Here is a 101,441-nt window from a genome sequence, read left to right as displayed (position 1 = left end):
TTGTGGTTGCACCTACAGTACAGATATGTGTATCACTGAGGCACCAATGAAAATGTTCATGGTTCATGGGGACATGTAGTATTATTTTTGATATATTGTGTGGTTTATATTTTGTTTAGCTGTAGGCTGGAGCATTTATTACAACTGATTGTAATGGAGTTTCAGCTCTTGATTACTGCTTGTTCTCCAAATTTGCCTGACCTCTCTTTTTCTAGTGTGAGGTACTTTAATTCAAGAAGTTACATATCCCTTTTTCTTACCTCTGTTCACTTTTACCATCGTTTGTTTTGGGGGAAAACAAAACTTAAAGTATTATTTATTATATTAACACATGCATCAATTTAAACAACAAATTCTGTACACATTTAAACAAAAAATAGACATACGTAATTTACAATATATAAACTACAAACAGCCCAGAATAAACATGAATGTTGGAAGAATCAATCCAGTGGAGTGCCTCATGTAGACTTTAGTTTTTCAAATATCACCATAGTCACAAATACTGTCACTGCAAAAGACCCACTTGTGCATGTTGTGCTTGCACATACCTTCTCCCATCTGGTATCCATTAAGCTGTAAACAGACCTCCCTAGGGTGATGAACTTTAACAGCTGCTTATTCTGGTTTTTTGTGGCTTGCCAGTGATATTTCCACTCACTTTTCCAGTTGAATCCAGCAGAGAGCATTTGGACTTCTTGTTCATATGTTGGCCTTGTGGATTTGAAGCATTTCTTAGGCAACGAGAGTAAACATTCATGAAAAGAGATTGATTCATTTTTATAAATTTGTGGGCAAAGGTTGTAGAAAGCCACCTTTTGATGAAGATGAACTGGACAGACGTTTGATAATGTTGGCAGTCAGCACATAGATGTAGATCTGCCACTGCTGCTATGGGCTCTCATAGCTGCATTCAAATGAAAGTCAACTTCCTTCACATGAGTGCTGTGGAGCAAAACTGGTGTGCAAATGAAACAATGTTCCATGGAGAACAGATGTATTAGCTCTCTATGTACTACCGGCCACATTCCTCACTATGTTCACTCATATTTGTACCTTCCTAGATGTGTTAGAAAAGTGTTTATGATATGTTAGGACTGTTTCTAATGTGACTCCAAGGCACTTTGGTTTATTGTTACATTTGTCTATTCTAAGGGGGCAAAACAATGGACAGACATACTTCTATTCTATTTTAGAGACCTAGCGAGGTGGCGCAATGGTTAGCACACTGGACTCGCATTCTGGAGGACGACGGTTCAATCCCGTCTCCAGCCATCCTGATTTAGGTTTTCCGTGATTTCCCTAAAGGGGCATGGCCGATTTCCTTCCCCATCCTTCCCTAACCCGAGCTTGCGCTCCATCCCTAATGACCTCGTTGTCAATGGGACGTTAAACAACACTAACCTAACCTTCTATTTTAGAAACTTTAGGTCTTAACACATTCATAGAGTTTAGTGAGGCTGCTTGTTAGGTGTTCTTGACATTCAGGAAGTTCTTTATTCTGATAAGAAATTTCAAGTTCATCTGCATATTGTAATTTCTGGAAGGTCAGTCTTGACAGTTGTGCTATGTTGAGGTTGTATAACATCAGAGAAAGAACAGAGCCTTGTACCAAGACATCACTGGCTACATACCATTTGCCCATCATTCAACTTGGTATACTTTAAACTGCCAATTGCTCAACATGTTGTTTAAGAGGTTGTCTAGAGTTTTACGTGGCACTGTTTTTAAAAAAAAAAGTCAACAATAGATCCTCAAGATGTGAATACTCAAGGAGAACATTTGCTCACAGTAGCTTCTATAAAGTCTAAATACAGCTTGTTCAGATGGTACCACACAATTAATTATGTCTACATTTGGTTTAATATCATTCTTTCCAACAGTTTTTAAGCACAGTTAAGTGGAGGTAGCAATAATTTTAGCTCTTTTAAAATTTACTGATAAAATTCCTCTGCAAAGAATTTCATTAAAAAGCCAAACTAACTATTTTTATATTACAGGTCCACTGTGTTCCAAAAATTTGGGGTGGATCCCATCTCAATCTGCAGCTATTCTTCATTTTATGTGCCTGCCCCCCACTTAGTTATTGTAAATGGAGAAGAGAATTCTGGATTAGATTGTAGGTATTTCTTGATTTCAACTAGGTCTTTGTTTACTTGTCAAACATTTGCTTTATGTGCTATAATCCTGGAAACTCTTGCTTTGTGATTCGCAATTGTGTCATACGACATTAAGTTACCTTCCATTTGGAAAGTGGATGCACTCAGCAACTGTATGTGACTTATAAATTATAGAGAACTGTTATTGACGCCCGAACATGCATTGAAAATAAAAAAAATAGCACATTGAGATTGGCTAGTTACTAGCCGAAATCTGGATTTGTATAATAAAATCTAAAAAGGACGACCGACTGCTGCACTCTATAATTTATAAGTCATATGACATTGTTGACTTCTTTGTGTTGTGGGAAGGGTCTTCTCTCATTTTCTGAATCAGTGTCCAAACTTTTCTACTGGAAAGTGTGAGGTAAAGGTGCGTGATTTCTACATGACATTTTTCTCTCCTCTCTTCATTCAAGGATCTCTCTCCTCAGTTCATTCAAGGAAATCAAGAAATTTATAGTTGTTTCTTGGTCCCCAGTTCCCTTGAATTTATTAAATAGCCAGCTGATCTCTTGTTTCCATCCAGAAATGTATTCTTTACGGCACCCTCTGGCTATCCTTTTTTGGCAATGAATAAGTCAGCTCTCAGAAAATTTGAGTATGTGTTTGGTAGGGCAGGAATCTCTCCTAATAGTCCATTCAACCATTTTAAGAATCTATACCAATCTACTTTTTGAAAGTTCCACTAGAGGAATATGTAGGCTGTAGGGTATGAGAATGGGGCAATGGTGACTTCTGGGGAAGTTGTGAAGGGCCATTCTGATGATAGATCTTGTACTCGTCCAGTAAGTGTTCACTGTTGACAGCCAGAGTCCTATTGTGCTCTGTGTGTACCCTATCTTCTGGACCTGAATGTGCTCTTTCCTTTTGCATCGTAATAGAGCATTGAGTTGTTGGCCTCCACCCATTCTGCAAGAATTCTTTCACTTTTGACATGTTCACCACTACCATCACATTCCCTTCACCTTCTTTCTCTTTGGTAACAACTGAGTCATACCTTATGTCACTGCAAACAAAAGTGGCAATACTGTGTCGAGGGTGGTTAATGTTGGACCCAAGTTTATAGTCAGAGATATGACCTCAGTTGCACAGAGTTTTCTTGTCTTTGGAGTGAATCACTTGCAGAGCTATGACATCTCCCATATACTAACATAAGATTTTTGATAGTAGTTTAGTCTTACTCCTGGAGAGTCACTCAACATTTAATTGATAAATTCTGAGCACACTTTCAAGTTGCCTCTGAAAAGTGCCATTTGTGAAGGAGGTCATATTTTCGTGTATTTTGTGTTCAGTGGCCTTCTGTGTCAGCCCAATTGGGTTGCTAGCAGTGATCAACAGAAAAGAAGATGCATTTGAAGGCAAACATATTGACTGCACACATGGAGGTCTCACACTTGCTCCTCACTCAAAGTGCTGTATAAATATTTTACAGAAACAATTCAATATGCAATTTTTTTATGTGCTATATAAATCTCCTACCATTGCCATTCCTGTAATTTCTCTGTAAATATTGTAACTGAGTCCTTGTTTATGATTTGGTGATACACAATAATTTTCTGCTATGTTGCAAAACCAGTTGGTCAAGAACATTTTATGAAATTTACATGTATTAAAACCTGTGAGCCAGGCTTACACTTGAATGTAGAATGTCACCTTTCACAGGATATGCTATTATGTACTGAACTCTCCAGACATGCTCACATGTCTTTCTCTGCTAGTAGCACTCTCCTCTCCAAACTTACAGAAGGTCTTCTGCATACTGGTACCTACTGGTACCTTAAGGGTTACCACTCCTGAAAGAAAGATATGGTGGAGAAATGGTAAAGCTATTACTCAGTGGTTTGTTACCCACTCTGCAGCTCTCTGATCTGAAACTTGGAAACTAGTACTTGGACTTGAAACAAGCAAACTGCAAATCAGCCATGCATATAGCCATGCATAGGTCCGAGAGGAGATCACCAAAGAACCTCACAGTGGACGGCCATCAACCACATGAGTCGACAAAAATGTGACACATGTCCACGATTGTTTGAACTCTTGACAGACGGCTGAGCCCTCAATTGACAGCACAAACTCTAAACATGTCAAAAACAGCCGTTTTCTGCATTGTGACTGGAGATTTGAACATGAGAAAGGTGTGTGCCAAAGTCATCCCGAAAGTGTTGTCCAACGAACACAAGCACATGCGAGTGCTTCGGTGCTGGGAATTACTGAAAATGTGTGAAAATTATCCTCATTTTTTAAACTCAGTTATCACTGGTGATGAGTCATGGATTTTTGAGTATGACCCTGAGACAAAAAGGCAAAGCTCAGAGTGGCACACCCCATTACCACCCTGTCCCAAGAAGGTATGCAGGAGCAAGTCCAGGATCAGAACTATGCTCATTGTCTTCTTTGACATCAGAAGCATTGTCCACCACAAATTTGTACCTATTGGGACTACAGTGAACTCAGCTTTCTACTTGGAAGTGCTCAAAAGACTGAAAAGGAGGGTCTCAAGCTGCTGAAGCGACATCAAGGACACGTGGAAAGTTCACCATGACAATGTGCCTAGTCACAGTGCCTTCATTGTCAACGGCTTCCTGGCCAGGACCAAGACCCCATTGGTTCCCCAGCCTCCCTACAGTCTTGACCTGGCTCCCGCTGACTTTATTTTGTTCCCTCAGTTAAAAGGAGTCATGAAAGCAAAACATTGGAACACGATTGAAAGCATCCAGGCACATGTTACATCAGCTCTAAAGGACATTCCAGAAAGGGCATTCCAGGATGCCTTCCAGGCATGGAAACAGCACCTCCAGAAGTGTATCGACACAAGAGGGTGCTATTTTGAAAATTTTTGATTATCTGTACGAAAGTATTCAATAAATGATTTTTTATGAATTTGGTCATATTACTTATGGAACGCACCTAATATCTACATAAATTATTTATTTATTTAAATATCATACATAGGATGTAGTATTTCAAGAAAATCATGAGACTCTTTCTATATCTTCTTCTTTGCACCTGTACAGTATTTCCCAAACAAAGCTTTTTGACATGCAATAAATTCTGCATGTATCTCTCTCAAGCCAATGGATGCCTCACAATACTCAGGTTTTTCACAAACACATTTAATCTATTTCTCACTCGGTTCAGCGTTCATGTACAAACAAATGTGCTGCTTCAAATCATCAACATGTACACTATGCACACGTAGGAAGTTTACAATTTCATTGTATGCAGAGTCTACACTTAGCAACCAACGGTTCAGTCTCTCCAATGTAAGAAATAGTGCAGTATCCAGATCGTATAACTTCATAACTGAGGCATGCCTTATATAAACACAGTTGTCACCTGATTTCACACCTAGTGCACAGTCATCATACAATGTTGTAATAGATAGTGTCACACCAGTAAGGCGAATGTCTGGGGGAGAACGAGTTGGATAATACTCTGTAGACATCTGCTGATTCATGTAGCGCTCTGCATGACATATTTCATCCCAGCCAAACTCGAAAATTGGCACTTTTAACACCCTTCAGTGCATTTTCTATTTCCATTCTCGCATACAACCCCCAGACATGATGTGCCTCTATACCAATGTTTACATGTTTTGTTACACTGCTAGTTAAGTTGTATGTGGAACTGAAAAGCTTGGGTTCACTCCATGCTTTCTTATCCACAGCATCTGCACTCTGTGGCTGCACTAGCACATGGATGTTCTACTGGTGTGGGTCATATGTCCCCATCTTGCTGTTGTTTAGGACCACCAGCAGCATTCGATGTCCTGGGAGCAGATTGCACATCCTCATCACATAAATCAGTTAGTGGGACAGGCAACATCAGCTCCTTGTCCTGCTCCAGCAAGTTGGCTATGTGTCTATGTGTGCTACAGCATCCTACGTGGTCGCTACATGTTCAGACGTGCTGTAGGTTGTTGCTGCCACGGGTATAGAGGTTGCTGCAGGTCTCGACAAGATGGCAGCTGAGGTTGCTACAGGTTTGGATGCGGCACAGGTCAGCCTGTTGGTGCTTGACCCTGTTGGCTTGGATGCAACGAGGGCTACTGCTGAACAAAGATGAGGAAGCATTACACATGGACCAAGATGCGAAAACAATCAATAATAACAATAATAGTAATGCTAACCACAAAGAAAGATGTGATATTGGATACTTACTTCTCTGCTTCTTCCTGTTCTACAAGGCTGTGATGGATTGCAACTGCTGTTGATGCTTCATGGTTCTTCTTCTTCTTCTTCTTCTTCTTCTGTTGGTTGACTGAGCAAGACTGAGGTCCCAGACCTGTTGTGCCTACCCTGTATCCCCTTCAATGATGTTACCAGATACCACCATCCTACTGGTTGAATTCTAACACATGATTGGATTAAGGGTTTGTATTGTTCCCACCATTTTCCCATACCTTGAACCACCACTTCTTAAACAAAAATTCAAGGGAAAATGTGAAAGTGCATACAAATATTACTTCACAGGCCGTGAATGGCTTCTTGTCTTGTTTTCTACTCGTACAGACTCATAAAGAAATAGAAAAATGCAATAGGTTGTGCCCCATGTAACCAACTAATAAAAAATGGAAATGAAATGAGTGTATGGCATCGTTGGCCGGGAGGCTCCTATTCGGGGAAGTTCGGCCGCCAAGTGCAAGTCTTATTTCATCCGACGCCACAATGGGCAACTTGCGCACCAGTGATGAGGATGAAATGATGATGAGGACAACACAACACCCAGTCTCTGAGTGGAGAAAATCTCCAACCAGGCCAGGAATCGAACCCGGGCCTGCTTGCATGTGAGGCAAGCATGTCACCACCCAGCTATGCAGGCATTATTCATCTTAATTCAGATCAGTCCAACAGAACAAAAATAATGCTTTTCATTCATTTTTTCATAATGATTGGTGAAATGGGAAATTATATCAGAACCACTGAACAATAGTCATGGGGAGTGGAAAGTATGAATCAGACTGTTTAGGAAGTTTTAGAAGGCATCGAAGGAATATGGATTTCCACTTGGTAGTATACAAGCAAGAGTATCAAAAGTGAACAAAAGGTTGCTATCTGTGAGAAGATATGCAGATGAAGGTTTGTGTCGATATAAACCAACATTCTCTCTTTCACAAGAGCAAGAACTGGTTGACCATGTCATTATCATGGAAAGTAGATTGTTTGGACTAGGCCTTAATGAAATGGACAGGCTAGCCTGTGAATTAGCTGAGAGAATTGGCCTTGCTTAACTACCAGCATCAGAAACAGATGGCTGCCAAAGCATGCCTTTATGCATTTCTAAAACACCATCAACGTTTGAGTTTGCATGTCCCTGAACCCACGACTATAGCTTGTGCCACAGGTTTCAACTGGCCTGCTTGCTCAAGTTCTTTCACCATTAAGGCAGATTTATGATGAGAATGTTCTAACCCTAAACAGTATCTGCAACATAGATGAAATGGGTTTTACAACTGTGCCAAATAAATAAATAAAAATAAAAATAAAAAAAATAAAAATAAATCTAAATTCTTGGCAATTAGAGGAAAGAGACAAGTTGGATGTATGTCCCCAGCTGAATGAGGGGTTCTTGTCACTGCGGAAACTTGCATGAGTGCTGCTAGTGCTTTCATGCCAACAATGTTTGTTTTTCCTTGAGAAAGGGCAAAGCCTGAACTCCTGGATGAGGCACCTTCTGAAAGTACTGCTGCATACAATTCGTCTGGGTGAATGCAGAAGGAAATTTTTGTTAGAATCTTCCAGTATTTATTGATTTTGTTCTATCTTTAAGAGAAAAAATTGTTCTTCTTTTGTTGGACTGTCATATAACTCATACAGAATCTGAAATTAATGGATATGGCTTAGAAGAGTAATGTCATTCTGCTGCACTTTCCACCACATACAATACATCGCTTGCAGTCAGTGGATGACAGTTTTATGGCCCCTGCAAGCTCAAAGGCCTACTATTCAATGAAAGTCAAAATTTGGCTTCTCAATCATCTAGGTCGTGCTGTCACTATCCATCAAGTAGGAAAATTGTATGATGCAGCATTAATCAAGGGTACCACTTTTCAGCCATAAATGGGTCCCGTAGCATGGGAATTTTTCCTTTCAACCCAGATGTCTTCCCTGATTGGATGTATGCTCCAGGCAATACTACAGACAGACCAGTTGAGGATATTAATCACGAAGCACCTGAGCAGCAACCAACACAAATGCCTTGCAGGGTCAGAATGGTGAAGCGATCTAAATAGCCAGTACAAAGTTGTACCCTATGCCCCCCCTCTTGGCATACCTGATGCCACCAATGTAATACCAACAGAATCAAACACTATAACCATGATGACGGATGTTGCAGTTGATTCAGCAGAACTGGGTAGTCTGAGTAACTCAAAAACACATAGGAAGCGTAACCTAAACGAGAAAAACTGTGGCAAAGCAGCAATACTGACTTTTCTCCTTATAAACAACTGACTGATGCAGTAGCATGTAAGGAAAGAAAATTCCCAAGCTAGTTAAAACTAGGAAACACTAAAATGTTCCCAGGAAAAATGGCAAAAAAGACAAAGAGAAAGAGATTCTGCTAAAGTCAAGAGCACTTCATAGGAGGAGGAGGAGGAGGAGGAGGAGGAGAGTAATTGAGGTGCCTCATGTATCTATTGCAATGATTTGTTCTCTAACTCAAAATGTCTGGAAGGGTGGATTAAGTGCTCCAAGTGTGAATGCTGTGCTCACAAAGCTTGCAGGGTGTTTAACCAGATGACTGTGAAGTATAAGTAAGTTATTTTTGTAAAAAATCTTTCAATTATTAGATTGTATCTTTTTCGTATACACTTATGTTCAGAAAAATGAGAACATGTTGAATGATTAAAGATATGACTTTAATATTCACATGACATGTAAATTACTGTGTGCTGCAGAAATGATTAGCTTTTCAATCACCTCAGTTCAGCATGTGTCCTGTTGACTATTAGACACAGGGTCCACACTTCATAACTTTTTCCATGCATGATGGCATCGACAAGTATGAGACGTGAATAGCATCCTGTGGTATAGCCATCCATGCTGCATTCACCTGGTTCCAAAGTTCATCGGTCGTGGTTGGTATTGGATCACAACACTGCACCCATCAATTCACCATATACCGTATGTTTTCAATTGCCGACAAGTCTGGTGATCTGGCAGGCCAGGGCAAAGCGCTCACATCCTGTGACACCAAGAAGGCATGTTTGCATGCAGCAACATATGGCCATGCATTGTCTTGCTGAGAAATGGCGTCTGGGGTGTTGTGCAGAGAGTATGTGGCTACGTGTCACAAGATGTCATTCGTGTAGGTCACACTGTTCACTGCATCAACTGTGATTTGAGGTTGTACCCAATAGCACACCACACCATAAGGCCTTGAGTTGCCACTGTATGTCCTGTTCGAATGCAGTCACTGTGATGTCACTATCCCTCTCTGTGGCAAGCCCAAATTTGACCATCATTTTCAGACAAACAGATCCTGGAGTGATCCGAAAATCTCATCTGATACCATTACTGTCCCCAGTGACATCGTTCCATACACCATAGTTATCTAGCATGTGCCTGCACATTCGTCAGAGGTAGTTGGAGAAGTGGACGATGCACACATAACCCATGCCATAATGAATGGCAATGGGCTGTTAACTTTGACATTGTACGTTATTTACACTGTTCCACTGTTGTGCCAGAGCCGAGGAGGACGCAGATCTGTCCTGCAATGCTATTCGGATGAGATGTCAACCTTACCAGAGGGTGATCTAGGTGGTGTGACCTGACATATCTTGTAGTGTTCAATGGCTTTTCGTGAACCATTCATCATGCACCCATTGCACTGCCGAAACACTTTGTTCTGCATGAGAAGCAATTTCCATGATGGATGCATCACTTTCTCTTATGCCAATAATGTGCTCTCTTTCAAATTCACTGATTTCATGGCACGGTTCACGCATACATCTGTGAGGCATCCTGCTTGTCTGTTCAAGTCATACTGTTCCATTACCTCCAATTTATAGCGATAACGAGAGCTGCAGTCATATTTTACCGACAGGTGGTGTTGCGCCGCGATCGATGTTGACCTCGAACCCATGCGCCAACATTGTTCAAATACTAATTACTCCTGCAGAACATACTAATTTACATAACCTGTAAATATGGACGTCCTACCTCTAGTCATTCAAGGTGTTCTGTTTTTTTCTGAAAATGAGTGTATCATAATATCAATGCTGTGTAATGTGTCTATGTCTTAATAAGTCGATTTCCTGTTGTTTTTGCTGAAATGCCTTACTTTGAAAGATGAAACATAAGAAAATTTCCACATGTCTGAAAAAACAGGACACTTCAACACTTTATGGGAAATTACTATTAGGTTTATTACTACATCACTTACTGCAAATTATTTTGATGGACACTGTAGTTGAGTACTGATTTAAGCTATACATAAAATATGGATATTTATTTAACATTTACTTAATGAAAATATGAAATTTTAAGTTAAGTATCCAATTTTGCCCAACGCTCTACTATAATATCATATGACTTAAAAGCATACATGTAATAGCTAAAAAACTTTTTCTATGGTATAAAATTTCTGTGGATGGATTTGTTCCTGGAGGGATGACATCATATGTCATTTTACGCTATTCATTGTGTTATGTATATGGGTCCTAATACTAACAAGTAAAAAAGTGCAAATATGTCAAGGTGTTTTGAGTTAAATGTCTTTGAAGTTGCTAGATAAATCGAAAGTTAGTTCCTTTCCTTCACATCCCTAACTCTGCCCAGTACACATTCGCCTTTTTTCTGCAATGGTAGAAGCATTTTTCTTTCTGGTCTACCATGAAAATTAGTTTTTCAATAAATGTTAGTAAAAGCATGTAAAAAATAATATTTCACATATTATTATTTTACAAAGTCATTTTGATGCTGTTCAAGATAAATGTCCTGTAGTTATATTGTCATTGATTTACAATTAATACCCTATTAAGGTATCATCTTAACATAAAGCCAATAACTTCAGAAATATTTTCTGTAATTTTATAATGCTGTAACTACCTCCTTATTTTGTAAATCTCTCAAAGAATTTACATTTGAGTAACGTAAGTTTTAAATTCAATATATTATAAAACTTAAAAACAAAAGTTAGCTAGATAATAATTTGAGTTATAGAACTTTCTGAAAGCTTCCAGAACAATCTGTGTGGTATATGCTATTTTTGCTTGGTGCCAGTTGGGTCAGATTCATTGTGCGTCAGAGAGGGTGAACACGATGCAATGGTATTTGACTTCTTGTGGTTAGAAATAATTGGTCTCTTCTTATCTTTTACGTACATCCTCAGTTTATATTTCTCTTGTGATTTTGGATGGTTTCTGTGACAATGTTTTGATTAACATTAAATGGTCTGCCCCCGGTAGCTGAGTAGTCAGCGCGACAGACTGTCAACCCTAAGGGCACGGGTTCGATTCCCGGCTGGGTCAGAGATTTTTCTCTGCCCAGGGACTGGGTTTTGTGTTGTTCTAATCATCACCATTTCATCCCCATCGAAGCGCAAGTCGCCGAAGTGGCGTCAAATCGAAAGACTTGCACCAGGCGAGCGGTCTACCCGATGGGAGGCCTTCGTCACACGACGTTTCATTTAACATTAAATGAAAACATCACTGTTTGGAAATGTTATTAAGCTCCTGCTGTGTCATATCAACAACTGAGGATCTAATAAGTTGTATTAAGACTTTGCAGTTCTCGAAGCTCCTGCACAATGACATTATTTGCAAGTTAAGTAAATAACAAACAATATTTGTGAGGGTTCCTCTCTTGAAATCTATCTATAAACATTGCATATGAAGTGGTTTACACTTTAAAGCAATGCCATTTCAAATTAATATTTGCGATGTTGGAAAGTAAGGAAGAATCATTACACATAGGTGCTTACGCTGGGATTTGCATACCTTTTTGGCTGAAGCATTAATATAAGTTTTGTTTTTTAGAAGGAATTTATAAAGTAAAAACCAAATATTATGTCAATAACAAAAATTCCAGAGGGAAAAGGATACAATGGGCATTTATTTGGAGATCAAGAATTACTAGATCTACATTCTGCAAACCACCGTGAAATGGATGGCAGAGGGTACATCCCATTGTACCTGTTATTAGGGTTTCTTCCTATCCCATTCATGTATGAGTTGTGGGAAGAATGATTGTTTGAATGCCTCTGTGTGTGCAGTAATAAATTATCCTCATGTGAGCGATATACGGGGGGTTAGTAGTCCTAGAGTAGTTTTGGGTAATCATTTAAAGCTGGTTCTTGGAACTATGTCAGTAGACTTTCTCAGGACAGTTTAAGAATCTGCCAGTTCAGTTTTTTCAGTATCTCTGTGACATCCTCCCATGGAACAAATAAATCTATGACCATTTGTGCTGCCCTTCTCTGTACATGTTCAATACCCCCAGTTAATCCTATTTGGTATGGGTCCCAGATAATTGAGCAATAATCTAGAACTGGTCACATGAGAGACTTGCAAACAATACCCTTTGTAGACTGATTGCACTTCCCCAGTATTCTGCCAATAAACCAAAGTTCAGCATCTGCTTTACCCACAACTGAGCGTAGATGATCATTCCATTTCATATGCGTACAAAGTGTAACACCCAGGTATTTATGGGAGTTTGGTGATTCCATCAGTGACTCACTGATATTATAGTAAAAGGATACTACTTTTTTGATTTGTGAAGTGCAAAATTGTACACTTTTAAACATTTAAAGCAAGTTGCCAATCTCTGCACCATTTTGAAGTCTTATCTGCCTGAATATTTATGCAGCTTCTTTTTTATATTACTTCATTATGGATATCTACATCATCTGCAGAAACCCTGGTTTTACTATTAATATTGTCTGCAAGATCATTAATATGCAACATGAACAGCAATAGTTCCAATACTCCTCCCTCGGACACCCCCCAAAGTTATTTCTACGACTGATGATTATTCTCCTTCGAAGATAACATGTTGCGTCCTCTCTACTGAAAAGTCCTCACTCTGGCCACAAACTTCACCTGATACACCATGTGATTGTACTTTTGACAGTAAGTGTGCATGTAGTTCTGAGGCAGATGCTTTTCGGAGATCAAGAAATACAGCATCTACCTGATTGCCTTGGATTAAAGCTTTCAGTTATGTAAGAAACATGCGAGTTGTCTTTCATATGATCGATGTTTTCGAAATCCATGCTGGTAGGCATTGTGGAGGTCATTCTGTTCAAGATATCTCATTATATTTGAGTTCAGAATACGTTCTAAGATTCTACAACAAATCGATGTCCAGGGTTTTGAACGGTTGTATTTTGCATATGTTCTACTACACTTCTTGTAAAAGTGTGGGACCTGCGCTTTTTCCCAGGAACTGGGATGATTTCTACAATAGATTATAGTCAGAAGTGGGTCTAACTCATCCGAAAATTCATTATAGAGTCTGACAGGGATTCCATCAGGGCCTGAAGCTTTATTCAGTTTTAACGATTTCAGTTACTTCTCAACACCACTGACAATAATACTTCTTTCATTCATCTGTTCAATGGTACGAGCATTAAACTGGAACAATTTTTCAGGGTCTTCCTTTGTGAAGGAACATTTGTAAAGTGGAGTTAAGCATTTCAACTTTTGCTTTGCTACCCTCAGTTTCAGTTCCTGTCTCATTCACTTAGGACTGGACACTAACTTTCCTGCCAGTAAAAACCTTTACATATGACCAGAATTTCTTTGGATTTTGTGAAATATCATCTGACAGTATGCTGCTATGGTAATCTCTGAGGTCATGACGCATTGCTCTCTTGACATCCAAATTTCTTTCATTCAGCATCTCTCTGTCTATAGCTCTTCACTTTGTTTACACCTGTTATACTGTAGGCTGTGATTCCATAGAAGATTCTTTACAATGACTGTACTCTGTGGAGGTTTCCTCCCATTGTGAACTGTTCTACTGGGTATGTATCTATCCAGGGCATGGTCAACTTCTTTTTACCAAACTTGATCTATAGTTCGTCTACCATGCTTCTCCCCTCTGCTGAAAGTTTTGAGTTGCTTAATGAGATGTAATACTACTGATTTTTTATCTAGTTTGCTGAACATACATGTATTTCTGCTTGTTTTAGACGTCCTTTATACTTTTGTGATCATTGTTGCCACAACTGCATCATGATCCCCGATACCTGTTTCGATGTGGACATTCTGTAAGAGGTTTTGTCTATTTGATGCCATTAGACTCAGTATATTTCCATCATGAGTGGAGTTTCTAACTATCTGTTTTAGGTAGTTTTCAGAGAAGGCATTTAGTAATGTTTCACATGATGTCTTATCACAACCACCACTAATAAAACCGTAATTATCCCAATTAATTGTTGAATGATTAAACTCTCCACCAATAATTACAGTGTGGTCGGGGAAATTATGTAGGGTAAAAGTGAACTGAGGTTTTCTCTTAAGTTTTTGGTTATATTAGGAGATAAGTCTGGTTGTCTATAGAAGGATCCAGTTATCAGTTTATGCCCATTAGTGGTACTGAGTCTTGCCTGAACAATTTCACATGCAGCTTCAATTTCTACCTTGGTGGATTTGAGTTTCTTGTTTATTGCAACAGATACACCTTCTCCATTTCCCATTTGCTTAACCTTTCGGTATACACTTAAATTTTCCTGAAAGATCTCACTACTATCTACTTCAGGTTTCAAACAGGTTTCTGTACCTAGTGTTATATGAGGTTCACTGCTTTTCAGGAGCACCTAAAACTCTGACATTTCGTTGTGAATGCCTTGGCAGTTAACCCTTAGAATTTCAATACTCCCACATACAGTCTATTGACATACAGTCAACACGGATTTAGAAAACATCGTTCTTGTGAAATACTCACACAAAATGTTGAATGCTGTTGACAAGTGATTTCAAATTGATTCCATGTTCCTGGATTTCCAGAAGGCTTTTGACACTATATCGCACAAGCGGGTTGTAGTCAAATTGCATGCTTATGGAATATCATCTCAGTCATGTGACTGAGTTCATGATTTCTTGTTAGAGATGTCACAGTTAGAAGTAACTGACAGAAAGTCACCGAGTAAAACAGAAGTGATTTCTGACGATCCCCGAGGTAGTATTATGGTCCTCTGCTGTTGCTTATCTATTTAAATGATGTAGGAGACAATCTGAGCTGCCGTCTTATGTTGTTTGCAGATGGTGCCATGTTTACCGTCTAGTAAAGACATCAGAAGATCAAAACAAGTTGTAAAATTATTTAGAAAAGATATCTGTATGGTGCGAGAATTGGCAATTGACTCTAAAAAATGAAAAGAGCGAGGTCATACACAAGAGTGCTAAAAGGAATCCATTAAACTAGGTTATATGATAAATCAATCAAATCTAAAGGCTGTAAATTCAGCTTAATACCTAGGAATTACAATTATGAACAATTTAAATTGGAAAGAACACATAGAAAATGTTGTAGGGAAGGCAAATCAAAGACTATGTTTTATTGGGAGAACACTTAGATAATGTAACAGATCTGCTAAAGAGACTGCTTGTCCATACTCTATTGGGGTACTGCTGTGTGGTCTGGGATCCTACCAAATAGGATTAATGGAGTACATCGGGAAAGTTCAAAGAAGAGCAGCATGTTTTGTACTATCGCAAATAGGGGTGCGAGTGTCACTGACATAATACAGGTGGAGTTTTCTCACGAAATTTCACTAATCAATTTTCTCCTTTGAATGCAGAAATATTTAGTTGACACTGACCTACATAGGGAGAAAAGTTTATCACAAAAAAAGGGAACTCAAAGTTTGAACAGAAAGATATAGGTGTTCATTTTCTTGCGTGCGCTCTTCGATATTGGGATAATAGAGAATTATTGTGAAGGTGATTTGATGAACCCTCTGCCAGCCACTTAAGTATGCTTTGTAGAGTATTCATGTAGATGCTGGATACATTTCTTTCTATCTTACACTGATACTTCTGGGTTTCCTATAGCTATCGTTATTTGGATTTGATGAAGTGTCGCCTAATCTTAAAAAGTCTTGTGTGCATCCAACACACAGAGCTGCTGACCTGTTTAGGGGGACCATACAGTTCTCAACACTTCGGCGCAAATATGGGAAGTTGGAGTCTAGCTAGTCACAGAATCTTCTAAATCTCTGGTTCTGTCCTTCCACTCGACTCTTAACCAAAAGACCACAATCAGTTCTGGGCAGAATGCTGCAAATTGTGAACTTTGTTGAAACTATATGCCCAAGGTTGTCCTTCTCATCAGTCTTACCAGTTGCTGGAATGATCCAAGTATGACCTCGGAGCCAAGACAACAGGCATCCTTTGTTCCAGCGTTGCCACACTCTGCAGTTGGCTGCACCCTGTTCCCTCAATGGCTGCTAGAATAGCCCCTTCAACATGTTGAATGAGGCCCCCAGGCATAGACAATGAGTGCATTTGGTGTCCTTTCCTGTCCCTTGCTGCCAGTCCTCTAAGAGGTACCATGATGTTTCAACTACCGAAGATTAGTAGACCTTTTTGACTCCTCTTGACACTGAACAAAACAGGTTTTCCCAAAACAGGTGAATGAATCCCATTGGCTCAGTTTCAGTTTCAGTGAAAGACAGCACCTCAGACTTGTTAGTTAGGAGGATTGGTACTACACACTAAGTCCTCCCTGGTCCCTGTCGACCCTGTGCAGGACGCCTATATCTACAGTTGTCGTGCTACTCGCAGGCAAGTGAATGAGTAATGATAGATGCCATACTTTCTGCAGAGGAGACAGGATCCACCACATAGAAAGACCATGAATAAATGAAAGCATAAGAACAATTGGATGCTCTTCACATGAAACTTTGGATGAAGAGAGCAACTAAGTACACAGGAAACCTTAATCTCTGTATTTTATGCCGTATTTTGCTCTCAAATATAGCTATAATGAAGAACAATAAAGTAGAAACAGGGAGGGGGGAGGAGGGGGGACATGAATTAGATGTGAGTCAGGAATTTGTGGCAATTCAAAAGATACAGAAGGTGATAGAAAACCTGATATGAGTGATATACTAAGAAATATGTTAGGGAAACTAGAATACACACAAACAGAAATAAAATCTAATTTTGACCAAAAGAAATTTAACAGTGATCTATTAATATTTTGATTAAAACCCAATAATGATCATTTTGTTTCAAGATTAGAAAATTTAGAATCTGCGATGTTGACCAACAATGAACAAATAAACAAGCAACTAACTGAAGCAAATAAATGCTTGTCTACTACAGTAAATAAAATTAACAGCAAACTAGATCTAGTTGTTAAAAAGTAACATTCAATTTTGGAAACTAGTAGCCATTATTTGTGCAGGAATCTTGTGTTATTACAGCTCAACCAAACATTAACTTAGCTATTGTACAAGGTAGAAAAGCTGCAGTTTGCACTTATAGAACTATTAGGGAAAAGGTAGTCAGGAAGAGTTGTTCTCCAATATTATACACTGGTCATTTACACATGAAATAAAAGGGGACAGATTACAGTAACACATAATATACGTATAATACTCGTACAGTTTATACACTGTCCTGTCTGAGGGCAGGCAGAGAGATATTTGCCACAAAAATAGAGTAATGATAGAGTGCTAGAGTGCCTTGTGCCTCGGAATACTAATTGTTCTGAGTTGGAAAATCAGGTTGCAGCACGAGTGAAAATGGTTTGATTCAATTTTTAATTAAGGTGTCATTTAAATAGAGTCCCATTGTAGCTAATTCAGCATGCGTTTTCCTGCTGTGATGAAACGAGGTGCGGAGATCGCTGCAGGAGAGCGATAAGTTGAGTGATGGGTAACCGTGTGAGATAAATGCAATACAATATGTCGCAGTGTACAGTAAGAATAACCAGACTTTGAATAACAAATAGTGTAGACTGTAGGTTCATGCAAATATACGTATGGCAGAACACTGATGCTGCGTTATCGTCACATCTCAGAACGTTCGCTTCCCAGTGGAATTAAATTGCTTAAACATGCAACAAGCTTGTACAGTCAATTAGTGACATGTAAGGTATGTGCTCAATGAATACGCTATCATGCAATTGCCCTTAATCCCTCACAGATCGCGTATAGCTTCAAATAGCGCTGATTAGATCTGTCGACTCTGCTCGCTTGTTATTTTCATGGGTGAGTGGAATCACAGTATCCAGTTATCTATGACTGCATGAGCTGTTGATTTTGCTACAATGTCCTTCAATGATATCATTTTGACCCATCAGGAAGCTCTGTTGATTAGTGAATTAGGGAGGGCACAGATGAAGTCGAGGTGTACATCTAATCTGCATCTACATCCATACTCTGCAAACCACCACGAAGTGCACCGATGCACCAGTTATTATGGTTTCTTACCATCCCATTCATGTATGGAGCACAGGGAGAATGATTGAATTCATCTGTGCATGCTGTAATTATTCTAATCTTGTCCTCAGAATCCCTATGTGAGCGATGTGTAGCGGGTTGTAGTATATTCGTTGAATCAGCATTTAAAGCACCTTCTTGAAACTTTGTTAGTAGACTTTCTCAGGATACTTTACATCTGTCTTCAAGAATCTCACAGTTCAGTTCCTTCATCATATCTGTGACACTTTCGCATGGGTACATAGCTGAAGAGCAACTGTGGTATCTCGAATTGTACTAACTACAGTTGTATGTGCTTGCTGACTTTATTGTATTAGTGTGCTACACATTCTTGTGCCCAGCTGTGGTAACCTCGTTTTGTGTTTGGCCACACCACTCGCCCTGTAATGATGCAAACTGCCAACTTGATGCCCAAGTGAGCCAAATTGTGAAGTAGTTCAAAGAGTGTTTGCCACATTGTCTTTTGCAGCAGGGGTCGTATTCTATTGCGGGATACTTCACAATGTATTGGCACTTTGGACATGGATACCGTTCACTGCTCAATGTTCAATCCTGTTGAGTCACTGTTTAGTAAGTCTATAATGCTTGCTTAGTTGCCCCGTTCAGCAACTAACTCACTATAGTCATTGAGTTAAGAAATAACGTTGACACGTGATGGGTAATTTGCAGTTGCACTGTTGGTCCCATGCTGGTGGCGAACATCTGTAGTGTATACTGTGATAAGGACAAGGTGTTGGTAGCGGTGGGGTCTGACGGCTTTTTGTGGGTGGTGAATCACATCGGCGAGTGATTTGTGATCCGTAAATACGATATATCTCCCCTCAGTGTCTTCTCTGAAGTACTTGATTGCCTCATAGATGGCTAGTAATTTGTGGTTGAATGCAGACCACTACTGTGAAACAGTGAGTTTTTTCAAAAGATGCATTGGGTATGGAGGAAGCTTTCTCTACTTGTCTTTGTGAAGTTACTGGATCCGGAATAAGCACTGTGGAAATGTATATTAACTTTTACAATGAAGGTTCTTGGCTGAGAATGGACAGTACAGTCCAAAACTAGTTACAACAAACAAAATTTTTTGAACAGACTGTGACACAAACTGAGATAACAAAATTTAGTAATCCAAGTTGCCAATCTTTGCTCCTACATTAATCTACAAGTTCACATAAAAATTCTTTGAAAAATATAATTAACAATGTCTTCTGTTGCTTTCTCTTGAATGGGAGTTATTATAACACTAGTGTTGTCTGCAAAAGTACCATTTCCGATTGTTTAACATTAAGTGGAAGGTCATTCACACAGATATAAGAAATAGGAGTGCACCGAAAATTGAACCCTATGAGATTCCTGTTGGAATTTCTCCCCATTTACTAAAATTCTGTACAATTTCACTGATATATGAACAATTCAGTACAACTTTTACCTTCCATTTCTTAATTATGAATCAAATCAGTTGTGTATAAAGCCATCAGTTCCATAAAACTTTAGTTTTTCAAAGAGTGTAACATGATCTGTACAATCAGTCGACTTGGGTAGCTCACAAAAATACAATCTAGTTATATTCTGTTATTTAACGCTTTTCACTTTACTGAAGGCTGCACACATTTTTAGTGAGTTTACTTATGGCTAAGTCTTGCAAATTGCTGCCTTGTATTCTGTCTTTCAGCACTTAACAAACATAAAATTGAGACATACCTTTCATAAATTTTCCTTAGTCAAGTCTTCACTTGCCTGATATTGCTGAAAATTTTCAGCAGTGCACATTGTTTACATGTAAATAGATACTCTGCAAAAATTTGTGAAGTATGTGGCAGAGAGAACTTGGATATCTTCACATTCCATTTGCACTTGGAGCACTGGAACAATGACTTCTTAAATACCTCCATGAGCACTGTAATCAGTCTAAAGTGTTTTCATTATTTTCATAGTCTCTACATGAGTGATGTGTAGGGGGTTGCAGTATGCTCAGAGGCTGCTTGTTAATATTGGTTCTTGAAATTTTGTAAATAGGCTTTTGTGGAACAGGTAGCGTCAGACTCGAATCATCTGCCATTTCAGGTTTTTCAGCATATCTGAGATGTTCTTCTATCGGTAAAAAAAAGACCTGTGACAATTTATCGTGTCCTTCTTTATATATGTATAATATGCCTTATTATTCCTGTTTTATGTGGGTTGAGCAATATTTTAGGATGGGTCACACAAGTTTCCTTTGTTGACTTATTGGCTTGTCGATGGAAATATCATACAATTCAGCAGAGTCCTCTTAAAAGATAGGAGAAATTTTAGTTTCTGGAAGGAGATTATTAAATGTTTACAACACTGTACTTGTTTCTCAAAATCCATTCATTCTTTCATGCATACATCATGTTCGTATTTCCCATTGTGAAGAGAGACTTTGGGAATGCAGAAAAGAAAAAAGCACCTCAGCTTCTTCTTTGTACTTCTAGATTTTCATTGCTGTGAAACTAATGCATTTCTTTCATAGCTTTGACAAAATAGTTTTAGTTATACTTTTCATGTGTTGGGATGAATAAAAATTGCATTGAAAAGTATCCCATTGTTTTTTGGAAACATTAATTCAAGTGGTGTAAAAAGAAAGTAAGTAAAGAATAAATACTGATACTCAGAGGCACAGCTAGCTGTACCATGTGGATGTGAAAGTAGCTTTTAAATGGAGCAGCCTGAGGTAGGGGCGTTCCAATACCACATTCAATATGATTTTTGGTATTAATAACAGTACTAAAATTCTTTTGCTGTCTTTATAAAATTGGAACATATGTATTGACACTGACCATACTGCAAGGTATTGACATCTTAGAAGTGTATTTTTAAACTTTTCTTCTCACAAAGAGAACTTATGTAGAACACAAGATGAAATGCAGAAATTATGTTTCATAAATCAACATGAACATAAAATAAATACAAATTAAAGAAGCAAAGAACATATAATTCAAACACAAATGAAAATATTGATGTTCTCATAAATATTATGCTATACTTACATGTCATTACAATGCATTAGTCTATACAATCTTCTGTTTTAAAAAAGCAATAATAAACAAACAAAATTTTCAAGGCGAAGTGATCAATTAGAACACAAGGCAAAATATTTGTATGTACAAAATAAGAAGTATTCCAATGAAACACAAAAATGCACACCATGACATAAATTTCAAGTGACATACACCTACCACTATTACACACAAAATTGCTTCTCTATTCTCTATAATAAAGAGACATTTATAAATGGCATTCAACATCCTTGCTTTTGCTTTGCACTCTAATTCCAGGTGTCTGTGTTATCTGAGTGTCTAGCTACTAACATTAGTGTCGATGGCAGTCTTAAATTGTGTCCAGAGTTTCTTTCAGCTTTGTGAGAGATCTTTTGATAAGGTTCTTCAACAGTAATTATTGAAGGCTTCACATGTTGAGAACCAAATGTATTCCATGTAACATCTCTGTCTATACTCCCACACTTTGTTTTACACTTGTTATGCAATATTCACTGTTTCTTCACAGTGACTGTATTCCACTGAGGGTTCCTTCCATCATGACTTGTACTTCTAGGTACATATCTATCCAGTGCATGGTCAATCATTAGTTTCAAACTGAGCTAAAGTCCTTCTTTAAGCTCTTGCACAGAGGCAATTGTTTTGATTTCCCCTGGAGATGTGGGACACCTGCCTCATTATCTGTCTTACTGAACATGTAAATCTTCTTACATTTTAGCTGCTTATTCTACATTAGAAATCATTGTTGATACAACAGTTGCATGGCCACTGATACCAGTTGCAATTTGGACATCTTGAATGGAGTCAGAACTATTTATTGCCATTAACCCTAATATACACATATTTACGTCATGAAAGGGATTCCAAGCTCTCTGTCCTAGTTAGAACACATTTATAACACAACTTGCTGGCAGATTAAACCGTGTGCCAGACTGAGACCCATACTTGGTACCTTTGCCTTTCATGGGCATGTGTGACCTATGAACTGAGCTACCAAAGTATGACACATGACGGTTCCTAACAACTTTACTTCCGCCAATTCCTTATCTCTTACCTTTCAAACCCCATTAAAGCTCTCCTGTGAAACTTGCAAGACTAGTACTTCTGCAAGAAAGGATATTGCAGAGACATGGCTCAGCCACAGCTTGTGGGATTTTTTTTGAACGAAATTGACACTCTGCAGTGAAGTGTGCATTAATATGAAACTTTCTGGCAGATTAAAACTGTGTGCCAGACCGAGACGTGAACTCAGGATCTTTGCCTTTCACAGGCAAGTGCTCTACCAACTGAGATATCCAAACATGACCCACAACCCTTCTTTAACTCTCCAGAAGTTTAATATGAGTGCACACTCCGCAGCAGAATAAAAATTTCATTCTGGAAATATCCACCAGGCTATGGCTTAGCCATGTCTCCACAATATCCTTTGTTCCAGAAGTACTAGTCTTACAAGTTTCTCTGGAGAGCTTCTGTATAGTTTGAAAGGCAGGAGATGAAGAACTGGCGGAAGTTCAGCTCTGAGGAAGAATCATGAGTCATGCTTGGGTAGCTGAGTTGGTAGAGCACTTGCCTGTGAAAGGCAAAGGTCCCAAATTCAAGTCTCGGTCTGGCACATAGTTTTAATCTGCCAGTAAGTTACGGTCATGCGCACTCTGCTGCAGAGTGAAAGTTTCATTCTGTGCACATCTGTAATTTTTCACAGGATATCTTGTCAAACTGACCACTTACAAATCTGTAATTTTTTCAATCGATTGAAGTTTTCTCAAATGTTGACAGCATTACTAGCATACTAGTGAACTGAGGCTTTCCCTAAAGTTTTTCAGTTACATCAGGGAGTGAGTTTGGATCCTGACAGAAAGATCCAACTGCAAGTTTATGACTACCCTTGATATAGAGTCTTGCGAGGTCATATTGCATGCAGCTTCAATTCATATTCAAATGGATTTGAATTACTACATTTCCCATTAGGCCATTCTTTCGATAAAATGGGCAAATGTAAAAAAATAACTTTTCTTTAGCCAACACTGAGCCAAGCCAAGGCAGGCTCAAGTGCAGTGTTTCAGTTGGAATGACAAACAGACAGGAGAGCCAATAGTGCAATATCACGGCATACAATTGAGGCCATTGACACACACTGCTCTGCACTCCAAGATGCCATAACAATATGTAAACCTTACACAAGAATGCCTTTCAGCCTGTTGACATTGCAGGAAGCACCAAGGCGAAGAGCTGAAACCCACCGTTGAGACACCAAAACACAGTAAACTAGTCCACATCTGGTCATCCTATTCAAGACATAATGCCATTACCTCTAACAAACAGCTGTAAATACTCAGGTTCCCAAGCCTTTCTGTATTGAAGTTGTAGTCAGCCAGATTCAAGGCAGGACTTGTGATCTGCTACCTGTCATTCACCATATGATTACTACCTTCGAGATGGCAGTCAGTGATGATTGGCGGACATAACCGCTGGGAGCTGTTGAGCTTTTAGCTTCTGATGAGAAGACTTGGACATTCTATGACTGGAGCACTGGGGAGCCAAATTGATGATGCTTGATGCTCTGTCACATTGTTGCTGTACCAGGGAGGTGTCCTAGCTGCTGCTGCCCTCCAACTTGCATCCAAGAGTGGACACTGGCATAAAAAGCCTTCCACTGATGGAGAACCAGTGACATAAAACTGCACCACTATCACCATCCTACATAGAGCTGCTGGAAGCTCCCTTCAAGGTCCAAGAGTGTGCCATAATAAGAAATATCATCAAGCTGTTGCGGCTCGACGCTGCACAGGCAACACCTGACACAGCATGTGTCAGCTACCCTGCATCTCACTGCTCTTCCTGCATTGGCTTACTTGACCTCACCAATGGCCTCAAGAGTCTGCTGATCTGGATGGGTCAGCGTCTTCCACGCTGTGTGCCGTGTCTGCTACCCTTCTTACGACTGCCACAGAGAAGATGACTCAATTATAAAACCAAATCCAATAAATGTATAATACACTTATGCTGTCACATTAGCAACTTGGGCACCTGGCAGATCCTCACTGCCATGCTCCACACTTCATCATCCTGCAGTGTTAAGGGTCACAGCCGAAGATGACATTCAGGACATGTTAGCCTGACCTGCTGCAGGAATAATTTTCTTGTAGAACACATGGGAAATCATCGTCACATTACCCAAGGCCACTTCGTATAACTAAGATCTTTATTTTCTTCCTCACAAGAATGACAATGGCAGGAACAGCATTTTCATGCTTACACTGCTCAATTTGTCAAGCAAGGAAAACTCACCAAAGACGTGTCATTGTCAGTGATAGTGGAGAAACATCTGCAGTATCAACCATTATCAGCATCCAGACTTCTAGCCTGACACAATGCTGTGTGGTGAGCGGAAAGACTTACCTTAGGGGGAAAAAAGGATAGGTATATACTCGCGCACACACACACACATATCCATCCATACATACACAGACACAAGCAGACATAATATTATGTCTTTCCGCTCCCGGGATTGGAATGACTCCTTACCCTCTCCCTTAAAACCCACATCCTTTCATCTTTCCTTTTCCTTCCCTCTTTCCTGACGAAGCAGCCACCGGTTGCGAAACCTCAAAATTCTGTGTGTGTGTTTGTGTGTTTTATTCATTGTGCCTATGTACCGGCGCTTTCCCGCTTGGTAAGTCTTGGAATCTTTGTTTTTAATATATTTTTCCCATGTGGAAGTTTCTTTCTATTTTATTTACAAAGAAATATATACTTAGACGTGTTTGAAACTCAGCGTGGATAAATGCCTTTTCCACAGATATGTAATTAATTGAGAAAATGTGAAAGTATGTACAATCTGTGACTTCTCAAGACCACAAACAACAAAGAAATGATGATAATTCACAGGTTTATGCAATTATCATTGGAAATATGTTAGAAACTTTACTGAAATTTCTGAACAATTCAGTCACTTGTTAAGGAAAGGTATAACATTTTAGTGGTTGACAAGAATGTCAAACGGCATTTGAAACTCTGAACAAAGTGTTGACATCAGATCCAGTACTGATATTTGCTGATTTTGAGAAAGAGTTTATCATTTCATGTGATGCCAGCAATAGTGCAGCTGATCATATTTCGAGTAAAAAACAGATTGTAAAAACGCGCAGCAGTTTGTGTGTAGGCGTTTAAACAGGGTGAAAAGGAACTACTGAAAAGGAGATGTCAGCAGTTACTTACAGAATAACCTTCTCTTGATGATATTTTTATTATCAGAAATTTAAAGTGGTAACAGACTATGCACTGCTATAATGGTTGTTGGGACTCAAAAATCCTTCTAGTAGGCTGATGATATTGGCACTCAAACTGAATGAATTCGACTATGAAGCTGTTCATAAACCTGAAAAGAAACATAACAATAAAGACACTTTAAGCAGAAAGATCACAGTGCTATAGGTACTGGGCAAAAGTGTGACTGAATGGCAGAAGGTGCAAGCATCTGACGTCATGGCAGAAGGCAAAAGCACCTGGTATCAGCTGATAGGTATTCAGGTCACAGTCATAATTCATGATGCTTGATGGCTTACTATGCAGACTGATGAAGTGCGGACCACATGTTGAGGTTTCAGAAACATTTAGGGAAGATGTTTTGCAATATGTGCTTGACCACATGTTAGCAGGTCATGGCACTTGCAGAACGATCAATAGAAGAGTCACAGAGAAGTTTTTGTGGACTGCTAGAAGGTATGACATGGAACACTACACAAAACACTGCATACATTGTGCATAGATAGCTGCCTTAATCATCAGAAAAATCCGTTCAAAAATTACCAAAGGCATCTAAGTCTTTTGAAATGGCTTGGGTAGATATAATAAGGACTGTCTAATAGAACACCAGTAGGGAATAAGTACAAAACAACAGAATATACAATTTTTCATGAAATATAGTAATGATAGTAGCTCCAGACCAAAAACTACCAAATAGCACTAGAAATGGTAAGCATTTAGGCCCTTACATTTGGTGTACCAGATATCGTTTCTACTGACCAGGATAAAAATTTAATTAATGAAACAGTTGTGTCATTTGCTACATATTCAGAAGCTTTGGACAAGTTCTTTTCAACTGTGGGTAAATGTACTAACAGAGCAGATGCATATAACCATTATAGAATGTTAAGCCACTACTACAGTAGCCTACACAACAGCTGGGACATGCAGCTTGAATTCATAGTCTCGCCTTACAACTCCAAAATCTATACAAGAACCAGTTTTTTGCCATACAAGATGATCTATGGCAGAAAGATACCATTTCCTTTTACATGACAAAATCTAAACTTGAAACTACCGATGTGTAGCAAAGTTGTCACAGTACAGAACTGGGCAGTGGGTACTGCTCACAAACCCTTATATTCATCAACTTAAAACTAGTATGTTTTTAACCAAGTGTCGTGTTCAATACCAGGTCGCTGGAATTACTTCAGAAGTAAATTTTAAGTTACAATTGCCAACAAAAGCATTTATCCAGAATGAGATTTTCACTCTGCAGCGGAGTGTGCACTGGTATGAAACTTCCTGTCAGATTAAAACTGTGTGCCGGACCGAGACTCGAACTTGGGATCTTTGCCTTCCACAGGCAAGTGCTCTACCAGGTGAGCTACAGAAGTATGAGGTGGTAGAGCACTTGCCTGCAAAAGGCAAAGGTGCTGAGTTTGAATCTGAGTCTGGCACACAGTTTTAATCTGCCAGGAAGTTTCAAAAACATTTATCGTTTATCTGAGTAGGATCAGACCATCTGAATGAGCTGTGGATGGATTGTCATGAATCCCACCATTTACTCTAGTAACAAAGAAAGTATCTAAGAAAATTAGGGAACTTTCACCCACAGTGTACCCTACACACTCAGCTCATGGGGTAAATAGTTTGTTAACGAATTTTCATGTTGTTGCTAGAGTTTTTATGTACACTTGTTAACTTACTATAAATTTATTTGTGTATTATGTACTAAGGGGCTTGGAAGATTGTTCTTTTCATTAATTTTCAAGAAGTAAAGTAGAAGTTTCGTTTTCTCTCGTGTACATATTTTGGAAGATAGAGGAAATTGGTAAGTCTCTTTCCATTAGGCGGCGTACCAACGTGGAAGTCCAGTAGGATCATTGTAGTCCTGATCATCAGGGGAAGAATACCGAATACAATTTAGAATCAGCCTCTAAATTCTGGAATACCGTGTGTTTAAAAATGAATATCAGGGTTTTAATCCTAACGTAGGGGCTGGGGAATAGACTTCATAGGACTACAATGTGAATTTATTGCCACCAGCCATTTTCCGTTTCTCCCCTGTGCTTCTTATTGTTGCTTAGTTGTGCAGTGTAGAACGCATTATGGTGACTGTAGAGCTGTTTTGTCAGAAAAGTAAGTTTTTTATTATATTTCATGTTAAAGGTAAGTTTTCACAACGCATTCATTACAGAAACTTTTTAATATACTCCTTTGACATTTGTAGCTCATTACTGAGTAGTGTGATGCTGTTCCAAAAACTTACGACAGTCTCTTTTGGTGGGTAGCATGTTTCCTACTGACTTTTTCATGATCCTTTCACTCAGATTAGTTTCTTGCAATGAATGTTATCTAAAGTTTTCATGGGGCAGATTCAGAAGGACATTCACACTGCAAAGTATGTTTTTGGTGAGGTATTACTTACAGACAAGGGTTTACTCAAAAACAGCATATTTCTGTAGTGATTCATTGCAGGTGCTGATGATATAGTTAGATCTGCAGTTACATACTGTCTGAAAATCTTTAAAGGTGTCTGAAAAACCAGATATTAATAACTCAAAGCATGTGGAAGATGTACTGAACATTCTTTCTTCATTGCCAGAGAATGACAGTGATTCTGCAGTGAAATGGCGATTTTAATAGCTTGGATGAATCGTTTTATGCCACATCAGTACAGTCATGCACACTACATGATTATGTGGAAGACAAATGTGAGGAGGACCTGGCTGAAGGACCTACAAATGGTACAGGGACTCGACGAGTCAGATCAACAAGTAACGAAGAGTGGGGCGATGACTGTTCACATTTTGTTGGTGAAGTGGACAGATGTCATTCAGTAAAAAGTGTTGCTTCAAAATTCGTTTTCAATAACAGTGACAATGAACTATGCTACTTTCAAAACTTTCTGATGACAATATTTTAGGCATAATTGTAAATGAAACACGTAGGTATGCTAACCAAAATAGCGCTTCATATGGGAGGAATGTTGCGACAACAAAAGTTTGGAGTGCTACAAACATTTGGGAGATGAGCAGGTTTTTGAAGGCCTTCTTTTTATGGATATTCATGAATGTCCAGCATTGTCAAATTTTAGTTTACATCGAATCTGAGTGCTGTGCTGTAGCAGCAGTAATGGGCAGTAACAGGTACAAAAAGTTTTTGAGAACTTCCATTGCAACAACGAGGATCAGAAACCTCAAACCCACCCTGAGTGCACCAAGCTTCACAAACTGTGGCCTCTTCCAACAAAACTTTTTAGAGAATTTCAAAGTAAATTATGACCAATCGTCTTTCCTGTCTGTTGACGAGAGCATAACTGCTTTGAAAGGTCGCTCTATTATGAAGCAGTACATGCTGGTGAAACCTGTCAAGTGGGGATATAAAGTGTGCCATTTATGCAATGCAGAGACAGGCTACATATTGAATTTCGATATCTATACTAGAAAATCGAAAGGGAACAATGATGATTACACACTAGAGGAAAGAGCAAGCATGTGGACAAAGAGAGAATCAGAAGAATTTGTTAGTGCAGGTTGCCTACATTAGGGGCAAGCATATATTTATGTGATTTTCCATGCCAGCCCCACTCTTCCCCCTCTTCATCCCAACCCTTCAGGAAACTTCCAACCTTCCTCTCTCCACCTCGCTGATACAGTTATACATTCAGGCTTGAGTTATTCGAATAGCTCCCTCTCACTCTATCAATTTGATTGACTACTTAATTAAATTGATCAATTAATTAACCCTTTCCTCTCTGAGAACCCCCCCCCCCCCCCAGCTCTTCCCCTCCTGGAAATTGGTGGGAAAAAACTCAGTTGATAAGCCATTTGGAAGTAAATCGATTACAGTTTCTGGAATATTGTTTAAACAATTTAGAAAATATAGTTTATTTATTTATTGAAAGAATTTGGTGGGAAATCTATTCAGCATATGAAATATTATTTAAACAATTTATACAATGTATGGAATATTGTTTATTTAAACAATTTATGGAATAGAAGCTGGTATATTGTCTGAGCAATGACAGTCCACCTGGCGTCTTTTATTCTGAGGATATTACACTTGGAATTATCCGACAGCATTGTGACACCAAAACATGTACAAAAATAACGAATGATGTCGTCTGTCTAGGTTTTCACCTCAGTGCCTGAGGTGGTGCAACTGATGTGGGACAAAACCAGCTCCAAATCATGAACTTTGTATTGCTTGTATTGGTAGATGTGGCGAAAGTGTTCCACAAATCTAGCCATGATATCTGCCTGGTTGGTGACCTGATGCTCCCAATGAGTGATGAGCTCTGAGACCAGTTATTGCTGGCAGTGCTTCCTGGCAGTCACAATGTGGTGCATTGAAGGGTCTTCCTGCCAAGCCATATCTTGATGGTGAGTCCTCACAACCACTTCCAGCAATCTACCACAGGTCAGCGCCACTATGTGAGCCTTGATCCTGTTGTGGTCCATGTGAACTTTACGAGATGGTGGTTGCATATCAAGATCATGAAGCAGAGCAAAGTAGAAGTCTGTTGTATGGTAGTACCATGCGGACACCTCCCTGCCAATCTGCATCAAGACTTACCATATCACAGGCTTGGTGCACTTCAGTCACCAGGCCATCATCGTTGTATATATTGAACACTGGCATTTGCATGCTGTCCAAATCTCTTCTACATGCTGCCAGCAGTCAGAATTGTTAAGGTGTGTGGTGTTTAATTTCCACAGCACAGGACTGGGCTGCACTGCATGTTGTGGGAGGAGGATGGTGCTGGCATAGGCAAAGTGGCCGAAAAACATAAAGGACCAACGTTCTGCATCTTAGAAGGACCTGACAACCCCTTGGGAGACAAATCCTCTCTGGGTAACTCACAGAGTGGCCTATCTGATATGTATAGCCCTAAGCATAGCCATGTTGAATTATCCAAGCATCACGGAGGGAAAGATTGCAGATGACAAACGACATTTCCTAGCAGAGGTTGAATTGTGGTTGTTGGTCCTTCTGATGTAAAACACAACTGAAGTCACCGCCAAGCAGACAATGTTCACAGTGGACAAGAAAGAGGAGAGTGATCCACTCAGAGTAAAATCGAGCTCTTTCCATTGGCCAGAGCCAGACAGGACATACACATTTACAATGAGTGTGCACATCATAGTATGTGCATACCCCACACGAATGTTAGGTACATGACATACTCAACTGAAATCCAGTCATGAACACATGCAGCCACTCTGTGTCCAAGGTCATCACCAGGAGTGGCGTAAGAAGAGCAATCAGCCATATCCAGTAGGGCAGCCAAATGCATCTCCTGAAATAGTGTGACATTAATGTTGGAAGCCCAAATCATATCCAATAGAAGTTGAAGTTTCATATAGGTACTAATGTAGTTGATGTTAATTGTAGCCATGTGATATGTCAGAAACTGTGGCCTATCGCATGGGGGGATCCCTCTGGTAAGTAGCAGAAGGTGGGCAGCCAGCAGCGCCATGTACTATGTGTCCCTGGAATCCACAGCTACTGCCATGTGTTTACTGCTCTGTCATGGGTGCTGCAGGCCTCTGTGCAGTATCCGGGGCATTCTCGACATTGTTGCTCAATACCAATGTCATTGGTGCTTCAGGTGTGTCCATACAATCCACCTCAACCATCGCCAATATTGGTGACAGAACAGCCGAGCTGCCAGTGGGGCAGATTTGTTATAGGTCATCTGTTTGTGCAGTCACCACACTTGTCTCTGATGGGCTATTGACCAAGGTAACATTGTGGTCCTCTTCATCTTGAGAAATCACCAGAGTATCACCAAGGCGGTTAGTCACAGAATCCCAGGTGGGAGGCAAGGGCATCCAAGTCGGAGGTCGTGTGGCACTGCCACATACACTCCTTAGGTGACTGCTGCTTGTGCACCCGACCTTCCATGTCAGAAGAAGGGAGTGATTCCAAACGTTCTGGCTCAACAGATATTGTAGGAACAATGAGTGATGGAAGTTCTATCGAAGCACAACATCAACAGGTGTTCATGTGGTAGAAGAATGGAGGGATGCAGGCACCTTTGTTCCATCACACTCTGCAGATAGGCATGTCACTTGCGACAGTGGCCCACCAATGGGCAGTGAAGTGAGAGCTGCCACATAAGTGACAGGCAATTTGGTGGAATCTCTCAGCGTCTGTGCGTTTGACAGTTGAGTTATGCTCATTGCAGGCATTCTGAATAGAGATGGCCCTCCTTGCCACATCCAGAGCAGGCCTTGGGTTAACCATTGTACATAAATACCAGGTGACACCCATTGATGTTTAAATAGGATGGCACATGACAACAAAGATCAGTCATGATCTGATGCACTCCATTTAAAAGGGGCTACATACTGAACTGACCCAGCATTTTGTGGTGTGACTGTGGATCACCCCATAGTGCTTGAAGATCACTATAACGTTTCCCACTGGCAGCTTAGGTGGCAGCTCAAACACACATTTGATACAAATGCTCAACCCCTCATGTGCCACCATTACCATGCAGACGTTTCTGTCAGCATGACAAAACTGGAGGCCATGTTGAGCAGATTTCAGGATCCTGTCACACACCATATTGTCTAGTAAGAACGGAAAGGTATATTCACAGTATGTCCGACAGTGGTATCTTTGCCTCATCATGAAGGAAGTGATCTACTTCCAGTGCTATTTGCCATGAAGATTCGTTATTTAAGGTGAATCGATGTGTTGCTTTCCTAAAGCAGTTAGCCATGTTCCTGCTCACAATCAAGTGGAGTCACTTCCATGAGGTAAGCAAGGCAGCCTGTGTGCATCACAGGCAGACACACATGATGTGCCCACACTGCTCAGCTTCTAGAGCCAGTCTTCCCTTGGCCACAGAGGTGGGCAATTCAAAAGAGTGAGAATACACTGAGTTTACTCAGATTTCTCACTGGAAGTGGTAATTGTGAAGTGTCCTGGGGGCTGAAAACCTATGGGCATGACAAAAGTAAAGTTAAGAAACAGATTTATATCGATAATTGGTACAACTTGTGACACAGCAGGACGATCATTTTGTCTTCTAGTTACCACCAGTGATATGACCACCATAAAATTATCACAGCCTACATTGTATTCGCCGGAAAAACTGTTCAAAATGTTTCTAGTACAAGACCTAATATTCCTCAACAAGTCTTTGAAGCCGACAGCAGTGGCCGCTATGGTCGCTGGTTTGAATCCTGCCGCGGCCATGGATGTGTGTGATGCCCTTAGGTTAGTTAGGTTTAAGTAGTTCTAAATTCTATGGGACTGATGACCTCAGATGTTAAGTCCCATAGTGCTCAGAGCCATTTGAACCATTTGAACACTTTGAAACCAACGTATTACGCTCAGTGGATGAACATATAGCATTACAAAGAGGAAGAATTTCCACAGAAGATATATTCTGGAATAACCAGCATTATGGAGTTAAACTATGGTATAACATAACAACTATAAGTCTTACAGATATCAGTGTTGCCATGATTCTACTAGAAGTTTGTTTACTCTTTTTATGCTTTAAACATAAAACAGCCCATCCCCATGAATTACCAATACATAAATACCTGTCAAGTGGCTTACTGGTATAAATAAGAAAGACAAACCTAGTAAAATTGTGAATCTGTATTAGTGTAAAAGTCAATTAGTGTAAAAGTCAATAGAGACAACATAGAATTAAGAAACAAAACAATGACTTTGTTATCAGATTTCATGAACATTTAAAAGATAGTTCATGTAACGTGTACAATAGTCCAAGTAACATGTACACTGAGGTGACAAAAGTCATGGGATAGTGATATGCACATATACAGATGCCGGTAGCTTACACAACGTGTAAACAGGCAGGTGATTCATGTGAAAAGGTTCTGACATGATGGGAAATACCAGGCTTTCAGCAAGGAATGGTAGTTGCAGCTAGATGCATCGGACATTTCATTTCTGAAATTGTTAGGAATTCAATATTCCAAGATCCACAGTGCCAAGAGCGTGGTGAGAATACCAAATTTCAGGCATACCTCTCACCACGGACAACGCATTGGCTGACGGCTTCCACATAACAGTGGACAGCTGTGACATTTGTGTAGAGTTGTCAACGTTAACAGTCAAACAACACTGTGTGAAGTAATGGCAGATATCAATGTCGGAGATACGACTATCGTATCCGTTAGAACATTGCAGCGAAATTAGGTGTTATGGGCTATGATAGCAGGTACCGAAGTCAGTGCCATTGCTAACAACACGACATCATTTACAGTGCTTCTCCGAAGTTTTTGACCATATCAATTGGATCTTAGATGACTGGAAACCAGTGACCTGGTCCAGATGAGTCCAGATTTCAGTTGGTAAGAGCTGATGGTAGGGTTCGAGGGTGGTGCAGACCCCACGAAACTGTGGACCCAAATTGTCAACAAGGCACTGTGCAAGCTGGTGATGGCTCCATAATGGTTCAGGCTGTGTATACATGGAATCAAATGGGTACTCTGGTCGAACTGAAAGGATAATTGACAGGAAATGGTTATGTTCGGCTACTTAGAGACCATCTGCAGCAATTCACAGACTTTATGTTTCCAAACAAGAATAGAATTGTTATGGATGTCAATGCCCCATGTCAGGGCCTACAACTGTTCTTATTGTTTTGAAGAACATTCTGGACAGTTCGAGCGAATGATTTCGCCACCCATCGAACATTTATGGGATATAATCGAGAGGTCAGTTCATGCTGAAAATGCTGCACTGCCAACACTTTCGCAGTAGAGGCAACAGGGATCAGTATATCCACAGGGACTTCCGACAACTTTTTGTGTCCATGCCACAAGGAGGTGCACCACCATGATGGGCAAAAGAAGGTCTCACATTATCTTAGGAGGTACTCATGACTTCTGTCACTTCAGTGCGTATAATGAGATTGTTTCACAAATTTATTGAGAAAAATATGGGGCGAATTTTTTAACACGAAGGAGTGTTGTGCCACAAAAAGATAAACTGGGTAAAAGTAAAAATGTTACGTCAATCTTAAACAAAAACGCCATTCAGCGCCAAGATGATGAGCTGAAAACCACCATTGAGGTACCAACGTTTAGTGAAGACTGCTGACCATCCCAGAAAACTAAGTCACATTTGGTCATCCTTTCCAAGACAGAATGTCATTATCTCTGACAGACAGCTAAGAATGCTCGGGCTCTGAAGCCTTTCTGTATTCCAGTTGCATAGACAATTTCAAATCAGGGTTCGTAATGTGCTGTCTACTCTTTGAGACTGCAGCTAGCCTGGTCTGCTGGTGGTAGCTGCTGTGAGCACCTGACCTCTCATCCACTGATCAAATGATTTGGAACCTTCTACCAATGGCTCAGAAGGGTCCAAACTGATGGTTCTTGACGCACTATGATACTGTCAGTGCACTGGGGAGGGGCTCTTTGGATCTTGCTGTCCCCTAACTTGCATGTGTGAGTGGACACTGGCGTTCACAGTCTTCCTCTGGTAGAGAGGCCATAATGTAACTCACTTCTAGATCCATGAGTGTGCTCTACCAAAACGTATCATCGAGTTGTTTGGTGTTGAAACTACACAAGCAACGCCTGCCGCTAGCTAGGTTGGCTACCTTGCTTGGTGTGACTCTTACAGAGTTACCTGCTGTGACCTAATGAATGATCTTGAGAGTCTGCTGATCTTTTTGTGTCAGTGTGTTCTACGCTGCATAATGTGTTGGCCGCCCTTCTTGCTGCTACCACAGAAAACTTTGATTCAGTTGTAAAACCAAAGTTAATAATAGTATAGTTCACTAATGCTGTCTCATTAGCGCCCTGGGTGCCTGACAGGCCCTGGCCACCAAGCTCCACACTTTGCCGTCTTGCAGCCACAGTCGTGATAGCCCACGGACCCATAAAGTGTTTACAATGTCCACCAAAAATCTCACTGCTGTCAATTTCAGGTTGTAGCTGGCTTTCTACGCCTGTTATATAATGGGCGGCACCTCTTGTTAGGGCTGCTTCAAACACTGGGAAGTTGTTGTGAATGCTTCAGCAATTGATCACTAGGACTTTTGGCCGTTTCTTTGGGTCTCACTGGGATTCTCTACAGTTCTCCTCCATTTTTGAGGATGGTCTATCGTCTGACCAAAACTGGTTGTTTTTCACAAAGCTACACAAATCTATTGCGAAAATCATTATTTTTCAACAATCTAGTGTTTTAGGCAGTTGTTCTACCTCGAGCAGTAAGAGTTAAGTTTTCAAGTAACCTCCATCCCACTGGTTGGTCTTCTTTTACCAGCCCTTCTTCTCAAATGATCCCAGAGAAATTATGGAGTGGGCCATACTGGTAGGACATTATTAACATGTTTTCCAGGAAAATGAAGTCAATTTTAATCCTGAATAATTATTATAAAAGATTTTATTTTCATTATAAAATTTTATTGTTCAGTTATAAATATTTGTGAGTGTTCTTTTCAGTTTTAAACTTTCGAATATTTGACGACATGTTCCACGATTCTGGGTCACATAAGCAGACGTGCTACAAAATATGAATAAATAAGTACATAAAATAAAATCATACTGCATTTTCTTTTGGAAACGAACTGTTTTACAATATTGGATGCGGCCAATTACGAGCAGAAAAAAGAACAGTGTATCTGTGTCATTTGGTCTTCTGCTTCTGTGCCCGGTTCTGTGCAGTTAAGAGCCAGCGGACCGCTTTGTAGAGTAGAAACACGGCGACAAACGTGGCGGCCAGTATGAAGGCTATGACGTCCAGCAGCAGCAGCTGCCACCACCTCAGGCTCCGGGCTGCGCTGCGCAGGTGGGGGGCCCCCTCGTGGCGGATCACGTACTCCACCCACCACACGGCACGATCCACGGACGTCTCCTGGTGCTCACGGAATACTGCCGAGAACTGCTTCATGTTCTCCTGGTAGCTGTGAACAACACAGGGAAATCGTAACGTACATAATGCAGAATTAGACTTGCAGTCTGTCCGAGTTGCACGACTCACCGTGTGGTCAGCCTACATCTGTTTATACTGTGGTTCCATAGGATGCTATTGCTTCAGTCAGTCCTTCTCCTGTCGTCACCTGCATGCGTTGTAGTAAGCGTGACTAATTTGCTAGGACCTGCTGGTTTCGCATTTAGTTGTTCGCTTAAGTCAAAATGGCTCTAAGCACTATTGGACATAACATCTGAGGTCATCAGTCCACTAGACCTAGAACTACTTAAACCTGACTAACCTGAGGACATCACACACATCCATGGCCAAGGCTGGATTCGAACCTGCGACCGTAGTAGCAGCGCGGTTCCGGACTAAAGCGCCTAGAACCGCTCGGTCACACCGGCCGGCTCGATTAAGTCGTCATGTAATTTTGCTGTCGTTTTTTGAGAGTCCTTAGCAATTTCATTTTCCTTTGCTGAATTTTGGTGCAGTCAGCTCTGTAGATGGTCCCACTTGCGGAACCAAGAGGTCATCGTCTGCTTCTGGCTGTAAAACCTCTGTCGAATGTGTCACTGGCTAATCTCTACTAACATAGCATTTCCAAATGAGTGTTTTTTGAAGTGTTAACGCAATTACGGAATTTTCTTCCCTGTTTATAGACTGGTGTAGTTCATGTTATATGCAGTCATTACTTGTCCCACCCTGGCAAGAACAATGACACAACTCAAAAATGCAAAACCTGAGACAAATCGACTTAAAGAAATCTATGCACTTTGTATTAACATAGTATAAGCTTGATTTTAATGTCAAGTAAGCATTAGTGGCAAAAAATTCCATTATATTCTATACAACAGTAATATTTACATGTAGTACTGTTCTCGTAGTTGGTCGGCCGGGATGGCCGAGCGGTTCTAGGCGCTTCAGTCCGGAACCGCGCGACCGCTACGGTCGCAGGTTCGTATCCTGCCTCAGACATGGATGTGTGCGACGTCCTTAGGTTAGTTAGTTTTAATTAGTTCTAGGGGACTGATCACCTCAGAATTTAAGTCCCGTAGTGTTCAGAGCCATTTGAACCATTTTTGTTATCGTAGTCGACTTTTCTCAAGTATTACATTTTTGAGTCTGTCACTGTCTTTCTGGGGAGCGGAATGTATCAGATACTCGTATTATAATCTTTTCATGGGCATGGGATTCCCTTTAGTTGGGTATCGATCTTTTAATTCGCCATTGAAATGCGTCATCTGATAATTAATTTTTTTTATTTTCGTGCTATGACACTCAGTTCGATAATTTTATCGTTCTTCCCAAACAATATTTCTGTATCCAGAATGAAATTTTCACTCTGCAGCGGAGTGTGCGCTGATATGAAACTTCCTGGCAGATTAAAACTGTGTGCCGGACCGAGACTCGAACGCGGGACCTTTGCATTTCGCAGGAGAGTTTTTGTGAAGTTTGGAAGGCAGGAGACGAGGCACTGGCGAAATTAATGCTGTAAGGACGGTCGTGAGTCGTGCTTGGGTAGCTCATTGCCGGCACGGTGGCTCAGCGTGTTGGCTCAGAGAGATAGCTGCCCTCTGTAACAAAAAAAACTGAGTGAGTGGATGAAGGACGAGCTTGAACAAGTGTCATGGGACTTCCGCCTCGAACAAAATGAGATTCTTTACAAAAACAAAAAATAAAAAGAAGAAGAAGATGAAGAAAAAGAGACGCTAGAGCACTTGCCAGTGATAGGCAAAGGTTCCGAGTTAGAGTCTCGTCGGTCCGACACACAGTTTTAATATCCCAGTAAGAGTTAATATTTCAATAAAAAACGCTTGTACGTGCGTTTGTTACATTCAAACCAACAAATAACATTTATTTTTATTTTTCTGATCATATTATAAGATTATAGTGTCTCAAAAAGTTATTTCAATTCTGTCATATAGAATGGAATTACGAGGGCATGCTGAAAAGTAATGCACCCGAATTTTTTATGTGAAGACTCCTAAAGCTTTTTAAATGAAGCAAACGCTGTTAACATTCTGCGTCTTTGTTCTCCACGTCCACACATTTATTTCTCAACACAGCTACCCTTACGACGAACACATTTCTCCTTAAGGAGTGACCAGTTTGTTGATACAGTTGATACAGTTATAAACACTGTAGAGTGTTTGACTTTGTTGATGGCGCCACAACCTCACCTCTACTTGCACTGCTTCATTAATATCAAAGTGAAGTCCTCGAAGGCGTCCGTTAAGATTTTGAAAAAATCTGAGCTCTGTCAGGCTCGTTTCCTTCACGATGAGCACAAACAACCATTGTCGCACATTACTGATGTCGATACAAACATCGCCGTTCACAAGTGTCATTCTTCTATGGATTTCAATGGGAGCACGTTTCCTGCAGACATAAACTCGATTACAGCTGACTGTTTCTCTCGCACCGATAATTAAGTTACACACTGCCATGTTACACCCTACAATTCGGAGCCCTCTAGCGACAGAGGTTTGCAACGTGCCTCAGCGAAGCGGGAACGGCGGCCAAGAAAAATGCATGACATTCAATACCTGAGCCAACGGCCTTGCCGCAGTGGTAACACCGGATCGTGTCAGGTTACCGAAGTTAAACGCCATCGGGCTGGGCTAGCACTTGGATGGGTGACCATCCGGTGTACCGAGCGCTGTTGGCAAGCGGTGTGCACACACTCATCGCGAGGCAAACTGAGGAGCTGCTTGACTGAGAAGTAGCGGCTCCGGTCTCTTAAACTGACATACGTCTGGGAGAGCGGTATGCTGACGACATCCCCCTCCATATCTTCAGCCTGTGACGCCTGTGGGCTTAGGATGACACAGCGGCCGGTCGGTACCGTTGGGCCTTCACGGCCTGTTCGGACGGAGTTTAGTTTTTACGTTTAATACAATGCCTGAAACGACGCTGAAAACAGATAAAAAATTTGGAGGTATTACTACTCCCCACACCCTCGTATGCTGTAAACAAGAAAGTTAAACCGTAAATCTTTTATTTAAAAAAATAAATTTTGCAAACACTAGGTGTAAATCTTTGAATTATATAAATATCTCTGTATTGACTACTCTTTTTTAGACACCTTTATCATAAGTTAATGAAAGTTCAGATCTGGTCTTAACCTAAGTAGGCTGTGACTGGTAAGTATGAGGATACTAGATAAAGTAAACGTAAAACTCGATGAGAAACAAAAAAAAAGTTGAAATTCTTTCTGAAACTACTGAACGAACTAAGAGTAAACGAAATTTAATACCGAGTACGAAAATACCCAAAGCAATGGTTTGTTAATGACATGCAAAGTAATTAAAGATTAACATTAACTTAATTTTCCGTCGGCGCTTGGCAGAACATGATAATATTAAACAGGACACACCTTCTAAGATTCTACAAAATTATTCTCATTTGGTCCAGCATCATGACCAAATAAATGTAATTCTGCAGAACATTAAAAAAGTGTTTCCTGGAAACAAATCGCTAAATTAGGTTGGGCATCATTGCCTCATCCACACTATAGCCTACATCTGGGGCCCACGATCTCACATCAGTTTGGGCCACTTAAGTATTCTCTACGTGGGACAAACTTTGAAAATGATGAGAGCGTAATACATGGAGTGAAAAGTTAGCTAATAGCCGCGGACAAGAGATTTTACCAACAGGGGATACACACTCTTACACAGTGCTACCATAACATCGCAGAATGCTGTGGAGAGCACGTAGAAAAATAGTATACGTAAAAGAAATGCTAGCTGAAATTGTCGCTAAATTCTCACTCTTAAGTACAAACGTATTCCGATAAAAAATTCCTGGACATTATTTATTGGACGGCTATCGTAACAAGGCATAACAACAGTGGTGCCAGGCGATACGGATCAGAGGCGAGTGTGACATCTTGGAAACTGGTTTCAAACCCGACAGGAGCTGCTATTGTCAGTGACTGCTGGTCCATCTCAACCAGTTTCCCAGTGAACTTCGCGAAGAGAACTTCGATGACGTACTGAAATATTAATACATCTGAATCTTTAATCTGAAGACTCTTAGAGCCTTTTAAATAAAACCAACAATCTTAACGTTCTGTGTCCTTATTCTTCATTTCGACATATTTGTTTCTCATCGTAGTCACCCTGACGATAAAAACATTCCTGCCAACGAGACGCCATTTTCTTGATATCGTCATTGTAGAATGTTTGACTTCATTGACGGAGCCATATCTGCTAGCACCACTTAATTACTTTCAAAGTGAAGTCCTCGAAGGAAATTTTGGAAACCGATGAAACTGGGTAGGGCCAAGTTGAGAGTGTATGGAGGATGATCCAAGGAGTAGAAGTGCTGCAAATGTCTCAGTGTTCGTGTGCGGCATGGCATTATCGTGCTCAAGGAGAGTGTGCTCAAATGTGTGGAGGAACTCTTTGAATTGGAAACTCGATTACAGCACATAACATACTGACATGTCACACACTACAATTCAGAGTCCTCTGATGGCAGAGGGCTGCAAATATATAGATACGAAGAAAAAAGAAGAAAATGTTAATAAGTATTATGGTAAGTGAAGGTGGAGGGAGGAGAAAAGCAAAGAAAGGGAGGGAACTAATGATATCAGCTGCATCGGGACTTTATGCGGAATCAGCGGCGACGAGTGAAAATGTATGCTGGACTGGGACTCGAACCTGGGATCTCCTGCTTACTAGGCAGCTGCCCCCCTTTCGAGACACAGTCGGTACGCTCCCAGGCCGACTCACATTCCCACCTAGCGTCACGTACCAGTAATCACTCCCAGTGTCCTCCATCATCGCTAATTTTAGATTCACGCTCGAGGTCGAAAGTAAATATGCATCTGTATTGAAGGTTGTGGATTCATTGTTCACCAAAGCGAATCGTTTATACGAAACTCGATCCAGAAGCACAGAAACCACGCATTCATATAAAATGATAAAAAGGTTTGTTCGACTTAAAAAATTTTCAGCACGCCCTCATACGTCCAATAGCCATGTGGAGTCGCAAAAGGCTACATAAAGCAGCATATAAAGCTATACGTCGTCAACGAGCCTAATAAATGATGCAAGGCTTCAAGTAAACTGACAGGCACATGGAGCTTTTGACCTGCAGTATGTGGAGGGTTTCGTTCAGTTCAGAGAGCGATACTGTGATGTTTTGGCTTTTGTTAAATTTTTATTTTTAGTATCATTACTCGGAACCATCCATTCAGGCTAATGCGAACACGAACCAGATTGATTATTTAAACATTATTGGTCACCAGGTGTTCCTCTTCTTTTGTGTTTCCATGGCGGGTATGTCACGGACACTACTACTATCTTCCATAACGAGAACAGCTACGTTCACAGGGCTGCGCGCATGCGTTTATATTGAAACTCGACTAATCCACTATCGCCACATATGAATTCTGTAGAAAATGTCTGGGACTATATGTTACAGCGCGTGAATCGAAGCAATCAATATCCCTGCAGTCTGATAATTCTATGGGATCTAGTAATCGATGGATGGCTTTAGCTGGATATGGCATGCCTGAAGAGACTTTTGGAGACATGCTTATGTCCACGAATCAATATGGTTTTACAAACCATCGCTTGTGCGAAAGTCGGTTTGCACTTTCCTTACATATTATACTGGGAACTCTGGATGAAGGGCAAGAGGCCGGTTCCGTATTTCACAGATATGTGACTCGAAGACTTCTTTAGTAACAGAACCCAGTAGATTGTTCTTTACTGCGAGTGTTCATCAGAGACAAGGGTATCACCAGGAGCGTCCCAGGGAAGTGTGATAGGACCGCAGCTATTTTCTATATACGTAAATGATCTGGCGAATAGTGTGGATGGCAATGTGCTGTTGTTTGCTGATGATGCTGTGGTGTACGGTAAGGTATCAAAGTTGAGTGACTATAGGAAGATACAAGACCAAATTTCTAGTCGGCTTGATGAATAGCAGCAAGCTCTTAATGTGGAAAAATGTAAATTAATGCGGATGAGTAGGAAGAACAAATCTGTAATGATCGGTTACAGTATTACTAGTGTCCTGTTTGACACAGTCAAGGAGTTTAAATATCTGGGTGTAACAGTACTGGTAGATTTGTTACTGGTAGGTAAGAACAACACGTAATTGCTACGGAGATGCTTCGGACATTCAAATGGGAATCCCTGGATAGAAGGGGACGTTCGTTTCGAGAAACACTCTTCAAAAAATTTAGAGAATCAGCATTTGAAGCTGACTGCCGAACGATTCTACTGCCGCCAACATACATTGCGCGTGAGAATCATGAAGATAAGATTCGTGAAATTAGGGCTCATACGAAGGCATACAGACAATCGTTTTCCCTCGCTCTGTTTGAGAGTGGAACAGGAAAGGAAAGGACTACTGATGGTACAGGGTACCTCCACCACGCACCGTACAGTGGCTTGCAGAGCCCTATGTAGATTTAGATGTAGATATCTTCACCGAATTGAGGTCGCTATCAAGGCCAGAGGCGGTGATGAGCTTGATGTGTCCTTGAGACGACTAATTTCCACAGTTCATAATGCAGGCAGTGGTCATTGGATATGAAGAGACTTGGGGAAAATCTTGGAATTAAAAACCTTGAAGTCAGCGAAAACACCAATAAAACTGAACATGTATGTTGTGCCTCATCTTTATATTTGGTTGGTGCATAAGTTCATAACGCTTATCCGTAATTTTAACAAAAACGACAAACAACATAGCAGAGACTTTAGACATCAATAATGCAGTCTTCTACGCTATCTACCAATTCTGAGGTAACTTTTCCATTCCGCGACTGTAGAAATCACTTGAGTTTGAGACGAAGAACTCTTCGAGAGAAGTTCGGAGCGCAGTGTCATCCGGAAAGGAAGGTCCTCGGAGATTGTGGGCTTAGAGCAGAACAGGTGAAAAACTGAGGGAGCAAGATCAGGGGAATAAGGTGTGGTTCAAATGGCTCTGAGCACTATGGGACCTAACATCTGAGGTCATCAGTCCCCTAGAACTTGGAACTACTTAAACCTAACTAAGGACATCACACACATCCATGCCCGAGGCAGGATTCGAACCTGCGACCGTAGATGGAGCGCGGTTCCAGACTGAAGCGCCTAGAACCGCTCGGCCACACCGGCCGGTGGAATAAGGTGTGTACAGAATGATTTCCCAACGCATCTCCTGTAGCTATACTGTGTTTCACCAGTCTTGCAGAATGCGGCCGGTTGTTGTCGTCGAGTAGCGCCACTTCACGGTGTCGTTAGACTGCGTCTGCAAGAGGTCTCAGTTGTCGACAATAAATGCCAGTAGCGATGGTTACACCTCGGGAAAGCAATTCGTAGTACACCGCACCATCGCTGGCACCTTTTGTGGATTCGCACAGGTCTTTGTACAGGCACTTGCTGCTTTTTTTTGGCCCAGCCATCCCTTTCCTTTCCTTATTCCTTCCCTTTTCTATTTCTCGTCACCAGTAACGATACAGAAAAGGAACAGTCGGTGATGTTAACGAACCAATTGATGTCGAGCACATATGGCCACAAGCTGATTTTTGTGAATGTGGTTTAGAGCATGCCGTTCTTGTATTCTCCATTTTTGAACCTTCCCTACGTCAGGGCAAACGTAGCACATTTCTTCACATACTACAGCTCTCGAGTGTACTAACGTGGATCACTGTGGATTAATGCGTTTAAACGATCTCCATCAAACACTGGAGGTCTTCCTGAACCTGGAGAGCTACTAACGTCGAAACGATCCTCCTTAAAACGAGAAACCTATTTTACTGCCGTGCTCTGTGCAATGGCATCATCCCCATACACGGCGCCAATGTTTCTGGCTGCCTCCGCTGCCGTCATCACACCACTGAACTCAAACAGAAAAATATGTTGGACGTATTCCGATTTCTCCACTTGGTACTAAATTTTTTAGCGTCCTTGGCTCCACTCACTGTCTCCAAATGACAAAATGACAACATGTAAATTCAAATAGCAACAGTGAAGTATAGATGAAAAATGACAATCGATAAATAAACCCATAGCCGCCGGAACACCAAGACGCAAAACAAGGACGCTACGAACTTATGCACCAACCTAATACGAGGGTTTGAGCTTTAATAGTGGCAAGTATTTATTTACAGCGCGTACAAAATAGATATGTGTTTCAAAGTTTTACTGACCTTCAAAGTAGTTGTGTAAAAGCCATTGCCAGCGATGTGGAAGTTGTAGGATACTCTTAGCAGTGCCAGTTGTGTTGACAGTTCGAGAGGCGCGGTCTATTACCCGACGAATTTGTAGCAGTTCCGAAGCGAATGTCGTGAAGTGTTTCGTTTAGTTTAGAAATCGCGTTGAAAGTACGATGACTTAAGTCAGGGGAGTGCAGTAGGTGGTATAGCACTTAGCAGCCCCATCTGTCAAACAAATCAGTAACAGCTTGCACGGTACGTACTTGAGCATTGTCCTGCAAAATGATGGACAGGTCCTGCAGAAAGTGTCATCATTTATGTCTCTAAGCTGGTCGTAGGTTGTGTTCCAAAAATGAACGGCATAGAGACAAAAGTGATGACACTTTCTGCAGGACCTGACCATCATTTTGCAGGACAATCCTCAAGTACGTACAGTGCAAGCTGTTACTGATTTGTTTGACTGATGGGGTGCTAAGTGCTATACCACCTACTGCACTTCCATGACTTAAGCTCTCGCAAGTTCAACTCGATATCTAAACTGAAGGAAACTCTTCACGGCATTCGCTTCAGAACTGCTACAAATTCGTCGGGTAATACACCGCGCCTCTCGAACTGTCAACGCAACTGGCACTGCTAAGAGTATCCTACAACTTCCACATCGCTGGCAATGGCTTATACACAATGTTGGTGACTACTTTGAAGGTCAGTAAAACTTTGAAACACGTATCTATTTTGTACGCGCTGTAAATAAATAGTTGCCACTATTAAAGTAAGAACCCTCGTAGTTGTTACTGCGCTACTTTTAAAGTTGAGAGGTCACCTTGGAGTTTCCAAAACGCGTCGAATTGTTCGGTGTGCTGATTCTTTGGTGATTTCGTCCAGTTCCAGCTTCTCGCCTATTCCTGCGCTAACCATCTTTGCAACGTTATAGGGCTGATCTCCGAAGCAGGGTATTCCCAGAAGAGGAACTCCGAAATACGATGCCTCGTTGAAACTCTGCAGACCGCCCTGTGTGATAAACAGGCGGATGTTCGGATGAGCTGAAACAATGAAGACATGTGTTTACAAACTTGCCAAAGCCTTCACAGGTAGTTTGACGAGTATGTGTAGCGATTCATACCTAGTACGTCATGCTGTGGTAGCCATTTCGCGATCATCACGTTCTCCGGCCTTCCGGGCAAATTATCGTCCTCAAACTTCCACAATACTCTTTGCGGTAGCTCAGAGAAAGTTTCCAGCAATGCCTTTATGACTTTTTCAGAGAGGAAAATACTTCTCATGTTCGACCCCAAGCTGAAGTAGATGACTCCGTGTTCACCTCCGTCCAGAAACTGCTGGATTTCCTGCCATGAACAGAGTCCTTATGAAACATCGTATCATGTTTCACCAAGAGGAGCTATATACTAAAACGATTATCAGTGACTCATAGGCCTATAATTTTATTAATTCAAGAACCCTAAAAATTTGGAAATTTGTGGTAAGTTCCTATGGGACCAAACTGCTGAGCTCTTCGATCCCCAGGCTTACACACTACTTAACCTAACTTAACGCTTAGGACAACATACACACACACCCACACTCGAGGGAGGAATCGAACCTCCGACGGGGGGAGCCGCGCGAACTGTGGCAAGGCGCCCTAGACGGCGAGGACACCCCACGCGGTAGTCATGAATCATAAAAAGGGCTCGTCATGTTCAACGCGCAGGGCACTAACTACCAAAACGAGAGTGTGAGTTGCATCCAGCTCCAATCCCCACGGAGATTAATGACCGTTGACATGGTATACCAGCCAGGCTGAATGTGGCTTTTAGGAAATTTTCCACGCTCGTTTAGGCAAGTAATGGAATGGTCCTCAATAATTGCCCCAGAAAAACCGAGAACACACAGAACAAAGTCTACGTGATTTACAGACAGATGGCTCGTACGACTTCCCTCCCTTACATTAAGTGATGACTATGGCGACGTGTAAGGCATCCAGCCGCAAAACTAAAATAAAAATCGATTAGCCACATCACGAAAACAGTGGACCATTACGAAGGGATACACGATAGGAAAGAGATCATTTCAATAGTCTTTTATGGAAATAATTAAGCATACGAAAATCACCCTCTTTTTTTTCTCAGTTTAGCCCTTTCATTATTAGTTTCCAGCTCTCTTTATTGCCACCCAGTTTCTGTAGAAATTATTTCGTAAGTCTCCTTGCTTCATTTTTTTATCTACAGTGCTTCGAACAACTTGAAGCGTCGCAACTGTTATGCGACTGCTGATTTTTGTAGTAAGTGTGTGCCGTTATGGCAAGCTGTTTTGGGAGCCTGCGGTATAGTAGCATTCGGCGGCGGCCGACTTGTGGCCTGCCGTATGCGTCAGAGCCACACCTGTCGCTAAAGCGGACCGTGGAGAATGCTCACTGTGGCGCCTACTATAATCACTTATCCACCTCACCTAAGAAACTAAATAACTACGTTAAATATTAGCTGACTCATTCCAAATTTGGTACATGACCTTTTGATATTCAGACAAGCTTTGTGTCGACATTTGATACCGCTACCTAGTATAATAGTTTCAGAGATATAAAAAACCTATTAAAAAGTACTTAACCGACACTCAAGAAAGTAAATTCAGTTAGTAATATTAACAGTTTATATTTATTTTGCTATTTGAAAGCAGTAATAGCACTGTTAGTGTGCTGATTTATTTTGTAAAGATTTTCAATTCTAAACTTTCGATAATTTTTCAAAATGGTTCAAATGGCTCTGAGCACTATGGGACATAACATCTTAGGTCATCAGTCCCCTAGAACTTAGAACTACTTAAACCTAACTAACCTAAGGACATCACACAACACCCAGCCATCACGAGGCAGAGAAAATCGCTGACTCCGCCGGGAATCGAACCCGGGAACCCGGGCGTGGGAAGCGAGAACGCTACCGCACGACCACGAGATGCGGGCTATAATTTTTCATTCGTAATGGAAATAACAGTTTCAAACTTAATATTTATATTCTGTGCTAGGGTGAGAGTAAATGCGAGTGAGTGTGACTGTGGGACATACGTCAAACTTTAATTCCATATTGTATTACACCTCGCCACCAGGATGTCATGAACAACTATGAATCCCCTTAACTGGCGAATGATGCAGGTCTATGAGCGTCTGCTTTTCTAATAAGGCAGCCAGAAAGGTAGTAAGAAGATAATCAGTTCTAAAGTATATATCAAGTATAATTTTCTCTTAGTTTTCGCTTAGTTTGGTTCGCTGGAACATTTTGTTAATACTTGCAGCATAAAATACTTGAACGCGAAAATGATCATGAAAGATTTATCTGATTGGCTGTTCATTTTTATAACCCACGAGAGTAAAGTCTTTCCCGCGCAATGGAATGAGTTACATGCCCTGAAAGCAACGGCATTCAGTGCTAATGCTTCAGCTAACATTTCCAATGGCACTCTTGCCGACAAAAATCCGTTCTCCGCACGCACTGCATGGAATTCCTCAAATGCTGCTTTGCATTCATTTGACTATTCCTCCACCAATGCCTTTCTGCTACTCTTCTGTTGGTAGATCTGCAACCTCCATGACCCGCTATATGTGATCTTGAGCTTCTTGTACACTCAATTTCCTAGCTTCGCTGGTACAACTACCTGCGGTTCCAACTTGGTTTCCAGCATAGCAACCATGCTGTATACATCACTGTGACTGCTTAAAATGGTGCTTACATTCCTCATTTGCTCTCTGTGGAGTTCACCATTCCTTATGCTCACTACCCCCAACAAGTAATACTGCTACTTTTCTACTTAAGTCATCTGCTTTTCCATGTTTCTTCCCACGTTTACGTGTGACTTAGAAATCAAATTCACTTCTTCGTACTGTCAATCATATTAACCTGCTAAAAGGATCCTTTAACCCAAACAACCATTTTAATGCCACATGATCTGTTATTGATCTAAACGTTTTACTGTACATACAACATTTGAAAAGTGGGATTCCTTAAATAAAGCCTAACATCTCTTTCTCCAATGTGGAATAATTTCTTTCTGCAGAATTAAGTTGTCTTTATGCATAATCTGCCGGATGTTCTACGCCTTCTAGTACTTGTGACAAAACACAGCCAAGTGCATGATTTGAGGCATCACACGATAAAACAAATTCTCTATTAAAATCTGGTTAATACTAACGTTGGACTCTGTGCTAAAGCTTCTTTTAGCTCCTCATAAACATGCTGGCATTCGTCTGACCACACAAATTTAGTATCATTTTTTATAAATTGTGTCAACGGTCTGACAATATCTGCAAATCCTTTTCACATGAATAATTTGAGTAAAAATGCCAGCTCCGTGGATGCACTGCCCTTTTGTACCTTGTGTACGGGATACTACTGCCATCTGTATGTGTGTGTACGGCTGCCCTGCGACTTTTATCAGTTCAGGATACGTGAGTAATAGCATATGTCCTACGTGCAAGGCACTGTGAAAGTGAAATAATTAAAATGTCTGCATACAGTCCTTGTTTCAGTTTTACTGTACTGCACTTGAAAATCGGTAAACGGATGAAACTGCAGTAGTGGATTTTATGGTAAAGTGGTTTCAAAAGTGAGAGATGCCGGTGATGGCTTTGAAAGTGTACCTTCATCTGTTATGCTCTCAAAATCACAGACAGAAAGGCCGTGTTACATCTAGAAAAGTGTGCTCTAACACGAAAAATTTTAAATGACGGCTGTCAATGATATTTTAAGATAATTATACTGCCAAGCCCACGTCGGTACAACGAAGCTCTGAATGTCGGTACGAAACTTAGGACTCGGTCCCAAACAGTCGACACATAAAGCAACTCCGGCAGTTCAGCCTCGGCTGCAGGCACTAAGGTGAAGGAGGAGGTACGGCCGCGCTGTTTCACTGTTTACAGATGATTACCACGCTTCTATGTTTAAACTGTGTGCCTCGATTACGCAAGTTCTAATATATATCTGTTATTAAATGCCAATTGAACGTTTTGGCGAGTCACTAGTCACTATCTAGAATGAAATTACAAAACAAAATGCATCAACATTTAGCTGTTCCAGCAATTGCCACTGTATGTTTGAAGAATTTCTTTCACGTCTACATCGCGTTGTTACCAACACGAAAAAGTCGAGAAGCGCGAGTTAAACAGTAGAGTAGCGATCGTGTTTCTTCCTGTGAACCGCCCACGAGAGGAATATTTGCATTTCTAAATACAATAAAAGAAAGCTTAGGGGCTGCAGCTAGCACATAAGTTTCCACAGTTGTATCAGTCTAATTCTACTGTCACACAATAACATTGTATGTTGTATTTCATTCGTGTGATTCGTGTTTTACATGTCTATGAACATACACACCACTATTTTCTTCCACTTTGTAAAGGATAAACAAAGTGCGAGGATACGAAGAGAGTATCTGCATAACGCTTTTCTAATTTACTACAACAATGGTACAAAATTTGCAGTGATCTAATTTTGAACATGGGCACCATGTTTTTCAACGTACCTGGTCCATAACTGTACATACTTCCCCAGGAAAAATCTTATTTCGACTGAAGTGTCTTCGTTGGAGGTCAAATGATAGGATGTCATACTATCTTAAAATTTAATTGAAACTCGATGGGAGGAGACCAGGGCAGGTGCAGGATATCACAGAACCTCGAAACGCATGTGGTGAAGAGTTTGGAGGGTGTGACTGGTGATATATGGACACGTGTGAATAATGAAAAAAATAAAAGAGAGAGCTGTTTAACATTCGGGAGGCGACTCTTGAATTAGTTTAGCACATTGGAAGCCATGTTTAGTGTTATCAGAGACGGAAGTGTTAAAGAAAGAGGTGAACACTGAAATAGTAGTGACAGAGGCTGCAACCAAATAACGAAATTTAAATAGAGAACTCTTCCTACAGGGGGAAGGAAAAGTTGAGGGGAAGGTGGTACTGACGCCGGCTTCTGTGATCGAGCGGTTCTGGGCCCATCAGTTCGAAATCACGCTGCTGCTACGGTCGCAGTTTCGAATCTTGCCTCGGGCATGGATATGTGTGATGTCCTTATGTCCACAGGTTAGTTAGGTTTAAGTAGTTCTAAGTCTAGGTGACTGATGACCTCAGATGTTAAGTCCCATAGTGCTCAGGGCCATTTGAACGATTTGAGGGATTGACGAAGTGAGCTGCAGAATAATATGTGGGAGGAATGGCTATTCTGATAGAAGGTGGACCATTCGCTGTCTTTTGAAAATTGAAAGACTTTTAATTTCTCTGCTGTTCTGAGGAACGCTGTTCCAAATTCGGGTTCCTGATTCAGAAAATGATTTAGAGAAAAGAACAATGTTATGTACTGGTACAGAACGGATTTTACTTTGTTGCGAATGAGTATTTCTGCTGTGCTGTTCAGATAGTAGTGTAAGAGTTGAAGATAAAAAAGGGGGGAGTGCAATGATTGAAAAGACTATAGAGCAAAAATAAAGTGTGATAACCTCTACGCTTATAGGAATGCACGCATGATAATTGCTCATAGACAGGAGTGACATCATCGAAACAGCGTATGTCACAAATGTATCGTACACATGTACTCACTGCCAGTTCCAGCCGGCACGAGCTTCGTATGAAAGTCCGTGGAGAGTAACATCACCATGGACAGTATTAGTGATTCTATGAGCTTCTTTATAAGTTCGAAAGGAAGTACTGTTTCATACTTCTGTAGTGTATGAAGTGACGCTTACACCTTCGTGCTGTCTGCAACTGTGTGTTCAGTCCACTCTAAGTGGGGGTCCAAAATTATCCCCAAGTTCTTTGTAGAAGAAGAAAAGGGTATTTTTCTGTCATTTTCGATTAAGAGTGGAAGAGATTCTCTGAGCTGCACAGTAATGTCTTTTGTGAAAAAATGTGATTAATTGCGTTTTAGATGATCTAAGTTTCAAACCAATATTCTGCATCCGCAGTGATAAGGCAAATAAATCAGCATTTACGTGCCAGATGGCTCTGCACAGGTTTGCTCGACTTGTACTTAGATATAATTGAAAATCGTCAGTGCATAAGTGATATTTGCAGTGGGAGAGAATAGCTGACACATAATTAACATACAATAAGGTAATATTGGGCCCTTTGCTGATCATTGTGGATATTTAGTCAAACTGTGTGCTGTAATTTGTGTGGCGGAGGGATAAAGATTTATGAAAATTACTTCAAAAGAAATGGTTTCGTTCTTAGTTTGGAAGTCTCTAATTTGAACTGAGAGAGTAAGAAAGAATTTTAGACGTCTGAAAAATGTGGAAACAATAACCTTTTTGAGACGAGCGTCAGATATTTCTATGGTCTGAGATGCATCGGTAAAGGCCTTCTGCTCTTGTGAATCAGCCATGCCCTCTACTAATCTTTCAAGATACACTGGTGCTTTAGGGGAAACAATAAAGTAATTCCAGAAGACTCAATGAAATCTACAACAGTGGAAGCACCTGAAGAAAATGATGGTAACAGCGAAATTTGCACAGAATTTGACGGATAACGGCAGAAAAGGGCCCATGAATCTAAAAATTCTTGTGCGGCTTCCACAAATATTGATACCAGGAAGATGCTTAATGTTGAAGTAAAACATTGCCATGGATGGACAAAAGTGGGTACCAATAATGAGAAGTAACAATTGCATGAACGCAACTGTCAGGAAGTATATGAGGGATCCAGAGGAGGAATGGAAATTGCCCCAGCTGTGAAGATCTTTCAGCGCTGTCAAGAACGACTCCAAGTTGTCTATTCTAAAATCTTTGGTAATGACGATTCCAGTTGATCCAGATCCGTAACTGACAGCAGGCCCTATGATGACCCAACCCCCGCAGAAGTTAGAATGTGTCTGTCATGTGCAGAAACGAATGGGTGTCCAAGAACGTAAAATCAGGCAGAACGTTTCTAGCAAAAAGCTTGAGGATCGAAAGACTATTAGAGGACGTCTGACCAACAAAACAATCAAAAAGCTAAGTGAATACCTTGGCTAGACCATTAGAAAGAGTACGAACAACTTGGAAGGAATGAGAAAAGCAGTATGTCCAACGATATTCCACAAGACGTCAAGTGATGAGAAGCCACCACACCACTTTTACAATTGGCTTGTGTAAATACATCAAAGCTGAGGCAGCATGAACCAAAGATACCAATAGAAACACCATCATTGAAGCTTTTTGGAGCAGTAATAAATCCAGTATACAGAGATATAGCACATCCAGATCTTCTGAAGAAATGTCTCACAGAAAAACTCAATATGTAAATGAGTCTTCCAATAACGTTCTATGGACCAGAGTGCTCAAAGACATATCTGTGGGCTTGAAAAGACTGAATATTGGCATCTGTGATCACCTTCAGTGATGAAAACGCAGGCAGAATAAATGTTTTGAAGCAATTTGGTATTAATTCTGGCCATAACATAGAACTGGATAGACAGAGAGCCTCCAGGGCAGAAACTAGGGTAAAAAACACAACAGAAGGACCACGACCCCTCAGCAGGAGAAAGAAACTGCATCTGATTGATTCTCAAGAATATAATGGTTACAAATCTTTACTTCAACTTTCAAGTGCATTTCTGAAAATTTACTTTTTTAAAAAATGTTTCCTATTATCTCAGAAACTACTTAAGCTAAAGCTCTGAAATTTTTACCTCTTATTCACAGCAGTATTATGTTCATGCGGATCTACAGTGGTACAGATAGCTCTTATAGTTTGATCATAAAAACATTTTTTTAAATTACATAAATTTTAAGACCTCCATTAAAAATGCATATCTTGATATCTAACAAAATTAGATTCTTGATAGTAGATAAATGAATGTATAAGATTGGACTCTGTATCTGGCACAGTTTTTTTATTACCTTTGAAAGTTCCTGAGAAAACTAGATATGAATATGCTAAAGTTAACTTCATCAAGTTAGGGCTCTGAAACTGTCCTTACGGGAATTGATGGTTCCGTCTTTATGCACTGGTCAAATAGAGATGTCGGGAGGATGAAATGCTCATTTAGATCCTTAATAGGAACTCATTGTAGTTCATACTCAATGCCGAAACGAAACATTTACCCCAGCCCTCCCATTTACAAGAAAAGAACACTATCCTCGAACTGCCAAGATCAGCAACGAATGGAACTGAAAGTGACAGAACTGTACTCTTTACACTCTGTAAAACATCCTAGTTTGTGAAGTACAGATTTTTAGAACATAGTTTCTTTTCTGTAGAAATCTAAAATAAGATTTGTGTAGTTTGTTACAAAGCTTCTTACAATGTGTTCATTAATTTACTTTTACAGTTGTATGGAGAACTGGACTGCTTACCTTCGGTAAGGGCTTTCGCTTCTTTTCTATGTGCAGACCAGTCATTTCTACTACACCTGAGGAACGTGGCTGAGGGTAACTGGCACTGAAGTGGTTATTCGCAAGTATAAGACTGATGTTTAGAAACATCTCGCTTAGAGGAGGAACGTCTGGTCCAAAGTACTTGCGTATCAACCTGTCGTTTTCAGGGTTGATAACAGTATAACTGGAATACATCTGCCTGAGGAAGGAAAACGTGTTCTGCAGCCTCTGCCAGAATGTCATGTGGTCGCTGTAGGACGTCATGATCTCCGGCATGTATGCAGGGTTCACGTAGTCTCCCAGGGTGTAACTCATAGTGCCAGGAACACCAACCGAGAGGAAGCCGACAACCGGTGGCGAGCCCAGTTGGTGAACAAATCCAAAATAGCAGAACAGAGTCACAGTCTCCATAATGACCAAATCGAACTTTTGCTCCTGCCTGCAATAGCATAATAAGCATAGTGTGTAGACACAACAAAAAACTTATTTTAAATATTTTATTACGATATACAGGATTCACTAATGCGTAATGTGATTTCTCAGGTCTTTTTTTTATTTTTGTTTTTTTGCTTGACTGACGCGGTTCTATTTTGCACACTAATATTTCTATGAGTGATCTAGTCATCTTGTTTTTAGGGATATGAAACTGAATGAACACATAGGTTCAGTCGTAGGTGAAGCTGATGGCAGACTTCAGTTCAGGACACTGGGAAAATGCAGCCGAGTGGCGTAAGAGATTTTTTACAAAACACTGTGGTGAGAGCCATCCTAGAATATTGCTCCAGTGTATGGGAAAAACACGAGATAGAACCAGTAGAGGGTATAGGACGTACACAAAGAAGTATAGCGCGAATTGTCACATATCTGTCTGATCGATAGGAGAGCACCATGTCAATACAGAGAAACACTGACTAGCAGACATTCGAACATCGACACCAGCTAATCTGCGTAATCCTACTTTAAAATGCTAGAACCAGCACTGAGTGAGGAAACTAGAAGTATGCTACAAATTCTACGTACTGTTCGCCTTCACCTTTGGCCCTTACGCAAGCAGTTATTACGCTTGATGTTCATTTATAGAGTTGCTGGATGTCCTCCTGAGACATATCATGCTAAATTATGTCCAATTGGCGCATTAGAGCGTCAAAATCCCGAGCTGGTTGGAGGACCCTGTCCATAATGCTCCAAACGTTCTTAATTGGGGAGAGATCCATCGACCTCCCTGGGCAAGATAAGGTCTGGCAAGCATGATGACAAGCAGTGTAACCTCTCACCGTGTGTGTGTGTGTGGGGGGGGGGGGGAGAGGGGAGGGGGGATTATCTTGCTGAAATGTGAACCCAGGATGGCTTCCCATGAAGGGCAACAAAACGGAGTGTACAGTATCGTCGACTGGCGCTGTGCCCTAAGAGTATCACGGATGCCAACCAAAGGTTCTTGCTATGGAATAAAATGGCAACCCAGACCATCATTCCTGGTTGTCGGCCGTATGGCGGGCGACAGTCAGCTTGATATCCCACTTCTGTCTGGTGTGTCTGCAGATGTGTCTTTGGCCTGTAATCTCACTGACTGGAGTAGAATTGTCCACTTCGAATAGAGCTCCAATGACCAGCATAGACGTGTCTGGAGACGCCCAACAGCAGTGGGGTACGAACCTGATTGCAGCCTCCCATACGGCCGACAACCAGGAGTGCCATTTTACTTCATAGCAGGACCTCCGTTGTTGTCATCCGCTGCACCCTTGCAGAACAGTGGTACATCCGTTATATTCTACGCCTTGTTATGTTGCCCTTCATGGCAAGCCATCTTGGGCTTGCAATTGAGACTATTTGGAGCATTATGGCAAAGGTTCTGCAATCAGCTAGGGATTTTGACGATTTAACGTTCTAATTGTACAGATTTTCGCATGGTATCCCTCAAGAGGACATCCAACAACCCTGTAAATAAATACCAAGACGAATAACCACTTGCGTAAGGGCCAGAGATGGACATCTACCAATTTCCGTCCCATTTGGATAGTTGGCTGATTCCTTCATGGTGCGTCTTTTTCTTTTTTTTTTTTTTTAGACTGTACTTATTTTATACAAATTCGCAGTGGCATGTCTTGAGTAATCCAGACGAAGGGATCTAAAAGACAGCTTCTCAGGTAAATGTTCCGAACATGATCGCGCCTACTCCAACCATACTACAGAAGCTGACAAACAGCGAGGAAAGTCAATATAACGCCTTATGAGGAGGAGTCTAACAAAAGCAGGAAATCGCCGAAACTAAGCACTGTCCCAGCAGCTACAATGACGTTTCTGAAGGTGTGGCTCATTCTCTGATCGTCTTTTGGACATAATGTCTTCGCGACACACCACTTGTAGATGTAGCTGAAGATGGAGCTACATGATCTGACACTAGCGTTGTGAGCACTTAGCTAGTTTTCTGTCGGAAAATTAAACTGGTGCGGACGTTAAAATACTATCGAATTTTTTTTGTTTTATTTTAGGCCTCCAGTTTTTGCATTTCCAATTATACAAGTAACATGAGTTATATTTCGGATTTCGCGACTGCAATTATGTCTTAGTTAGGCCATATGCGTTTCGCTCTATTTCAAAGCATCGTCAGTGGTCACTGAAACATTTTCACTTGTCTTACAAACCCATTTGTCAAGCTCATAAGCAGTTCTCATGTTTTACGTTACTGCTATTAGACAATGTTAAACTAAATGGTGAACCACGACTTTTTCATCCTGCTACATTTCACACACAGATCCTCGGTTTTTAGAACATTGCACTTCACTGACGGTTGAGTACAGGCGACAGAAACTAAAACCAAGAAACAATCGTAAACAGTAGTGTGCTAGTTTTGAGGCATCAAACTTGGCGGAAAGGGAGTAAATCGAGGTGACTTTCGAGACAGATAGTTACTCAGTAATGAAGTTAGCGCAGTGCAAGTGTGTGCAGTTTTGCTTTCTGAGCCTCTTCTGTAATTTTCTTTTTTTTTAATCTACTTTACTAAATCCTTGCAAAATTTAGATTGCAGTTGGTACCAATTCGCTGTTCCCAGCAATCTTGTATTGTCATATCGGGTGTAAAACAGAGTATTTGTATTTACACTCCTGGAAATTGAAATAAGAACACCGTGAATTCATTGTCCCAGGAAGGGGAAACTTTATTGACACATTCCTGGGGTCAGATACATTACATGATCACACTGACAGAACCACAGGCACATAGACACAGGCAACAGAGCATGCACAATGTCGGCACTAGTACAGTGTATATCCACCTTTCGCAGCAATGCAGGTTGCTATTCTCCCATGGAGACGATCGTAGAGATGCTGGATGTAGTCCTGTGGAACGGCTTGCATGCCATTTCCACCTGGCGCCTCAGTTGGACCAGCGTTCGTGCTGGACGTGCAGACCGCGTGAGACGTCGCTTCATCCAGTCCCAAACATGCTTAATGGGGGACAGATCCGGAGATCTTGCTGGCCAGGGTAGTTGACTTACACCTTCTAGAGCACGTTGGGTGGCACGGGATACATGCGGACGTGCATTGTCCTGTTGGAACAGCAAGTATCCTTGCCGGTCTAGGAATGGTAGAACGATGGGTTCGATGACGGTTTGGATGTACCGTGCACTATTCAGTGTCCCCTCGACGATCACCAGAGGTGTACGGCCAGTGTAGGAGATCGCTCCCCACACCATGATGCCGGGTGTTGGCCCTGTGTGCCTCGGTCGTATGCAGTCCTGATTGTGGCGCTCACTTGCACGGCGCCAAACACGCATACGACCATCATTGGCACCAAGGCAGAAACGACTCTCATCGCTGAAGACGACACGTCTCCATTCGTCCCTCCATTCACGCCTGTCGCGACACCACTGGAGGCGGGCTGCACGATGTTGGGGCGTGAGCGGAAGACGGCCTAACGGTGTGCGGGACCGTAGCACAGCTTCATGGAGACGGTTGCGAATGGTCCTCGCTGATACCCCAGGAGCAACAGTGTCTCTAATTTGCTGGGAAGTGACGGTGCGGTCCCCTACGGCACTGCGTAGGATCCTACGGTCTTGGCGTGCACCCGTGCGTCGCTGCGGTCCGGTCCCAGGTCGACGGGCACGTGCACCTTCCGCCGACCACTGGCGACAACATCGATGTACTGTGGAGACCTCACGCCCCACGTGTTGAGCAATTCGGCGGTACGTCCACCCGGCCTCCCGCATGCCCACTATACGCCCTCGCTCAAAGTCCGTCAAATGCACATACGGTTCACGTCCACGCTGTCGCGGCATGCTACCAGTGTGAAAGACTGCGATGGAGCTCCGTATGCCACTGCAAAGTGGCTGACACTGACGGCGGCGGTGCACAAATGCTGCGCAGCTAGCGCCATTCGACGGCCAACACCGCGGTTCCTGGTGTGTCCGCTGTGCCGTGCGTGTGATCATTGCTTGTACAGCCCTCTCGCAGTGTCCGGAGCAAATATGGTGGGTCTGACACACCGGTGTCAATGTGTTCTTTTTTCCATTTCCAGGAGTGTATTTTGTATGTGACGTACCATAGGAGACCTGGTAACTGTATTTAACTAGTGCATAAACTATAAATTACGACTATCTTTGAACAAAATATGGAGTAATAGAAGCTATGATGGTTTAGTAACAACGTGACATTTTCCTCCTTTATTGTTCTAGGGTCTACTCTACAGTGTAAGGTAGCGAAGGTACACCACCTAAAATATATCCAGAACAAGTAAATACATCAACGAGCGATTTTCAGGAAGTTACACCGGACACTGGACCAAATTTGGTGATGTTCGCAAGTAATTTTTAACATTTGTAGCATCAGAATTATGACTTCGACTATTTTATTTAATGGAGCTATCTACTTTCTCTGAAGACTTGGAAAGAGCCTTAGAAGAAGACTTCAATGGCACAAAATTTGTGAAAGTTGATGAAATAGCACCAGCATAATAACGCTGCAAACCATTGTTCAGCTGTCGGGAGAAGACATCGCACAAATGTGTGCTCTATGGCACCAAATATTAACAAACACTTGAGTCAGGTACGATTTGTGAATTTATTAAGATGACTGCCACATCAAGTCCCAAAAAAATTGACCTTGAGCGTTGACACTCGTTATAAAGGTAGTCCATATAGACAACACTGCACTTTAAATTTCATCTGGAGTTATTGCAGTACAGTCCCACGGTACACGCAATTCGTGAATTCGGTATTCGTCCGAGACACTCTGTGGACCTCTCGCTCTAATTTTCTTCACAGATGATAGTCCACAGATGGTACGCCCAGTGAGTGTTCAGGTTAATTTGTATTTGCCAAATGACTGATCTAGCGATCTCCAAATGTAGTCAACTACGCAGAATGGGTGGTAGTACGGCAACACTGGCATCAGGACAATTTGGTAGTGTGGGTTCCCTACATTCAGTGACAAGCTTACATTCAGGGGCAAACCTATTGTTGTCTTTTGATTAACGGGTCCTAAACCTATTGTTCTGCTAAGAGGATTATGACCCCTTGGGGATAATCCTTCCCTCTGATTGACATGTCCTTAACCTATTGTTCCCCCACCCATTGCCCTCCCACTCCTCCTCCCCCTCCCCCACCTCCTCCCCTTCCTTCTGGGAAATCTCCTCGTCGATACAACAACACTTCTGATATGAATTTCATTGACCAATTAATTAAATTGATGAATGAATTAAACACCACTCCCTCCCTCTGGGAAAACAACCATTCCCTTTCCCCCCCCCCCCCCCCACCAAGGAATTAGTAGGAAAAAGACTCTGCTCATTGCCCACTCGGTGGGAATTCTATTGCAGTGTATGGAATATTGTTTAAATAATTTTGAGAATGTGTGGAACATTGTTTATTTAAACAACTATGGAATACAAAACTTTGTATGAAATATAATTTATTTATTTATTTAAAGAATTTGGTGGGAAACGATTGCATAGTATGGAATATTGTTTAAACAATTTAGACAATGTATGGAACATTGTTTACTTAAACAATTTAAAGGATAGAAGGTGACATGTGGAATATTTAAACAATTGCGATGCTTCTGCATTACGATCACATAAGGAAACATATTTAGACAATCTGTCACAGATTGCTTAAACATATGTGAAAAACTTTCTCACATCTCACCACGTGCACAGACTGCCCAGAGGCAGGATGCATCGGGGGGATTTTGGAAACGCCAGAGAGCTTGCTGCCCTGTTGTCAGCTGCCGACTTCCATCTGAAGAGGTCTGCATGCATAAACCAACCTGCTGGATACCAGTGCACATGAGAAACGCCTTCCTTCCAAAGCAAATACCTGATTGGGAAATGATCCTGAGATGCTCCTGAAATTAATAAATGGTTAATTTCCAGTCACATGATCATGATGTAGGGAAATGAAATGAGCATATGGCATTGTTGGCCAGGAGGCCCCATCCAGTGCAGTTCGGCTGCTGAGCGCAAGTCTTATACAGTCAACGCCACATTGGGCGAGCTGCGTGCTGGTGATGAGGATGAAATGACGATGAAAACAACACAACACCCAGTCCACGAGCGGAGAAACCCTACAACCCGGCTGGGAATCGAACCTAGTCCCGCTGCATAAGAGGCAAGCAATAAACACTCAGCTAAGCAGGTTGACGTGAGCCCATGGTGGAATTAAATATCTAATGCTAGCTCATACATCACCTGCAAAGCAAGCTACAGCTTCCCCCCCCCCCCCCCCCTCTCTCTCTCTCTGTGTGTGTGTGTGTGTGTGTGTGTGTGTGTGTGTGTGTGTGTGTGTGTGTGTGTGCGTGCGTATGCAACGATCTTTTTTGTACAGTATATTTTTAGTCAACCTGCTACTACTTTTGTGCCATCATCAATTTGTATCTGTGTGAAATAGCTACCGTGTCCGCCTTATTTCCCCTAATCACGATCATATGATCAGAAATTAATTATTTATTAACTTCAGAGTATTTCAGGGTTGATTTCCAATCAGGTTTTTGCTTTGGAAGAAAGGCATCTGTCATTTGCGATTGTATTCGACCGGTTGGTTCACGCATACACACCACTTGAGATCGCAGCCGACAGCTGACACCGGTGTGGCGAGCTTGCTGGCATTTCCGAATTCCCTCCAGTGCGTCCTGACGCCGGGCATCCTGCGTGTGTAGCGAGACACAAGAAAGTTTTTCAGATATGTAAAAGGGGTCTGTGACAGTGTAAATACTTGTTTCCTTATGCGATCGGAATGCAAAAGGCTAACAATTGTTTAATTATTCAATATGTCACCTTCTATCCTGTAAATTGTTTAAATAAACGATATTATACGGTCGTATACGTAGTTTAAACAATATTCCTTATACTGCGATCGATTTCCCACCAAATTCTTTAAATAAATAAATAAACTATATTTCATTCACATTGTTGCATCTCATAGATTGTTTAAATGAACAATATTTCACATAGTGTCTAAATTATTTAATGAATATTCCATACAATGTAACTGATTTCCCTCCAAGTGGCCAATCAACAGTTTGTTTCCTGCCAATTTCCAGGTGGGGGAGGGGATGGGGAGAGCTGGGGTTTTCCACAGAAGCAGGATGGTGTTTAATTAACTGATCGATTAAATTAATTAGTCAATCAGATTGATATCAGAAGTATGGTTGTATCGGCGATGGGTGTTCCTAGAGGGATGGGAGATGAGGAGGGGGATTCGCAGGGGAGGAGGAGGGGGAGGGGAATAGGTGGAGGAAGGATCTGAAAATCAAAAGGAGGGGTTGTCCTCAGGGGTCATAATCCTCTTAGCACAAGAATAAGTACAGGACCTGTCAATCGAAAGAGAACAGTAGTTTGGCTCCTGAATGTATGCTTGTCCCTGAGTGTAGCCAACCCACACTTACAATTTGTCCTGATACCAATGGTGTCCTACTACTGTGGGACATTTGTCACATTAGTTCCACATGGATAACATCATGTTCACTGGGATATCTTACAACAACTACTGCAGCATATCTGTCAGGAACTGTATACAGGATGTCCCAGGAGGAATTGTGAATAGTTATAGATATGGCAGGAACGATTGTTGGAAGCAAAAAGGACTAGTAAATGAAGGCTCTAAAATGCATACCTCAAGAGCCATGGGCACTTGTTAAACTTTTCTTCTCTGAAACACATCTCTGCTACTGAACAAGAGGTCATAGCTATAAGGTAAGCACTTTAGAATCGATTTTTTCTTGTTCAATCCATACTAACTCCTCCAAACATATGGAAAGCAAAGAGCTTGCTGTAGATGAGATTTGTTTCTTAGACTCGGTTATGAAGAAGTGACCATAGCTCATAAGGCATGTATTTTAGAGCCCACATTGATTAGACTTCTTTCTGCTCCGAATAATCGTTCCTGTCATATGCTTGAATGCTGATCATTTCTCCTGGGACACGTTGTGTACTTGTGGCTATTTTAGAGTCCCATTAATACTAATGGAAACTGATGTAATTCCTGAAAAGCTGCACCATCTACTGACAGACCAAGGTCATCGCTTATCCAATTCTCTCAGCCAGAAATAGAATTCAACTAACCACTAGTGCATATTGCGGTTACTCATTCGCCTATTGTTTGTAAACTATGCTTCATCTGCCAATCAAATCTTTCATAATAATGTCGCAGTACTTTGCAGCCTTCAGAGTCACCATCAGGAGAACCGTATCTGAGGCTGAAAGTTTTTGCCATGAGCTTCTTGATGGAATGAAATGAGAAAGGTTGAAATTCGTTGGAATGTATCATTCTCAGAACACTCGATTGGCTGATCGCACTCGCACAGTCAAGCTGAAACATAGTAAGACATGGATTGTGCGTTTCCGCAGCTAAAATTTTGGTTGTAATTGTTTCACTATTTGCTGTTCTTTCTCGTTGGCGTATTTTATTCTTCACACTTTCAGTTCCTTGAAATTTCTTGCAATGTTTGCAAAGACAGTTCATGAGGGCTTGTCACGATCAGGATACCTTCTCAAATACTACCGCGCTTTAGCTCTAACAGTTTGGCGACATTCGCCACAGACGATAACCATGTCCCCTTTGTCGGCTGTCGTAGTCGTCTGCACTGTAAAAGTATGAAGAGCTACACGAGTATGTCGTCCGATCTGCACGACATCAGAGCGCAAACTGATGTTCTTCAATGGCACAGTTAACCACATGGCCACACATGATTGCATATACGTTCTTAGCCGTGGATACTGATGAAAACTTAAACTCGAAAAGAGATGTAACAGATGTCCTACAATGTTTAGGTTCGACAGCTTTTGCCATAAGAATAACTGCCAACTTTGGGGGTATGCACGATGTTTCACGAAGCATGTTACACACTTCTAGACGTTGTAGAGGGGACTAATCAGACCAAATTTTACATCACTCATCCAACGACGCTCCAGGGCGTTACTAAATTTCAGGGATGATTGAGAGAAACAAATGTATCAGTTGAGTCAATACTCCCTGGTTCGGAAAGAACGAGTCGAAAATTACAACCGTAACTCATTCTGATACTTCACACAGTGGAATATATGTAGCTGTACTGTCGTTGCTAGTTAATCTTCGCTAGTGTGAAACGCATCTCCTCGATTGAACAAGTGCTCATAGCTGCTTATGTATACATTTTAGAGTGCATGTTTACCCTAGACATTTTTTTGAAGTCTTGGTCCATACTACCACCTCTGAATACTACGTACCTTATATTCTTAGCAACGACAGTACCGCTACATGTATTCCAACGTCAGAGGTATAAGAATAGTTTTCACCTATAACTCTCGACTCGTTCGTTTCCGGTAAAAGGACTCTTATCTCAAATCGATACATTTGTCCTTCTCCATCATCTACGAAAGTTTGTAACATTATAAGAGGTCCATGACTAAGGAATTTATTGCCAGCGCACTCGAGCAGATGTAATTTCAATGGATTGCTCACGCGCTGCCTGCGATATGTAAGCTACAATAGAATCGCAGACGAGAGAGCAGTAGTAGTTGTAGCTCCGGCAGTAGGAGTAAGTAGTAGCTGGCAGTCGAGTGTATGGAGTTGGCGGGGCCGGTCGTAGGGAGCGATGGCGGTGCCTGAGCGATGTAGTATAAGGTAAAAGCAACCGCTCGCATATGTAGTTTGTTACAACTAAATTTGTACTATTGTTGTGTCAAGTCCCATGTAAGTGATTTTAAAAATCTTTTAATAATAATCTTTCTTATAAAATTAACTTTTGACAATCATTCATCTGAATTTAAAGATTTTATAATTTCTCCTGTCCATGGTCATCCCGATTATCGTAAAAGAAATCAGTTTCTTTTTATACATGACAAATCTAGTGGCTAGCATTGCACTGGGCTGTACCAGAAAAATTTCTTGTAGGAGCAGATATATACGCGTTATCCGGCGACTTCATTGAGGTAAGAATTTTCAATTTATTCAGAATGATCTTTCAGGGCCATGACGCAGCACTGCTGACTTCCAAATTTACCACTTTAGATTCACAGTCAGTTAATTAATGAAGGGTTATATATGAATCACATTTTTTATTGGGAGGTTAGTCATGTCATTATTGCGAGATTACGGAAGTAAACTGTTGGGAGGTTACACTGAATGTGAATGGTATAAATATTTTCTCTGTTGGGAGGCAGTGCGTGAGCAATCCATCGAAATTACATCTGCTCGAGTGCGCTAGCAATAAATTCCTTAGTCATGGAACTCTTACAACATTATCACAGAATCACTCTGTATATACATACTTTTACAGGCGCCGCTCTGTAGCGTCGTTGGATGACGTTTTTGAACATGGTTTCATATGTGAAACTTGGTTTAATAAGTATCCTCTGCACCCTATATAGGTGTGTAACATGAATTGTGAAACACCCTGTAGAAGTCATATTTAGCATATTTTCATTTATTGATGCGTTATTGGATAAATTCTGGGTTAATTCCTCGCTTAGACAAAAAGGATTCATTGCAGAAAAGTAAGTAATTAGTAGAACTGTGTGTGTGGAGTTCACAAATGTAAGTCTTGCAGGTATCTGTTTAAGCAACTGGGAGTATGACCACAGCCTCATAGAACATATAATATCTTATAAAATTTGTTTTCAACAATCCTTGTAAGTTAGAGAGTAATAGAGATACTCACAAGTACAACACTTGAAGGAAAACCGAGCGACGTGGCGCAGTGGTTAGCACACTGGACTTGTATTCGGAGGGACGACGGTTCAGTCGCGCGTCCGGCCATCCTGATTTACGTTTTCCGTCATTTCGCTAAATCGCTCCATGCAAATGCTGGGATGGTTCCTTTGAAAGGGCATGGCCGACCTCCTTCTCCGCCCTTTCCTAACCCGATGAGACTGATGACCTCGCTGTTTGGTCTCCTTCCCCAAACAACCCAACCCCAACTAGAGAGAAAAATGATCTGCATTACGCTTTAAGACACCTAACTTTAGCGCAGAGAGACGTGAAATATGCAACTATTAAACCATTTGACAATCTAACCATCTCCGTCACCGCAGTAATGTAGGTTAAATATGTTTCTCCTTAACACCTCCTATCATACAGGGTTTCTCGAATGGAGATAATTATTTGAAGAGATAAACAGTCTTGGCTGCAAAACATGCTTTATTATTTTATATTTTGCCAATAACGCGTTTCGCCTTGTTTAAGGCATTTTCAGATTGACTGGCATAAAAGATGTTAAACACATGTGTTGCCGTTCATGCAAATGTCAGACAAACACCATAGTCAACATTTTAAAAACATTGCGTAGTACCCTGATATAAAATAGCGTTGAGTACACGGAAAGTCACGTTCAAAATACGTAGGTTCCCCTGTCCAGTTTTGAGCGACTCTGCGCAGTGGCCTTGTAGAGTATATGGCGCGAAGTCTCTCAAAACTCGACAAGGGCATCTACCCACTTTTGTGTTTGTCTGCTAAGACATTTGCATGGGCGGCAACTGTTATGCCAGCCAATGAACAACTGTTATGTCAGTGAATCTGAAGACGCCTTAAATAAGGCGAAACACGTTATTGGTAAAATATAAAATAATAAAGCCTGTTTTGCTGCCGAGACTGTTTATCTCTTCAAAACATTTGTCACTGGTTGCTGTACCATACTGCCATGAAATTGAAAAACTTCTAGAGACAATTAGTTATTTTTAACGAAAATCTCAGTAAACGGCCAGCATTTAGCCATGTTGTTGTTGTTAAGGTCTTCAGTCCAGAGACGGGTTTGATGCAGCTGTCCATGCTACTCTATCCCGTGCAAGGTTCTTCATCTCCCAGTACCTACTGCAACCTACATCCTTCTGAATCTGTTTAGTGTATTCATTTCTTGATCTCCCTTTACGATTTTTACCTTCCACGCTGCCCTCCAATTCTAAGTTGGTGATCCCTTGATGCCTCAGAATATGCCCCACCAACCGATCCCTTCTCCTAGTCAAGTTGTACCACAAATTTCTCTTCTCTCAAATTCTATTCAATACCTCCTCATTAGTTATGTGATCTACCCATTTAATTTTCAGCATTCTTCTGTACCGCCACATTTCGAAAGCTTCTATTCTCTTCTTGTCCAAACTGTTTATCGTGCATGTTTCACTTCCATACATGGCTACACTCCATACAAATACTTTCAGAAACGACTTCCTGACACTTAAATCTATTCTCGATGTTAACAAATTTGTCTTCTTCAGAATCACTTTCCTTGCCAGTGACAGACTACATTTTACATCATCTCTACTTCGACCATTATCAGTTATTTTGCTCCCTAAATAGCAAAACTCATTTACTACTTTAAGCCTCTCATTTCCTAATCTAATTCCTGAGGCATCACCCGATGTAATTCGACTACATTCCATTATCCTCGTTATGCTTTTGTTGATGTTCATCTTATATCCTCCTTTCAAGACACTGTTCATTCCGTTCAGCTGCTCTTCCAGGTCCTTTGCTGTCTCTGACAGAATTACAATGTCATCGGCGAACCTCAAAGTTTTTGTTTCTTCTCCATAGATTTTAATTCCTACTCCGAATTTTTCTCTTGTTTCCTTTACTGATTGCTCAATATACAGATTGAATAACATCGGGGAGAGGCTACAACCATGTCTCACTCCCTTCCCAACCACTGCTTCCCTTTCATGCCATCTGGTTTCTGTATATATTGTAAATAGCCTTTCGCTCCCTGTATTTACCCGTGCCACCTTTAGAATTTGAAAGAGAGTATACTAGCCAACATTGTCAAAAGCTTTCTATAAGTCTACAAATGCTAGAAACGTAGATTTGCCTTCCTTAATCTACACTCCTGGAAATTGAAATAAGAACATCGTGAATTCATTGTCCCAGGAAGGGGAAACTTTATTGACACATTCCTGGGGTCAGATACAACACATGATCACACTGACAGAACCACAGGCACATAGACACAGGCAACAGAGCATGCACAATGTCGGCACTAGTACAGTGTATATCCACCTTTCGCAGCAATGCAGGCTGCTATTCTCCCATGGAGACGATCGTAGAGATGCTGGATGTAGTCCTGTGGAACGGCTTGCCATGCCATTTCCACCTGGCGCCTCAGTTGAACCAGCGTTCGTGCTGGACGTGCAGACCGCGTGAGACGACGCTTCATCCAGTCCCAAACATGCTCAATGGGGGACAGATCCGGAGATCTTGCTGGCCAGGGTAGTTGACTTACGCCTTCTAGAGCACGTTGGGTGGCACGGGATACATGCGGACGTGCATTGTCCTGTTGGAACAGCAAGTTCCCTTGCCGGTCTAGGAATGGTAGAACGATGGGTTCGATGACGGTTTGGATGTACCGTGCACTATTCAGTGTCCCCTCGACGATCACCAGAGGTGTACGGCCAGTGTAGGAGATCGCTCCCCACACCATGATGCCGGGTGTTGGCCCTGTGTGCCTCGGTCGTATGCAGTCCTGATTGTGGCGCTCACCTGCACGGCGCCAAACACGCATACGACCATCATTGGCACCAAGGCAGAAGCGACTCTCATCGCTGAAGACGACAAGTCTCCATTCGTCCCTGTCGCGACACCACTGGAGGCGGGCTGCACGATGTTGGGGCGTGAGCGGAAGACGGCCTAACGGTGTGCGGGACCGTAGCCCAGCTTCATGGAGACGGTTGCGAATGGTCCTCGCCAATACCCCAGGAGCAACAGTGTCCCTAATTTGCTGGGAAGTGGCGGTGCGGTCCCCTACGGCACTGCATAGGTTCCTACGGTTTTGGCGTGCATCTGTGCGTCGCTGCGGTCCGGTCCCAGGTCGACGGGCATGTGCACCTTCCGCCGACCACTGGCGACAACATCGATGTACTGTGGAGACCCCACGCCCCACGTGTTGAGCAATTCGGCGGTACGTCCACCCGGCCTCCCGCATGCCCACTATACGCCCTCGGTCAAAGTCCGTCAACTGCACATACGGTTCACGTCCACGCTGTCGCAGCATGCTACCAGTGTTAAAGACTGCGATGGAGCTCCGTATGCCACGGCAAAGTGGCTGACACTGACGGCGGCGGTGCACAAATGCTGCGCAGCTAGCGCCATTCGACGGCCAACACCGCGGTTCCTGGTGTGTCCGCTGCGCCGTGTGTGTGATCATTGCTTGTACAGCCCTCTCGCAGTGTCCGGAGCAAGTATGGTAGGTCTGACACACCGGTGTCAATGTGTTCTTTTTTCCATTTCCAGGAGTGTATTTTCTAAGATAAGTCGTAGGGTCAGTATTGCCTCACGTGTTCCAACATTTCTACGGAATCCAAACTGATCTTCCCCGAGGTCGGCTTCTACCAGTTTTCCCATTCGTCTGTAAAGAATTCGAATTAGTATTTTGCAGCCGTGGCTTGTTAAACTGCCAGTTCGGTAATTTTCACATCTGTCAACACCTGCTTTCTTTGGGATTGAAATTATTATATTCTTCTTGAAGTCTGAGGGTATTTCGCCTGTCTCGTACATCTTGCTCACTAGATGGTAGAGTTTTGTTAGGCCTGGCTCTCCCAAGGCTGTCAGTAGTTCTAATGGATTTTTGTCTACTCTCGGGACCTTGTTTCGACTTAGGTCTTTCAGTGCTCTGTCAAACTCTTCGCGCAGTATCATATCTCCCATTTCATCTTGATCTACATTCTCTTCCATTTCTATAATATTGTCCTCAAGATCATCGCCCTTGTATAGACCCTCTATATACTCCTTCCACCCTTCTGGTTTTTGCTCAGAACTGGGTTTCCATCTGAGCTGTTGATATTCATGTAACTGGTTCTCTTTTCTCCAAAGGTCTCTTTAATTTTCCTGTAGGCAGTATCTCTCTTACCCCTAGTGATATGCGCCTCTACACATTTATCCTCTAGCCATCCCTGCTTAGCCATTTTGCACTTCCTGTCGATTCCCTTTTTGAGACTTTTGTATTCCTTTTTGCCTGCTTCATTTACTACATTTTCATATTTTCTCCTTTCATCAATTAAATTAAATATTTCTTCTGTTGCCCAAGGATTTCTACTAGCCCTCGTCTTTTTACCACTTGATCCTCTGCTACGTTTACTATTTCATCTCTCAAAGCTACCCATTCTTCTTCTACTGTATGTCTTTCCTCCATTCTTATCAATCGTCCCCTAATGCTCTCCTTGAAGCTTTCTACAACCTCTGCTTCCTTCATTTATCCAGGTGTCATCTCCTCAAATTCCCACCTTTTTGCAGTTTCTTCAGTTTTAATCCACAGTTCATAACAAATAGATTGTGGTCCACCTCTTCCCCCTGCAAATGTATTACAGTTAAAAACCTGGTTCCTAAATCTCTGTCTTACCATTGCAACTACTGAAAAAGCTGCTGCCCCTCTTCAGGAACCACACGTTTGTCTGGCGTCTCAACAGATACCCCTCCGTTGTGGTTGCACCTACGGTACGGCTATCTGTATCACTGAGGCACGCAAGCTTCCCCACCAACGGCAAGGTCCATGGTTCATGGGGAAGCATTTAGCCATACGAACATAAAAAGTTTTTGTACATAGGTGTTCTGTGATAGCTCTGTTGACAAGTTCCACATCATAACATTTATCGTGAATTTGATCTATGGAACATTTAATTAACTGACTAACTGAGTGACTGAATACGTTTAGTACAGTAGGACATATGTTTTTCAAATCTTTTCTCCTGAAGACGGGATATTGGTTTACGGGACTGTTACCTTTCACTATTTGATGAAGTTCTATATACACTCCTGGAAATGGAAAAAAGAACACATTGACACCGGTGTGTCAGACCCACCATACTTGCTCCGGACACTGCGAGAAGGCTGTACAAGCAATGATCACACGCACGGCACAGCGGACACACCAGGAACCGCGGTGTTGGCCGTCGAATGGCGCTAGCTGCGCAGCATTTGTGCACCGCCGCCGTCAGTGTCAGCCACTTTGCCGTGGCATACGGAGCTCCATCGCAGTCTTTAACACTGGTAGCATGCTGCGACAGCGTGGACGTGAACCGTATGTGCAGTTGACGGACTTTGAGCGAGGGCGTATAGTGGGCATGCGGGAGGCCGGGTGGACGTACCGCCGAATTGCTCAACACGTGCGGCGTGAGGTCTCCACAGTACATCGATGTTGTCGCCAGTGGTCGGCGGAAGGTGCACGTGCCCGTCGACCTGGGACCGGACCGCAGCGACGCACGGGTGCACGCCAAGACCGTAGGATCCTACGCAGTGCCGTAGGGGACCGCACCGCCACTTCCCAGCAAATTAGGGACACTGTTGCTCCTGGGGTATCGGCGAGGACCATTCGCAACCGCCTCCATGAAGCTGGGCTACGGTCCCGCACACCGTTAGGCCGTCTTCCGCTCACGCCCCAACATCGTGCAGCCCGCCTCCAATGATGGTCGTATGCGTGTTTGGCGCCGTGCAGGTGAGCGCCACAATCAGGACTGCATACGACCGAGGCACACAGGGCCAACACCCGGCATCATGGTGTGGGGAGCGATCTCCTACACTGGCCGTACACCTCTGGTGACCATCGAGGGGACACTGAAGAGTGCACGGTACATCCAAACCGTCATTGAACCCATCGTTCTACCATCCCTAGACCAGCAAGGGAACTTGCTGTTCCAACAGGACAATGCACGTCCGCATGTATCCCGTGCCACCCAACGTGCTCTAGAAGGTGAAAGTCAACTACCCTGGCCAGCAAGATCTCCTGATCTGTCCCCCATTGAGCATGTTTGGGACTGGATGAAGCGTCGTCTCACGCGGTCTGCACGTCCAGCACGAACGCTGGTCCAACTGAGGTGGAAATGGCATGGCAAGCCGTTCTACAGGACTACATCCAGCATCTCTACGATCGTCTCCATGGGAGAATAGCAGCCTGCATTGCTGCGAAAGGTGGATATACACTGTACTAGTGCCGACATTGTGCATGCTCTGTTGCCTGTGTCTATGTGCCTGTGGTTCTGTCAGTGTGATCATGTGTTGTATCTGACCCCAGGAATGTGTCATTAAAGTTTCCCCTTCCTGGGACAATGAATTCACGGTGTTCTTATTTCAATTTCCAGGAGTGTATTTAACGCTGCAGAAGTGCTCTTCGAAGGCTCCTTCAAATGCGCAGAAAAAATTATATTGTGCCATCAAAAAATCAACGTTTATTTCATAATTCAGGAGCTATAAACGCCAAAAATTATTTGGGTACGTCAGAAAATGTGGGTACACTCCGATGTAGCTTAGCGTAAATCGTTCATCTACATATTTACTCCTGACCCTAACTGGGATGGCCTGTTAGCTGTGTCGCCTTATGGAAGTAATTACTTTAATTAATTTAGGTCATGGTTTCTACCTCATGGTTAAAATTCCTGTTCGTACTATTTTACCTTAAAACAGAACTATTATTTGCGTTATTGGTAACAGTAATAGCTTAATTGTGAAATTACTACTTTTTTAAGTGTAGCTAAGATTTAGAGATAGAAGCAAGAAATAAAATAAAAAACGAGCTGTGACAAAAACTAACATTAACAGTAACATACATTGAAGAAGATGAAAATATCAGAGGACAAGTAACTGCATGCAAATGATGGTAAACTTACCTCAGTAGCTCCTTTATTTCAGAATGGTTGAAATGGGCATCGCACAACATTTCGTTGTAAGGAAGCAGCATCTCAGCTAGCTTTTCTGGAGGGGATTTCAATACATTGAGCATCATTTCCTTAACGTCCATCAATTGACCTTCTGTCGGATATGTAAATGACATATCAATTTGAGTCAAATTTTTTGGCGGATCCTGCAAAGAAACAGGTAATTTCACACTTGGAGGCAGTGGTTAGACGTTATGTCCAGTTCTTGCCAGAACAGTTCTCATCGAATACAGAGTGATGTAGTGAAGCGATGACTTTATTTGTTTTTAGTCGAGTTTATATGGAGCTGATGTCAAATCCTTTTTGGGCATTCTGATTGAGCTTGCCTGCAGTTTCTTCGCATACCCAAGTGGTCCCTCCGTAAGCACAGACTCCCAAGAACATCGCTGTCCCATAACATCCCTAAATGCGTCACAAAAGCTTGTTTGTTGATGCAGCAAGCTTTCGGGATGACACTTACGTGAGTGTACAGTTTTCAAGTTTACTCAGGCTCCCAAACTGCTTTTTCCATAAACCATTTCCCCGATTCCTTTTGTGGTTGGTCATATAAACATTTCGCTGTCGCCTCTGGTACTATGGGTCTGGCTGGCAGATTTCCGTTTCCAGAATTGCTTTTCGGCGCCTTAAGAACGTTCTACTGCATATGAGTCGTGATTCGGTTGACAGGTTGTGAATTACTTGTTAAAATGTTAGTTAATGTGAAAGAAGAGATTTGTATATAAGGAGAAGAAATAGTGGAGTGAACAGGAGGAAGATGGTGATCGGGGTAAGACGCCTGTTTGCTCGTGTTCCTTCACTGTGCCAGGAGAGCACAGTACTCAGTTCTCCACCGTTACCATGAATCCAAGTCTTGAGCGGCAAGTGGTAGGTGCATTTGTAACGGATATATTTCGTCTTTGGAAGCAAAAACAGTAGTATGTATTAAAATTTATTCTGTAAAATGATCTCAGATGTATCTAAAACAATAATAGTGATTTCTATTTATTCTTACTAGTTGTAACCGTGCTTTTATAATGTACTCCATATTTTGAAGTATGTGCTCTTCCAGTTACTTCCTGCTCTCTGGCATATTGGAAAACTTATTTTAGCTTGCAACTCATCCAGATCTTACTTGGGAAAGACGCCATAGTCTTTGGGGCAAGATGGACATTCATATTAAGTTTCCTTTTTACATTTATCTATTTGTAAGCGATGCCTAGAAATTGCTTAAGAACAACGAATAGAGGCCAGCAGAGGAAAGAAAGCCTTCAGTTAGCAAGGGAGCTTCTCAGGAGTATGGGATTCCATATCAGTACGGCATTCCATATCAGGCGTGTGTAACTACCGTGCTGCAAAACAGTAAATACACTGACGGAAAATATCCCAACACCGAAAAGGAGTCGTGAGAGATGAACGAAAGTTGGTAGGCGTCTTCTGAACTATACGTCTATTCAGATTTCGCCACAGTCGCGTGAGAGCGTCGTTAGTAGCTCGAGAAGCTGGATGTTCCTTCAGCGATATTGCAGAATTGCTGGCAGCGGTGGTTACGGGAAGGTACAGGTGCAAGAAGACCGGGCACCGGACAGCCACGTGGCACTACCGAGAGGGAAGACCATAGTGTTCGGTGTATGACAGTGGCGCGTCGTACTGCGTCTGCAGCAGGAAATGCATCAGCAGTTGACACCACAGTGACAACCAATTGGTACAAATCGCGTACTTCAAGGACAGCTCCGAAACAAGCGCCCTGTTGCGTGCATTCCACCGTCCCCAAACCACCGACATATGAGAGTGCAGTGGTATCAAGCGACAGCTCGTTGGAGAGCAGAGTGGAGGTCTGTTGTGTTTTCTGATGAAACCTGGTTCTGCCTCGATGCCATTGATGGCCGTGTGTTGATTAGGAGGAGGTCAGGTGAGCGCCTGCATCTGACTTGTCATCTTGGTAGACATATTGGACCCACGATTGGAGACATGGTCTGGGGTGCGAATTCTTATGACAGCAGAAGCACGCTCTTGGTTATCCCAGGAATCTCGACTCCAGATTTCTACGTCAGTCCGGTGAATCGGCATCTTGTGCTGCCATTCATTAACAGCATCCCAGGAGGTATTTTCCGAGAGGATAACACTCGTCGACGTACCGCTATTGTAACCCATGTTGTACAGTGTGTCGACTCCTTGCCATGGTCTGCCCAGTCATCAGATGTGTCTGCAATCGAGCACATATGGAGCATCATAGGACGACAATCCAGCGCCATCCACAAACAGCATTAACCGTTCCAGAAAACAGATAACTGACAGTTGTTGCTAACGGAAGTATAACCACCAGTCTGCTATCGTATATTCTCATGGAGAAACAAGTGGGTTCATCCTGTAGTCTTAGGAATGAACAGATATTACATATTGCCTGTTATTAGATTCCTGAGTTCATAGAGAGACGTGAAGTAGTGTTTGGGCAGAGAGTGATACACCGGGCCGCTCACCTCTATCGGGTTGGTGGTGATGGCGGTCACCTGGTGCCCCCTCTCTGCGAGAGAACGCATGATGATGAGGAACGGCTTCTGGTGGCTGATGGACGCCGAGGGGTTGATGCCCAGGATCCTCGCAGACAGTGCAACGCCAGGAATGACTAACAGCAGCAGCAGGGGTCTCATGGTGTCTGCCCAAGGCACGATCTGAAACGCAGTAAATTTTTAGATGCGGCATTTTAACCATTTCAAACCCGCTGGCTACAATTGTGTACATCAGTTTTTAATTGTATTAGCCGAATCGGAAATATTTTTCATCGATGGAAATATGATTTACGCATCTGTGAATGTTCAGTCTTTTCATCAGGCATAAGTGTTCACACCTTTTGGACATCACTGTAAAATATCAATAAGTGAATATAGCAATGAGCAGGAGATTGCGACCGCCCGAAATCACGGAAGTTGTTGGTTAGTTACACTCCAGTGTATAATTGAATACTGTGATTGTAATTTGACCTGGTTATTGTGGAGTTAGTATTTCATTTATTACAAAAGTGAGTATTTCAAATTTATTTATTTTAGTCCATGAAAAGAAGCCAAGTGTACAAAGTATATATAGAAAACGAGTACATATATTTGTATAAATAATGCATCTAAAAATCATAAAAAAATCATCTTAGCGTATTAGACCACAAACAAAAAATTCCCTACCTCCACACAAAATTCAGGTCTCAAAGGTTAAGAACCTGAGAAATGTACCAACATTTCTGCTTAGCAGGTGTGATATTAAACACATTGTTGGTTAACTGACCTGTCGACAACAAATCCCCTGTCGAGATGAAAGTGATTATGAACAGATAAAATTCAATAGTAATGTGCAGTACGCCTTATACTTGCTGTGTCGGGCAGGTTTAGAAAATAGCTGTGTTAGCAACTTATTATAAGACGAAGAGAGCTTCATCGTAGACTTAAACGAAAATTTAAACTAAAACTCTATTGATAAATAAAAGAGGAACCATGCCAAAAGTAGCTTAAGGTGAGTAAGACGAGATTCGTTCAACGAATTCCGAAGTGAAAGCGTGCCTATCGATTTGACAAAAATCGTGAAAAGTTTTAATGTTCCCCAACGTCACCAAGTGGATGAAACTCATATATATAATCTAGATGTTAAGTAAAGAGAAAAACTTTGGATAGTAATTCATAAAATGAACAGGATGTGGCGCTACTGGACCGGTATCAGTGCAGTTTTTCCTCAGCTTCTGGTTATACATCAGTCGGAAGTCCGGAAGTATCTAGGCACATTTTAAAAATTGATGTACATATACATGTATGTACGCATTTTCCACGTCTTCTCCTAAACCACTGGACCGATTTCAATCAAACTTGGTACACGCATCACTTATTGTCTGGAAATCATTGCTGTGGGGATAAGAACCAACTACAATCGTATGGGTACAGGTGACAAAGCACTGTCATCCGCTACGCGTGAATATCCACACTTAAGTTATCCAGTATTTGAGAACGATAGCAGAGACTTGCAACAAGCTTTACACATAATTTCAAACTACATTTTCGCTCATCATCTTGTAAACCTGTCGCATGAAGCATGAAGTGTTAATTTATTACCTCTTAACTATTACCTGTATTCGTGACATATTTTGCAGACAAGTATTCACATATACCCCCGGGTGTAGCAGCAGAACTGCATCATTTTACGACACATAGTTCAGGAGATACTCGACGTAAACACTGAAGTGACTGAAGAACCGCCGCATAATGTATGGCGGTTTAATTTATTATTTCTTTACTACTACATATTCACAACACATTTCGCAGACAGAAGTCACATACTCGTATGTCACTGGACGTTCGTCTGAAATTGTATCACAGTACAGCAAGTAAATCAGGAGATAAAACATCATAAACATTGAGTTGCACGAAAGACGAAATTTTCTAGAGATACAGATAAATCGTGTGTACAAATATGTGTGACAAATGTTATGTATATGTAAAACATATTCGAGATGTGCACACGTGGGCAAAGCCACGGGTCATATGTCTATCCTAAAACCTAAATCCTAAACCAGGTTTGATACACATATTAGTTGCAATGTAGAAAGAAATACTGTGGGGGTAAGAACCACCAGCTTCTTAATGGGATGAGCACGATAATGTGGAGAGAGAAAGGAGGAGGAGGAGATGGACAGAGACAGGGAGAGAGGGAGATAGGGAGAGAGAATGGGCAGAGGAAGAGGCAGAGGGGAGGAGGAAATGAAGGGCAGAGGGGACAGGAGGAGATGAACAGAGAAAGAAAAGAGGAGGAGATGAACAATGAGAGGGGGAGGAGGAGGTAGACAGAGAGAGGAGAAGGAGAAGATGGATAGAAAGAGGGGAAGGATATGCGAAGAGGCAGAAAGAGCAGGTTGATGGAGGGGATGAGCAGAATGACTGAGAAAGGGCGAGGTAGGAGACGGACAGAGAGTGGAGGTTAGAGGAGATGGACAGAGAGAGGAGGTGGAGAAGATGAATTATAAGAAGAATTGAATAAATACATACCCAGACCAATGTCGATAGAAAGTGTCGGTTTGTTTACCATTACAATCGAAATTATTCTTACGGCTTAATTCTATGTGCCTATTCAATACAGTGGCCCCAAATTAGTCCAGTGTAATCTTCATGTTGTCGATATGTATTAGCAGTGACAGTAAAACATGAAAAATAACGAGTACTCTAGCAGCGACAGCACCACCCCGGCCCGCACTCGCTGCTACCACTATGCAGCAGTGCTGCTCAGTCGCTGCTGCAGTATTGGATATTGTTCGTGTTTTATTGTCCCTGTTAACAGATAGCGATAAAACGAATGTCATACTGGACTAATTTTGGGCTGCTGTATTGAATGGGAATGTAGAATTCCACTTTAAAAATAATTTTGTTTGTAATGGGAAACAAACAGACGCTATCCATAGACAGTGGAAACTGCAAATATTCACTGGAACACCAGAGAAAATGCACCTGACGACTCTTAGGAGAGACACTCTGTACACATATAAAATTGTCAGAAGCAATCTGGAAAACTTGCATGGGTGTTTCAGAGTAGGTTGTGCTGAGGAATAATTGTTAAGAAAAATATTCGATAAGTTGCGTCGTTTCCGAGTTAACTAGCACTGATGTTAGCTAACCAGGCAGTTGCGTGCACACATTCAAGCAACCCATCAGAGGCGGTGTCGCCAAATGTGTATTTCGTTTGTTTTCCTAAAACAGAACAAGAGAGCGATACAAGCATTGGACATGCGACGGTACTAAGGATCGAACCCGAGCCACAAGCTGAGCAGTCTCGTGCGCTATAATCTGCGCTCTGACGACAGCTGACACTAATTGTATCTGGCGGGGCGCATGAATTTACGCACGACTAACTTCAACGTTAGTTAACTCGGAAATGGAGAAACGTATCGAACTTTTTTCTTAACAATTATTACGCAGCACAATTTACGCTGCACAGACTTATAAATTTTTCAGACTGTTTCTGCCCATTTTATGTATACATTTACTGTCTATTTACTGCGCAAATACACACATCAAAAGAAGTTTTGCATCACCTCGGTTCCCAGAGTTCCTGAACCCGTAAAGAAAACTGGAATAGAAATCAACATAAACATCATTTCCGCCCTTTTTATTGCTCATGAAAACCACACATTGCATGTTGTACCACCATACAGCGAGACCTTCAGAGGTGGTGGTCCAGTTAGTTGTATACACCGGTACCTCTAATACCCAATAAATAGCACGTCCTCTTGCATTGATGCATGCCTGTATTCGTCGTGACATACTATCCACAAGTTCATCAATGCACTGTTGGTTCAGACTGTCCCACTCGTCAACGGCGATTCGACGTAGATCCCTCAGAGTGGTTGGTGGGTCGCTTCCATGAACAGCCCTTTTCAATCCATCCCAGGCAAGTTAGATATGGTTCATGTCTGCAGAAAATGCTGGTCACTCTAGTCGAGCGATGCTGTTATCCTGAAGGAAGTCATTCACAAGATGTGCACGATGGGGGTGCTAATTGTCGCCCATGAAGACGAATGCCTCGGCAATATGCTACGATATGGTTGCAATATCGGTCGGAGGATAGCATTCACGTATCGTACAGCCATTACGGCGCCTTCCATGACCATCTTCTGCGTACATCGGCCCCACATAGTGCCTCCCTAAAACAGCAGGGAACCTCCACCTTGCTGCACTCGCTGGACAGTGTGTCTAAGGCGTTCAGCCAGCCTGGGTTACCTCCAAACACGTCTCCGACGATTGACTGGTTGAAGGAATACGCGACACTCATCGGTGAAGAGATCATGATGCCAATCCTTAGCGGTCCATTCGGCATGTTGTTGGGCCCATCTGTACCACCTTGTATGGTGTCGTGGTTGCAAAGATAGACCTCGCCATGGATCTTGAGAGTGAAGTTGCGTATCATGCAGCCTATTGCGCACAGTTTGAGTCGCAACACAACGTCCGGTGGCTGCACGAAAAGCATTATTCGACACGGTGGCGTTGTTGTCAGGGTTCCTCCGAACCATAATCCGTAGGTAGCGATCATCCACTGCAGTAGTAGCCCTTGAGCGGCCTAAGCGAGTCATGTCATCGGCAGTTCCTGTCTCTCTGTGCCTCCTCCATGTCCAAACAACATCGCTTTGGTTCACTCCGAAACGCCTGGACACTTCCCTTGTTGAGAGCCATTCCTAGCACATAGTAATATTGCGAACGTGACCGAACCGCGGTATTGACCGTCTAAGCATGATTGAACTACAGACAACACGAGCTGTGTACCTCCTTCCTGGTGGAATGACTGGAACTGATAGGCTGTCGGACCGCCTCCATCTAATAGGCGCTGCTCATGCATGGTCTTTTACATCTTTGGGCGGGTTTAGTGACATGTCTGAACAGCCAAAGGGACTGTGTCTGTGATGCAATATCCACATCAGCGTTTATCTTCAGGAGCTCTGTGAACTGGGGTGATGCAAAACATTTTTGGTGTGTGTTAAAAGAAGCATGCAGAGAGCTCTGCAGTCTGTTTATCAGGTTACACAATGAATAAGGTAATGATACTATGGGGGCATATTCTCCGTCAATTTCTGTTGAAAATATGTCCGAGCCCCTACAGTTTCATAAAGTACCAATAAGCGGTGGTGCTACATGTAGTCTTCAGAATAGCATCTGTAATGGAGATGTGTTCCAAGCAGAGAGCTGTCATTGAGTTTTTTTGGAGGAAAACTAGGGAATCACAGATATTCATAGGCGCTTGGAGAATGTCTACGGGGATTCGACAGTGCAGAAAAGCATGATGAGTCACTGGGTGAGGTGTCTGTCATCACCAGGTCACACAAATCTATTTCATTTCTTGTGTGCTAGCTGGCCACACGCAACACGACTTTAACCACTTTGAATTAGATGGATATTATGCTGTGAGGGAGGCGTTGTCTCCAACTACGAGACAGTGAACCATGCATCCATGTGTTTATCCAAGCACCTGAAGAGGAGGGAGGCATGCCAGCTGTCTGCCACTGTGCCAGCCTAACTCCAGTAGGTGCCTGGTGCTAAGTGGAGCTGTCTTCCATCACCGCCATCCATCAGCAATGCTAATGTGTGTGTGTGTGTGTGTGTGTGTGTGTGTGTGTGTGTGTGTGTAAAGCGCATTGCTTACCTATCCTAACTTTCTTTACTACAATATCACAATGTGAACGTAGCTGGAGCATATTTTCGGTTCAGTGTGATGTTTTCTTAAATATTTTGACATGGGACTGCAGGTTACAGACTGTGGTGTTAGTTGCTGAGTCTTTTATTTTTGTACAGGATCGTTATTTACTGTAATGCAACAGTAATAAGAGCGTTAAGTTTCATATTTAAGTCTTTAAAAAATTGATAAATAGCACTGGGGTGCTTTACTGTGCTGGAAATTGCGGATGTTTCATGGTTTTGTTTGAGTGAGGTACTGACTAAGAGTACCAAGTTCCTTCTCAGGATGCTGGAGACACTAAGGGTGGTGGTGGTGGTGGGTATAGGACCAACAGGAGAAGACTGAACCAGTGGTAGTGGGGGGGGGGGGGGGGGGGGGGGGTAGCAATAGGAGCACACTGAACCAGTGAGAGGAGGTAGATGTATTTTTTGGGTCATAAATTACCATTTATAATAACACCTGGGTAAGCGTGAACACAAGTGCCCTACTAGGCCGTCATCTTCGGTATAAAGTGTTGTAATTATGCTGACAGTTATTGCCCATTAATTACAAACTAAATAAACAATATGGGACCCAAGTGATTGCTTTGTTTACCTGTGACCAATCTGCTTACGTAAGAGAACAACGCTCCCTTTATTCCAGAACCCTCATAGGTCCAGTACTCATAATGTTTATTTCTTCTCGAGTAATTCGGGCCTTGATGAGACCAGGAAGCATAGGACAACTGAATGTACGAATGAAAGTCGCTGTCTTCTGCTCTCTCGTTTTATCGCCTGCAGTAATATTCACTTCTCAATCAGTTTGCAGTTCATCAGTATCCAGGACAATTACGTGTGACTGGCGATGAATCGCCTGAAATCTAGTAACTTTTTTTTTTTTTTTTTTTTTTTTTTTTTTTTACAGCTGTGGGTACTTGCCAAGGTTCTTGGTGTTCTTTGTCGAGATCTCTTTGTTATATGGATTCTGATACTCTCTAACGATAACCATTTTTAGTTTTTTGTTGAAATGCGAGAGTGGCCAAAAAACAAGTCTCCCCATAAATAACGCAATGTGTGTTTGTCCGAAATTTAATAACCAGACGAAGAGTGGGAGCTAGCTATGCAAACGAAGTATCAAAATGGTCCAAATGGCTCTGAACACTATAGGACTTAACTTCTGAGGTCATCAGTCCCCTAGAACTAAGTACTACTTAAACTTAACTAACCTAAGGACACAACACACATCCATGCCCGAGGCAGGATTCGAATCTGCGACCGTAGCGGTCGCGTTGTTCCAGACTGTAGCGCCTAGAACCGCTCGGCCACCCCGGCCGGCAACGAAGTATCAAACAGTCAATTTCTGGTAATTTAGCACACAGTGGAAAGCTGCATTGGTTTCATGTTTAACTTAGAAAAATGGCTTCCTTCGAACCAAGAAATAAATTTAGGACATTTCGAGAAGAGAAGACACTAGGAAGGCAAATGACGTGCCACAAATTTCAAGCTTTCTGAACAAAAGTTGAAAATAAAAAAATGAAAGCATAACTGTCAAATGATTTTTGAAATGACTCTTCTAAAAGTAAGAAATAAATCAGACTAGAGAAATATTTGACATACGTTTGAATGATGCCCGAATTCAAGTACGGCAAAGGAGGTGTCGACTGAAAATCTTTTCAATATTTAAATCAGATTCTTCGAATCTTAAAGAGTGCTAGAGGACGTTTGTCTGGTGGATTATGTATGGCCTTGAAACATTCCTGTCACCTATACCTGAAGGTGTAAAAAAGTTCCAACAATTTTTCCCTCTCAAAAAGTTTTCAGATATCACAACAAAGAATGCAGTTCTCAATTGGCACCGCATTTGCTGTACTTGATTTCGATCATCACATAAAGGCTCGTAATTTGTTTCTCTAATCTACTTTATTTCTTACTTTTGCACGAATCGTTTCACATATCATATGACCAATTTCTTTTTTTTTTTTTTAATATTATTTTCCTTGATGGTCCCAAGAGATGCTAGAATAATCAATGGTCACCTAACTGCTGTTTACTGTCGACAATGAAACATCTTATCGCCATGCAGCTCATCTCAACGTTGAAAGATTTTGCATAGAGATTCTTCACATCCTTGGAATTAGTGAGGTTAAGTAGTAATCCCGGCTCTCCAAGACACACAGCTTCCATAGTCATGCCTCATGGTGGTCACAGAAACATGTTACAGCACCAGAAGACTGGCCATGTTCACGAAACTAGACTCCAACTCAGGGTGTCCTGGATCACTATGCACGTCACCAGTCGTTTCTGGCCGAGTCTCCTGTGGGTCCATGGAAGTCTTCCGGGCCGGCAATACGTCTACATTTTTCGTGATGTTTCTTATGTCAGATATTAGAGGTGTCCAGAGAAAAGACTGACGGCACCTGCTGGGCTGATGCATTCGTGGCAAGGGTTGAAACTTTGCTAGATAGGGGTCTCAAGAGCTGCTGTATCTATTATTTTGCAGCATAGTACATTCATGTAATAGCGTAATCCACAAAACATCAAAATGGAAGAAAAATAAACTTAATTGACGGGACAGGGTGGAACTGGAGGAGACTGCTACCTCTAGTAACAATTTTGTCATTGTCATGAATGTGACTATGCAAGCTAATGAACTTCTAATGAATGTGTTCTGTCGCTCACTGTTTTACAATGTTCCCTATTGCAGGACGTGGAGAGAACATCTGCGAAAGTGTGCAACCCACACTTCTTCCAGTTGTTACGGTGCAGAATAGTAAGGGGTAGAAATTGGAAAAAAATATTAAAACACACTCACATTGTCACAGGGAATCTCAAGTCATAGAGACAGAGAAGGAAGCAGGAAACGAGCCAGTATGTCACAACAGTGTCAGGTTGTTGACACATTATGACACTGACTTTCAGTGGAAAGGCGACTGCGACAGAAAACCATTGGAAGTGAGGCAAGTATTTTCGTTAGCTCATAAACGTGTTGCAAGAAATTCTATCACTTTCAAAAGAGCACATAGTGTGCAACTCCACAGCAGTTATGAGCCTGTTAAGTGAATACAACAGAGTAAGGATTACAGATGCATTCATTATGAACCGAGCCTTGAGTCATAGTCTCAGGTCAGCTCTACAGCTCTCATCATGAGTTGATCATTGAGTTAGATAGCATTCACAGTAATAGCACTTAATTCCATGGTTATGATACTGTAATGAATCTATGATATAGATGCTCCATCACAATCTATGAACTAGGCAAAGAGGTACTCAAGGTGTTGGCCTTCCTGATGAACTTGACGGTGCTCAGTGCCTACCATCTACTGCTGGAGAAACTGACTGTCTTCCAACAACATTACATTGCAGGGTGCTGTCAGCAGTGAACTTCAATGCAGAAGCCAGCTACAGGACCTCTTGGGAGCCACATTCCTGTTCAACACTCAGATGCCTCCAGGTGCCGGAACCTGCCAGGGTAGGGAAGAAATCAACCAGGTACATCACGGACTGGCCATCAAGGATCACCATAAAATTTGGAGAGGGACCGAGGACCTCCAGCAGCCACACCGAGGCCATCTCCTGCTGGGAAACAGCCACACGTGCTCGTCGGCAGCTCGAAGTGGCACCAGGGCCGCTAAACCTTGCCTGGGCATGCAACCACGGAACAGATATCAGCTAGAAACCTACAATCAGCCGAATGGCCAGTGGCTGACTGGTGTGGAAGAACGACGACATGTAAACATTGAAAACAAATGATTGAACTCTGACGATGTTTTACTAGCGCAGTTAATGCGCCATAGTTTCCCAACAGCTCTTTCTCTGCCTCGTGATGACTGGGTGTTGTGTGATGTCCTTAGGTTAGTAAGGTTTAAGTAGTTCTAAGTTCTAGGGGACTGATGACCATAGCTGTTTAGTCCCATAGTGCTCAGAGCCATTTGAACCATTTTTTTCCCAACAGCTACCCTGACTTCATGCAGAGGTGTCTGCATTCAGCCCTCTGTACAACTGTGAAGAACGTTGCACGTCCTTTAATGGCCTTGTGCGGATATGCCGTGGTTTTCTGTTGGTTCCATAGTCACACTCAACTGCTTAAACAAAAGCACTGCCGACTCCACAGAGCGAGAGGAGTGTGTGTGTGTGGGGGGGGGGGGGGGTTAAGGGGCGGGGAAGCGTGTCAGTATTCTGGGGGACCCCAGACTGAATTTAGTCATGTGTTTAAAAATATTATCGTATGTGCCATTTAGCCTTCGAGACTCGTTAAGGAGAAGTGAACGTGAGCTTTCCAGCAACCGTTTCGTGCCCTTTCTTGTTTAATACTAACAAGAATGCTACTGTCTGTCGTGGCTAGCAATGCGCATTTCACACAAATTCCACCAGCGCTATTTTTCTACACAACCAGCGGCCAGTGTGCCAGCTAGCGCTCTGGAATGCTCCATCCTTTTCGTTGTGTATTTCCTTCAACTGCTGTTGACAACAACAGGCTCTCCCGTTAACAGTCCCTTAACCTTTTTTATGTTTGTGACGGACGCAGTGTTGCAGTTAGCGTTTCCAAATCAGCTTTTAGAGCTGACTCTAGCTTCTTTTTAATACAATTTAGTGGGCAAATGAGTGATTTATCTGGCGTCCGATAGTAAGGCTTTTTTCACAGTCATTTAGCTCCTTTTCTAGATTTTTTCCTTGGCTATAGGAAAGCATTTAAATTCATATTTATTAAAGAACAGTTATTTGCACTGAACTAAGATTTCAATACACGCTTCAATCCTGCATGAAAATGTGTTAGTAGACTGAATTAAAAAGCACAAGAAAGCAAGTTAAAGCTGTGTTGGTATGTCTTCTGAGCTCGTTGGCATACACATACTCAGTCGAGACCGTCATTGCAGGCACTGTTGCAGCACAGTTGACATCAAATAAGTATCGCAGCATCACAATAATTTGGGAAGATGTTCTAAGCAAATCAGCCTTTGATTTTTGCAGCATAAATCAGAAGTCATACAGTTCACAGGTGCAATAAACAATGTGCCAGCGACTGAACTAGGAGAGAAAGAGGAAACTTCAATTTAGTGGAATAGTTTACTAAGTGCAAAAGGTAATGCAGTATTATGGTGCAAATATTGTGAAATTTATCCTGTAACTACCTTTAAGAAATATTATTTACATTTTTATTGCCAGAAAAATAAGTTATACGAAAGAAACAGACATGAAGATTTTTATTTATATATATTTTTGTGTCAGAACATCGAGGTTTTAAACATGGGTTGATATTTTACATACATATCATTAAAATAAAATCTCAAATTGTTATATCTGCATTCGAAGAACAAGAATACATTCAGAAATCATTTTTTAATGAGATGCACAGAGCATCTTATGAGCTTTCCGGAAGCTGTAGATTTTTGAATACTGACATATTTCCTCACTAGTAATTACAGCCATTAAAATGAAACGTCGTACACGCAATTAAGGTATGATGGAAAATCCTCTGGGACATCTATTTTATGAAAAGTAACGCCTCAGATTTTTTTATGTGAAGATTGTTAAAGCTTATTAAATAAAACATAAATGATTAACATTCTACGTCTTTTTTTCATGTCTACATATTTGTAGCCCTCTGTCGCTAAAGGGCTCCGAATAGTGGTGTGCAACATGGCAATGGGTAACGCAAGTATGTCGGTGAGTGAGAGACAGCGTGCTAACATCGAGCTTGGAATTGGAACAGTTCGTCCACACATGGAGCATCCTCTGCACCCTCTGTCAGACCTCACATGAGCGCTGCAATATCTGCAACAAGCAGGCACCTTGGTTTCACTGTCATCGATTATCCTTCATACTGTCCCCGTTTCCAGAACTTAAATAATATCTTCGAGGACTTCACTCTGGTAATGATGAATAGTGGCTGTAGTTCCGTCAAAAGAGCTAAACATTCTACACCAACGATATCAACAAACTGGTCTCTCGTTGAGAGAAATGTCTATGTGTGGTGTCTGTTGTGTCGGAAAAGTACGAAATACCTGAGAGTCATATAAAATTTAGGGGATGCTGTCGATGATCCCTTGAGTGCAGATGCAGACCTCGCTGGAACTCTTACGGGCATCGGCGAAACGCCGCGAGTAATGACGATAAGGGACAGGGGCAATACGTCTGTAATGAATGGATAAGGCGAGAATTTGGGCCTGACGCGAGGCGTGGTAGGACAGTCCGTGCAGCTGCAATGACCTCTGTGTCTGGAGGGCTCAGAGGTCAGCGCACCAGCCTGGTGAGCAGCACATCTGGATTCGAATCCTGGCCTGGTACAAATTTCAATTTTCTCCATTAATATAAATCAGCGACCAGTAGCAGCTAAAAGTCATTAATTCCTCTGTATCTTGGGAGAAATGCCATCATTGCCAGGGACACTATGTCGAGAAATAAATATGTAGATATGAAGAATATAGATATAGAAAGTGAATAACGTTTGTTTTATTTAAAAGTATTTAAGATTTTTCACATAAAAATTCGGAGGCATTACTTGTCATCATGCTATTCTCCGTTCCTGATGTGAGTAAACGTGAGTAAATTATTTTTCAAGAATTTGATTCTGAGGTTAAAAGAAATTTCATGAGAATATCATCTTTGATTACTTTCTGGCTTGTGCGTGTATAAAATTTGATCAAGTTGTTCTTCACACTATTGGAGCTATCTAACAATTTCTAACTTGCTGCAATTTCGTATATGTCTCTCCCCCCCCCCCTCCCTCCAAATACGTTACACAATATAATTATTGGAAAAATGAAACAGCCAAATAATACAAGTTGGTTTATTATTTCAGATTTTTCTGGATTTTTTTTTTAGAGGCTTTAGGCTTATTTGATATTGGAGAACTGTCAGCAGTGAATGCCACTTGGAGTTCACGTCGAAAGAAATGATACTAAATGGCGTATCCATGATTTCAGACAAACTGTTGGTGGATCGCGTGGGAAATCGTACAAGGTAGAGTTCGTATTAGAAGTTGCATTCTTGACCAAGTTTACCTTAGCTGCTTTCCTTTTTTTATCTTACGGACTGATGTTAGCTACGACAGTGTAATACGTCCGACCGCGGCGACTTTCCCCTAGCGTGCCGCCAGCTGCCGAACCGGACGTCCTGGGGCGAGCCCCCGGCAGCGGACATTCTGCGGGGACTCTGCGGGAAGCCGGGGCGAATGCCCTCGCCCGCCTCGATGGAGAGAGACGTTACAGCCGACCCGTCTGACAATGGGGAGCCGATGGACACCTGCAGCCATTAAGACGCAACGCCCAAAATTTATGCGCGAAAGCATCTGAGTTTCTTCTGGCCAGGCGGGAATCACTCTACCTGCCATAGAAAGCAGGGACGTGCCGACAATTTGCAACACCCCGAGCTGATGGGCACCTGCAGCCATTAAGACGAAACGTCCAGAACTTATGCGCGAAAACATCTGAGGTTCTTATGGCCGGGCGGCAACCGTTCTACCTGCCTTAGAAAGCAGGGATGTGCCGACAATTTCCAGCACCCCACGGACACAGGAAGGAGCGTACAAAAGAGAGGGGAATTGGCGCAGGGAGGGGTGTGAAACAGGCCAGCATTCTTCGGAATGTGAAACCGCGAGTATGTTGCCAATTCACAAGTTACACGTCTGCCCACGCCAGATAGAAAATTTCCACCCTGCGCGGAGAGGTGTGGCGATGAAACGGCGATCTGTCATTGGGCTACATTAAAAATTTCGTCCGCCAATGACAACGCCGAAAGCAACAATGTTTGGGAAGAGGAGTTGAGCTAAGAGATGGGAAGGAGAAGAACAATGGGAGTCGTGGAGACACCGCGGAAGCGAGAGGACATGGGGGCTCTTCAACCCATCTCCAACACTCTACTTCCAACGCCGCGATGGCACATCTTCTGCCACGCAACCAACAACCGGCGGACACCGCGGAGAGCGCAGCTGGGACCCGCCGGTGAGGGCTGCCGGCTCGCACCGCACTGCCCCGAGACGCCGCGCATCGCCGACGCAGCGCCTGCCGTCGACAGCAATGAGCGCCGAGCAATAATGAAGAATGGTGAGGTGATTCGTTCCCTCCTACTTCCTCTTGATAATGAGCCGTGTCCACGCCCAGTCAAATCGGCCTTGAGATTCATAATTTTGTTTTGTTTTGACCAAACAACTTGAAAATAAATACATTTCTTTAATGGTGATTCATGTAAACAATCTTTTACTTTCATAAATGAACTCCTTAATGTTGTACCCTTTGTGTTTTCTGTTATTTAATTACTAATATCAATTAACTGTTGGCTTCCAACGTGAGACAATCTTATCAGTCATCTGCTCGTCATTGCACATCCGATAGCAGACAAAACAATTTATCTTGAGTCCACTACAACAATTTTTGGCGCCCACCGTGGGGCCACCTCATTTCAATTTCTAGAGAGTGGAGTTCACTACCACAACAGGTAATCACTTAGTTGGAGTCGCTATAATAGTATCAGTGACAACTGGGATCAAGGAAGAAGCTCCAAGACCCCCGCCCCCCACCCTACCCCCGAAGATTGTGGTCGTTGCAATCGGGCGATCTCTGGGCAACACTTTAATACTGTCCAATGCTTCCACGAAGGCGCTGCTACAAGGCAACAAGTATGATAGAGAACCTCAGAATGGATAAAGTGATTGAAGAAAAGATTTGACATTAGCCAAACAAATATATCGACTTCTTATCTACAACCGATGCAGTCAAACTGCAGTGCTCCATACATTTGGTAAGGCAAAAAGTGTCGAACCTTGATCTGCAAGGAAGCCAGGGAGAGAATGTTGTTATGGGTGGCCGGTGTCCTCTTTCTACAACACAAATGCGCACCTGGGTTAATAGGTTCTTTATTTATATGAACTCGAAACATTTACTTAACTTAAATAGAGTCCATGTTTTGTAGTACAAGCTCATCAGTAATAGTCCTCTTGCAGATTGATGTAACGCAAATACTGGCAATCTTGAATGAGATTTTCACTCTGCAGCGGAGTCTGCGCTCATATGAAACTTCCTGGCAGATTAAAACTGTGTGCCAGACCGAGACTCGAACTCGGGACCTTTACCTTTCGCGGGCAAGTGCTCTACCAACTGAGCTACCCAAGCACGACTCAGGCCCCGTCCTCACAGCTTCACTTCTGCCAGTATCTGCAAAATCTGCTAGTTCTGCAGGGTTCGCAGGAGAGCTTCTGTAAAGTTTGGAAGGTAGGAGACGAGATACTGGCAGAAGCGAAGCTGTGAGGACGGGGCGTGAGTTGTTAGCTCAGATGGTAGAGCACTTGCCTGCGAAAGGCAAAGGTCCCGAGTTCGAACCTCGGTCCTGCACACAGTTTTAATCTGCCAGGAATTTTCACTGGTAATCTTTCTATTACAAACTTTAGTAGTATAGTTCAGTTCTGATTGAGGTAACTGGTGCCGCTATAGTCACTAATCTCGTCGGTATGTACTGTCGTAGCCTGTGACGAACTAAACCCGCCTTGCGATTAAACTGACCGACGCCAACCTGGAGATAAAACTAGACGATTTTGTGAGACTATCTGGTCAGTGGCAGAGGCCTAAATACATGCAGTCGAAAGGGCGTTGTCGGCGTGTTGCTTGTGAGCGTGTCTCTGGCCTCTCTCGTGACAGGCATGCTTGATCCAGCGCATAGTAATCGATCTTCACACTTCATCTTTGCCGACTGGTGTGCTGACGACAGCTTATGCCAGTATAAAAATATCGCCAGAAGACTACCCAACTGGCCGAATGAAAGGCTGTAACTGCTACATGCCTACATAATAAGACAGTGTGGTCCAAAAAGATTGATTCGACTGCACAAAGAATACAATGATCAGCCAGAACTTTAGGACCACTGACCACCGACCAGACGATATCAGCATCACCCGTCGAGGAATGGTTGCTAGTCAGACACACGCTTGGTGTGTGTCTGGAGCTGCAGTGGCTGTACCGTTAGATGCCATTGTTTTCACAACGGCGGGCGGCTTTAACTGATCTCAGTTTAGCCAGTTTTCACGCAATATTTATAAACTGTATACACGAACCTTTCTCACGACTCAGTCTACTGAATCAGTCAATACCGGACCAAAATAACTACAGTAGTTCATCAAGGTAATTGAACCAATGGTCTGGGTGTACCATCTTTAATTTATAATCCAAACGTCGCTGGTTCTGGGCTCGAAGCCGGCCATTTTGAATCAAAATCATCGATAATGGCAGATGAAGACTCCCAGCATAGGGAGTCACCCTCATTCAGCCAACGGCCTTGGCCTTGTTAAAGAGGGCGCAGGAGATAATAGAGGTTCAGGGCATTTTCGTGGCTTTGGAGCGGGAAACTGTGCCTAAAGGCGGAAGAATCGGCAGTGATCAACGGCATGAGGATGCAGAAGACAATGGAAATCATTGCATTAAAGATACATAATGTCTACCCACAAGACATGTGGACTGTAATTGAAAAAGTATCATGATGATCTCCCCATTGGCAATAGATCCCGGACTAGACCCCCCCCCCCCCCACCCCCCCCCCCCCCTTCGGGTCTCGGGGAGGGACTGCCAACTAGGAGGTGACCATGAGAAACAGACTGAATAAGCAACGATAGAATAATGTTCTGCGAGTAGCGGAGTGGAATGTCAGAGGTTTGAACGTGTTAGGGATGCTAGGAAATCTTTAAAGGGATATGCTAAGGCTGAATCTAGATACCGTGTGGATCAGTGAAGTGAAATGGAAGGAAGACAAGGATTTCTGGTCAGATGAGTATAGGGTAATGTCAACAGCAGCAGAAAATGTTATAACGTCAGTAGGATTCGTTATGTCTGCGAAGGTAGCGCACAGAGTGAGTTATTCTGAACAGTTCAGTAATGTTTTTTTTTTTTTTCATCAGAATCGACACCAAACCACCGACAACGACAGTTCAGATATACAGGCCGACGTCGAAAGCAGAAGATGAAGATATAGAAAAAGTGTATGAAGATATTGAATGGGAAATTCAGTACGTACAGGCAGATGATAATCTAATAGTCATGAGGGGTTGAAATGCGGATGCAGAGAAAGCAGTAGAATGGATTGCTGGAGAACACAGTCTTGGTACTAGCATTGAGAGAGGAGAAGGACTAATTGAGTTCTGCAATAATTTTCATTTAGTAATAGCGAATACCCTGTTCAAGACCCACAAGAAGGGGGGCTATAGAAACTGCGATAAGAAATAGCTTAATAGGCAGTTCAGTAGAAGAACCAAAGAGGAATGTACATCTCCAAAAAGGCCAATCACAGAAGCTGGATAGCAAAACACAGGTACAAAGCAGGTAACTGCATATAAACCAAGGGTAACAGAAGAAATACTTCACTTGGTCGATGAAAGAAGGATATATCGAAACGTCAGGAATACAGAAATACAATTCACTTAGGAATGAAGTAAGTAGGAAGACCCAGGGAAGCTAAGGCGCAATGGCTGCATGGAAAATGTGAAGAAAATGAAAATGAAATCATTGCCAGAGGGACTGACTCAGAATATGGAAACGTCAAAACAGACTTCGTGAAATTAAAAGTAAGGGTTAGATTGCTACATGCCGAAGAGAGAGCAGATAGATGAAAAGGGTACATTGAAGGTCTCTGTAAGAGGAAACACTTGTATGAATAAACGGGAGTAGATATAGAACAGATAGGGGATGATGGAATAAGGCAGAAGGGACAGATATCATTCCTTCAGAATTCCTAAAATCATTGGGGGAAGTGGCAACAAAATGACTACTTATGTTGGTGTGTAGGATGTATGAGTCTGACGAAATACCATCAGACGTTCTGAAAAAATCAATATCCATACAATTCAGAAGATAGCAAGAGCCGACAAGTGCGAGAATTATAGCACAATCAGCTTAACAGTTCATGCTTCTAAATCACTGACAAGAATAATATACAGATCAATGGAGAAGAAAACCGAGGATGTGTTAGGTAATTATCAGTTATAATTTAGGGAAGGTGAAGGCATCAGAGAGGCAGTTCTGACGTGGTGTAAGATGGCAAGAACTATGCCCCTTACATGAAGTCATTAAAGATCAGCTAACTCAAGTTGAGCGAACAGTACGGCTGAACAAAAATGACTGACAAGGCACAATGCATCTTGTAGAGGGTATGGACGTATTGGAATAATTAATGTCGGGTGATGTAAAGTGATTCACATGACATGAAAACTTTGAGGAAACGCATCGATTTACCGGAGGCTAGTTTATCCCAGGGAAGTAGACAGAGTTGAATGTGGCCGGCTGTGGAGCGACAAAGGGAAGCGACAATAGACAGCTTAGGGCAGCTCAAGCTCTGAGAAAGCGGTAACGGGGCGCGGTCTCCAGCTGCCTTAAGATGAGTGACAGTGAGTGGGTGGTTGGCCCCTTGCTGGTGTACCGGGAAGCAGACGGAGAACTTGTAAGCCTGTTGATAAATGTCTGTCGTCCTGTTTTCAGTGAAACGTGCGAGAAAGCTGTGCAAAGCTACGGTGGAGCGGTCAACAGAGCCCAAAATATGCGTGTTCGTGACTATAGCAACTTCACGCTGAATTCACGGTCCACAGAGTCTGAAGTAAATCAGGTGAAGAGTGACAGAATGAAATACGCTGGCCTCCGATGGGAACGTAGGACCAAGGAATCTGAAGTACTCTCCTGAATTCCGGAAAAATTAGTGTTTTGTGCAGATACTAACCTTGATAGATGGCCTGGAAGGAGCTAAATAGTAGAAGTTGAGAGGAAGGGAAATTTTGTGGGAATTTGTTCACTTCCCAGAGTAGGCATTCGTCGGCACTGGGAAGCAATGCATAATTAACGCAACTTGTGCTGCGATAGGCGTAAGTGATTTTGCTGGAGGGGAAACCGAGGCGAAAAGTGGACTGGGAGAAGTCTCCTTAGGGGTCTTCCGTTCCCAGCTTGCCTAGAGTGCGGACATGGCGTTCTTTACTCAGCTTGCCTGAGAAAGAGTGACCATCTCAGGACTTAGCAAACGGAACGATTGAGCTTAGAAAGTTTTGGTTCAGCTATGTACTGAGCAAGATAGCTAGGAGTGAATAGACGAGCGCAGCCTTGCAGCACCACGAGGTCGGCCGACGTCCACACAACGACGCAACTCCGCCACGCTGTATTCGGTGATATTGTGCCCGCTCCGGCTGATTAATTTGTTGGATCACGTGGTCAAAGTTTCCACAAGGGTTTCATGGGCCGTGTATTGGGGAATTCTTCTCACACTTCGCATTACGCCTGGGTCAGTCGATAGGAATTAATTTTGATCTAGCGCGCTTTACTCCAGCTAAACGCAATTTATGACCACTGCCTGATAGGAGAGTCTTGTAATGTGATGATTGAAGGTCGGGAGTTAAAATAAATTTGTGCTAATCGACTGCATCTGTTTTCAATCAAGTAATTGAAATCCTGAGTCACTTTCTTAATTAATTTTAAAGTCAACATTTGCATCTGGTGTTCAATAGCTGAATATAACATCAATGTGCACCCCTTTTTAATTAAAAGTGATCAATTCTGAATCAATTAATGTCAACACTGCAACCGCAGTTCAATCAGGAGTCACTGTGCCTTATTACTTTTTTTGTGTTATCCTTTATTGCGGCAGTTTTGCACTCTCTGTTGATCTGTTAGTCAATTAGCTGGGGTGAACAGACCCCAACACCAGATAAGTGACGGGTGGGGTGTTACAGTTGCAGTTGGTGTTGGAAGCAAGACTAAAGAACAATCTAGACAGGTTCATAGGATTTGTCTACCTGGAAGAAGCGTTCAACAATGTCAAATGGTGCAAGATGTTCGAAATTCTCAGTAAAATAGGGGTAAGCTATAGGGACAGACCAGTAATACACAATATCTACAAGAGCCACGAAGAAATAATAAGAGTGGAAGATGAAGAACGAAGAGCTGGTATTAAAAAAGGTGTAAGACGGGGATGTAGTCTTTCGCCACTACTGTTCAGTCAATACATCGAAGAAAAAATGACAGAAATAAAAAAAGGTTCAAGAGTGGAATTAAATTTCAAGGTGAAATCATATCAATGATGGGATTCGCTGATAGCATTGCTAAGCTCAGTGAAAGTGAAGAAGAATTACAGGATCTGAGGAATGGAAGGAGTATTCTAATGAGTACGGAATATGGACTTCATAAATGGACTTTATAGTAAATCGAAGAAAGTCGAAAGTAATGAATAGTAGCAGAAATGAGAACAGCGAGAAACTTAACATCGGGGCAGGTGGTCACGAATCGAATGAAGTTAAGGAATTCTACTATCTAGGCAGTATGATAACCCATGACAGATGGACCAAGGTGGATGTAAAAAGCAGACTAGCACTGGTGGAAAGGGCATTCCTGGCCAAGATAAGTTTACAAGTACCAAACAAAGGCCTTAATATGAGGAAGAAATTTCTCACAATGTACGTTTGGAGTACACATCATTGTATGGTAGTGAAACCAGATAGGAGTCGAAGCACTTGAGGTGTGGAGCTACAAAAGGGGTTGAAAACAATGTGGACTGGTAAGGTATGGAATGCGGATGTTCCCCGAAGAATTGGCAAGGAAAGAAGTATGTGGAAAAGATTTACAAGAAGAAGGGGCACGATGATAGGGCATGTGTTAAGACATCGTGGAATAGAGGAAGCTGTAGAGGGTGAAACTATAGAGGAAGGAAGAAATTGGAATACACCCAGGAAATAACGGACAACTAAAGTTGCAAGTACTACTCTGAGATGAAGAGGTTGCCACAGGAGAGGAATTCGTGGGGGCCCGGTTCAAACCAGTCACAAGAGCGATGATTGAAAAAAAAGTTCCTGAGATTAGCCCGCATGTGTAGGTAGAAGCAACGAAAGAACATTGAATGATTACATTTTAAGAAAATAATTGAATGATTTATTCAGAAGAAAGAGTATCATAAACAGAGCAAGTCAATAATACGTTGGTTCACCTGTGGCTTCTGTGCAAGCAGCTATTTGGCTTGGCACTGATAGAGTTGTTGGATGTCGTCTTGAGGGATCTCGTGTCAAATTCTGTCCAATTGGTGCGTTAGATCGTCAAAATCCCGAGCTGGTTGGAGGTCCATTCCCGCAATGCTCCGAACGTCTTCAGTTGGTGAGAGATCCGGCGACCTTGTTGGCAAAGCTAAGAGTTTTCAAGTACGAAAACAAGCAGTAGAAACCATCGCCTTTGGCAGGTGGTCGTTATCTTGCCATAAAGGGCAACAAAATTGGGCGTACTCCCGTGCTGTCAGGGTGCCTCGGATGGCAACCAACGACCATGGCTCTCGGCCCGTATGGCGGGCAACAGTCTGGTTGGCATCTCCAGACACGTCTTCAATGGTCATCAGGGTTCAATTCAGAACGAGACTCATCAATGAGAACAATTCTATACTAGGCCAAAGACATGTCTGGAGGCGCTCTGAACAGCGATTTCCGTCCCATTCGGATAATTCTTTCATGGTGCATCGCTTTTTTCCCTCTTTTTTGTCTTAGAGTGTATATATCAACTAACTGGTCAGTAATAAACGAAAATATTTACAGAGACAGTAATATTTTAAGGTGTGCTCCATTTTAACTGACGTTGGTGACTATGTCAGTGAGCTAAGTAAAGTTGCCCGCTTTACCCCAGGGGCAGAAGTGTAAGTAGGGATGTAGGTTATCCCTGATACAACCTATTTTCGATTACATCTGTTCTTTTGGACTCTAACGTGACAGTTAAAACCACTCAGTATAATCGCTTCCTGAAATAACAGTTTTTCAATTTTTATTACAGTTACTTGCAGTAATAAACCTAGAGTTCGAAGAAAGCTTGAAAAATTCTGATGAATGAGAAGGAGTAGGTGATCACAATCCATACGGGAATTAGGCTGTGGCATTAATCGGTCACATGGTCTCCACCAAAGACTGAGGAGGTGGAAGAATAGGTCGCGGCGACAGCGAGAGCGAAAGGTCAGAAGTAGATGACTTCCCTATATCGTCAGTTTTCGATGTTAACAATTTTTCACCCTGAAGCAGTCACAAAATTGAGAGTCCATTTATTATCCCAAATTCATAGCACGTCAAAAAAATTATAAGTATATGAATCAAATTTACTTTCTCTTCCAAAGAACACTGTAGATGTTTTTCCTCCTTCAAGTGATGTTTCAAGTTTGTTGTGGCTTCTCCCGTTTTTAATTTTTTAAAGCAAATGGTGCGTGGTACTTCATCACTACCACATTTCGTAAAATACTTCGAAACTTGGGGTGGTACCATTCTGCAATATAGCTGATGTGCGAGGGCTATAGCGAGAAACTAGCGTAGGGATCTGGTGGGGACATGTCTTGCACCTGCACACAATCGCTTAACTGTGTAACAGGCCATGTTACATGGCAAGAAAGTATACGGGAGAACTTCTCTGAAGTTCGAAAGGTAGGAGATGAGGCAATGGCGGAAATAAAGCTGTGAGGACTGGTTGTGAGTCTCGCTCGGTTAGCTCAGTTGGTAGAGAATTTGTCCAGGAAAAACAAAGGTCCTGCGTTAGAGTCCCGATCCGACACAAGCCAGGAAGTTTCATATCAGCGCACACACCGATGCAGAGTGAACAATTCATTCGGGAACCTAAGTACTAATTTTATCAGATGGTAGAAGCAAGCACCCGTGAGGTGTAGCACAGTATCTTCGTGGAAGTAATTAAACTAAATATTCTCGTGGCTAATCCAAACCAGCTTCTCAATCAAAACCCTTTCTGCTCGTAGTAGAAGTTCACAAAGAATCACTCTTTGGATTAGAAAATTATTTTCAGATCACAGACGGTAAGTTATCTCGAGAGCTTCAAGACGGCGTGTGATCGACATCTGATTTACTGGTTTTGCGATACTGTGGTGTTGCAAGGCCATTTCAACGAAATATAACAACTTCATGGATTAAAACATAAGTCTGGGTTTTTGTGTGGCTTATTAGGCAAGTAATGAGTTTTATTTTGGGGACTCAAGTTGGATTCAGCAACAGTAAGGGTAACCAGTGGGCAATACTAAAGTATTGCACATATTATACTATATATTACGTTGTGTTAGACAGGTATGGGTGTCCGTAGAACCATAACTAAGAAGAATCGCCCTGTCTTTTGTAAATTTGGGCTTTATTCATTTTTCAAGGAAGGTAATCTTAACGTGGTACTTACTGACCTTAAAGTGTCGCATTAAAGCTCGTAAGTAATATCCGTGTCCTATATAGACACCATACACTAGACTGGAATAATAGAAGACATAGAGGAGAAGATCCAAAGAAAGCCAATCTCTTATGCCACGAGATCTTATAACCAGTGTGAGAGTGCTATGGAGATTAAAGCTTGCTGTTAGATTAAAATAGTGTATCGGATCAGTACTGCACCCCAAACCTTAAGGAGATATTCAACATACTCCGGTGACAGACGCTACGAGACAAGCGCTGTATATCACGGAAAGGACTACTATTGTATTAGAGAGCTTACGTTCCAGAAAGAATCGGTGAATATGTTATTTTCTCCCACTTAAGTCTCACTAAAGGACCATGATTAGAGAAATTAGAACTTCTATGGAGCTTTACCAACTGTCATTGTTCTCATGCAGAATTCACGAATGGGACAGGGCAGTGAGGGAAATTATGGTGATACGAGAACTACCTTCATCATGCAACATAAGGTGGCTTACGAAAAATAGACGTATACGTAGAAAGATGAGAGTGGAAACCACCAGCGTTATTCATCATGGAAACATCCCAGCATTCGTCTTAATCGATTTAAGAAAATCACGACGTATCTAAATCTGGATAGTCGAAAGGGTATATGAACCCCGGCCTAAATAGTATGTCCGTTGTACCATAGAAGGACCTGAACAGTATGTACCTTAACTTGAATCAATAGTCACATTCGGTTTCGTTATTGGTGATCTTGAACGGGCCCATCAAATATGCAATCCCAAACCAACCAACGTGGTAGCTGACAAAAGCTTGAACGTTAAAATTTGACTCTTAAGTCAGTAAAAGGTGAAGGCAGCTCTTCAACACAATCAACATACTAACGGATTTCTCTATTATGTCAGCAATGCGCTCGGAGAACTGGTTAACGTAAGCGGTGAGAAACCGCCACTGACGGCGTTGGGAGTAGAAGAAGAAGCTTCAGAAGCACAGAACTATCTCGTTTGAGCTTGATACGTACCTTTTACAGCAGCTTAGACACCTACACGCAATGGGCGATAATTGGAGCCTTTAAGCAGCTTCTTATCTGTCTGGAGTACACATAGTGACTCACCCTGACGTCACTGCATGATAGCTGCGTGATCACTCCAGGTGTCAAATTCCATGCTTACTTGTTAGATTCTAGCACTCGGCTGAAGGACGGCTGAGGTATTTACATTCCTACATATAAACTCTTGTCTTTTCCAGACAAACTGTCTTGCCAACAACCACGATTTAAAAAAAAAAATCAAACTATCCGCAGAGAAAGCCTGCTATTTGAATAAGAGCTATGGAGTCACCAATTTAAGATTTTAACACGAGTAATATTCAGCAATATAGAATTTACTAACAGTCCAAAAGGACTTTAAAACGCTAATCACTGACACATTAAAAAGGAAAGGGAGTTTTAGTGATTGTACTCCTACTGAATATTAGTTACTACGAGCAGGAAAGAGCTGTGTGTGCTATGTTTATGTATGTAGCTCATAATAAATTTTACCCGGAAACTTGAAACAAAGTATCAGCCTTAAATTATGCTACTGCTGTTGATCACACTGGTGAAGATTTTCTGATGTATAATGGTTCGTGTTTTCGCAGGTTGATCTTGTCGCATTAAAGGCGAAATATTGTGAGGACAAAGATCCGGTTTTCTTAAAATATTATTTTCGTATGTTAATCTTACGATTCCAGTTTGCACAGCTAACCAATGCTGCGATTTTGTCCGATTTTCGAGCACAATTCCATCTTAGCAGTGGTTACTGGTGTTCTGATTCGCTTTTACTAGTTTTCTAATGATATGTTTCATTTTTAGATTCCATCACTGTCCCGAACTGCCAAATTAATTTCCCAGTCACGTTTAATGTGACCCATGGTTACTGTTCGATCGACCACCCACATATGACCAAGGTTGTTTCCATACGTTTGGAGCCCTGGAGAAAGAAATTCATGGCCGTCGATATCCTTCAGACGAAGAGGTGCATGCCTGCGTACAATCACTGTTCCTTGACAACCGCAAACATTTTCTCTTGGAGACACTGACCGTCTTGTCTGGCAACGTGTTGAATGTATTAACAGTTGCATTGATTACTTTTGAGACAATAAGAAGTTCACTTATTTTTTCCACCTGTCTCGTTTTCTTTTGACTTCCCCTTATTAAAATCGAAAACGCACAGTGTCATCTAAAACTGTTGTCCCCACCATTCTGCTAGCAACTCCATAACACCCTAGAAAACTGTTCGGCACTCCCACACTGCCTTGCTTTAGCTATGACACTCGTGACGCCAGTTTTATGGAGTCAGCCAAGTCCTACGTGTGAATTTCCATGTAAGTTTCTTATCAATGAAATGATAATTTGTCCAATTTCCAGTGCCATTCAGAAGACGAGAACAGAATTCTAGGATTCTCACAGACTGCCAGATCAGTTAGTATGCAAATCATATTTATAATTGCCGGCCGCGGTGGTCTCGTGGTTCTAGGCGCGCAGTCCGGAACCGTGCGACTGCTACGGTCGCAGGTTCGAATCCTGCCTCGGGCATGGATGTGTATGATGTCCTTAGGTTAGTTAGGTTGAAGTAGTTGTAAGCTCTAGGGGACTGATGACCACAACAGTTGAGTCCCATAGTGCTCAGAGCCATTTGAACCATATTTATAATTTAGTGGTGGAACCGGGTGTACGTGGGCATAGAAGGGCTAATAACACACAAAAACGAAACCCATTCCAATCGGGTCAAAATTGAAACTAAACGGGATGTGGTTGGTGCACAGTTCGTCCCATGAGGAATAAAGGTCAGTATCTAGTGATACGACATGGACATACGTTGTGTTCGAAATGATTTACGAGAAAGAACACATTTAATGCACGTTATTATTTATTTTCCGTGTTATTCAGTTCGCTGTCAGGTTTCCTCACGTACGAATCTACAATAGTGAGTAAGCTTTTCAGCTTGCGTTTTACAAAACGTCAATCGAAAAATACGTATTTGTAACATCTTCACCTCTAAGAGATTACGTTGTGTTGCTCGTATGAGGCCTCTGCACGTTCCCTAATGAGCCCAGCAGCCTCCATGGTGCGATCGAGCAGTTCGCCTCATCTGTTCATCTTTCCGTTTGAATACCTCAGACTTCATCCAATCCCATAAGCAAAAATCCAAATGGGGTAACGTCAGGCGGTCTTGGTGGGCAGTTAAATGTACTACCACTGAAACGTCCCCCCTTAGAAAAATTTACACGACTGTGCTTAAACTGACACACAATATTTTTAGCGCAACGCAATCTGACTTCCAAATATCCCTACGAAAGAATGGCCCTGACTAACATTAACCTATATGTTTCACAAATCACTTACCTCACAAAAATCTTCGTTACTCGAACTAATGCAATACAGCGAGCGCCACTACCGCCAGCTAACTAAGAGATTCAAACTACAGAAGTCACTAACTACTGAGGCACAGTTAGCAAATGAAAGATTTTAATAGAGAACAAGCAATGTATTTACCTTAATAGTCATAATATATATATCAGTTCATGACACCAATTCTTACAAATTTCAAAACTCCGCCATCTCTCTCCCCACGTCCACCACTGCTGGCAGCTCACCTCCAACTGCTCAACGCTACGCGCTGTTAGCATCCAGCTGCCACTGCCCGACACTACAATGGCAGACAACAATGCAAACTAGCCACAGACTGCGCACAGCACAGCCAGTGATTTTTCATACAGAGCGCTATGTGGCGTTACCAATAAGAAAACCTAAACAGCCTACTTACATAGCCCCCATGCTCCCCACAAAAATTTTGTTGGGCAG

The 101,441-nt window shown here is 42.1% G+C and overlaps 1 protein-coding gene across 1 annotated transcript; it reads right to left on the bottom strand.

The window, feature by feature from the left end:
- Positions 1 to 36,187: 36,187 nt before the first annotated feature.
- Positions 36,188 to 98,491, bottom strand: LOC126354425 (UDP-glucosyltransferase 2-like). The gene is made up of 7 exons (XM_050004062.1): positions 98,483 to 98,491; positions 74,770 to 74,961; positions 72,266 to 72,459; positions 54,197 to 54,656; positions 46,015 to 46,237; positions 45,715 to 45,934; positions 36,188 to 36,725 (listed from the first exon to the last, which is right to left on the bottom strand). The coding sequence occupies exons 2-7, from the start codon at positions 74,938 to 74,940 to the stop codon at positions 36,449 to 36,451; spliced, it is 1,545 nt and encodes a 514-aa protein (XP_049860019.1). The 5' UTR covers positions 74,941 to 74,961; positions 98,483 to 98,491; the 3' UTR covers positions 36,188 to 36,448.
- Positions 98,492 to 101,441: the final 2,950 nt, after the last annotated feature.

Source organism: Schistocerca gregaria, chromosome 3 (assembly GCF_023897955.1).
Source record: "Schistocerca gregaria isolate iqSchGreg1 chromosome 3, iqSchGreg1.2, whole genome shotgun sequence".
Taxonomy (NCBI): domain Eukaryota; kingdom Metazoa; phylum Arthropoda; class Insecta; order Orthoptera; family Acrididae; genus Schistocerca; species Schistocerca gregaria.
This window is presented reverse-complemented; position numbering and strand designations above follow the sequence as displayed.

What these genes read in the sequence shown, in the direction of transcription:
- LOC126354425 (XM_050004062.1), bottom strand. Translation starts at nt 74,940, where the DNA reads ATGAGACCCCTGCTGCTGCTGTTAGTCATTCCTGGCGTTGCACTGTCT. An exon ending in GAAATAAAGGAGCTACTGAG is followed by an intron (nt 54,657 to 72,265) that starts GTAAGTTTACCA and finishes ATGCTATTGCAG; the next exon opens with GCAGGAGCAAAAGTTCGATT. An exon ending in CGCGTTTTGGAAACTCCAAG is followed by an intron (nt 36,726 to 45,714) that starts GTGACCTCTCAA and finishes TGTTGTTCACAG; the next exon opens with CTACCAGGAGAACATGAAGC.